The sequence below is a fragment of the Musa acuminata genome, chromosome BXJ3-3 (assembly GCF_036884655.1).
Source record: "Musa acuminata AAA Group cultivar baxijiao chromosome BXJ3-3, Cavendish_Baxijiao_AAA, whole genome shotgun sequence".
In the NCBI taxonomy this organism is placed as follows: domain Eukaryota; kingdom Viridiplantae; phylum Streptophyta; class Magnoliopsida; order Zingiberales; family Musaceae; genus Musa; species Musa acuminata.
The window spans coordinates 33963194-34107372 of NC_088351.1; the positions used below are offsets into that span (position 1 = coordinate 33963194).

At 36.9% G+C, this 144179-nt stretch overlaps 8 protein-coding genes across 10 annotated transcripts; 3 read left to right on the forward strand and 5 right to left on the reverse strand.

Moving 5' to 3' along the window:
- Positions 1–3490: 3490 nt before the first annotated feature.
- LOC135632659 (uncharacterized) lies at positions 3491–18481 on the reverse strand. The gene is made up of 13 exons (XM_065141305.1): positions 18229–18481; positions 17640–17761; positions 17422–17555; positions 14158–14320; positions 12091–12134; positions 11915–11969; positions 11758–11791; positions 11415–11647; positions 6773–7027; positions 6461–6562; positions 6230–6280; positions 4721–4802; positions 3491–4146 (listed from the first exon to the last, which is right to left on the reverse strand). Exons 1-13 carry the CDS (start codon positions 18380–18382, stop codon positions 4001–4003), a joined length of 1575 nt encoding a protein of 524 aa, XP_064997377.1. The 5' UTR covers positions 18383–18481; the 3' UTR covers positions 3491–4000.
- Positions 18482–21190: 2709 nt separating this feature from the next.
- On the forward strand, positions 21191–47694 carry LOC135634136 (uncharacterized). 2 transcript variants are annotated; one of them, XM_065144386.1, is made up of 14 exons: positions 21191–21402; positions 21571–22702; positions 22779–23616; positions 25203–25698; positions 27298–27449; positions 27530–31009; positions 31099–31308; positions 34154–34357; positions 34484–34687; positions 38336–38494; positions 40457–40810; positions 43409–43847; positions 45867–45957; positions 47314–47694. In XM_065144386.1, exons 1-14 carry the CDS (start codon positions 21321–21323, stop codon positions 47540–47542), a joined length of 8070 nt encoding a protein of 2689 aa, XP_065000458.1. In that variant the 5' UTR covers positions 21191–21320; the 3' UTR covers positions 47543–47694. The 2 variants fall into 2 exon arrangements, with proteins under 2 accessions (XP_065000458.1, XP_065000459.1); XM_065144387.1 differs by lacking the exon at positions 21191–21402 and having other exon boundaries at positions 22514–22702; positions 22802–23616.
- A 2692-nt stretch (positions 47695–50386) lies between these two features.
- On the reverse strand, positions 50387–58495 carry LOC103979037 (uncharacterized). The gene is made up of 12 exons (XM_009395047.3): positions 58244–58495; positions 57576–57756; positions 57438–57500; positions 57235–57340; positions 54375–54479; positions 54222–54298; positions 54014–54143; positions 52714–52783; positions 52238–52429; positions 51394–51514; positions 50693–50917; positions 50387–50604 (listed from the first exon to the last, which is right to left on the reverse strand). The coding sequence occupies exons 1-12, from the start codon at positions 58318–58320 to the stop codon at positions 50551–50553; spliced, it is 1401 nt and encodes a 466-aa protein (XP_009393322.3). The 5' UTR covers positions 58321–58495; the 3' UTR covers positions 50387–50550.
- A 1036-nt stretch (positions 58496–59531) lies between these two features.
- LOC135633757 (BEACH domain-containing protein B-like) lies at positions 59532–114557 on the reverse strand. 2 transcript variants are annotated; one of them, XM_065143633.1, is made up of 41 exons: positions 114372–114557; positions 113342–113585; positions 111658–111721; positions 107667–107874; positions 106781–106957; positions 105083–105403; positions 102657–102879; positions 98361–98414; positions 96689–97144; positions 92188–92515; positions 89437–89898; positions 89196–89354; positions 88918–89067; positions 84247–84402; positions 84043–84084; positions 83610–83954; positions 79982–80155; positions 78798–78958; positions 78375–78684; positions 77860–78286; positions 77433–77766; positions 77142–77330; positions 73032–73293; positions 72704–72907; positions 72416–72637; positions 72154–72330; positions 71907–72025; positions 69228–69686; positions 68869–69082; positions 68417–68638; positions 67853–68323; positions 67440–67772; positions 66885–67337; positions 66732–66778; positions 66563–66656; positions 66190–66396; positions 64563–64688; positions 64110–64481; positions 63736–63967; positions 61042–61806; positions 59532–59986 (listed from the first exon to the last, which is right to left on the reverse strand). In XM_065143633.1, exons 2-40 carry the CDS (start codon positions 113461–113463, stop codon positions 61103–61105), a joined length of 9780 nt encoding a protein of 3259 aa, XP_064999705.1. In that variant the 5' UTR covers positions 113464–113585; positions 114372–114557; the 3' UTR covers positions 59532–59986; positions 61042–61102. The 2 variants fall into 2 exon arrangements, with proteins under 2 accessions (XP_064999705.1, XP_064999706.1); XM_065143634.1 differs by having other exon boundaries at positions 59845–59986; positions 88918–89058; positions 114372–114512.
- Positions 114558–118516: 3959 nt separating this feature from the next.
- Positions 118517–119420, forward strand: LOC135632705 (protein TIFY 5A-like). The gene is made up of 3 exons (XM_065141410.1): positions 118517–118825; positions 118890–118992; positions 119097–119420. The coding sequence occupies exons 1-3, from the start codon at positions 118554–118556 to the stop codon at positions 119301–119303; spliced, it is 582 nt and encodes a 193-aa protein (XP_064997482.1). The 5' UTR covers positions 118517–118553; the 3' UTR covers positions 119304–119420.
- A 9184-nt stretch (positions 119421–128604) lies between these two features.
- LOC135632978 (glycerol-3-phosphate acyltransferase RAM2-like) lies at positions 128605–130388 on the forward strand. The gene is made up of 2 exons (XM_065141939.1): positions 128605–129317; positions 129460–130388. The coding sequence occupies exons 1-2, from the start codon at positions 128715–128717 to the stop codon at positions 130309–130311; spliced, it is 1455 nt and encodes a 484-aa protein (XP_064998011.1). The 5' UTR covers positions 128605–128714; the 3' UTR covers positions 130312–130388.
- A 716-nt stretch (positions 130389–131104) lies between these two features.
- Positions 131105–137800, reverse strand: LOC135633397 (translation initiation factor IF-2, chloroplastic-like). Its single transcript, XM_065142805.1, has 12 exons — positions 135955–137800; positions 135826–135858; positions 135564–135677; positions 135208–135357; positions 135027–135125; positions 134881–134943; positions 134646–134801; positions 134390–134455; positions 133084–133320; positions 132708–132983; positions 132418–132606; positions 131105–131711 (listed from the first exon to the last, which is right to left on the reverse strand). The coding sequence occupies exons 1-12, from the start codon at positions 137428–137430 to the stop codon at positions 131550–131552; spliced, it is 3021 nt and encodes a 1006-aa protein (XP_064998877.1). The 5' UTR covers positions 137431–137800; the 3' UTR covers positions 131105–131549.
- An 868-nt stretch (positions 137801–138668) lies between these two features.
- Positions 138669–139730, reverse strand: LOC135633114 (uncharacterized). The gene is made up of 2 exons (XM_065142223.1): positions 139290–139730; positions 138669–139205 (listed from the first exon to the last, which is right to left on the reverse strand). Exons 1-2 carry the CDS (start codon positions 139712–139714, stop codon positions 138776–138778), a joined length of 855 nt encoding a protein of 284 aa, XP_064998295.1. The 5' UTR covers positions 139715–139730; the 3' UTR covers positions 138669–138775.
- Between the last annotated feature and the right edge of the window lie 4449 nt (positions 139731–144179).

Consider the following 144179-nt stretch of genomic DNA (forward strand, 5'->3'; position numbering starts at 1 on the left):
TTGAATAATCCGAGGTTTAACAGCAATGTAACAAGCAGATTGGAAGGCAGCATTTTTTTTTTTTTTTGGGATGAATGTCTTTGGAAGATTCATAGCTTTTTTGAGATTAATCTAGCACTTGTTATTCTTTTCAGGTTTTCTAGTTATGCTTATTGGTGCAGAGATATTAACTTAGGTGGTCTATTAGAAGGTCAGGATTTTTTTAGGTGGAAGGTTTTGTGAAATGTGCAAGCAATCACAACCAAACACTCCGCTGAAGCTATTGTTTGTTCAACATGTGATGTTTTCATGTAACACATGCAATGATACGATGGCCTTCTTTTCACTTGTAATTAGATTGGGAACATTAGTCATGCAAGTGCGAAGAGCATGCATAATTTTCACCAGAAGACACAACATTGGCTCAGCCATGTATGCACAACACAAATCTTTTCCTTCTGAAGCTAATTCAGCTGTGAGTTCCTGAAGGGCCTCGATTCTTCTTTGCCTCTCGAGCTAATCCAACTTGTGTTTCCGGTCTCGGGATTCAAGCTAGTTCTTCTCAGGATTATACCGGCAATAGATTCGGATCATGACAACTCAAGCAGCTTGTTCCAGTTCAATGGTTCAGTATCTTCCAGTCCAACCTAATCCAACTTCATGCACCATTTATGGGGCACAAAGTTGTCTCGTCGAAGCTGGTGGTTCATCTGCAGATTCCAGTTATGGGACTCGACCAGCTTTGGCTCCAGCTAATCCATCCATTTCTCTTCTAGGTAAATCTCATGTGTTTGATCTATACACAAGCTGATGGTTGAGTAATATCATAGACAAATCTCATGTATTCGATTCATACACCTTGGAAGTTGATGGTTGAGTAATATCATAGGCAAATCTCATGTGTTCGATTCATACACCTTGGAAGTTAATGGTTGAGTAATATCGTAGGCAAATTTCATGTGTTCGATTCGTAGAAGTCGATAGTTGACTAATATCATAGGCAAATCTCATGTGTTCGATTTATACACCTTGGAAGTTGATGGTTAAGTAATATCATAGGCAAATCTCATGTGTTCGATTCGTAGAAGTCGATAGTTGACTAATATCATAGGCAAATCTCATGTGTTCGATTTATACACCTTGGAAGTTGATGGTTAAGTAATATCATAGGCAAATCTCATGTGTTCGATTCATACACCTTGGAAGTTGATGGTTGAGTAATATCGTAGGCAAATCTCATGTTTTCGATTCATACAATATCATAAGCAAATCTCATGTGTTTGATTCATACACCTTGGAAGTTGATGGTTGATTAATATCACCAGCAAATCTCATGTTTGCTTCGTACGCTTTGCAAGTAGATAGTTGACTGATATCATAGGCAAATCTCATGTGTTTGATTCATACACTTTGAAAGTTGATGGTCGACTAATATCACCAGCAAATCTCATGTTTGCTTCATACACCTTGGAAGTAGATAGTTGACTAATATCATAGGCAAATATCATGTGTTTGATTCATACACCTTGGAAGTTGATAGTTGACTAATATCATAGGCAAATCTCATGTGTTCTATTCGTACACCTTGAAAGTCGATGGTTGAGTAATATCATACGCAAATCTCATGTGTTCGATTCGTACACCTTCGAAGTTGATAGTTGACTAATATCACAGGCAAATCTCATGGAACGATAGCACCCAAGTAAGCAAAAAATTAATTTGGCCTTTCTTTTTAAGTACATACCTACTTTAAGCAAATCTCATGTGTTTGATTCGTAGAAATTGATAGTTGACTAATATCATAAGCAAATCTCATGTGTTCGATTCATATACCTTGGAAGTTGATGGTTGAGTAATATCATAGGCAAATCTCATGTGTTTGATTCATACACCTTGGAAGTTGATGGTTAACTAACATCATAGGCAAATCTCATGTGTTTGATTCATACACCTTGGAAGTTGATAGTTGGCAAATCTCATGTGTTTGATTCATACACCGTGGAAGTTGATGGTTAAATAATATGATAGGCAAATCTCATGTGTTCAATTCATACACCTTGAAAGTTGATAGTTGACTAATATCATAGGCAAATCTCATGTATTTGATTCATACACCTTGGAAGTTGATAGTTGAGTAATGTCATAGGCAAATCTCATGTGTTCAATTCATACACCTTGGAAGTTGACTAATATCATAGGCAAATCTCATGTGTTTGATTCATACACCTTGGAAGTTGATGGTTGAGTAATATCATAGACAAATCTCATGTGTTCGATTCATACACCTTGGAAGTTGTTGGTTGAGTAATATCATAGGCAAATCTCATGTGTTCGATTCATACACCTTAGAAGTTGATGGTTGAGTAATATCATAGGCAATTTCATGTGTTCGATTCATACACCTTGGAAGTTGATGGTTGAATAATATCATAGACAAATCTCATGTGTTCGATTCATACACCTTGAAAGTTGATGATTGAGTATTTAATGAAAAATATGAATGTTTTCTTGAAGCATGCATTATTTGATCTTTCGCCTATCATCCTCTTTGCATCTTTCTTTTTTTCTTTCTGGTTAATGTACTCTTACCATCGAAGATCTTAACTTCATTCTATAATCAAGAGAAATTCTACATTTATTATTTTTTTTCATTTTTATAATATATTCTACAATGAAAATAAATTTTAAATATAATTTAATTTTGAAAATACATTACATTTGTATACATAATTGCATAAACCCATCGTTTCAACCGGTGGACTGAAGATCAAATCAAAATCTAATCCAATTAATGTCAATTTATATACTAGTTGGGATCATCCTACAGCTTAGATCTCAAAGTAGTTTGGTGCGTTGGTTTAAGATAGGGTGTCGTTATCTACACTCAACTCTGTGGATGATGGTTGTTTACCTACTGCTGAAATTGCATGTACTATCAACATTTCTTTGATCGACGTGATTAATCATGCAGCAATTGTTGACATGCCCTTCTATCGATTCGTATCATATCCTGTAGGAAGAGAAACCAAACGAATCAGAATCCATCATAACATGATCCATCCACTTCAATCTGTCATCACTATTATGCCAGTAGAGATAAAATGCAACACTAAAGAGTATCTCACATGCATTATTGCGTATGGTAGCATAATACATCAAAGCAAAGAGCCATGAACTTGCCAAAAAACCTAAAGAATAGACGTCAAAAGTGGCACTTACCACGATCATGAGCTAAGTCACTCGGTAGTGTTGTTCTTCTTCTCAATTTCCATTGCAACTTCTTGCCATCCGGTTCAAAAACATGACAAGTAAATGCAGATATGAGGGGAAACTAAAGAAAAAGAATACTTTCTCGGTCTGTGTCGCAGTTAGAATCCACAACGCATAGAATGAAACCATTTCTTCTTCTTTATTTCCGCTGCAACTTCTTACCATCCGGTTCAGAATATGACAAGCAAATGCAGATAATTCGAGGGGAAACAAAAGAAAAGGAATACTTTGTCAGTGCCGCAGCTAGAATCCACGATGCATAAAATTTAACATTTTCTTCTTCTCCAGCTACAACTTCTTACCATCCAGTTCAAAAAATGACCAAGCAAATGCAGATAATTTGAGGGAAAGAAAAAGAAAAAGAATACTTTTGTCAAGTCGGTAATCACTAGAACTGTGACCTTTGGTAGCTTGTCTCAGTTAGAAGCCACTTCTTGTAGAACAAAATCATTTCCTCCTCCCTCTCATCTATCATGGCTTGTTCCAATATACACTATACTCTTTTCCTCAAAAAAGAAAAAAAGAAACCTTCCAGAAAGATTCAACATGTGATTGACTCGCTTTCTTCTTTGATATAAGAGGAACAAAAACAGACGGTTTCCTAAGGAAAATAACTTCAGAAACCACTATAGCAAGTTGAAAGGGCAATCTTCAATTCTGCATCATTATTTACCATGCTAGGCAAAGAATTGAATGAACTCATCAAAATTGATTTGCAGATTCCAGGATCCAGAAAAGAGATCACAAGGATTTAGTGGTAGAAATAACCATTGCCACCAGGGACTACGATTGGTTGGATGGCAGCGAAGGGCTGTGAGAATGGAGCATGGGGTGGCGCCACAATAGTCTGAATTCCACCTGCAACAACGGGTGGAGCCGCTGCCAGGGCTGTAGCACCTACAATGATGTGCATATCATATAAGCCAAAATATCTTCTCATAAAGAAGCAGACATAAATAAGAAGACAATTCAGAAGCTCTGAAACTTTGGTTCAGATCTCAAGACATCAATCATATTCATTAAAGCTATAAATTAGATATTAACAGCATGTATTGCTCCTCATAAATATATGTACCAACCTCTAAAGTTATATATAATAAAGCACCTGAGTATTCAACAATTCAGTCTGTGCATCAGACAACAGCAAACTAACAACATTTTGGTTTTTATCTTCAGTTTTTGTTCTCCAGTAGTTTGAAAATATAAGACATCATAATTGCCACTAACCTCAGGAGAACAGTATCTTGTCATTTATGCAAAAAATTAAGACTACCAGGCTCCAAAATGTATATTTCATCCGTTCTTTTGGTTGATTGTTGTTCCCCCCAGTTCTAAGAAACATAAATCCTTGTATGTTGCATGTAAATAATTGGAGAACAAAACCCGTCACTTACACTACAATAGGATGATTGATAATGAACAAAACCCCTCACTAATACTACAAAATGATGATTGATAATGAAGAAAGTACCTTGAAACTTTGGTGCATTTGCTTGAGTCAATAGAGGGTGTGGTTGTCCTTGTGGCATAACTGGCGTTCGTTGAATCACATCCTTCAAGCAAAAAAGCATTAATCAAATCAAAAGGCAAAAGTGATGACTGAAACGTGATATCATAATAAATCACTGGTAAAAACAATCTAAATGGAGATACATCAGAACCACAAAAACTCAAAATTATGTTGGCTGTGAAATGTCAGAGTTTAGGCCTAAGACATGGTGGTTAGAAAACGTTTACAAGTATACACCTCGATCACTTAGTTGCTAAAGACCCAGTAAGACGAACCATGTCTACCATATATCCTGATTCACATTCATTTTCGGAGTGTAGCAACTTGAGAAATATGCAAGTTTGGTCAATTCGGGAAAACACGTAACAGCCTTAATATCAGTGAATTATACCTTGGAAATTTTAGCATAAAACCATTGAAAAATAAATTGCTTCAGAATCAAATTTAAGTTCTGTAACTAAAATTAAGCAAGAAATACCAGTAATGTTGAATCTAACAGCTTCTATGGTCTCCCATGTCACACATGATTCTTTGGATCCATACCCAAGCAACATAGACAGTATTTGAGAATCTTATAAAATTTATCTTACGGAGCACTCTGCAATCATAATATGACAAATCACTTTCCCTTTATCTATCATGTTTCAATTTTATAAACAATATTTTTCTACAATCTGCCCTTCCCGTTAAGTAATAAATCACAAAATTAAGTTTATAGAATTTGAAACTTCTAGCTCATATATTCAACTATATTTCCAATCTTCTCTTAGTCTTACCAAAGGTGTGCTTATATATTTGACCTTCTTACTACAAATCTTCTCTGGTACCTTCCATTCCAATGTTTCTCTTTGCATAAAACAATGTAATCAGCAAACAATATATATCGTAAGACCTCATTTTAAATAACCTAAAGTTCATAACAGGAAAACAGATTCACCATAGGAATCAAGTACAATAGCATATGGTGGAAACTGTAGCAGGTGGCAGTTATTCGAATTAAGATGTCTTCACTCACTTTACAAATAACTAAAGAACAGAGATACACAAAATATTAAACATAAGTGCTCATCGCCAGTTTGATCAATGTCTAATAGTTCGACGATGAAAATTTCTAAGGGGCATTAAGCACGAAGATACAAATTAAAAGGTCTCAAAGAATGTGACAGTGTGCCCTATTTGTAATTAAATTGAGATAAAAGACGTTTGAAGGTTGACCATGTGGTTCAGGAGTTGATGTCATGGTTGATGTGCACATTTTATCTCAAAATAAGTGGCCTAGAAGCTTATGCTAATCCATTTTGATATAGCCATCACAGTGTGCCCAAGGCCCCAAACTATAAAAGATATTATGATGCCAAGCAGACAAGGTAGGCACATGTTTCAGGATTCCATAAAGAATAGGTAGCAACAAAGGCAAGCACATAAGGAACAACACAAGGATTTAAATATAATGTTGAGAAGAATTATTACCTGAGAAACCGGATGCACATATGCAGGCTGACTTAATTGTCCAACCATTAACTGTATTTAAAATTCCAACATGGTTATAGCAATTCAATTTCAGAAGTAAATACTAAATACTTCTGATATGTTGCACAAAAAATTGCAAAATATTAAATAAAAAGTATGAGAAGTACTGATATGTTGCACAAAAAATTGCAAAATATTAAATAAAAAGTATGAGAAGTACTGATGACTTACCATCTGGGAATGTGGATTTGAATAGAAATGCCCTGCTTGAAGAGGATGATATTGACCATTCATTCTAATGGGTAATTGTCGAATGCTAGCATGCCCCAGAACCTGTACAAAGAACAAGGAACAAAAAAACACAAGAAAAAAATATATAAGCCCAAGGGTTCTGAAAAATCAGGATTAAAGCAGAATATAGCATTATATAAAACAATCAAACATAGTGAAATGTAGAAGAAGAAAAGGCAGAACAATCAATTCAATGAACATGCAATTGCAAAAAAAAGCATCTAATATTCAGAAAGCATTAAAGGAACATACAGGTCGAGTATAATGAGTTCCCAGTCCAGTGTGCGTGGCAATTATGTTATTGTATGGGACCAATTTACTTGGTACTGTGACATGACTTGCAAGAGAGCTCATTTCAGTTCCTAATTGTGAAGCAGCAATAGGCATTACAGGAAGATTGTTCAACATTTGGCTTGGGCTCACAATATTAGGCACAGCTGTAGGTAATGGTCTTAAATTTGTCACTGATGGTGTGAAAATTTTTGCACTTGGATTCAGCTTCGATTCCTGTAATATTATGTTGAAAAAAAAAGCAGTTAGACAATAATCATAAGAAATATCCTACAAGAACATGAAAAAGAAGGTAACTAAAGTAGGCAGGTCAGCAAAATAGCATTTCAAACCCTGGGATCAAACATGATTAGATCTGGTATATAATTCGAAATACAGTGTAACACCCACAACAATGATTTAAAAAGTACTAGGCGCCAAGGTCCCAAAATGCCCGAGGCACTAAGAGCTAGCCCAAGCGAAGCGAGACGCTCTGAAATATTAAAATATAAAAAATATATAATATAATTAAAATATATATAATTATATAAATAAAAATACGACATTAAATTAAAAAGATCTAAAGTACAAAGTCATATTATCCATCTTCTAATAACAAAAATGTCAAAAAGTTTAAAACAATAAAGTTTTGTATTAAATTCATTCTTCATCATAGTCAACTTCGTCATTATCAAACATATCATCATCCTTCTCTTCCTCTCGTCCATCTTTATCAAAATATGTTTCCTCCTCTTTAACAGTGGCAAGAGATGAGCTTAAGGCTTTTGCACTCATTTTTTCCTCCGTCATCTGTCTTGTATATGTCTGTAATTCTCCAACACCTTAGGCTCTTTGCAACATCTCTCCATGTCAAGTTATTATCTTCAAATATAAGCTTATATTTGGCATATTACAAGTTTACACCCATTTTTCCCACCAACCACTCATTTGAATCATCAATGTCTTATAATGAGAATGGATCAATACTATTTCGCAAATCATGACAAGCCTTCAATGCTTGATTATAATTTATATAAATAAGATCATGTAATCGTTGATGCTTTAACCGATTTTTTCTCTTTGTGTGAATCTATCATGTCATATAATTTGAAAATATATCAATACATCTATTAAAAAAAAATAGATTAATTAAAACAAAAATATTCTATGATCCTTACACGCTCAAAGATACTTCAGTTTCGCTCACAACTCGTAGTACTACATGTCAAACTAAGAATTTTGATAATCAATTGCTACAAGTTCGGGGTGGAATTTTCAAATAGACTCCACCATTCAGCTACAAAATTTATTTAATTATTACCAATAACATACTATAGATGAAATTAATTATATCAATTTATTAATACCAAGGGACGTAGTTGTCCTAGATCGAACTATCATTAAAATTTCAAAAGACCATCGACATACTTATATAAAGATAATTCACGTATGATCTTATCTTGCACCTTAAGGTTTGGAACCAATCTTACAATACACTGATATAGCCATTTACAATTTCTGCATCAAACCCAACGGAGGTGTTCTTATAAAAGAATTCTTGGTTCAAATAATATCATGCTACATGTAATGAATGATTAAGTTGACAATTATATCTTTTGTCAATTATTGTAAATATTTTCTTATACTTTTCTTCTTTTCCATAAAAATACTTTTGAATCGTCTCCTTTGCTCTATTCATAACCACATAAATATATCTCATTATAGGCTTATTTTCATTATTCGTCAATCAAAGGACTCGAACAAGAGGGTCCATTATCTTTAATATATAAACTACAAGATTACAAAAGGATAACATTAAGATGATATCACTGGCCCTCTTGGCTTTCGCTTCTTTTACCTATTTGCTTGTCACCTATTTCCTCGAGATAAACATGTTTCTCAAGTTATATTTTTGACAATACACGCTTTGTAATGTCAAGTTACAAATTGGATGACATCATATCTCACAAATTTCTTGTTGTCTGTGAATTCTCTCATCATATTTAAAGCCTCAATATGATTATAGAGAAATCCAATGATAAAGATTGTCATTTCTAAAGTCTTCTTAATTTCAAAAATCTTTCAAATATCCTATAACATTAAATTAATGTAATGTGTTACACATGAAGTCCAATATAAGTGGTCTTTTTGCTTCAAGTAATTTACCTAAAACAAAGGATAACAAAATTGATAAGATTTAGGAGTCACATAATTCTTACATTCAAATTAGAGATAAATTAATTAAAAGATTAAAAAATTTCAAAAGATAAATCTTACCAGTTAACATATAATTGCTTTCATTGTCGGTTATAACTTAAACGACATTTTATTCACCAATTTCTTCCACAAACTTATCAAACAAATCATATATCTTTTCGTCATATTTCATAAAAGATGATGCATCTATTGACTTCACAAAGATGATTCATAAAGAACATTTGACCATAAAATTAATTATACTCTTATGTCTCCTATCAGTCCAAGCATCTAACATAATAAACCAACCATGCTTTACCCATGATTCTTTGTGGTCCTTTAATAAGTCATTTGTATAATCCAACTCTTTTTTAAGTAATGAAACTCGTATTTCATAATAATTTAGAGGTTTTAATTCTTCACAATATCTTACAATAGCTTCAATCATCTCCTTAAAATTGTATAAACGAGTTATACTAAGGGGAAGGTTAGCCTAATAAAAGAAACGAGCAATGTGACGAATTATTCTTCCCCTTATTTTCTTATTACAAGCATCACTTATATTTATTTGTCCTAATTTTGCTCCTGCTTGCCCTTGTTGCTTCCATAATTCTTGATACATATATAAGTCCATCGATCCCTTTTTACCCTTCTTAATAACCATGACTTCTTTTTCTTTTCTGTCATATACTCTTTTCTCACTTGGATTTACACTTTCAGAATAATCTTCATCATCATCTCTAATATGTTCAACATTATCATTTGGTAAAATCTCATAAGATTTATTCTTCTATATCTTTTTTTTTGTCATATAAGTTAGTAGTTATTCTTTTACATCAGGTGAACACTTCTTACAGGCTAATGCATTCTTGAAATTTTCTACTAAATGTTGCTTTACATGAAAAATACCACCTCTAGTAGTCTTATCACAAAAGATGCAAGTAACTACATTAAGATCTTTAAAATCTTTTAGATAATTGTATCTCAAGCAAGATCCTTTCTTGAATTTTTTGAAGAATCTTCTGAATTGCTTTACACACTTGTCATTAATCCTAAAACCCCAATAATAATTTTAAATAAATAAAGATTAGCAGTGTTAAAATCTAAAAAGTATATTATCAATCTAAATAGAGATTGCTTTGTACAATAGTTAACAATCTACTATTAATAGTATATTATTTACTATTAGCAGTAGTTAGAGGAGGAGAAAATAATTGTTAACAATAATAGAGGGGGAGAAAAGTGTCATCGACAATGAAAAATGGGGAAGGAGAGGGCAGCAGTGACGAAGAAACTTTCGGATGATAGTGGCGACAAGAGAGAAAGCTATAGACAACAGTAACAACGATGGAGGAAGCTACGTATGACAACTACGACAACAGAGGAAGCTGCAAATGATAGTAGCGACAGTGCCGAAAGTTGCAAATGGCAACGTCATGGGTGGAGGAAGTTTCAAAGGTGTATGTCGATGGCAGAGGAAGCTGCAGTCCTCTCCCTTGACGGTGGAAGTAACTGCACACGGAAGCAACGACAACGAAACGAAGCTACGGACAAAGGCTAGGCCATCGAACCTGCCCGTCCATCGACAACAAAGGAAGCCTCAATCCGTCCATCGACAACAAAGGAAGCATCGGTGGTGGAGGCAAAAGCAACACTAGGGTTGACGACTTGGGGCCACGCGAGCATGCGAAGGTGGCTTTTGCGAGTAAGAAAGTGGTTATTTGGTTCAATCGAACCAACTAATCACTGTTGAACCGAACCAGACTTAAAAAGTTTGATTCAATTGCTTCATTTGAACAGGGCACTTGTCCGAGGCGCCCAACGCTTGGGTTCAAGCGAGCACCCAAGCGGCGCACGCGCAGGTGGCGCCTCATTGAAGTGCGCCGCCTAATCCACCCTTGAGGTGCTCGAGCCTCGCCTCGCCAGAGAACCTAAGCAAGCGCCCAAGAGCCTATTTAAACCGCTAACCCACAATAGATATGAACATAGAAAATTAAAATTATCAATGCATGATTCACAAGTCAAATTGTCGTAAACTGCATTGAGCGGATGAAGACTCTCTGTTCAGTCTTTTTTTTTTATATATATATTTCAGTTCTGTCATGGATGAATTGATCTTATAGATGAATCCAATAACCTTTGCTTCTATAACATCAGAATCCCTGCTCTGCAGTTCCTTTTGTTTTGTGATCATCAGAAAATCAGTTCATTCTGATATGCTCGTCAGTTTGTTTCTAAGCATGTAGCAGAATACAGGGAGATTTTCTAAAAAGTTCATCCAAGAACTCATCACATGAGAATAAAAACTACAAAATTCTAGCAGCAAGGGCCTGATTGTTTCTGGACACCAAAAGACACATTAGAAGAACATTTGTATTAGCATGGTAAGTAGCAAACAAGTAAATCTCTGTACAAAAGTGGACATTACCTTGGCAGTAATACTTCCAGCTTTGCTCTTTTTAGGAATTGATGCATCAGATAAGGCTGATCTAACAGGGCATGAAGAGGTTGTAATATGTGAAACCAAAGGGGTAGCAGTACAAGCTGAAGTTCTAGCATCTGATAGTGAAATGTTTGTTGAAGTGGAATCTTTGCCCTCTAGACGCATCAGTTGGACAGGCATAGCAGCAGAACTATTCAATCTTGAACCATTTGCATTTGCTGAAAGAGAATTTAGGGCTAATAATTTAACAACTACTCCAAAAATGTCTACAGATTCAGTTAAGTATCGATGCAGATACTATTGTTTTCAAGGAGAACATTTGACTTACAGTTGGGACTCAAATGGTGAACTTCTTGTGCCATCTGCATGTAAAGAGATCACAAAAACATAAACTGAATATTAACAAATAAACAAACATAATTCATTGAACAAAATGAAGTTTAAAAAATGAATGTCTTGTTCAACTTAAGTGTTCACTAAGAGACCTCTTCAACAGGATCACAATGCTTTTCTCCCTCCGGTTTGCACCCTATGACCTGTCTGCAGCAGAGTGGTGAGTTCAGGGTAGCCAAATGAGAGTATAGAATACAGTGAAGCAAATAATTATAGTTAGTATAGCAGAACATAGAAACCATGTAGATCATTTGACTTCAAGTCTTACCTTTGCTGAAGTGAAATAGCTGGTATAAAAGAATGTTCTTCAACCTGTATTGTCAGAAGCACAAGAATCAGTGCAAAACCCTCCAGATAACATGAAGCCCATAATATGTGGAGAACAACCTACAAGATGTGACTTTCTATAGAAAGAGGCAATTATGTTTCATCAAAGCCAACTACATTTAATTTAAACCATACCTTTGTAATAACATCATTTTCGCTTAACTGAAGAAAAGGATGTTACTAAAGTTCATAATGTATAATGGATTGAAATTAATAGCAACTAACAAGCTAGTGCAGTAGAGAAACAAATCAAGGTTGCATCAGTCTCAGACAATATTATTTCTGTGACTCGAACCTAATATTATAGGTTACAATGGAGCAACATTACCATTGTACCAAGCTCGACCTCCGGTTTCAATATCTGATAATGTAAGAGCCATAATTCTTACTTTGATTGAAGTCCAAAATTATTTATGTGTTAGAAAGTGAGTAAATCTCATTGCTCTTATCAATGAAGTTTGGTGGTACCCATGGCTTATAAAAGCAACTAACTTAAGTGACACACTAATAATTTAACTAAATGAGATACTAATAATTTACTAAATCTCCTATGAATTAATACATTCATGTCTTATTCCTAGTCTGCTTACATTGAACTCCCTCTTTTTCTTTCTCAGAAGCAGTAATTTTAACCTACAGGACAATCCAGGGATAACAAACCATGTTTTCAGCAGGTGCCTAGCACAGCCAATTCATAATGCTAAAAAATACAAGTCTGAAACTCAATGAAAAATCCATAGGCTTCTAGGCTTGCTATTACCCAAAACAAGCATGTACAGTTATCTTTATCTCACTTTCCTCGTGCACCAAGAAAGCTTCGAGGAGTATTCATGGACCTGCATGTACAGTGAGGGAAACCAACTGCTACTACTGCAGCTAACAATAAGCCTTAACATAAGGAGAAAACTGTTTTGAGTTTCCAAGAACCACCACTCCAAGGTAAAGAGAATAAGCATCAAGCTAGAAAGGAAAATTTGTCTCATGCATACCAATATCCAACAACAACTATACCATAAGCCCAACATGAATACCAATAGAAGCATGGTTTGCAATATCGTCGTACCATACCACTCGGTATAGGCGGTACATACCGATCTGATAGAGGACCGGTATGGGTGGTACATCGGTACACCTTAGTGTACTATGTGTCGGTATGCTTGGTATAGCTCGGTACATACTGTACTGACAGCTGATTGATACACTGATACGGTATAGTATTCAAAACCCTGAATAGAAGGACCCCGAAATCCATCTCTAGGTGGCACAAGTGTTTTACATGTGATGAGCAATACGAATCCTTGGTAATTACCTCAACACCCAGAATATATTATGCCAAAAGATAGATGATCGTACCAGCACTAAGCTCAACAATAAAAAAGAATGTCTTAATAGCTAAACAACAAGCCCTACAAGATAAATGGTCAATGTTACAACTTACAACTACTGACAAGGATTGTATAATTGGTCGCATCCATGATCAACAGGAATAGATGCCAGGTGGTTCATACATGTTCAAAACAGACTGTAAAATGCATACAGTGAAAAAGAGGCAGCCAGTCCAAATTACCAGTATCAAGAGAGGGGAAGGAAGACCAAAGATGACTTGATAAAATTATGAGAGAAATAACATAATGACCTTTAACTTTTAAGTAAGTTGGCCTCATCTAAATGGAGAAAAAGATCCCAACTGTTGTGAATAGAACTTTTATAGCTTATACCAGTTATCCTGCTCTATTACTCAAAGCAGCAGACACAACAAATGATCATTGTGTTACACCTTGTAAAATGCTTTATTGGCATCCATAAATACTAAAAAGTGTCAAATAAGGAAAATTCATGCTCTACATAATATAAAATTAGGAATTAAACAAACCTCATATCTTCTCTTTGTGGGTGAATTCAGTATAAAGCACAGTTCTAGTGAAACTTACACAAACTCTACATAAATTGATCACAAGCTTCAAAAATCAACTTAACATAGTAGCAAAATCGATGCAACTAAGTTTACCTTTTCTAAAGATATCTCATCTTGTCTTGCACCTCCAGCTTCATGCATATTATCTAAAGCCTTGTCTGGAAATTTACCTACATCAGGCATCTCATTCACTATAACATGTTCTTCATCATTTGTTAATGAAAGAGGTTCACTTTCTTCACTTTTGTCCAAACACCTGAATAATGAAAACAACAGGAAATTATTCTCCTCATAGAATCAATAATATGCTGACGAATCAACAAACTGAAATTCATAATCTTGTCTATGACAGACAACCATGTAAATACAAAAATATCCAGCAAAATAATTTACCCAACATTTGCATCCAACAGATCACTTGCGATACATACATCCAATGAATAACTGAAAGAATAGGCGCACAAAAAAAAATGCATAAAGTTGTTTACCAAGAGCCTTGTCCTTTCATGTGTTTCCTTGTTTAAAGAAAAGTTGTCGATAGGTCAAACTAGTCATCCTTAACTAAAGAATAGGGTTTTTGAACACAAATGCCAACATTGTTATATCTTACACATATAAGTGCAAAAACATTTCCTCTAAACATATTAGTCGCACCACCAAGTTTAAACAACAATGTAGCCATAAGAGTTAAATGCTGTCAAGAAAAATAACATATATAAAAATGTTAATTTTTTTCTCACTGAATGAACTACCCTAACAACTAATCTCAGGTTCGATTCTGACATTTTATCTTAAGAGTGTTACTTAACAATTAACATCATATAATTTGCAAGGAACTTATCAATTTCAACAGACAATGACAACATAAGCAATACTATCATCAAAGTGGTTCCTACAATCATTCCAAATTATATTTGTTTATTCCATCGTAGTGTGTGTGTGTATATGTTTGTTGCATCTTCTGAAATTAAGAAATGCTTTTTACGGAGGCTTGGCCATAAACTGCAAAATGACTTAATAAAGATCTGATACATTAGACAGGCCTTTATTCTAAACATGTAACTTGACCAAGAAATGAATAATATTTATATAATAGATATCATATGCAAATTTGAGTGCATCTAACTTTGGCATTCATTTAGCAAAATGCATCTGGGTGGAAGTAGTTGCCTGAACCCTACATATCTAAAGTATATCATATCAATCATCACTTAACTAATTCAATAAAGGGGCATCCTCTGTTTCAAGGGAACTGTTCACACAAGAAGCTTAAAAGAATTAATCTTTGCCCATATAATTCTTCTAAGTTTTCTAAGGTTCAAACAACTACCATTTTTGTGCAATTAGCCTAAGAAAAAGTTTAAAAGAATCCTTAAAAGAACACTTCACATCAGCTAAAGTCCAGAAGATGACATATTTGAGCTCTATTACTTGAAATTCAAACAACGCTCAAACTATTCATTTTGACTTTCAAAAGCTTCAGACCAAGCTCATCAAATTTCAAGGAAACAGTTTCCATTCTTCTGACATCAGAACACCTATTGAAAAATGTTTTTCAGTACCACGCAATGGACTTGTTCTCACCAACTTCTAAGCCTGATGGTAAAATGGCATAATATGTTAGGCTCCTGCCAATGCAATATCTCAGGAGAATAAATGCAGTTTCATCCCTGAAAGTTTCCGTGACCAATTCTAGTTACTCAAGTCGCAAGGCTCACACTCATCAATTCTAAGCCCAAAAATCCAAGGAATTCAGAAATTTACAATTAAAAAGATATAATTTTAATATCTCTTTGCTGTGTCAACAGAGTTTTATGACCATTGAACATCATTATTCAAATGAAAAGATCTCTAATTTACGTCATCATATATTTATATTTAAACCATCAAGCAAAAAATAAAAAGATAAATATTACCAGAATGACAGGAGAGGATAAATCAAAGTACACACTTCCTGGGTTTTAACCTTATAACAAAGGTTTAGCTTTCTTATAAGGAAGTTCAACACTCTAGTAGGTAACTGATTTATAAATTTGTTTCATTTCCATGGTAGACTTTCTTAGTTAGCAACTTACGACATGATAAAGATCAAGGTTAATGTTTCATCGAGATTGCTATGTACCAGACAGTACATCCAAATCATCCAATTTTGAGTGGTCCACATGCAATACAAGGCTTACCGCTTGGTTCATTTGAAAAACAAATAACCCTGATAAGAAACCTTAGTAAACCCCAGCCCCCTAATCCAATCTCTCTCTTTCTATCGTGTTCCCCTTCTCACATTGTCTGCTGCCCCCAGCCCACCTGTCCATTTGGGTACTTCTCTACTCCTCATCCACTTCCTTGTCTGCCACCACCTCCTCCCTACTCTTCTTTTCAGCTGCCTTTGCCTCCACACCTCCTCTTCTCCTAACCCTAACGCTTCTCTGTACCGTGGTATATACAGGTACACTTTGTGTCAAGATGCTGGCAAGGACTGAACGCATACTGATTCGGTACCCAAAACATAGAACCTTGGTTACGATATCGTTGAACTAGGTCAGCTAAGCTCTAGCTTCTAACAATATTAGTTATTAAAAATGGAAAGAGAATCACTGCCAGCATCCTTTGTACTAACATTATATCCACTATTCTTTCTTTCTCAAACTTCAAGCTTTTTAAATGCAGAAATTACGTTTGTTTAAAAAAGAAAAGGATCAATGTTATAACCAATAAGATCTCTTTCATCCAATTGTAGCTATATTCCCCAAGCTGCCTCATGAAAATTCTTGTTTACCAAGTTTCAATAATGTTCGTTTCCACCTGTGCTCCTGAACCAAGAATAAGTTCTTAGCTTTACTTTGAAAAATATATTTGAACTTGTAATTGTTGTGAGTCAACATACAAACTTTAGAAGAAAATTAGTAAGGTCATGAAGTGGCCCAATGCATGAGCACGCACAAACATGGGACTGGGGAAAATATATCCAAGATCATCAAGTGGCCCAATGCATGAGCTCCCACAAACATAGGACTTGGGAAGATTTATCCATGCAACCTGACCCCCATAAGAGGATTTTTCCAAATTCAAACTCGACACCCATATTGAAAAGGAACAACTTTACCATCGTGTCAAGGCTTACACTGCTTGAAAAAGTAGAAGATAATGTAGAGTGTGAAATGATATATTTCCAGATTTCTCGATATGTAGCAACACAAAAAAATTAAACAAGAAGAGTATTGGTTTGCCAGAAGCAACATGATTTCCAAGATGGTTGTTACACATGATTAATAAAACAGCAGATCATTGGCAGGGAGCCAAGCCTATGCAACTGACCTATATAGTTAACAGAATCAGGTTTTTATATGCAACATGTACCTCAAAGCAGAAATTTGTTCACATGTGGACCCTTCCCTCACCCTTCCAGAATCCCGATTGCAAGTTTGTAAATCAGATTCAATCACCACCTCTGCATTGTTCTGAGCAACATGATCTGCTGGCGGGAGGAACTCCTGATAAACAGAGCACAGATGACCGAAGGACATAAGAGAACAATGATAATAGAAAAAAAATCATCCACAAGGAAAAGATCTTACCTTTACAGCTACTTGAACCAGGTCAGATGAAAGAATAACAAGAGTATCTACAAAGTCTCCTAAAGCTAAGTTTGTGTCACATTTCCCATTCCCTATCTTCCTCGCTTTCTTCAAAACAATACCTAAAGAATTCAGCAGATCAGCAAGCAAAATCAATTTTAATAAAAAAAACCTCGAAGAAACTCGAAGGGCCACAAGTCACATTGGCTGGTCAAACTACGACAAGCACGGATCTACGCGAAACAATAGCAGCTCTCCAATAATAACCACCAACACCATAACGCAATCACATTACAAGATAAATAAAACGAGAACTAGAAAGAAATAAAGAAGAAGACAACTTTTACATGTGCTAAGATCATAATTAGAAACGCTAACAAATGAGATCCACGAAATTGGTAAAAGGCAACAACGCAAACAAGGGGAAAAGAGAGCAACGACGCATTATCAATATTAAAATCTCGAATTTGGGCAAACAGCATGACAAATCAACAGATACGCAAAAATACTCAACCTATCGGATCCGTGATCGATACCAAATACAAGAAGCCACCGAATTCGATCGGAAGAAGTAGGATCAAGATCTCACCCTGATCCTTCTCGAAACACGCGGTGTGCAAGATGCCGGAGTAGAGGGACCCGTCCTTGACCTGGACCTCGACGGGAAACCCGACGATGCACACGGTGGTGTAGAGAAACAGCTCATCCAACGATGACTCGTCCACGCCCTTCTTCGGCTCCATTCCTTCGTCGAACCTTCTCGCCGCCTCCTTTACCCTTCTCTTTCCAAAAGCGCCGCTCCTTCCTCTCGCCTCTCCGCCCCTCGTCTCTCCCCGTTTTAGTTTCGCTGGTGTGCATTCTTTTTGCAACTGCGGCAGACTTATAAGGGAACTCGAAGACGGCTGAGCTGTCGGCATTAGATTCCGTGCGGCCAGATTGTGATGTTTGATGTAAACCGTCGGATCTATAGATCCTTCTGGAACAAATCTGGACCGAGAATAGTTCGGACCGGGTCTATTGGAGCTTGGACCGGGTTTACAATTAAAAGAAATATTTTACGTTGGACCGGGTCTATTGGAGCTTGGATCTAAAACTTTACGTATCTTAAAGCAGTCTCGTTCTAAGATGAATCAGTATAGTTATAGTATTTTTTATGTAGGTTTGTAAGTTTCTTATAAAAGTGCTAAAACAATACTATAATCTTATTCGAGAATAATATATTATATTCAAGACAGATAAAAATACATTATATTTCGAGTTATTGTTCCTCGGTTATAATACTTTTTAATATATATACAAAAACACTATAAGACTAATCAAAATAAATAATTATTTAAAATATCATAAAATATGATAAGCTGGTTTGAATTATATATTAAGTGTCTGGATATTAATTATAATAATTTTATGGAGGTGCAAAAAATATGGTATGAGTTTTTTTTTTTTTTTGTCCTATTAGAGACATTTTGAGGATATATAAAAAGTGGGGATAGTAATGGGAAATAATAAAACATGGGTCACCAATCCCAAAAAAAATAAAATAAGGGTTTTTTCGAAAATTTAAAATATATATACTAATTTAATCACATGTTTGCCTTTATAAGATTTAGTATGTGCCATATAAATATTTTTATTGTAAATTAAAATTAAATGTCTCTTCTCTAAGGTAAAAAAAAGTTGTGTCATCAATATTAACTAAATATATAAGTTGTGGATTTGTAGGGTTGTATCTGATAAATTTAAATTTAGAGAGATTAAATGTCTTGAAAATAGATAAATTATCATATCATTAACTTTTGGACAATAAGTATTATTATTTTGGAATATGATGGTTTTTTTATGAATGGCTTTTTTTTTATTGGACTAATAATGATCTTAAACTATGATATTAGCAATGCTTTTATTGTATAAGTAAATTTAACCAATAAAGATATAGATAAATTATTGTAAGGGTTTAGACTCGAATCTTATATTTGTTACTTACTATTTATAAAAATAATATTAAATAAAAATATTAAGGGTTTAGACTCGAATCTTATATTTGTGGATTTGCTCAAAGTCTAATTAATTATATAGAGGGGTGATCTCTAATGCCTTGAGATTAATCCAATGATCATGGAATGGTATATTGGGGGATGTAATGAGTTGATCTTAATCTAAAGTTTACTTTTGCTAAAAGAAACTTCGATGAGGAGTCAGGAAATTGCTAACATAAACATTTCCTGACTTCGTTTATATTAAGATATTGTTTTTAGTGCATGCATCATACAAAGAATAATCTTAATATTCTTTTATGCACTAAATGAGGCTTACAATAGTTTTTGCCCGATTTGATGTACAACGAGAGTGAATGAATGCATATCTCAAATATAAATTGATGTTTGGTTTTTTTTAAGTCATATTTATTCAGATATTACTTAATATTGTCTTAAGATCAATTTTCAAGATGCTAATAAATTTTTAAAATTTCAAAGTACCATATAATATAATATAATATAAAATCATAAGATTTCTAATATAATTTAGTGAGAAACAAACATATTTATGTCTTCTATAAAGTAAAAATTTTATTAAATAAAAAATATATTTTCTTATAAATAAATATTAAAAATATTAGAAGAGTAAAATTATCTGATAATAATCAATGAATTTTTGAAATATAATTTTACTAAACAATACTTGTGCTAATACATATTTAAAATATAGTTTTCATATCATAATTATGTATTTATTCAGACTATTTTCTAAATATATATTTAAAAATAAATGTATTTCAAAACATAGCCTATCAATAACTTTATGATAAGTTACATAACTAAAATGAAGATAATAAATTTATAAGTCTTTGATCACCAACACATGCCTTTGTTCTTTGCACAAAACTATGGCATGAAGAAAATAAAGACGGTTTAAATGATTTAGTTTTAGATACAATTGACAGAAATATTGTATCAATAAAATTATCAGAATACTAAACTTTCACCAACCCAATAATCAACTATATTTCTTCCACAATCCCAATCTCTAATTTTTATTTATTGATTAGATATATTTTAAATGAGATCATTGACTGCATTATTTTATTTTATTTTTTCATTAATCTCTATGTTGACAGGGAAAGTCTAGCAATGATGCTATTTAATTATATGATTCAGTTTAAGTTAATTGAGTCATATTATTATAATTCAGTTATTTATGAGAAATTCATAAAATTATTATAAAAGAAACAATGTATACTATATATTTTTTAATTTATAGACCAAAACCATTTTGTCTAATATCATAACAAAGAAATAAATACTATTTTATTATGATTAATATCATTCCTTATCATTATCCTATTTCTTTTGCCATTTAATAGTTTCCTTTTTTTTGCTTGCATATATATATATATATATATATATATATTCAATGGGGGACAATTTTTGAAAGGGACCCTTTATTTTATAATTTACAGATAAGGCCTCCTTCTCTTATAGTCTTTGAGAGCCACCTAAGAAGGGGCCTTCGTGGATAAGAAATCAAGGAAAGGGGGTAAACGGGAATAATCAAACAAGGGAGGCGCTTGGCAGGAAAAGAGCCCCAAACCCTGCCGTGACCGCCTAAAACCCTAATCACCGAACTCAAGGAGGTAGTCACCCTCGTTCTTCTTCCTCTCGACCTCCACTCCCATACACTTCCATGGAAGACGGCGAAGTAATCCGCGAAGTAGACCTCGACCACGGTCTCTATTCCCTAGACGTCGCGGGTGACCTGCCCGGAGGTATTTCTATGATTTCTTTCGCCTGCACATTCGTTATGCTGATGCGCATGGTTCTTTTCTTTCTTTTTCTTCCCTTTGCCGCACTCTCACTTGTTTCTTTGATTTTTTCCCGTGTTTTTTTTACTTATTTTCAATAAATATTGACAATTTTTGAATTTTTTTTTGAAGATGACGAGGAGTTTTCGGCTCAAGGAGAGGAGTTACAAGACGACGAGGACGTAATTGGAGGGAAGGAGCCGAGGCAACCAGTTAACAGTTCATACAGAGTTAAAATTATCGAGATTCTGAAGAACTTGCACTCCCCGGAGATAAAAATTTACTCGGAAGCCTCCAAGGAGTTCATCTGTTTGTTGAAGGGGGAAACGGGTGGAGGGATCCTACGTGAGTACATACAGTTGGCTCCCAAATGCTTGGAGATCATGGAAGCTTGGAGGCTTCACCAAGGGAAGCCTGGGATGTCACACATATTATCGTTGGTTTCTGTGATTCTCGACCACCCTGATGGGAAGTCACTGGCTGATCCAATTGGTAGAAACCTTGATAGCTTAGCCCGTTTGTTAGTTGAGACGAAATTGAATGACATCTACATCGAGCTGAGTAGTCAAGATTCAAGGCGGCAGAGTGCGGCACTGAACCTTTTGGCTTCAGCAGTGAGGCGGAGTGGACGATTAGCTTCTGAGGTTGCCAAAGTTTTCGACTTTAAGCTGCCAGTCCTTTCTAAGCTGTCAGGTATACAGAAGAAGAAAGGGAGGGACGAGAGGCATGGATTCAGAGGATCCACAAGAAGGGCATTTGTTGGCTTTGCCATGTCATTTCTTGAGATTGGTAACCCTAGATTGTTGAGGTGGGTTCTACAGCAGAGGGAGTTGTACTCTGGGGTGCTTCGCGGTTTTGGAAGTGATGACACTGAGACCATCATATATGTTCTTTCTACTTTGCGGAATAAGGTGCTGGTTGAAGATTCTCTCATCCCACCGGCTCTTCGGAGTGTTTTATTTGGCAGCACCACCTTAGAGCAGTTGAGCTACATTTCAGGAAACCCAATGGCAGGCCGTGCTGCTGACATTGCACACGTGGTTCTGGTAATGGTATGCACAGATCCTAGTAACGGCTTGATGCCTAGTCTAACATTGAAGGGGAACGAGAAGCGGCTGCTTGATCTCATGAAGAAATTGAAGGCTACAGAGGTCGATTATCATAGGGAGTTGTTGTTGGCCATTGCCGACAAGAGGCCATCTTTATCTGCAGCTTACATGGATGAGTTCCCATACCATCTTGAACCCCGTTTATCATCTTCTTGGTCAGTTCTGTTCTCTCAACTGTTGCAATTTCTTTTACGTTTATGCTTCTTTATCTGTATAATAAGATCGTTGCAGGTTTACTGCCATCTCCCTTGCAGCCGACATAATTTCCCGTGTAAATACTGAAGCTGCTGTCATGTCCTTTGCTTATGGACCTGAATATGTGCCACCTATGGGCAGTGATGAATTACAAAGTGTTTTTAGGAGCTTCATACCCCGTGCTTGTAATCGGTCATTAGTGAATAAGGGATTGCTTCATGCTGACATTCTTGTTAAGCATGGGTCTCTAAGACTTATTCTGGAATCACTCAAGTCACTTGGAAATCTTATCACAGCAATAGATAATGCTACGAAAAGCAAATTTTCCAGAAAAACAGTTGATTCATCTTGCAAAGAGATAGCTGAGTTACATGGTCTTCCAGGGATCAGTTGCTTTGTTGGAGTTGATGAGTTCATAGGTGATGGAGATTTGTGCCATAGTGATGAGGAAGGAACTGAGAAATGTGTTTCTCTGAGGCAGTACATCCAGGATGAGGCTAGAGGAGCACTACCAGATCTTCAAGTTCTTCTCAAGTTACTATCATCACTGAGTTACAGACATTCAGCAAAGCGTTTGAAAAGAACTGCTGTCACGCCTGAAGTTGCACGAAAGAGACTGAAATCTGATATCACCGAGGAGAATGTTGATATCATTATTAGCAGGATGGATTCTGAACCTACAAATGTGCTTCCTAGCTATCAAAATGAATCTAGAAATGCAGTTAGCATTCCTGAATTGGAAGGGGACAAAGATCGTAGAGCAATAGTTGCTGAGATATGGGGGTTAAATAAGCAGAAACCGATTACAACTGAACCAGTGGACGAACAAGATTTTTTTTACTCAAGGCTGCTTGATGTCCTTGCACTCTACATGGTAACTTACAACATTGTCTCTTGTTCTTAATTTTGATTGCCTCAGTGTCTAATGCACGAGCAGCAAGAAAAACAATTAAATCAGTAGTATTTGTTTCATATGTAAAATAGAAGAGAAAGTACTAGATGGTAGAGTTCAGAAATATTGTGAATGTTGGCTCACCTCTAGACTATGTCTAATGCTTTATATTCTTGTTTATGTTAACTGAGGTGTAATTTTTATTTTGTTATTGCTTCTTCTATAAATATTAAATACTACTGCTATTTATACGCATACTCTTCAAGAGTTTGTTAGAATCCTCAAAATCATTATACATATATGTATAGGTGTTCATATTACAGATTTTCGGAATATTCACTGACTTAATATGAGACAGAAACTGTTTTTATAAGATTAAATAATTTCTTTCGGTATTTTTGAGGATTTTTGTTAAAACATTATATGGTTTTGTTTAATATGAATTCATAAAAAAATCACCATTTATATTGTATATTCTGTTGGTGTGTTAATTATATAACCAATTTTTTCCTGGTACCCTCTGCCTTGATTTAAAATCTCTCTCAGCGGGACAAGCTAGTATTTACTGGTCCATATAGCCAACCAGGATGTGAACCAGGTGATTTCGTCCATTTCTGTCCAAGGCAGGTTGTACCACCTGGTCACCTCACTATATCAGGCTTCTCTGGTGGTAAAGAGATTGTTACCAAAGGGTGTCGGATGGTAAGTGTTTTGGTTAGAATCAGGATCATTCTATAATTTGTGGCAGCTGTCACAACTGTTAGTTCTCCTTTTATTCTTCTCTCTCTCCCTCCATCTCTGTCTCTTTAATTATTTCTCCCTCTCTTTCTCTCTATTCCCCTCTATCTTCTCGTTGTTGACGCCGCCGCTGCCTCAGCTCGCCGCATCACCATGACTCCACCCTGCTGCTGCGACTGTTGCCTCCTACTCGTCATGCCCATATGTGTGGCGACCTCTTCTCGTTTTCAGATCCAGGTCCAGTACAATATAGGTTTCAGATCCTCTGTGTCCTCCTCATTTAGTTGGGCCTGTACTGATCCTAAACTGTTTGGTTACCATACAGGTCTGTCCGAAACCTATATTGTACTGGACCTGGATCTGAAACTTTGCTTTCTATATTGCTGTGATGTGTATTGCTTGAGAAATTATAAATTACTTAGTAGTTGACTAGTTGTTTGGTAGATGATAGCAGTTACCATCTTAAATCCAAAACTTGTGAACAAATCAGAAAAGAGTGCCTATCCAATGCTTTTCTGGCAAGTCTACATTGTAATTTTAGAGAATTAAATGAAACAAATGCTTAACACATAGTGAAACAAATCATGAAAGAACAATGTATATTGTTACATGTGTTACATGTAATTCTGGAGTACTTTGTTTGGTATTATTCAATGTCAATATCATTCAGTGGATATAAGGTACAGTTTGGGTAATGTACACATAAGCACCATCCTTAATAGTCTTTCTAAGCTTGTTTTGTCGTTTGTATAGAAGAGTTATCCTTTTTCTTGAAGAGGTTCTTATACAAATGCATTCACCATGTAACGTTTTGAACTGGTTTCTTGCAGCGAATTTTGCCTAGTGCTTTTGAAGGCTCTTTTGACTTCTTCAGAATTCTACCAAGTAATGCCTTAAGTCTGCCTACTGATCAGCAACAGTCTCTATTATCTCTGTTAGTTGAGTATGTTGGTAAATCTTCTGGAACTAGTGCTCGAGCCAGAGTGCCTGATTTCATGTACAGACACCTGCAGCCATTGATTCATATTTTTATATATTCATCGGGCACACGTATCAGAGATCAAGCTTATGCATTGGCAAAGGCATCCCTTGTCAGCACTGGTGCCTTCGACCAGAACCTTTCGGAGATTGATGCCTGGTTAATATCTTTACCTGGTTATAGCAGGTCAGTTTGGTCTAGGGAAAACCAAGGAACAGAAGCAATTCATAGCTTGTATGCAGTTGTCATCTCATTTCTCTGTGATGCTGTTTCAACAGTAGGAAATAACTTATACAAGCATCTTGATCATATGCACAAGCTTATCTCCAGTTTAGATGACTTTCAAGGTAAATGCTAGCTTAAAACCTAAAACATATTGGAATCTGTTAATCATGAAAAGCTCACTGAAATTATTGGGCTGCAGATTGTAGCTTTTATTTCACCTAGCTCTGTGATCTGAGTGGTTTTTTGAAACTACTTAGTAATGTATATACTAGTTTGTTATGCTTTTTAGTTATGGTCTTCTAAACTAAACAACATATTTGGAAACATACAAAACTGTTAATGCCTTGGGGTTTTACATCTCCTTTTTAATGTACAATGTTTTGATTCAGTTCAAAGTTCAAACAAACTAATCAGCATATCTGGAAACTAATGAACATGACAAAGAGTATTTTTGGCATTAATTCTGTCCTGCCAATTTCATGCTAGGATACTTTTGAGCAAACAAGCATATTTTGGTGCATCCAAATATATGAAAGATGTGCCATAGGGAACAGCCCCAAAGTCATAGATTTGTTAGCAGAAACAAAGTGGTAGGATCTACAGTTGAACTTTTAGAGCCTGTTGCTATAATGCCATAATTTGGTGGAGAAACCACTCATCTTCCAGTATTACATGGAAAAGAGAAAGAAATATGACAGAAAGAACATGAAAATGAAGTGTTAAGCTTGTCTATTTTGTCTCTGAAATTTAAACAAGCTGTTAGGACATACATTCCTTGTTTTCTATTGTCCATATATTATCTTGAAGCCTACCTTAAGGTTGTCTGCTATGTTCCACCAATATTTTTTTTGGTTGTTCATCCCTCGATTGTACATCATGACAAAGTTATTGGTATATTGTTAATGGGAGTCTTTTTGTATTGACAAGCTGATGTAGAAGTTCCATGTTCCATCAAATTATATGCAATATGCTGACAGGGAGCAACATATATTGCAGGATCTACTATATTGATCTGTAGCTACTATATTAACTTTTTGCTTTTGTTTGGATTCTTAAAAGATTGTAAATTGATGATCCCTCATTGTTGGTTTGTGGTTCTCATGATTTTTGTTGTTTTTGACTGATGCTGATTGTGGAAATTGATTATTCATTAAACTGGTTTGCTAGTAGACCTTTATTCAAGTTTATCTGGTATGCTGGCCTTCGTGCATGATTAGTTATATTTTTATCCTTAAGAAGATCTTTGATGTATTAGGCCAAATTTTGGCTTGTTTGATTGATATGGGATTGCACTGCATGGTACAATACTGTCTTAAGGTATTATCACTGCCCCCATGATACTAAACCATCACTGTCCCCATGCTACTAAACAGCAATTCCCAGGAAAGATACTATGTTTATGATTTGGTTCTTGGTAAGTATAGCTTTGAGCTGTTACCTGTGGTTACTTGCACTACTATAGAGGACGTGCAATTCTTGTTTGGAATAGTTACTTTCCCAGTATCTTCTCATAAATGACAATTTCAAGAAATATACTTTATTTTTTCATGTATTGGTTTAAGTTATTCAGTTGCCTTTGTCTTTAATTTATTATCCTTTTTGTGTAATATATATTTGTAAATAAGAACCAATTTTCACATTCTGGTCAATATGTTTACTAGTAGAAAGAGGATGCATTCTCTTATTCGATAATACTCAGTTTCCATTTTAAATGCTTGCAGATAAGTCTCCTGGTTTCAGCCCCCTCATTATTTGTATCCTTCAGAAGTGCTTGAGGTTGCTTGAGTCGGATTCTGCGACCTTCAAGTTATATGAGAGATCTGCTATTTCGTTGTATGTGTCTAATGCGTTAAACTTGATTTTGCAGTCACAGGTATATGGGCTTCCATACTCAATTATATAATTTTTTAAAATCATCTTTCTTGATTGTGATACTGATGGAATATTTGACAGGTATACATGAAAATACTACCTGGTCTGATAGATTTGATTTTAAATGAAAAATTTGTTGATGATTCAAAGAGCTCTCTTTGTGAATGGAGGCCATTGAAAAATTTATTGTATTTTGCACAAAATCTTCTGAAACAGCAGAGATTTACTTTGTTACCCATGATGGAGAGTACCTCAGAAGGAAAAAACTCTTTCATATTGATATGTTCCAAGATAAAGGAGTTTATAGGTGGGACAAATTTAGGCAAGCAAGATGAAGTAGCCTTCGCATTTTTATCATCAATCATATGTGCATCACTTGAGGATGTCCTACGAAATCTTCATTTGCTGCTTACCATTGCCCCACTGCATTTTACTTCTTATATTCAATTCCTGTCATATGTACTCTTTCTTGAACCAAGGTTTCTGGCTGAAGTTGTTAACTTGTGGCCAAATATGTTCCGCGCTTGTCTGGAAAAGATTAGGAATTCAGATAGAAATGACTGCAGAGGGAATAGTGATCATTCACTTGATCGAAATGATTTTATGCATCTCACTGAAATATCGTTATTCTCAGACAGCCTAGTTACTGAAGAATTGGTTGCTACTTCTTTAGGTTTATTCCTGAGGCGTGCTCCTTTCTATGCCCTATTTTCTGCATTTATGTGCTCTGGCAGTTACAGGAGCTATTCAACCAGAATGATGGATATATTGCATTCTCCTGATATTGTAGGTTTGCTAAAAATTAAGGTAACCGAAGGCTCAACTGATGACTTGGTTTTGTTTCTCAGATGTGTACTCTTTTGGGCCCATCAGATTCGGTCATCCTATGAAGCTGAGCCATCTGATACTCTTGAAGAACTCTTTCAGATATGCTTCACTGTGGTAGATTGCATCTTTGAGCAGATTTTGGTAGATTTTGCAGGTCCCACTGGATCTGTGACTGTAGAAAGATCTTCATCTACTAAATATGTTCAAGATGTAATAGAGCTCATCCTTAACCACCCTCTTGTGGCACTGTCCGTTCAATATCCTATATGCTGTAGCAGAACCCTTGCAGTTGATAAGTTGTATGATAGTACTGATTCTCTTCTAACCTACTCAAAGCAAAATTTTCACGACATGGACTCTCTTGTATTGCAGCTTTTAATTAAGGTTTTTAAGGAATTCTTGTATGGGACGATTGGGAGCCATTGTTCATCTCAAACCTATGTTTTTGATGAACGAGTTTTGAAGGTTGCCAGGAACTTGATTCAGAAAACAGCTTTATTGTTCAGGGAAAAGTTTGATGCTTCTGTTGAGAGGAGAGATTTCAGTACGGTTCTTCCTTACTTTTACATCATTCACTCGATGATGCAATTTTTTTCTCCTTTTGATCTTCTCGAACTTGCTCACTGGATGTTCGGTAAAGTAGAAATTGACTTTTCTGGTTGCAGTTCACTTCTTTCTGCTGTTCTTTTTTGTCTGCCTATTGCTGATGGTGCGTTGGATTTATTATATGGTTATCTAAAATGGAGTCACCATACATCAGAACTCTATCACTTCTATAGAATAAGTAATAGAAGTTTCAATGTGACCATTCTTCAGAAGGTTTATTATAGTATTCTTGATTTGGTTATACGTTTTGATATAAAAAGTGCAAATAGTTGTCTTTTAAAAGCTGTCAACTTTGTGTACAATCAGAGGCATCTAAAACCTCACACTACTTGTCTTCCATTATACATGCTTTTTTCTGGGATGGTCATCCATAGTCCAATGAAGTTAGTACTATGCTGCCTCAGTCTCACAAGCAAGATCAAGGCAACAATATTGTCATTACTTATGGAAGTAAGCCCACTGCACATGAGCGTCTTTGGACAGATATTCTTGGCTATTTTTAACAAAGATTCATCTGATTTTGATGTTCTGAATACAGATGGTGCATCGCCACTAAGAAATGAGGTGGCCATTAAGAACTTTAACTATAGCCTTTCTGAGGATGATTTTGTGATTCTTCTGCCTGCTGCTTTGTCATATGTCACTTCACACAGAAAGGATCTTAAGTTTATTGGAAGTATACTGATTTTCTATTCTAAGATTCTTTTGGAAAATTTGTCAAACTGGAAAAGCTATGTATCTGGCAGTGTTTTCCAGGAAGAGTATCATGAACTTCCGGTGACATCATATGTAGATTTCCATAATTGTTTGAAGAAATCTCTTCTTGGGAAAGCAGTCACTATGTTGCACTATTTTTTCGTTTTAAATGGGGGTTCAGTTACAAAGAAGCAGCGTCTGAAAATATTTGATTCTGTTTTTCCACATTCGTTTGAACTACTTGATCATGATATCAAAATACTAAATTCTTGTTCTCATCAGGATTCCTTGAAACTCGTTATTGAAATTTATGCTAAAATATCATTTACGAGGTTATTGTTATCACCTGTGGAAAGTTTGACACAACGTTTGGAACCAGAAGAGTCCAATGAGATGACTCAGAAAAAGGAGTCCAAAAGATTGAATCGTGCGAAACTAAGGTTTATAACCATTTTGGTCAATTCATTGGACCAGATAGTCAGGATATTTCCTTTTGATGGTGATAGATCTTTCAGATCTTGTTCTTCTGACAATTACAGCATTTTCAGATTCCTAGAACATTATATTTTGAACAACATCATTGAGTTATCTATTGAAAGTAAAGGTTGCCTTGACCAGTTGCCTTCTGTTCCTTTTCTGGATCATTTTATTAGATCTTGCCTTCTCCATAGGTTTGAAGACCCTGCTACCCTAAAGGCAATTCGCTGCTTTGTTGCTGCATTACCGGAAACCAAGAGGACATTTTCCTCATCTGAAATTCTTGGGCTGCTGCTTGGACACTCTCAGTTTGTGTCCACTATTCTTTCTAGTGATTCTTTTTCCAATTCATCTGCTTTAATGGCTAATGAATCACTATTGCAACCGCTCCCAAGTATTCTGAAATCACTTGATATCTCTTGTACTGATCACAAAGCTTGTGAATTCAGGGGCACTACAAACCCTCACTTAGAAGAAAGAAAGTTGGAATTAATTAAGTTGCTCAGAGTGTTATATCATTACAAGAGTAGAGAGTACAATGTGGGACATGAAAACATTGATGGCAAGGATTCAAGGGAATTACTTGTTCTTCTTTTATCTGCCTATGGTGCAACTCTTAGTGAAACTGATTTGGAGATACTTCATCTCATGCATGAGATTGAGTCAAGTGAAGGATCTGAATATGATAAAATTTCTGAAATGGATTACTTGTGGGGTCTGTCTATCTTGAAAATAAAAAAAGAAGTGACACTTGATCAGCTATCTTCTTCCTCCATGACACCTGGTTGTGAATCATCTGAGGATCTACGCAAATTGCTATTTAGGGAGAATATTCCAGTTGATACAAAACAGTGCGTGACTACAGTTTTGCATTTTTGTTACAATCGATCTTCATTGACTGCCTCAATGTCATTGGAAAACCTTCTTCATGATAAATTTGGTGATACGATAGAGGTACTTCCCAACATCTTTTGTGATCATTCTCATTTCCTTGCTAAGTTACCAGCCACAAGTTCCTCATAATTCTTCTCCTCTATTGGCAGCAATCTTTAAAAGGTGACTTAGTTCTAGGGTATGATCCTGCTTTCATATTACGATTCTCACTTCATAGTCTTGTCATGGACTTCATTAAGCCTGTAGAGTTTGCTCAACTTGGCCTGCTTGCTATTGCATTTCTAAGCATATCTTCTCTGGATGAAGAGTTGCGAAAATTGGGCTATGAAGTCCTTGGAAGATTTAAATTAGCTGTTGAGGTATATATTTTTCATTAAATGGAATTATTAAGTGTAATTGCTCATGAGTCTTTTTTTTATTTATGGATGTCTAAATGGAACTACCAAGTATAATTGCTTAAAAGAACACTTCCTTTCTCTCTGTTCTTTGATTCAGTTTTGATCTGATAGGATATTTTGTCCGCTCTTATCACATACTATTCTTTTGCTCATGATTTGTTAGCATTGATTTATATGTTAAAATATATAGTGTATTCTTGTATCAACATGGTGCGACTTGCATACAAGAGAGTGCAGTTAGGTATATCTTTCCTATCTTTTTACGTTTAACATTTTTCATCCATCTTACCTAGCAAAGTAATGAGTTATGATATTGGGGTTATCCTGTCAGTTAAAAAGGAAAGCATAAAATGTTTCACATGATTGTCTCTTGCTTTTCTTGTAATTCTGTATATCTTCGATCATCTAGTTTTTAACTTTAAAAAATGAACATGGAATCTTTTGTCTCGCTTACAACTTTGAATTTTGAAGTATGTGTTATTTGAATAATAGCCGAACCAGATCGATGAGACAAGGTGATGTTTTAAAAAAGAATCAATTCTCACCTTGTTGGCTTTATGGAAGGTCACATATCCTGTGAAACAAGGACCTTTCTGTCCTTCGGAGCTAATTGTCTCTCTATATTATTTAGTTCTACACTTACCTTTTTTGACACTTGAAGTATCGAAATTATTTCCTTTTCATTGGTGTGCTAAATGGTGTTTTTTAACATTGCCAAACCAACAAAAAGAATATTTTCTCTGTTTGATTGTCATTTGGTTCTATCCACTTATCCTTAACATTTTATTTTTCTGTTTTTAGCTATATTAGTTCTGATATGTTGATGTGCGTCACATGTTAGATGAGTCTCAGTGTCTCAATGCATATATTGCATCTTAGGTTGCATTGGATCTTCTACCCTTGCCTGTTTATCTTACTAAAAATTCTTCTTTGCCATGCTAAGCTAATTTTTTTTAGCAAACTGATGACCATAAATGATTTCTGCACTTTTAATTAAATTATTTATAAAATGGTCAAACATCAATTTTCCAGCATGCTTTGCAAGTGTTTTTTTTGTAATTCTGGTGCATCATGTCTATCTGTTGTGTCCCCTTCCAGTCTTTAATTTGATGCAAAATGATTTTTTTGCATTGTTACCATGTTTAGTATAAAGGTAGCCTTGAGCTACTTATATAAGCCTCGAAAGAGAAGAAGAACAAGCTATAAAACTCTCCATAGTTGAGACTTGTGGACTTTTGAGGAATGCAATGTATAAGCCAGCAGTACCGTGTATGGTATTGTTATATGATATAATTTGATAAAGACAGTACAACACAAGCTATTACTGATGATGATGATTAATTACTTACCTTGTACCATGATGATAACTCGAATAGTTGCAAATCATGGTCCAGAACAGTTTGTACTTTAATCGTCTGTGCCTATTGAGCATAAAGATGCAGTATCTTTGAGGATTTTTTAGAGAATGCCATGTATCAGTTACCTTGCATTATAGTGAAACCAGCAGTTTCTTCCATCAAAGATATTTAACTTGATTTGGTCGGGATATTAGAAATCATAAATGCAAACAGTAAGAACTAAGATGAAATTAAAAGGAGAAAAAATATTTGGCTAGCTATATGTTAGAGGCAAGATTTTGATATCACTGCATCTGTATTTCTGTACAAGAAACACATTTTTTGCCTTTTCTAAGATAAAAAGGTGTATGCCATTTGACACCCATCTAAAAATTATAGTCTCATTGACTGCAACAGATTGGAGTCCTTACCTTCAGAAGTAGAGCTTTATTCTTGTATCCTTTACATTCTCTACTTTCCCAGCAAATGAGCATTGCCTTTTTCTCTTTATTTCACTGGCATAGAAAACTTCATTGTTTACTTTGCCAGTAATATGTATTTGATGTCTTTTCTGTTATAGGCTAACGAAATAGAAAAAAAAATTGATGCTTTTGGGCAGGGTCTGCAGTACCGAACTGTACCGCCCGGTATGGGCGGTACGTACCGGTCCGACCGGTTGCCGGTACGCGGACCGTTTGTTACCGGTCCGAGTGCACTGTAGCACTGTAGCAGTACTACAGTACTCGGCACACCTGAGTATACCGCTCGGTATACCGTACCGTACTGGTACCGAGCCCAGATCGAAATACCGGTACGGTACGGTATTACGAACCTTGGTTTTGGGTTACCTTTAGTGAATGTTGAAAGTAAGCTCTTGAATTGAAATGATATAACATTTATGCAACAAGTGTTCTAGGAGGGAAAGATTATTTGTCAGAGCTGTTTAGGATTTTGTCGAGCAATTTAAAATCTTACAGTTCTTACATGCTTTTGTCACAATTTTTAATTGAGTTTCTTTGGACAAATAATTTCACTTTATATTATATCTGCAATTTGAAGACTATCCATGATGCATATTAATTGGCTTAAAGATCATTTGTAGCATTTTAAATTGTCTTCAGCTCAAGCCACATTTTTCTTATTAATTATTGAATATAATAATCTTAAAGACTATACTGACAAAAGAAACTTAAGCATGTATAAGCAAGATCTTTCTATATGAAACATAAAAAAGATGCTAGTTACATGTGATGAAAGACAAAGAAAATAAAAAATGGAAACTGCCATACGTGGATTTACTGGACAACATACATGCTGCACATCCTATATGATTCGATCTTCCCAGGTTACAGCTGTTAATGGTGCATTAACTCTATTAGTAAGACAAAATGTCTCCTAAAGTGTCAAGAAATGGTTTTTCTCTATTTTTCACTTACTAAATTCTGCATAACTTGCTTTATGTGGAACAGAACTGTCGGAGAAATAAGGACTTGCTACAGCTTCAACTTCTTCTAACATATTTTCAAAATGGGATAACAGAACCATGGGAGAGAGTACCTTCAGTTTTTGCTATTTTTGCTGCAGAAGCTTCTTTCATACTATTGGACCCTAGGCAAAATCATTTCCTTACAATAAACAAGCTGTTAATGCATTCGTCCAATATGAATTTCAAGGTAATTATTTTCTTGGCTGGTTTTTTTATTTGTTGCGTGAAATTATGTATTATCATGATTCCATGTCAATACATGCGACTTTATCAAATGGCTGCGCCACACTTATCCAGTGCTTTCTGGATGCAGAGTGTTCCTTTGTTTCATGCATTCTTTGGAAGTACTTCCATCCATTTCAAAATGGAGCGCACGTGGATTCTTCAGCTTTTACATGCAGGAATAAATTTAGATGACGATGCTAAAATATATAGGAGCAACAAACTTATGGAATTCTTGCTAAGTTTTCATGCCTCTTCAATGTCAGATTCTCAGTCGAGTTTTCTAGTTCTTCAGGTATTTTTTTCTAGTTGTTGTAATAATCAACTTATCTCTCTCTTTAATACTTGTTTCATGTTGGTGGTTATGCTGTGAAAAACCAGTATTCTATGTTCTTTTGACAATATAAAATGATAATTAAATTGAGGTAATTGCTACATGGATCAACTTAATGTCAGGAGGACATTTCGGTGATGTATTGGGGGTAATAGGTTTGAAACACACTACACATTCATAAAATGCCTATTTAAAATCATTTTAAGTGCATATATGTGGTATTTCTCATTTAGCAAGTTATCCAAAATGGTGATTTTGTTGAATTAGTAAGATTGGAAAGTTGTGAATTATGCTTATGGTACAAGTTGATTTAAGCTGATAACGAGTGTGTAAAGAGGAGCCCTAACTAGGGGAACAGAAGGAAATCACCATCTATGTGCTCATATGTTTGTGGTGAGAAATACTAAAATAACACAAGGCTAACTTGATAATCGAATGTACAATACAAAATGTATATTTCCTATTTATAAACGATGTTAATAATTCATTAACAGGTCAACTTTGTTGATATTGTATGTTACCTATGTTGCTTCAACGAATATTGGGAAATCCTGTCATGCAAAAATTAAGAGTACATTAGAATTATTTGACATTGTCTTGTATGATTTATTGGCTTTGTTCCTATTAACATTTCTTTTCTTTGGAAGAAAGTCAGTGGGCACTTTTCTGTTCCTAGTGACTTTCAGACCAGTTGTGCAGTAGGTAGTTTAGTTGGATGTATGGGATGCTTATTGATCTTGTAAAGGAATTAAGAGCCATGTTATGTATAAGGAAGTTTATAGAAGACAGTTCATGTTTGGAACAAAAAAACATGTTGGGAAATAGAAACATAAATTTGAGTTACGAAAGTAATTTGTGTGTTTTCCAATATCATTAAAGTAATTAAATAAGGTTAATGGCTATTTTGCCTATGTGCTAGTCACTGAGTTTAAGTGTCTCCTCAGTAGGAAGTTAGGTGTCTCAGATTTAACCCAATTAAGTAATCTTCACTTGGGACCTGTAATTATATAACAAGGCTTAAAGTGATCTGATCTAAATGCAGTTAGACTCCATCTCTTCCTTGTTAAGAAAAGTTTAATCCTGGCATCTATGTTTGATTCAGATGAGAAGTCAACATGAGCACTAACTTATAAGAACTTACAAAGAAGGTGTATGCTCGGATCAACTTGGAGAAAGTGCAGTTAAATAGAATAAGGACTACTTAAATTATAAAAGTGGTCTGATGACTTCCTAGATGCAAGAAACTTTAAATGGGATCATGTCGATTGTCTCGTGTTCTTAGTTTTTTTACATGTATGCATATTATATAATGGTTGGATCATCGAATATCTTTGAGATTAAGAGGAAAATTCTATGATACAATCGTGAGATCAACAATGCTTTATGAATATGAGTGTTGGATAGTTAAGTAACAAAGTTAAGTAACAACATATAGAAAAAGTTTGTGTTGCCGAGATGAGAATGTTGAGATGGATGTATGGAGTTACTAGGAAAAATAAGAGAAAAATAATTTTATTCGTGAACAACTAGGTATTGTTTCGATAGAAGATAATATGAGAGAAAATCGTTTAAGATGATATGGGCATGTGCTTAGGAGATCTCTGGATGCGGTAGTAAGAAGAGATGAAATGATTAATGTTTAATGGTATGAGGAGCGGTATAGGAAGATCTAAAAAGACTTTAATAGAAACTATAAATACATATTTAAGTATTATGAACTTAACTAAACATATGTCATTTTACAGATCTTAATAGCAGCAAAAGATTCATGTAGCTAACCCAAAATAGTTGAGACTTATGATTTTGTCATTGTTGTTGTATATATATATATATATATATATATATATATAATGGTTGGATAAAAAAATTGTGGATGTATATATATGTACATAACATATATACATACATGAGATAAGGAAGGAAGCTCGATGTGAAATGTCCATAAGTGATCCATACCTTCTTAACCAGACCATAACATAGCTAGTTCATAAAACTTCTCACTTGTGTATCATGTCAACCAAAGCTGAAAATTGTATTCTATGGATTAGGTGCTATGGGAAAAGTTTACATTTTATTCATATGCTCCTTGAATAACTTATAGATCAAGGTCAGTACCTTGGATCATTCTTATTTGTGTTTTTGGAGCATTTGAAATATTTAATTGTGTCGATTTATTATGATGATTAAGCAAAAATAGGTATTTTAGATTGTTTTCACCAAGGTCTTCAATTTTGAATAATATTGCCTGTACCGGGTGGTACGTACCGGTCCGCCCGCTATCGGGCGGTATATATATATATACACACACACACACACCGAGCTGTCACGGACTTAACTGGAATTGCCTAAGTCGTGAGGCACTCTTGCGGCCAAGACGCGAACTTAGCTTGAGTTGCCTAAGTCGCGAAGCACCCTTGCGCCAACTTCTCGAACTTAGCTGGGATTGCCTAAGTCATGAGGCGCCCTTGCGACATACGCTTTCGCAAAGGGTCAGCCTAGTTGCAACCTTGTACAGGTCCCGAAGGATCTGTAAAACAGAAAGTTGATTAGATTGAAAATGAGCGACGGACAAGTCCTGACGTCTCGCAAAGAGGGAAGCTTTACAAGCAATTCAGCAAGCACCTTGTGTGTATAGGATAAAAGAGAGGTAGAACGAACAGTTGCAAGTCCATAAACAATTGCTCACCAGGTGTCGGGCGCGAAGGCAAGTTCCCGTCAAGTTAACGTGCGAACTTGTGAAGAGTTTTTAAATGCTCGACGATATACCGAAGCCCCATCCAACCCTGTGCCACCCAGGGGGTTCCAGGGTGTTAAGATGGCTGATGTTTTGGGCGCTGCAGTAGGCTGCAGAAAACAGCCCGCGGCACGTGAAAACGGAGCCATTTTGGGGTTGTTTGGCTCGGCGCGCTGAGCGGTCGCACTGTGCGCTGCAACCTATTTGAACATATTTTTACTAACAAAAACACACAAAACCAAGGCAAAACAAGTTGCCATGTCTCTGTACAAGCATGCAAAAGCGACGAACGGTTCGTTGATCGAAGTTGTTGCGAGTGCGCGACAATCGTTCGTGACAGAACAATATATCGAAATATACCGCTCGATATACAGTACCGTACCGTACCGAGGGAATATCAAAATTCTGGTACAGTACAATATTTCATTCCTTGGTTTTCACCAACTCTGAAAGCCTTAGACTATTGCATCACTTCTAAATCTCAATCTATGGATTCATCAATTATGCACTTAGGTGTGCACAATTCTCCCTTTCCATGTCCTTGATGAAAATATTTATAGGTGCTTTCTAATCCTTCTTTTCCAAGAAAATGGGATTTTATTTCTTGTTTACATGTGTAAAAACTCCTCAACTCCACATTATCACATTCATATGGACTGTTTAAATATATTTTCTATTATGTTCTGCTTAAAGTTGTAGAAGAAGCAACTGTTTATTTGTTGGTGTAAATCTATGATGAAATTTCTTTTCAGTACTGGTTGTTTCTCAACTTCTTTCAAATTCTAGCTCGTTCTAATTTATTACTTTGTGAATAATCTTTTTTTTTTAATTTTGGAAACACTGTGTTTTAATTTAATAATTGAATTTTGCTACAGATTGTGAAGAAATCTGTAAAAGTTCCTATTCTAGCTGACTATTTATTGAAGGAATGTGGTTTGCTTTCATGGCTATTTTCTGTTCTATCATTTTTTGGTAAAAGACTGGGCAGAAAAGAGAAACAATTTTCTCTAAGTGTCATGGAGTTGGTTTTGAAGGTACTACCTGATTTCACAACTTGTTTTCATTTGTTTTCAGTTAAATATATCGTATTCCTTCTTGATGGTGATTACAACATAGATTTTAGTATCTTGATGGTGGATTTGTTTTTGACCGAACGAATAGGACTAACTAGACATGCTCATATAACATGTTTTTTTTATTACAAGAAAAAGACACCTAAGCATTTGCTAGAATCTAGTTATCTGATACTTGTAGCTAGGAGTTAAGTTGTAAAGCAAAAAATGCAAATTCACTCGGATTGGTATATACCTACAGGTATTTATCAGTTACCGATGTGACAGAGAAGAACAACCCAATTTTGGATGGTCCACATGCCGTGCAGGGCTTATCGTCCCCTTTTTATTTTCTACCTTCGTCATCTTCTCTTCTCTTCTTCTTTGTCACCTCCTGCCCTCCTCTTCTTCTTCTTCTTCTTCTTCTTCTTCTTCTTCATCATCATCCTCCTCTTTTCCTCCTCCCTTTTGTTACGATGGTATGTACTGCATTCCATGTGTCAAGATGTTGGTTCATATTAAACCTATACCAGTTAGGTTAGCTACTGACATGGTATGGTGCCGAAATCACAACCCTTGTAGTAAAAACTAAGAGATTGGTTCTTGATGCAAACATAATGGCCAAATCTTGACTAGCTTGAGTTTAGAAGGTTAGTCACATAGGTGGAGTTGATGTTTTTTTCACGTAAGCTAAAATGAGCATCCTGATTTTGCTTAAAAAAGAACAGAAAACACACAATATTTCCTGTCTCATACCCATTATAATTATCATACCAGGTAATCTGATGCCACATCTTTATCAGGTGATTGGTCTAGTGTTATTTTTTTTTTTTTTCATTCTTAATTATTTTTAACTATTAGAGGGTCTAGTGTTGTGTTATGTTGTTGTACATATTACAGCAAGTAATCTGATGCCACATCATTATCATGCAATATTGTTCAATAGATCTGCTTTCTAGTGTTTTACACTCATTATATTACATCAGAGCATGTATATAGGTTAGGTAGTGTCTTCTTTATGTTGGGCTATCAGTCAAAATCATGCTATCTTTTATTGATAATTTTTTGTTTTTCATTCTTAACTATTTAACTGGCTTCTAGTTCATGACCTGGCTTTATCAGCATCATCAGCAAAACCAAGAGTTGCTACACAAAAAATCAAGCATAACTTTTATACTATCTTTCTCTCTCAGATGGAGAGAATTAAACAGGGCATCTTCTTTAGGATTTATATATGTATACTACATTCTGAAATAACCTCAACCAGGTAGGATGCTGGCTGCTCCAATCAATGATCGGTTACACTTTTTAAATGATAAATATTGCGGAATCAATCATTTACATAATTATGTAACATTTGTTGCTATTGCATTTTGATTGTTGGAATACTGTCATCCCTGATTTTCCTTTTCTGGTTTTCAGTATGCTTTATTTAAATCCATCCCTCCTTAGTCCCTTGTCTATTGATTATTTAGTTGTTTGTACTTCATGTTTTCATTCCTCTAAAATGCTCAACTGTGACTATCCAAGTAATTGAAATTTTAGATGATTTTACGACAGATTTTGGAGGGCCATGGTTTGGAAGTTGAAATAATTGCAATATATTAAATAGCAGTTTCAGTCCTTTGTAATTTAGAGAGCTTATTAGTGCTTTTGTATCAGCAATAATATAAAATTCCATTAAGAACATTGACATTAGATTGTATGTCATAATGTATATTCAAGATACTTGCTCATGTAGAAAATGTTTAACTTAATTCAAGCTACTATACTGCTATTCCTTAAGCTTGTAAAGAGCAAATAGTTATTTATCATGTTTGCTGATTTGCTGCTTCTCTAGTAACTTCTGTTAGGGATACATCAGGTGAAATATTGTTTTTTTATGTATGTTTATTTTCTTTTTTAAGAAGTCCTAATTTGTACTTTGTTGTTCTGCTGGTTTAGGTAGTGACTGATGTGGTTTCTACAAGATCTGTTTCTGAATGGCTTCAAGAGTGTGCCTTTGAGCAACTGTCACAGCTTTCATCCTATTTACATGTTTTATTTGTCAACGAGCTCAAGGTGCTGAAGGAAAATGTTTCAGTGGTAAACTTGTTCTTACATGTGATGATATCGACAATCAGGTTATCACACAAGAGGATGATATATCAACCACACTTCACCATATCATTTGAAGGCTTATTTCAGTTATACCTAGCCATCAATGATGAGTTCAGTAGCACACATTGTGCGGTGACCAATGAACTTGGAGTAATGACCATTCTTATGTGCACTCCAGTGCCAGTCAAATCTAAGTTGGTAAATTTCCCTTAACTTCATTTGTATCCACAAGTAGAGACTTCAATTATTTTCTGTTGATATTTCATTGCCATTATTGTCATATGTTTGGTCATTGCGTCTCTATATCATTTAACTTTGATTGAGTTATTTAAGTGGCAAATCTGCAATATTAATATAGCACTTTAAGGTATTACTAAATCTCACAATAAGCACCAGTTAGAATGGTTAGTTAATGATATGCTATCAAGGATGTTCAGAGATTGTGTTCTTATGTATAATATTGATTTGACAATCTGGACCACAGTTATCTGCTTATTAAGTGTTTATATTGCCCTAGTAGATTTTGTAATTATAGATGCATTGGTGGCTTCTCAAAATTTGTTAAGCATGACGAGTGCTCTATATAAGTATATACTATATAATATGAAAAGAATGATTTTTTAAGAAAGAACTAGATAATGATAGTTTCAAGATTGGTTATAATAATAGTATTTGGTTGGTTGTGGACTTGTGGTCATGTATCCTTACATGTCCAAGTGAACCTTAGCTTGTAAGCACTATAGAAAGAAAAGAAAAAATATTAAAGGCAGGAGATTACTAGAAAGGTATCTAATGTTAGAACTTTTATTTAGTTGTTTATAGTTTTATACAGTTGTGACATGTATACGTTGTGTCCATTATTCAATTGATGTTCAACCAAAAGTAGTTTTTCTTAGGGACTTTGATTTGATGGAAGTGGCCGTTCCTGTGTGGAGTTATGTTGCAAGCACTTTGGTGTTTGATATTGTAAATAAAAGAAGTCTAGCAATTCACTTCCAGAAAAGTAAACCCCACTTCCCTTAATTTCATTTTGGGTAGAGTGTTCCCAGGTCATTTTTGGAAAGGTAAACCAAGTATTAAGGTGGTGCGCAATTAAATGTGCTGGTTTGGTTTTATTAAAGACTAGAACAATATTGGTACGTATTGTAGTAGTTGGGCTAAAATTTACTAATCAGGCAAGGGGAAATTCTTTTGTACAGATAAAGAAAGAAAGGTTCGATCCTTAATATTGTGAATAAAAAATTTACAAATACAAATGTTTCAGAGATCAAGAAGATGTAGCAGTATTGTTTATTTGATTGGTTGGTCAAACAGTTCATGATCTTTGGGCTTTGATTACTGATTAGTAGTAACTCTACAAATAAATACCGAGGATTCAAATTCCATTTTTTTCTCATATGCATACACATCAGATACACCCTTGATTCATCCTCAGAAATCCAATTGAAAACAATCAAGCCTAATGTGATATAAAAAAAGACAAGTAGAAAAACTTATTAGAAAATAGGTGGTGAGGACTGTACTAACTATCATGAAACATTTTTAACCGGTGTAATCTTATATTTTTCTCGTAAATAATTGTTCTCTAAATTCCTTAAAGGAGTTTCAGAAAAAGTGAAAAATCTAGTAACAATTAATTCAATCAATCGAGTGAACAATTTTTCAGTTCCCAATGTCCAACTAGATGCATGTTTTCTCTGCAGGCCTTACTTTAATGGCGTTGGGAAATATATACCCATCTGTTTTCACCCCAGTTTGCATACCATGTCATTCCTCAGAAAAAAATATCAGTCTAAATATACTGCAGGACTGATTTTAATGATCCAAAACTAAAACCAATGGCATAATAAAGGCAGTCAATAAAAAAATAATCCAAATTATGAAAATAGTTAAAATTAAAATTTTAAATCCATTTGTTATATTTGAAAATTACTTGCACTTTAAGATGAAATAAATATAACTGGATTAAACTAAGTCAAGACCAGTTATTCATTTGCTCCACAATCAACATCAGAACTCGAGTTTTGAAAATTGCTAATTGCAGATGAGCACTTGCAACAAAAAATGATTTTTAAGATATTTTAGTTCCAAGAAAGTCATGCTTAGATTGATTTCCATTTTCATCATAGCAAAGTAGCAAACAATTCCTAAGTTGCCAACAAATCGTTCGAGTAGAATTTCTTCTGCTCTTTTCTCTGTCTCCTCTTTGGTGTTCCATTTGCATAAACTTGTCCACTAATGCTCTTTTTCATGCCAAGCAATATATTGGAGTCATTGGATATGTTGGTGCCTCCTCCATCCCACATTGGACTTGTGTGTTTGTTGGCAGTCGAATGAATAAAGTGGATCAATAGTCTCCTAAACTCTCAGATGGCACCATCAAGGAGATTGATACTCTTGCTCAGCCACAAAACGGGAGTAATGCCAGAGGAGATGACTGAAGCAAGGGGAATTCAAGAAGCATCTTTTTTCTTTTTTCTCCTCTCTGTGCTATTTTTTTATTTTTTAAATTCCCTTTCTTCCAATACATCGATATGTCTGCACAGTGGCATTTTGCTTAGTTTTATATGATGCAAGTAGAACATTTGGCATTAGACTTGGGTTTTGTTATATATATATATATATTTATTGATGGTTTGGGGCGTTTGTTTGTTCGTAGCTAGTTTGTTCTACATTCATCCAGAACTATTTTTGTTATTCTTTAATTCATAGCATAAAGTTGTTTATGTAACTTAAATTATTGCATTTTGGTGTCTCTCAAATGTCTTGATTTTGCTGTTAACTTTTACATCACAGGATAAGGCAAGATTAGTGAAACTTGTTAGGTGGGCGATTTCAGCTTCTTTGCAGTCAGAGTCTCAGAAGAATTATCTGTTTAAGCAATCTTATCCTCATTTGCTTCTTGTACATAAGGAACAACAAGATAATGAGTTGCTTATGTCAAAGCTCATGAGATGGGTAACTGCTTCGGTCATTCTGGGAAGTATGTCAAATAAATATTTGAATATAAAGACAGAGTTTAGCTTGAAGAGATCAAGCTTTGCAACTCTGCATTCTCTACTTGAATTTATTGTCAAAGAGAAGGGCAGTTTCAGAGAGGAAAATTTTAGTGCTGATGAGGCAATAGCTGCCATGTTACTGTACCTTCAACAAATTATGAGGAGCTCTATCAATCTTCCTTCAGTAATTTTTGCATTATGTTTGTTACTTCTTTCAGATGGATCTAGTACAACTGGTATGTGCTATTTTTGTTATATATGTTATTTTTTGTTTGCCGCCATAATTTGAACAAAATCTATGCAAAGCAATTACTAAGTTATCAAAGAAGAATGGTAGGACTACTTTTATACAAGATACAGTCAGTTGTAGTTAGATACATTTACTCCGATTGGATAAATTACTTGCTTTGGACTTTGCTTGCATTGCTTTAGTGTAACAGCCAGGTTCAGGTTCTTTTTTTCTATTTTGTTGACTACATTTTTGTTATTTTGTCCATGGATGGACTTTGACTTCTTATGTGACTATATGAGTCTTCACCTTGAAGAATTACATGCTTCCTTCAAGGACTCTCCTTATATTCATAGAGATAAACAGGAAAATTCAGGTTAATTTTAGGTTTAGGTTAATTTGCAATGTTGAAATTGATGCATCCACAATTGATGCAGGTCTCATTTGCTTTAGGCATGGTTTAAAGCATTTGTAACTTATCCTGAAAAGCAGTGGATGTGGATCGTTGCATTACTTGATAATTGTTTTTTGATGAACTAGAAATTACTTTACAATGAAAGTAAGCATTTAAATGTCTTAATAGGACTGTTAAACTACTTTATTAGTATACATTTGTATACTCTAATATACATTGGACTGTTAAACTAATTGCAATCTTAATAGCATTTAAGTGTCCAATATTGGTCATCCACGTGATGCAGGGCTTACCACAATAAACCTGAGCTTACTGTGTTCGGACCAGACAATAAGGCTGTATATTTATTTCTAAACCTAGAAACCCTTTACCCCAGCACCTCTCTTGACCTGCACTGCCGGCCACCCATAGCGGTACTGCTGCTCCTCCTTACCACCACCGCCTCATCTTCCTTCGATACTGCATCCTCCTTTGCCACCGCCGCCTTCCCCTTCTCCTCCTCCTCCTGTCCTCTTCTTCTCTTCCTCCTCTCCTCCTTTTGGTACCATGGTATATACAGTATACCATGTATCAGGACACCAGTTCAGAATCCTTGCCTTTGCCTGAAACTATTTAAAATTAACCTTAGTTCACTACAAAAGAAGTTTAAAGCAAACGTAAGCGATAGGCTTTACATATTGATTACGATGTATTAATCTCTTGATTTCAAGGTTAATAGGTGATTTAAAAAAACTCTCTCCCTTAAAAATAGAAGGTCTGCTAATTAATCTGTTAACATACTGAACTTTAATTTACCTTTCCCACACATTCTAACTCCTTGTTTAGGTGCTCAAATTAGCAAAATGGGCATTATGAAAAAAGATTTTTATCTTCAACTGAAGCATATTTATACTTGACCATTTTAGTTAATCAAGGAATTATCTATTAATGTTTTTGCAAAAAATTGGTGTTTCAGGCTCTATTCTTGTAATATTAATTCCACTAAATGATCAAAGAGAATCCTATGGATGTGTTCAGAGCCTCAGAGGTGGCCTGTAAATAAGATTAATAAGTTAAAATTAGTGGTGTGAGTTGCCATAGTGGAAGATGTAAGCAAACTTTATTAGAAACAAAATGAGATTTGGTGATTCTTATTTTGGCAAGTGATATTGCTCTTAGCGATCCTGTGGCTGGTAAATAACTATGTAATTAACTCATGTAGTGGGGATCTAAGGGCTTGCTATATTTGTAGTATATTTTTTTTATAAATTTGTTGTATGCTTTATACACCTTAAATTCATATGTTGATTTGAGGATGTTATACTTTGTTTTGTCTTGTCTGGTCATCATCATGGTCAAGGTTCGTCATACCGTAGCGTATTGCTTGGTATGGGTGGTACATACTGGTTCGACAGAGAATCGGTATATACCAGTATGTTAGTATGTTCCATTGTACCATGTGTTAATACATCAGTACAACTCGGTACATACTATACCGATAACCGATCAGTACACTGGTACAGACGGGTAAGGCGAACCATGATCATGGTAGAATCTTTGAACATTTTAAATTTGCTTATTTTATCATCTGCCAATCATGATTACTAGGATCAGCTTTTTCTATTGTAATAGGTACGGATTTTTTGGATGAGAATCATATTCAGATTTCACAGCTATGCTCAAAGATCCGTTGCCCTGTGGAGACTAATCCTGCTTGGAGATGGTATGCTGGTTACTACAACATATGAGCAACTTCCTATTTTGTCTTTTTATCTCAGTTCAAGTCACCTAATTACTTATTAATCATTCTCAGCATTCTTTAAGTTAAAGTGCTATCATTAAAAGTCACAGGACTAGAAAAGAATTCACTTTAGTTTTGTGGTGGCTTTCTTTTCTTGCTTACCATTATATGATTATGTCATCTTCATATCCATATTAGCTAGCTAACACAAATAAATGAACAATAACGTGGATGGTGTTTCTAACCTTCAAACGAAGCAAAGGGACAATTGCATATAGCATTTGATTGTGTCACTTATTTGCAGAAGAGAACCTGTCCTTTGCATCATCTAACAAAGTTCTACATTGGCTGGAAGACCAAAAAAGATTTGGTCAGGACCAGTGGTGTAACCCTTGGATTATTCAAGATCATTGTCCACAACACATGTAACAACAACCAGGATCAAACAAAACAACTGTGATTAGCGGTGTCTTGTTGCCTTTCTCAACAGCTGCTGCTGCTAAATATTGAACTTAGCTATAAAAAGGGAAACTTGCATAAGTTTCTTTCACATGTTCAGATTCATATTCTCTTCTTACAAAGTTCTATATTGGCTGGAAGACCAAAGAAGATTTGGTAGCATTGGTGGTCACCCTTGGATTATCAAAGAACATTGCACTTAACTGTTGACAGGAAACGTGTGGGCTGAAACCAAGTAACTGAGAACAATATAGTATTGCAGCATAGCATCGGAAATCTCATCTACTATTTTTGTTTCTATGTTTAAGTCCTATTCATCTATCAATCTTTCTTTGTACAAGCATTGCCTTTGCTATGTCTTGGTAATAATTATAACAAAAAAGACCAGCCTTTGCTGAAGTACAAGATACAAACAAGTATACTATCTTGATCTTATAAAAGATTACAAAATGAGACATTAAACCTTGATTTTAGTGAGTAGCACACTTTCTAATACTACTGTTTGTAGCCACATGTACTCCAAATAACACACTGTAATGTTGAATCATTACTATGTCAGGTAGAAAATCCTCCTCATATGCAATTTAATTGCAACAGAGTTGGCAATGTTCTATGTGATTGTGAGATATAGTTTGGTGTGTGTTTATATCTAATGTATAGTTACTAGAATTTTGGTTGATAAATGTTTCGTTAATCCTAACCTTTCCTAATGTTGTTTGATAAATGTTTCATTAATCCTAACCTTTCCTAATGTTGTTTGATAAACCTTTCCTAGTGGTCTATGGTTAGGTAAATGATCTAATACTGCCCGAAGATTAGACAGAGTAACTAAACTCATCTTGAATTCATGATGTAACTAAACTCATCTTGAATTCACAGGTCATTTGATCAACCATGGAGAGATGCTACATCGGAGCCAACGGAGATTAATCAGATGGAAGAAGAGCAGGCTTGTCGCAGCCTTCTCGTCATATTTTCCACCGCTCTTGCCGGGAAGCAATCTGGATTCCCGGTTCTCTCCTACCTCGACCTTGAGACGTCTGGCTTGTTTGAGTGGGAACGATGTATTTATCACAACAAAAAGTGGAACCAAGAAGCAGTTTTGTAGGACTTGGTGAGGTTTCACTGCACCTCGAGTTATTGTAGCTTCTCATTTATTTTAGGGTTTTTTTTTTCCCTTCATTCAATGCTAGAATGTGTTGTATATCTCATTATATAATAATCTTAATTCATAAAAGAGTTTGAAAGATTGAGAGCTGAGTAGGATTTTGTAAGATGAGTTGCTGTGGTCTAACATTTTACAGGAGTCGTCAGTCCATGGCCGACCAGATTCGATCAAGTTCAGAGCAATCCCGAATCCTGCTATGGTTCTCGTAAGGAAAGCGGTCATTCGTCGGTCTAATAAGAGTACGAACGTGGTTAGGTGCGATCAAGTTTGAATCAATCGTCGTGCCATATGAGAACTTACATGGTTAGGCTCGATCAAGTTGGGAGTGATGTGAAATCCTGGATCCTGCCGTGCCTTGTGTAGGGGATCGCCATTACCACCTACCCGGAAACACCAGCCACGTTCTTCTTTCACCGTCTTTAGCGGCAGAAAGTCGTTAAAAAGCGTTGCGGGCGACACCGTACACAGAAAGCAGCGGTCCCGCCCTCCGTTTTGAAACGCCTTTCCCCTCCTCGCTTCTGTTTCCCTCCTCAACCTTCCCGCCTTTGTCGCGTGCCCCCCTCGCCGTTAAATCCCCCTTACGGATCGGCTTCCTCCACCCAAATCTCTCTCTCTCTCTCTCTCGCGTGCCCCCCTCGCCGTTAAATCCCCCTTACGGATCGGCTTCCTCCACCCAAATCTCTCTCTCTCTCTCGCTCTCATGAATCGAAGGATTCGGTGTCCAAACCCTAAGCCGTCTACCTCACGGATCGAGGAGCGGCTCCACCGCTTCCTGAAGCCCGGCGCGCTTGCCCGCCTCCGGGACTCCAGGATCAGCAGTGCCAGACCAGGCCGATCCGTCGCCCTACCCCGCCTCTCGTCCGCCTCGTCCCGTTCTCCGGCCGCGCTGCGACCCGCGGCAGCCCAGAACGACGGGATTTTCCCTTGCTTTGCAGTCAGGGCCTACGGCCCGAGGTTCCTCCAGCGGAGGAAGCTCGCCGCCGCCGCCAAATCCATCTTCTTTGCTCCCCCAAGCCCGGATCTCCCCGAGCCCGTATCGGACGCCTTCCCCTTCGATCTAGTCCCCGCACGTTGACCGGGGAAGTAGATCTTTCCCTTTTCTAATCCAATTGTTTGGTTCTGGTATCCAATCGGTTCGACAGATCGGAACCCAATAACGTCGAGAGCCGCCCCATAGGTTGGGGGTTAGGGTTAAGTCTTTCTGGTCTTTCTTCTTTCTTTTCTCTGTTTGTACTAATGAAATCGAGGAAGCATTTTAAAACGGAATTGTGTAGATCTGATGCTCGAAATGTAAAAATAACTGTATGTAGATTTGCTAGAAACTGGCAGTGCCTCCATGATTATTAATTGCTTCACTGTTTCATTTGATGAACCGGACTTCATTACTCGTCAGTCTCGCTTAACTGCTAGCATACTTTTATTATGGGGCAATCATTGGCAACATCTTTGTATTGGCTCATAAACACCAACAGCTGCTATTACTGATTAGTAAGACTGTCTCTTCATACTGTTAGTGTTATCTTGGCGCATCTTTCCCTGAGGTGACACGATTGCTTTTCTTTTACCTCCTGATCATGCAGTGTCTAACTCTTTCCTTTTGTGGCATTTGGCCGTCTGAGGATGTTAGTTCGTGGATCAAAATAATATCATGCTTGGTTCTGTACGAGCATGGTGAATGAGCGTGAACCCATGTATGATGCAGGCGTGTTGCCAGCACACAGATTACTGATTGTGATATCTCATTCATGGTTTTCACCACTTCACATATTCTTTCCTTGTCACAGAAGTCCCCGAATCAATCTTTTCTATATGGAAAGCGGCGGAGTTACTTTCCATAATGATTCATTTCTTATAAGATCGTGAGCTCCAAGGCTTGCTGTTTATTATAAATGAGCGCAGGCAATCGATCATTAGATTTCTTTTAGTGAGGAAGAATGGGGCGTCAGCTGCAAAGGAGTAACAGAAGTCCCTTGGGTAAGTATTGCAGTATATATTATTCGTTAGTCCCACTTACACCTTATTGAAGTAATGAGAATAGTATTGGGCAGACGCATTTGATTAATGTCTATGGTGAATTATTACGGTCATTAAATGTCATGGTTTGATATTAGAATTTTTTTATGGACGTGCAATGTTTCCCTTTAAGAAATTCCTAATCATAGACTTTGATATTCTTCCATACCATGAGTTTAGTTAGATCCAGTAATGCAGTTGCATACAATTTCTTGTCAATATCGATTGGCTTCTTTGATTCTCATGAGTTGCTTCATTATTTAAAATTTTAATATTTTTAATCATATATTACTCAATATGAATGGTAAATGCATCGAGATATGTCATTATATTACGTCGATATGCTCGATATAACTTGATATATATTATATCGATAACTGATCGGTATACTGATATGAATCGACAAGACATTATGTTTTCGATAGTTGTTGACCACATGAATACACCAAGAATACCCATCTGGATTGTATTGTATGATGAGTAGGTTTATCTGTGCTGTGGGGGTAGAGCAAGTGTCGGCCTTCACGAATTCTTTGGAACTTACTGTGGTCTATATAATATGTACCAACGGATCCAATTGGGTATCAGAAATCAAATTAGTAGGATTGATGGATCCCAAATTCAAGTCCATGTGTGAGTCTTGTATGCTGTTTAATGAATAAAAATTCAAAAAAGGTGATGATAAACCACTCGAACATTTTTTCTTGAAATAAAATAAGAATGAAGACTGAATCATAACCAATCAAACAAACGCAAAAAGAGATTTCGTGATGGCATAAAATAAAAATCTGCATTGGACTAAGCTGCAGCAAAATTCGAGTCTCATACAAAGGACTTGAAGGATGGATGACAATGAGACCAGCTATATATTTCCTCATGTTGGAGGACATGCATACCTAGATAAAAATGCACCATCCTCATCAAAAGAACAAATGTTATGTACTCTTCTCGACGGTGGTTTGCAAAATGTACGAAGCTTTATTCCGAACCTGAAAGAGACATAATAGGTTGAAGGTCAGTTATATATGTATATGATCTTCGATGCATAATAGTGTCTTCCACACTCCACGCACACACCTTTGATGCATATGATCTCCAATCCGTGCTTGTAATTTGGCTCGAGCAGTTGCGTAGAAATTTACACCACGTGTCAATAGCTACCGATTTTTCTTCACCCAGATGATGAAACGAGAGGAAATTCTCGGCTAAAACTAAGTAGATATATAACTTGAAGAAATCACAATCTTTATCCTTCACATTGACTGACATCAGTACTTGCAGGATTTCTTTATAGTCGTTCACCTACACAAAATATATTTGGTTCATTCATAACAGATTCGGACATATGACTCCTGATAATTATATAAGCTTGTGCAGTGAACATATAATCTATACTAGCAATGCTAATCAACACATCCCTAAAGGTAGTTAAAGTGTTGCCAGGATATGCAGAGGTGAGTCGAAGTGTGCATGCAAGTGTTTTAAATTTGGCAAGAATCAGGAGATAAACTGGAATCTGTCAAAGAAAACAATATATTTATCTTCTAATTTGTTAATACTGAAAGAACATCCAATACCATAATTAAATGCTAAAGGGAATTTTCCAATTTATTGCATGTGCATCCCCCATTTTAAGGAGAATGCCCATGGTCATTTAGATTCTCCAATCAGAGCATCTGACAGACATCTGAGTACTGGATATGCAATGTTATATGTGAATCTATGAGCAACTTTAGCAAGAAACTGAAACATATTCAATTTGAAAGATTAGAATTAACCTTTATGTCAAAGCGCAGAGTCAGCAATTGTAGCGCGATTTGACTCCTGAGTTGCTTGCTACGGCCATTAGTCACAGAAATGCATTCCACAACCCTTAAACAATTAAGGTCCTTTGAGGTTCTGCAGTTCCAATAGATTAAATAGTCTACTTCAGATGATCTCAAACAACATATTTATGATTCAATGTATTAAACAAGCATATAAAGTGGCAATTAGTCAATCTGTCTATGATAATTAGTAAGAAACTTCTCTAGCACAACCATGAAACATACGTAATAGTACCGCAAACAAAAAATGGAGGTAGCAATAGGAACCAAGGTTTTCATTTGAAACATATATATATACCATCCATCAACAACACAATCCCCAATCTGCTATAGAAAGATGAAAAAGAAAAAAAAAATCAATTGAAAGCCATTGGAATAAAGTACATTTGTGGTCTCCTATGTCACTGGAAATTGAAAGAGAAAAAAAAAGGTATATATAGGTCTGCATAAGTATTAAAAGACTTTAAATGGGACAGTGGCTCATGAGAATCAAAGAAGAATGACTAGATAAAGCCAATCAATATTAACAAGAAATTTTATAATGTATGCAACTGTGCTACTAGGTCTAAACTCATGTTGTGAAAGAATATCAAAGTCCATGATTAGGAATTTCTTTTAGGTAACATTGCACATCCATCGAAAAGCTCTAATATCAAACCATGGCATTTAATGACCATAATAATTCACCATGGACATTAAGCAAATACTTCTGCCTAATACAATAATAAAAATATTATTATCATTACATCAATAAGGTGCATGTTGGACTATGAATAATATAAACTGCAATATTTACCTGAAAGCAAGAGACTTTGCCACTCTTTTGCAGCTGACATCCCATTCTTCCTCACTAAAAAATCTAATGATTGATTGCATGCCCTCATTTATAATAAATAGCAAGCCCTGAAGCTCACGATCTAACGAGAAGTGAATAATTATGCAAAGTAGCTCCTCTGCTTCTGATATAGAGAAGATGGATCGGGGACTTCTGTAGCAGGGAAAGAATATGAATATCCATGTGTGAAGTTATGAGAACCATGAATGAGATATCACAATCAGTAATTTGTGTGCTGGCAACATGCCTGCACCATACATGGGTTCGTGAGCATTTAGCATGCTCAGACAGAACCACGTTCCTAGGCCCATGACCATCACATGTGTGGTGTGGAATGTGTTCAGCACATGGCTTGCTGATACCTCATTGAAAATCGAATTTCAACAACAAAGATATTTGACAATTAGGCTATGGTGTTTTAGGATGATCACAATTACCTGATCTGACAACACGCAGATATTACTTTGATCCACGAACTAATATTTTCAGGCGGCCCTTCAGGTTTATCTGACAAATGTAACAAAAGGAGTTAAGACACTGCATCATTGGGAGGTACAAGAAAAGCAATCGTGTCACCCTTCTTAAGTAAGCCTCAGGGAAAGATGTGTCAAGATAACACTAACAGTATGAAGAGATAGTTTTACAAATCAGTAATAGCAGATACTGGTCTTTCTCAGCAACTACAAGATCTTGCCAATGATTGCCCTATAATAAAAGTATGATAGCAGTTAAACTAGACTGATGAGTAATGAAGTCCAGTTCATCAAATGAAACAGTGAAGCAATTAATAATCATGTAGGCACTGCCAGTTTCTAGCAAACATCAGGACAAAGAAATTAAGGTAACAAAGTTATCTTTTTAAATTCCTTATATTAAGGAAATAAAGTTAAAAAAGAGAGAATTTCTAGCACAACCTATTCATGCGGATTTGAGCTTTTCAGGAAAAAGAAATAGCAATACTGGTAATGATATCTAATGTGCTACTTTTGATAAACAACTGACATATGAATGGATTTCTCAGAGGTTCTCTTCCTGATGATGCTTTGGTCATAAGATGTAGAATTAAGCAATAAATCAGACGGGAGTAGGAAAAGAAGACTTCAGGACAAATTATCTGAAAATGATCTTACTGAGGTTTTCCTTATGATTCTGGAAAAATCATTGATGTTTGTTCTACTGCTACAATTGTCAGTACGTTAGTGCCCCTATTCTATCTTCTGCTGTGGTTAACTGTAATTCAGTTCTGACTAGTAAAGCAAGCAAATACTCAAAACTGCTAATGTTACAGGTACTGTTAATTACAGAACTGGTTTCACACATGTTATTGACAAGCCTGTTGATGAGAGTAGCCATTTGTCTTTGATAACAGTTGTGATTTGGAGAGAAACATAATCAGCTTTGGAGTCCTGTTATTATTATTCAATCACATGGTAAATGAAGTATTTTATCTGCCAGAAACAAGTATGATAAATGGAACATCAGATACAGTCAGTCAACATAGATTTGATATCTTATTTGATCAGTGCAGTTTGCATGTTGATCCTAAGGAAGATTATCACTGAGTTGACAGAATATGAGGCTGGTCTAAAAGCAAATTCATCTTTTGGGACCCATGCCAATGTGTTCATCATTATTTATAAACTATAAAGACAGCTATAATGAAGTTATGTTGACCTTTATTCCAGAGCATCCTTATAATAATTGAAAACATCAAAAGTAATGGATGTGAGAATTAACCAGTATGGACTTCTTGTGAAAGCGATGAACGACTCATTGATGTATCGAATAGATATCCATAGGTTGCCAGGGCATCCATTAGTTGGGAATAGCCAGGAAACCATCCTAGTGATACCGATGGCTTATCAGCCTGCAAATCTTAAGGTATTTAGAAATAAGATAATCATGTTTATAATAAAAAAGAAAGAAGAAAAGAAAACAAAGTTACCTCATCTTTCGATAGAAGGATATCGCACCAAAATTCACAAGCGGAAACTTGTAGCTCTCCATTTGATGAGTACAGCACTAATGACACAACAATGATGATAATTTGTGAGAGTTAACAATCACATAACATCATCAGAGAAGGATATGGACTGACTTTTGTTGAACACCCAAGTTGCAATGGAATCCTCCACGAAACCAGATACGAAGGCCAATTTGCAGAGCCATCTATTTACCAACAGTCCTTCTAGGAAGCTCTCTCCTAAATGTAAAAGATAAAGAACAGGCACTAAAGTAAGATGTCATGAATAATCTCTATTTAAAACAAACCATTTATGTTAAGCTATAAGTGAAGATGCAGATAGGTGTCAGTAGAGACATTAAGCTATACGTAAATCACACAGAGGATATTATAACACTAAAGCTTAGCAAAGTAAAAAATAAGCTGGAGGGTAAATCACGAGAAAAAAAACTTGAAATAAGTTACACACAAGCACATTAAACTTTTCTTAACGTCTGACAAAATGCAAGGCTCAAAGGTCTAAACACTAATGTTATAGGAGCGAGTAACAAATATCATTGTGAAGCTAATATGAAATTTCTGTATCACATTGGAGAAAAACAAAATAAGCTAGAAAAGTTCAATTACATGTTTAGAGTTTTGTAAATAGAAAGCGTTATACACTTTCACTTCACTCAAGTATCCAAGCATGAAAGGACAGAATGTGCATATTCATATAATTCTGAGTTTTCTGACAATTTCTGAATTTGATGAAGATATAACTTCAATGAAGATAGAGCAACTAAAAATGAACTAAGGTTTTTAATCTCATACTGTACCGGTGTACCGAGCTTAGCTTGATATGGTACTTTATGGCATAGCAAGTGATACACCAGGGCGTACCAAGCGATACGCCTAAAAAAGGCATAAAACCCTTCGAAAATATATGAAAAATAGAAAAAAAAAGTTAGGATAGTGTTTTTAAGTTAGAAATAAATATACATTTAGTATAGCTTTAGCAAAACTAATGTAAATTAGGTAATAATAGTGCCACATATCTTTTTCAGGCTTTGATGAGTAGCCTTGTGCAAGGTTCGCAATATCGATCAGTTCCAGATCATCCTTCCGTTAATATTGAATTATATACAGAAAAATTATTTGAATTGTTAGATTATTTTGTATATAACTTAAAACTTTAATATTCAAATGAATTAAGTAATCACATGCATAGATATACCTGATTCTATCATCAAAACGAATGATGGACCTCCACGGGTGGTGGGTCGAGGTTCTTGATCTTATGCATCTGTGAATCACTATGATATGCTTGTCGGACCCAATCTTGAAATTGATCTCACGACATACTGTATTGAAACATCGTATGTCATTGGTGCATCAATGTGGTGATGGTCATAGGTTGATCATCATGAATCACATGTGAATTTGATAAGCTTCGTGTCTACGTCGTGTAGGCTCTGTTGCATTTACTCAAAATCATCCACGGGCTTCCCCTTCCCCCTTCGTGCATAAACTTGACCAGTACTTTGTCGAGTTCCATGATCTGAATATTTGGTGGCATTTGTAACATGACACATCAACCTCTAATAAACCTCCACTAATAAAATATCACATGAAATTAAAGCTTTTGGTTCAAGATTTAGCTCGGTCCACTTACAATTTGGTTCAACTAAAGCATGACATGGCCTAATCCAAATGCGACATGAATCAAGATTTCCCTAATTTGATCCCCCCCCCACGCTTCTCTTACTTTACTTTACTTTACGGGGTCAATATTTGTCGAGGACCATGCATTGGCCCTCCACTAAATCCCACCGTATGCCCTGCTTGGCATCCCTGAGCGGCCATGGCGTCGCGCTTCGTTCGTAGGCTTCTTCTTCTCCAGCGCTTATCGACGCTGAGAAGAGCTCGATCGACCTCATCGATTCTGGTAGCCTCCAAAGCTCCTGCTGACATCAGTCTCTTCTCTCCACCTAGGCCGTAGTCGGCTCTCAATCCTCGATGCGTTTCTAGGGTTTTCTTCTCCACTCGGCCATTGGCTCTCGACGAAAGGCATAACCCAACTGCCTTAGACTACCGATGCGTGGTTCCCCCAGATAGTCCCTTCCTTTTTCTTTGGAGCGAGAGCTTGTTTATGAAAGAGGCTCCTTCGATTGGGATCGGACGATATATTGAGATAGAGCTTTACTCTCAAAATCGACCAGTATCAGTCGGTACAAGTCGAAAACGATCGAAATTTCAATCGTTATTTCTCGATACAGCCCCTATCGCCCAATACAGGGCCAAATCCTGATACCGCCCGATAGTGTGCCGGTCTGCTGGCAAACCGGTATGTACCACCCATACCGGGCGGTAAGGTACGGTTTTGCAAACCTTGAAATGAACATTAAATACTTGTACACTGTGAAGAAATTTACTGATGAACTACAGGGTTAGAATAGGCTGTGTCAAAGTCAACTAAGGGCAATATTAAGTCAACTGATGCTAAAAATTATATGAATGAATCCAATTTGTTTGTATTCAGCCTTTGCTACCATTTCAGAGATTCTCTAAAAATTAATGTCATCATACTTCACATCTGTTATAGATGACAAAAAAGTAGTGTGTCAAATAGGATAGCTGGTTACTCTCATGGAATACAATTTCCTCCGGACTGCTTCATACCAACCGGTATTTGCCGGTCCAGTGAAATTTTGGTTTCCACCATGTCATATAACCTTTACCATCTTTGTGTTTGATAAAGAGAAACAACCATTGTATAATAGTTCAAAGAACTCCACTACACATCTCAAAGCACCTACTCCGGAAAAAATAAAAACATGCAGTATGATGGTATCCTATTAAATGTTAGTATGACCTAAGGCGCATAAGTATCTCGAAATTACACCACAAAAGATGGCAATTATGTCGGCATGCAGAGATGGAAGACAAATCCAATGATGGAAAAGTTAAATCTTATAGCACAAATGTTATGAGGACTATGGAAGAGTATTGCAACCTTGTTCTTCATTTAAATAAATGACTGAAATCAGATCTCCTATTGATGACGACTGCAAAAGTTGACAATCTGCTACACCCTTGTACTCGGTTGATGGCAGAGATTTCTACATGTAAAATTTGAGGAAAAAAATAACTAGCTAGAAGGCAAGTTATCTCTATCTCATAGGTCTCAAGTTAACACCTGGGATCCAATTTGGTTACCTGATGTCCAAAAACTCTTTGGCCCCATAATGGAATCTCCTCTTCGGCACTCATCTCATTAACCTATGAGTAAAATCATGCTGGATATCATATAAGATGATGAAACTAGTCCAGCTACAATTGATCTATTCTACTTGCCTGTTTCTCGCAATCGTGAACGAACTTAGATAACATTCTTTCTTTGTATTTTCGACTTTTGTCATCTTCATCTGAATTGTATCCCTTAGATAAAGATAAGCGCTTGGACTTGCGATGCACATATTTGTTTTTCTCTTCATAATAATCAGTTAGAAGATCATCCAAGCCAATGACCTTGCTCCTGTAAGAAAACATGATCAAGTCAACATGCATTATATTCATCATCACAATAGTCAATATCCATAATTCATCTCAGAATGCTTTGTCCAAGTTTAAAAACGATGCAGAAGACTCAAGCATGAACTGGCAGGATTTCAATTCAAGACATTCCAGAACGTCATAAGCATAGTAATAGTTTTGGACCAATTTTTCAATAAAAAACGTCTCCAAATGAGTCAACCAGCAGGACAAACTGACATTTTTAATCTGGGATCAAGATTTGAACCACCACGATCAAGTTTTCCAACAATTCAGTAATGGAATTGGCTGTGCTCATCAGGCCCTCACACCAGATACTTTTTTTTTTTTTTTCTCTGAAAAGCAATTATGCTTTGGGTTTTGTATCACAAGAGAAGATACAAGATGCATACGAAAACCTAGTTTTATACTCATCATGGACAGCAAGAGAAAGGAAGGCGATATTAGGGTTGAGGGGCTAAGGAGAGGACCTTTTGTTGGTGTTGGTGGGACGGAGAGGGGTTCGGACAAGCTGGTCTTCCTCCTCGAAATCGAGAGGCTCCTCCATCACGCTCCGATCTTGCGACTCCGCTCGCCCGCTCGCGCGATCTCTCTCTCGTGCTCTCCCGATAGCCCAACTCGTCGGCGGGACTCCTTGAAAGTGAGGCGCCCGCTGCCGTGACTTCCGTGACGATACGTAGCTGGATCGAATCGTTGCTTCGGGTCGGAGTTTCCGCCAGATCAAACATGAATCACCGCATAGAATCATATCGGATGTCCGGGATCGGACTTGGGCCCGGTTTGACTCCGATCTATATCGTGTCAACCCGGTAATTGGATCTTGACCTGCGGTGTCCAATTTATCAAATTGGCAGCACCAAGATGATGATGATGATGATGATGCAAATACATTTTGTGTTGCAAGATACAAATTACTAGTTTATGCCTTGTAGGATAAAGATTAGGATGCGAGAGGTGATATAAAACTCATCCTTTCCTTGTGTAAAACATGTTGCAAACACTCGGAAGAGGTTTATACCTTATGGAACTTATCAAACTTGACTTAGCCAAGCCGGGTGTCTTAGGTAAAATACTAAGGAGGTATCGAAGTGGTTGTCCTCAAAAACGACCCGGCTGAACCGAGGTGGGCCTCTTTGCGGTACGATTAGAAATGCTGTGATTAAGACGGTTCTAGTACAAATCTCTTCATTCCAGCTGAGATAGTCCCTTTAGTACATATATTTCCTGTGCTAAGGGCTTCGAGGTGGTCTCTTCTATATTAAAAAAACAAAGTTTAATTTAATTTTTAAAACAAACTTAGTTCAAGATCAAGTTTGATTCATTACCCTCAACGAACTAACCATTTGGTGAAGTGGAGCACCCGCCGAGTAAAACAAGCCAAGGGAAAACATTACTTGGGAACACACTTGAGTTTATGAAACCCCAAATCCCCACCCCCCCCCCCCCCCCCTCTCTCCCCCTCTCTAAAAAAACAAGTTAAACCGAGCTAATAAGCCTTAACTCGTTACAGTTGCTATGAGGTGAAGGCCGGGTATGAAGAAAATTGAAGGTTAACGATGAGAGCGCAGAAAAAAAAAAAAAAAATTTGTCATCCAAATCTTACCTTTTACAACTTGTTCTGCCAAAGAAATATTTTCATAATTTTGATTCATTCAAGAGAACAAAAGATCCAAAGACTAACACGAGATAAAATAAGTGTCAAAAGAGAGTCAGGAATGGACCAGAGAAACTGACAGATAACCACATTACACCAGAACATATGACGATACAAAGCACAAGCTTATACCCATTGCATCCTCCAAGTAAATCTACATTTACAATTTGCTCAAGAGCCTGCTGATGCAAAAGAAAAACAAAGGAAAGTACAAAAATATATATAAAGAAAAAGCAGCAAATGGACATACTGTACAAGTTAGGTAGGTAACTTTTATCCTCAGATGCACGATTCAAGATGAATTGAGACATGGTAACAGCCTGTGTTTGGTCAATGATATTTCTGTAATGCTCAATTATTTGACAACCACACGGAGAGTGCACTTGGTAAAGAAACAAAAGAATGTTGATTCTTAAATTTTCTTTTTGGTACCAGTTTGAGAATGATCCTGTTCTAGCTTGGTTAGATACATCAATGGCAAGCGTATCTTTGATGATGGAACTTGATGGCACCAAGCTATCATGAATGGCGAATGATTCTTATCCTGGACATAATAATCCTGCATTGCATTTAAAATGAAGGTTAACTTGATCAGCAAAATTTCAAACTAGCAAACTTATTATATTAAAAATTTGTGCTGATGAGAAGTGTCTCAATAAAATCACAGCTTAAGTAGTTCAAACAGACATTTAGTGTAGTAAGCTTATTAATGGAGAATGTTCCCTGTTGTTTCTTATAAACAATAAGCCCATTACTCATAACAGTACAACCATCAGGAAATGATATGATACTTGGAGTAGTGCCTATTTTTCTATTTTTGTCCAAGCTAAACAAAACCATGTCTTAGCTAGTTTGGTAAAGGCACGTTTACTGAAATAAACCAGTAACTACAGATGCTTGACATATTACAATAGGTAAGTGATTCTAGTGATATTACCATTTGACGCCATAAATAATTTTTCACAAAGTGCTGCAGATTCGTTGATCCTTGTGTCTTGTCAAGTGAATAAATACGAAAAGAACAAGAGACTCCACACCCTATCAAATAGAATACAATTTATGTCGTACTTAGTTACCCAATTGCTACAAGTGTCTATAATGCAAACCATATTTTTCAAAATCAATGTTGGATCTACTCCAAGTTGTGAAATCAATTTATGCCAAATTTGACAGATAAGCAAGAATCTTTACTCCTATCATCAAAGATGAGTTTCTTTAACAGAAAAGTATCAGACTATGGAACTCCTGATAATCTAGTGTTGAAGTTCCATTCAGACCATAATAGTAGGGATCAATAAATTTGTTAATACTAACATTTATAAAGTCACTTAAGCTAAAGCATCGAAGCAAATAAACTAGTTATTGATTGTTCAATAATTCAAACTTCGAAATACTTACTAGAACCACACTCTAAAATGCTTTAGATTAAACAAGCATATGATCACGTGTCAAGACTATTGCCTGTGCATCTGAAGATTATATTCAATAGCAGGCTAACAGGCCATATAGAAGCCAAAGAAGTAAATTAAAAGTTGCTTTTTATCAGCAATTAAGGAAATCATGAAACACGTAATCCTTGTGTCTATACAGGAGCCAAACAAGCAATCACAATACCTTCAACCAAATCTATCAGAAGCATCGATAAACTGCAGCCACAAGCTACCAAATCACTGACTTATCCTGTCACTGAATTCTTTGACTTATTGTTGCGTGTAAGGCTACTACCTCTACGGATAAGAGGGTTTTCTATGGAATAAACAAGCAGACTTCCATCCTTAGTCCCAGCTAAGAAGCACTCTTCAGGTGTCACAGCTAAAGATGTAATTATCTTCCCAACTCCTTCATACTTTTTGACAACATCAAGTGAATGCATGGAGCGCAAAATTATTTGTCCTTGGTCACCTGCACAAACAAGGAAGTCACCGGAGCTACTAAGCTCAATGCAGTTGAGGCGCCCATTTGATTCAGATGATGCAACATGTTTTCCATTGATAGAATACATATGTAAACTCAGATCACTCTCAGCATAGACCACCAGCCTTCCATGTGGTGATACAACTAACTTGGACAAAGGACTACCAAATGGGTGCTGAATGGAACGTACGTAAGTTCCTTCCCGTAACGTATGAAATATACAAGTTCCATCTTTTGATCCACTGATAACTATATCAAGTTCTGCGCTGACGAATAAGCATGTAATTATGTCATCGTGGCCACATAGTATATGGAAGGGGCTTTCAATAATGACATGATCTTTTCGAGGAAAGTCAGTTTGCAATGTACGAGATCTCTTCTCTGTAAATCTTCCTCGATAAGCATGCCATACCATGACGGTTGTGTCATAACTTCCGGTCGCAAGTATACTTCCATCAGATGAAACTGCAAAATGAAAGATTTTCAAAGAGGTGTATAAGAACCAAACACAGAATTAAGAATTCTGCATGGATTACGTCACATCATCACAAATAGCAGCATTAAGTAATTTAAAACTGAAGGCCGGAGGAAGAAAAAAAATAAAGCTTATCATACAACAACAGTGGCAATTTTTCTGCTTTAAAATTACACAATAACATTTTCCAAGGCAATATCTAAACTAAACTGTATATATTATACTTCAACAACACAAATCTCAGAAATATTAGCTCTCTCAGACTCTACCAGGCATGAGATACATAGTCCAGTATCGAGGCAGAATTAGCTCAGTTCATAATCAGGTCTTTGAATTAGTGCAATTCATAATAAGGTCTTCTGGTCCATGATTCTGAAAAACTTCATATTACAATTCAAAACTATGTCAGACTGAAATCTAACCGAGAAAATTGATTCAAAAAAATTAGATCCATATCATTATGTTTTGCCCCTGCCTTGAGAATAACAGATTATTTCCATGGCAAAGAGAGTATTGGGGAAGATGGACCCATCACTCAATTAAGTGCACTAACAATGAAGGCAAATCAACCAACTTCTCAGAGAAGTACCAGAACCGTCAAAGTTATAAGACCTTGATATATAAAGAATGATAGATAAATTGTTACACGCAAATAGGAAAGATTGTAATTTATAAGACAAGATAAAGGAATGACCTGCCTTGTGTGGGTTACTCGTTAAGATAGAACAAGAAAATTCACATTTGTGAACAATTAAGTGTGCTTCGAATTGAGGATGAAAACAAGAGTAAATTGTTGTGGCAGTATGGACACATTGAGAGGAGACTAATCGATGCACCAGTTAAACAAAGTAAATCAATTAGGCATAGCAGGGCAAACGGAGAGAGAGAGAGCACCTACAAAACTTATTAGAAACTAGCAACAATAAAAAAAAATTAAATGAGTCTCAAATTACGTGGCAATATTGCCCTAAACAGAGTTTAGTGGAGGAAAAGATCTATGCCAACCACTCCTGGTAGATGGCACATTATGCCACACTTGTTATAGATGAAGAAATGAAATAAGATGGAAAACAAGGTTCGTCCAGAACATAACTGTTTGTAGGCCAATGAATAACAAGAATAACAAGAGATTTTTCCATATCGGAACAATACTTGCGGGCCCAAAGAACTCTACTTGATTATATCTCTGAATAGAAGTCTAAGAACACGTATTGGATTCCACTCAAGTTTACACATGTAACAATTTTAGGTTATGTCTCACTAGCATGGTCTAGATATTGGTAGTATTTACCTGTCTGACAGCCTATCGGCAGGTGAACCAGGGTAAACCGGGCAGTTCAAGCATGGTACTAGTCATACCACTCTGTATGGACCTTGCACCATCCAGTAAAAACCTAAGGGTCTAATATTGTGGTAGGCTTATGAACATTGATGTGGGCAACTAGATTGGGCCCCACAAACCCCAACCTTCTCACACTCATTCAGATATGTGGATTTAGGGTTGATCCAAATGAAAAACTTTCCAAAATTTCAAACATTAAGCAGGACTGACGAGAGTTCAATGCAATTCCAGTAATAAAAATGTCATACCAAATACTTATCCTCAAAAGCATTTATTTTTCTCAATAGTGTTAGCATAGGTTCTAAAGGCCTGTATACTTCAGAAGGATGCATTACTACATAAAACTGGATATGTAAGCCATGTAGCTGAACAACAGAAAGCAAAAAAAACAAGCTTTTACATAATCTAATGAGCAGCTAGTTGAATGGCACTATATTAGATATATAGCAAAGTGAACTTCGGATCCTCTTAACCAACCGATTATCTGTTTTTTTATATTTTGAAATCATAGATAGAAAATCCCAAGCCACATAGATGATGGTCAATCGTAATTGCACGTAGTTTGTGATAGAAGTACCTGCAACACAGCTGACCACATCTTTGTGTTGTCGGATGCTCTGCACTATCTTTCCATCATTTAGGGATATCACCTGAAAACTATTTTCCCAATTACCACAAGAAATCAGATAATTTTCATTAAGAACTTGCATTGTTGCCAGGCACTGTCTTCCAAACTCAATATTTTCAGCCAGTGGAGTACCAAGCTTGCGGGGGGGAAGAACATCAGAACCTATTCCAAAAAATGGTTCCTACATCAAAAAAGAAAGCAAGTGAGGAAAACAAATTGCCCAAGATATTGCCACTTGAACTGCTAATAACCCTATTGCCCTTATAAACATCACTTATCATACTATTAAATCAAAAAAATTTGACGTCATCTATGAAGATAACCTGGGATCCTGAAAATGTGAAATTTCCACCAGTTTGAAGCTGTGTTGTTAACCAGAGTTTTACTGACAGTGTGAGCCCTTGATTCACCAAGACTATATTAGAATCCAACAAACCAATAAAGACTATAGCAGAAGGAGGACTAGCTGTACTGGAAACAATGGAAGTTAACGCGATTGATGCAGGAGCAAAATACAAAGGATGAGCAATAGGGATAGGAGGCCCTCTTCTTGGATGTTTCTTACGAAAAATCTGGATTGGTGATTGACCAAAATTTGCAATCTGGTCTTCTATTGAAGATTTTTGTAGCATATCATCCATGTTCTCCAAATCAACAGCACCTTCGTATGTTAAGTAGTAAAATATGTTGGCTGCCTGTAGCCCAGCATAGTTTCACAAAGTCAACTTCAGTAATATAACATGACAAATAGTAGAATATTTCAGGCAAAATCATACCTCCATGGCAGGCTTTCCACGTTGCTTATAGCCAAATACTAGATCAATCCAATGATGGAGATTGGAACTCACATACTCACTCTCCAGAGCTTCCCGATTCCTATAAATGAATTCTTCAGGAGAACCCTGCATATTGAATTCAACCATAGAAATTAATAAAAGAAAAGGACGAATGACAAGCTCATATTTCGAGAAAATAATGTACATCAGGGAGACTCTTAAAAATTCAAGAGAATCCAATAATAAGAACTCCAAAGCGTGATATAATAAAAATTAAAGATTAGAATCTTCTGTAACTCCAATTTATTTTACAAAGATAAAGATATGCAAAGCTAATTATAACTCCTTGCTATATTCCATTATGAAAAATTAAAAAGTGAGGAAGCATTCAAGTCACCAATGGAGAGAAAGGAGATGAAGAGAGATCACGTTGTATAAAGACACATGGAATATGATAAATTACCATGAATGTATTTTCAAGTTATATACACAATGCCATGGTTGCAGAATCAGTTCAAGCTATGCTCCTATGTATTTATGTGAACTACTCCCAGTCTCCCATTAGGAACACACTATAATTACATTGCAAAGGGTCAAACAAAACCTCAAAGAGTGGTGGTACATCACCTTCTTTTACACAAAATATTGGTTTGTTATATATGAGACCCACTTAGCAACAGTTGAGGTTTTGTGACCTCATCCAACAAATTTTTATCCCAAATAAATTGGTCTGCTGATGATGCAGTATACAATAAGAGCTGATAAGACATTTACTGTTGATATCAAGATCTTAAGATCAAATCCTATCTCCACCATTTATCTTTTTGCACACCAAAAGAAGAAAAAAAGACTAAAAAATGTATCAACAACAAGCAACCATGCACCATGTTTAGTATTCCAAATTCTATCTTAAAAAGGAAACTGGAATATTCAGACTCTTGTTAATCTCCAGCTTCTGCCACTTCATTTATCTTAAAACCATAGTCCCTCTTTGGCTTCCACTTATTTCCCTTGATATCATTTCTTCAGTTTGTCTCTGTAAAGAACTTGTAACCTACTGATCAAAGTATATTTATACTCGGGACAAAAAAAAAACAGATCTAGATCTTTCTACAGGAATGTAGCTCCTTAAATCCACAGAGAAAAAAAAGGGACAAATTAACACTGAAAATATACTCTTTTTTCATGTCAAGAATGTACTTTGTGGAAGCCGCATAACTGAGGTGGCTATTCATAATACGACGTTGAACAACTAATGAGAAATAATAATTGACATATGAACCTATTTTTGAAGGTACACGTTATAAATTCCTGCAGATAGAAGGGAACACTTATGAGTCAAAACTACTGTTTGCACAAAATGTCAGACATGAAGTACTATCCTTCATAAATTATGACTAAAATAAATAGTTACTTTTTTTTACTCCTACAAGGACAAACTCCATGGATGGAATTAATCAAAGAAATGAATAGCTGCTTGTAGAATTAAGCGTGAACCTCCAACACATTACAATGAGGGAAAACTTGTTTTGATCTTCATAACATATAATATATAAAGTTCATAAATAAATAGAGTAATAAAAAACACAATGGCTAATCACAGATTCCATTTGATAAGAACTGATACCTTAGCCCATGGTGGGAGAGCTACATCACCTAATGGTTCACCATCTTGCTTCACCCCTAAATGATAAGAATTTAAATTGACAAGAAATTCGGGCATGTAAAAGAATTCAGGTATTAGCTCCTTCACATCACTTGTATTAGATAGGCAATTCCTGTATGTTCCATCTATGCTTTGAAAAAGACGGTCTGCATGATCAAACTTTCCGCCCTGTCCAAGTATACTTTTCATAACTACTATTACTCAAGAAAAATTATCATATATTCAGCAATAAAACCAAAAACAGATCAAGCAGGACAAATATGGGTCACGTGAAATAGAAAGGACAAAAGGAACTAGGAAAGATCCAAAAAAGATCAGCAGTTGATCATGATACCTGCAAATTACGGTGCAGAGCTGTAAATGGCTCTAACCTAAGCAAGTAATAGAGCACAATACCCATACTAGAATAATGTGATCCGTAGTAAAAGCTGCAACAAGAAAACCAATTTTAGATTACTTTTTAAGGCCAGAAAAGAAAAAACATAAAAAGCAAAATGTACAACCTAGGAATATCAGGATCACAAAAATTACGATATCTGTCTTCAAAAACCTGCATAATGCACAAGACAATTCAATTAACTCCGTTAGATGTTCCATCACAGATACATCAAATATAATTTAACAAAGTGAATTCAAGTATAATTTTACTAAGTAACCTCAAATCGTTTGGAATCCAAGGCACCAACTGGTTTTGAAAGGTCCCTAAAAGTAGATGATTTGTTGAAATCAAGTTTTTCAGATGAATAATCAGCCAACACCCAAGGAAAAACAGGATACTGAGTCAAGTCATTATAAGATCTGCCAGCAAGAGTATTGAGAATCATTAAATATTCAAAGTTGCTGATTTCTCTTCTTCTCCAACTCTCCCTGGCATTTTCAGCCATCTCAAGTCCTATACGCCGGTCCACAAAAGAAATGATTCCATTTTTGTCTCTTGAACTTCCTTTGGGGTACAAGGTCTCATTCCTAAGAGAGACTACTAATGTTCCAACATGTTTGGCATCTTTTTGAGATGCAAAATTGAGAAAAACAGGCGCTGTGGAGTCATTAAAAAAGATCTCTATTGCTGTATACTGTAGCAAGTAGCGAGTCCAATGAACTGCTTTTATCTGCAAGAGCAAGGAAAAGTTAAAATAACCCCATGAAATAATTAACCAATTTAAAAATGTATATAGAAAAATATATATATATGTGGCTTTTGAGATACACACAGCAGAGAGGTTCCATCTCCTATGCAGTTTGATCTTGTTGGTTTTGTGTTGTAAAGAAGCATCTACATCCTCACTATCAGTTGGAGTTCCTTTTCCACGGTTGTTATCAAGAGTAGGACCTTTATTCCATTTCTGCTTAGGTATACTTCCCGGTTGTTCACATTTGTTAGAATCTGAGTTCCCAGTATCTCTGAAACTTTTAAAAACAGATGATCCTCCTGTACCTTCAACTATGAACTCACCAGCAAAATGCAGAACATTCTGCACGATAGCTAAATGCCCTGCCAATTTTCTCTTTGGTGTAATAAGCACAGAGGGGATTGACAAATGAACCTATAAAAGAAAAAGATGCATAAATTCCTTGGTGCATATACCCAAAGACTTAATTTACATGTAAAAGAAAAAAATAATACCTCGCTCAAATCACTTTCTACAGAACCAGAGGAAGGCTCCTTTTTGTCAGGAACAATATCCACCTCACTGCTGTGGTCTTTGATGTATTCTATAATTTGATTTTCTGAAGAATTATTTGGGCCAGAGTCATTCAGCCTAGCCAAGTCATCATCACAAGTCTCCAGAGATTTTTCTTCAGTAATTCCTCGCACACCTTTTAAAAGAAATTGTTTCATTTGTTCAGGAAAACTCGTTCCCGTACCAGTAAAGGATTCATTTGCAGGCTGGCTGGCTCCGTTAGAAATTTTAGCGGTTGGAGGATGACAAAGGCGTTCATCAAACTTATAATTGCGTTTAAGTTTGGGCCTACGCCTCCAGCTATCCTCTGTCTTATCTAGTTTCCAGTGTGTGATGATAGCATTTGGAAAAGGATGTGAAGACCATGGACCTCTCTCATCAATCAAAGCACGGTACATATGGATCCATTTATCCTGTTCAAGATTAAGAAATCATAGTTATCAATTGAGGGAGGACATATTCCGAATGATCTGAAATTGCCTAAAATGAAAGAGTAAATAGCTTACAGCAACAATTTGCTGCTCCTCATCAAATGCAAGCTGGAAAGAAGCTTTTCGGTTGTCATCCGAAGATAAAACTGCATTTACATTAGACTGAATGTCATCATCAAAGGTTTTCTGCTGGTTTCCCAACGCTAAAGAGTGCTCATCCAGCTTCACACGGAGGTCCTGCAACTGCTTTAGGCGATCTGCATTGACAGACTTAACTGATTTTGCCTCATCAACTGCCTGAACGAAGAAAAAAAAATTAAATGACTGCATATATCAAAAGCCTATTCACAGTAAGCTTGGTCTCTTTCGTGGAATGATCCAATTGAAATAATACAATATTCATGACAGAAACATTGCAGCTTTAAAGAGGCTTTTCATGTGCATATCATAAACTAAAATTGCCTCAACCCACATTTAACTGATGGGCAAAAGACTTGATGATACAAAAAGAAGAATCTATTACATACCGCAGCGAGAACTCGATCCCTTTGAATTAGACCAAGAATGAATCCAGCTTCCTTTGAGCTGCCACATACCTCAACTGGATCATCCCTACCCAAGATACTAGTGGCAAGCATAAATTTTCCAAAGTTGACAATTTCTAGAATCAAGTGTGTTATAACATGAAAACGTGCCCCGTCATCCAGCATACCATACTTAGACCTCATCGTAACCAAAGACCTGTTTTCAACAAATTGAATAATAAAGATACCTTCCTAAGAGTTTTGCAAGAATAAAATGCATTTTGAGGTACACCCATTAACATATTAGATGAATCATATATTAAATTCAACAGATACTCCCAAAAACGTTAACAGAAAGTTACCAAATATAAAAATGCAGCCTATTCTTGCTCTGATCATCATCAGAAGTAAGAAGAAGTGGAAGTAGAGAAATGAACTGCTGGACACATCTTGAGGCACTTTCCAGATCAGCTTTGCAAAGGTAAAGGATCACAAGATGAAAGATAACTCTTGGGCACTTTTCTCCCCTTAAAAGCATTGCTTTGTCGATATATTTGTTTGTCTTTCCACCCAATGCATTAGTAATTCCACCAGAAACAACTACAGCAGCCATTTCTGCAGCAGGAATGTTCAAGGACTCTACCAATCCACGTGCTCTTTGGCCAAAAGATGGGCCACCCGTATTTGAAGCTTTTGGCATCTTGCTTGGCCCTTTTCCATTCAATGCACCAATAAGAATCCATGTTTTATCATATAAATCCCACCATCCATCATTTGCCTTATCATCTTCCACAGCAATAGATTTAAAATTCCATGAAACTCTGAAAATTGCATGAACAAAATAAACAATAATATAGACGTCCATAAGAACAAAAAGAAGAAATGATACATCAGTACATCAATATGGTTCGGTACATACCGTACCGACAGTTAGTCAGTACACTGGTACAGACCGGTAAGATGAACCATGCTTCAAGGTACAATGAGGTAAATGAGAGTCATAGAAAGTCAATGCTTTTCAATTCTGTTTATGTCAAAGGTTACAGTGAGCATCAACTGTGGAATCGAAAGGCAGAAAGACATTCATCGTTTTAGTTAGTGACATGAAAAGACTGATCACTAGGTAATTGTAATTTTTAGTCAACTGGTAAATTGGGTCTACATTGTATCCCAGCGAATGTGAAACAGGTAAAAAGGAAAGAACATATTTACACAATTATTAGGATAACTATGAGCAGCAATTAATTAGTCAAAGTGGCCACAAATGCACCAAATTATGGACTGATAGCTTCCAATGCATTACTGACTAACCCAACTCACCAATTCTAAACACTTATCTGGTTAGACCTAGCCCAGAAAAATTAGCTAGCCATCCAAAATTCCAAATAATTAATTGGTTGCCAGGAACCAGGACATGGCTAGTTCAAACCTAGCCCAGCAAAATTAGCCGAGCCATGCTGATGGGGTGGTGGCACATGGCTACGCCGATTTTAGTTTTAGGCTAGTGCGAACTAGCTCAACAGATGTAACAAGACAGTTATCTACATATGCCCCACTACACAATGACAGAATCTTGACTATCACTGAACTGAAGGTTATAAATTGTTGTTCTTTCAACGAACAAATTTCTGAGATCAATAGAAAGAACCGTCTCAAAATTTTGTTTTCAAGAGACACTAAATCACCAAAAGACAGTTCACTAAGACAACATACAATATGAACTTTGTATAAGAATATGAACTTCAGTTCAGTGGTGGCACATGGCTACGCCGATTTTAGTTTTAGGCTAGTGCGAACTAGCTCAACAGATGTAACAAGACAGTTATCTACATATGCCCCACTACACAATGACAGAATCTTGACTATCACTGAACTGAAGGTTATAAATTGTTGTTCTTTCAACGAACAAATTTCTGAGATCAATAGAAAGAACTGTCTCAAAATTTTGTTTTCAAGAGACACTAAATCACCAAAAGACAGTTCACTAAGACAACATACAATATGAACTTTGTATAAGAATAACAAGCTGTTCCAATCCAAGTTTTCTAAAATAAGCTTAAAGGTTTTTTGTCCCAGGAATTGTATAATGAGGATTAACTAGCATCAACTTGCATCATGTAACAAAATTACTTGGTTGACCAGATTGATGAATTAAGAATTGCGTCAGCAGTCCGGAATTATATTGTCCATGGACTGCTAATATTTATTTATACATATTAATAAGAAAAACACAGCCAAACTACCCGCACACATCATTTTAGTCATCTCATGGTTAAAAAGATTAAAAGAATAAGCATGTTCCTAAAAATCAGCATATTGCAATCCACATTGACTAATCATATTGAGGATTAGTTATACTGTCATAGTATAATATGTACAAAAATATACAAATTACAATAGCATATATAACATAATGAAAATAGTAAGTGGCAAATACATATTACAAAACTGCACATGATATTTGATATTTTTGTAAACATAAGTGACAGATAGAAGATTGATATAATACGATAAACTCATCAAATAGTACACATTTAAAATTTAAATATTGCATATAAATCATATCAAGATTCATAAGAGCAATAAAAAAAATCAAAATGTTGCCATAAATTCCAAATTTAAGTTTTTATCTCTACATTAATCAATAATTTGAAAAGTTAAACCAAATAATAAAATCTTTTTGTTGAAATCCGATTTTAGGATTTGTATCATCCATAGTTCGCCTTATCAATTCATATCGATGTACCGGCCAGCTATCAATATGGTATATATCGATCCATACCAACATACCAACACACGGTATGATAGGACATAATGATAGACAAGTATGTACTGTCCATACTAGTCCCCTGTCGAACTAATATGTATTGCCCGTACCTAGCGGTATATGATGGTACGGTAAAACTTGGACTATCATCTAATCTGACAAATCCAGATCGCTCTTTTTTTCATATTTTGAATGACTGATCCTGTTCCCAAACCCAATTTCTAGAACATAGTGATTTAGAAGAAATAATATCTTCTTTAAACAGAAGTCTTACCTAGGAAGTTGATCAGCTTCAAGATTCAGTAACTCACTAACTGCAAAGTTGATGTCCTTCTGGTTATCTGGTTGCAGTCCATCAGAAGAATAATCTGAAGAGATTCCAAGATTTGGAAGCTGCAAAGAAAGAGGCATGGATTCTGATATAAGAATATCATATTAAATTATTCGATGTACAAAACATAAGAAACAACTTCAAAATAATTAGACATTAACTATTCCATGAACATCTATAAATGACGTACCAGAAGTTTATCACCACTTTCAATGATTACCAACTCATTGATAAGCTTTAGAAGATACAGTGTATTGTCCCGACATGGCTGTGAAGTAAAAATGTTCTCCTCCAAAGAAATTTCAACAAGACTTCCAATTAGATCTTCATAGATATCACGAAGAAAACATGAATGGGATAGTTCCTCCTGTAGATGCAAACCAGACTTGTGATTCAACAAGCAGAAACTGAAGAATACTATTGCAATATTTGTCGCAGACGATTTGACATACCTGTTCCAAGTTCAATAACAGGAAATTTATTGTCTCCTCTAGTTGCTGCCAACCACCCTTTACTGAAAACAAACAATGAGAAAGAACAACACAGTACAAATTCTTCACAAGAATTAGCTCATCAAAATTCAAACTATCAGCTTTAGTTTTTGACTCCGTTTCATAGTTCTTAAACACATCAAGCCTGACAGATGTCTCTAACCAAGAGGTCCAACCATATTCCTGTAAAAGCATTATCGAATTACAAGACATTCAAGATATGAAATAAAAAAAAGCTTTAAATAGTACCATTAAATCTTCAATATTCGAAGGATTTGAGTCAAGCAGATTCAGTAAATCTCCTAAGATTTTCACCCGAGTTGAGGAATCCTTGCAGGTTTCCAGATATTTAAAGATGCAGACTAAAATCTGAGGAAGGAGAAAATGAGAAGAGAGACCCATAGAGGACTTCTTATTTCTCTGTGCATCAAGATGACTGTGTTTCTGCAAGACCTGAAGAAGGACTCAACAAAAAATAAATTTTATATTTATTATTGAATCATGATAAGATCGATGTGACATTAGCCATCTAAGTAAGCAACTGTCTAAAATTTTTCTCCATATTACATGGTATTACCTGTTTAGGACTAGCACCACCAAGAAGGACGTCAAATAATGTAGCACAAAGATGGTCAGAGAGTGGAAATTTGAACAGTCTCTCTGACATTGCAGAAAATATCGGTTCTGGCATGGTTCCTCCTTTTCTGAAATTTTCAGAAATGTATTTAGATCGTCCAACAGAGAGGCTAAAGAATTTCATTCCCTTTTTCTCTGAGGGAAGTCCAACCAACAACTTCCCTAGAAACTGCAAGCCCAGCAGCCTGATAGGCTCCAATTCCCTGAGGTGTCAAGTAAAGAAAGGACATCACTATAACTACATGAAGAATTGGGAATTGGGAATTTATTAATCATGCCAATGACAAAGCACAAAAGAAGCAAAAAATCTTATAACCCACCAATCTTGCTTCTATCCTTTTTGTATTCATACATGTTGGCGGGCAATTTGGAAGATCATAAGCAGCCCATTTGATGGTAAACACCAGTAATTCTTTCGACTTTAATAGGTGCATGCATACTTAAAGTTGCAGAAGAAAAAAAAACATAAAGAGTAAACCAGGAAGAACCACCCAATCAACAAATAAATAGTCCACAACAATCAGGCAGTTAAAGGGACGAATATTAGTTGTCAGTACATTTTTGTTTCATTGCATTTGAAAGACTAGATGCTGCAACCATGGTTCGGGGATACAGTAGAGTTTTATTATATTAAACTTAGGGGTTAAGGTGAGATTATTTTCAATTGCTTTTTGTACTCTTTAATAAAATCATAACAAATCAAAATGTTTGTTTTTTCACATTTTCTATGGATTTTCCATCCAGATCTTAGTCATATATTAGGAAGGGTGTTTTCATGAGATATGAATTTATTTGTATTAGTTTAAGCTAGCTAGTCTTTCAAAAGTCCAAAAAGGTAATTGATTGCAAGGTTTGCCGTACCACGACATACCGCCCAACATGGTTCGCGTTATCAGTCCATACCAGTATACTGACCAACCATCGGTGTGGTATGTACTGACAGATCGACACATGGTACGTTGGGACGTATCGATAGACCGATATGTATCGCCAATACCGGTCCCCTGTCGGAATGGCAATATACCACTCATACCAAGTGGTATACTACGGTATGATGAACCTTGCCGTCCGATATGGGCAGTACAAACAAATCCGATAAGGGACCAATATGGGCTGTACATACTGGTTTGTTGGTACATCCCACCATATCATGTGTCAATACATTGGTATGATTCGATACATACCGTACCGACAGTCAATTGGTACACCGGTATAGACTAGTATAGTGAACCATAGTTGATTGCATTGTATTTAGAGGTCAAGTTTAGGGAGGATTCTCAGTATGATAAAGATTTAATAGAATAATAGATCATTAATAGACCAAAATTCTATCTCATCCTTTTACTTATGGCTTAAGTACTGTATATTATAATAAAGGCTAAATTCTGGGTCTTGTAACTTAAAATGTTAAGATGCTTCTATTGATGAAAAATAGAACTTTTCTTAATGCCATGTAACCTTGATTATCCCTTTTCTCCATCCTGAGTGTTTCATCCTGCATCTAGTCTCATTCTTATCTTACACAGTCTTCTACTTTCTCTCATTCTTCACTGCCTTCATTTCTATCAGCATTTGCATCACCAAATAATGCTAACCGTTCAGATTTTACCAATTAGTTTTAGTTATTTACAGACATTGAAATCTCATTTGGAAAAAGAAATCAAACAAAACAAGGGTCTACAATCCAGTTTAAAGGATGTCCTAGTGTTTTTCTGAATAAAAACGATGAACAAAAATTGGTCAATGGTTGCAAGAGTTAGCAAATTTAAATATTTCTAATTCTACTTTCCTAACAATTGACACAAATAATCTTCTGATTCTCATCCCAGCACCACTCTTTTATACATGCTATAGAGGTAGAGCAAGAACTAAAAAAAAACTCAATTAAAAACAATAAAAAAATGATAGCACTTAGTCTGTACAGTAATAATTCACTAAAGAGAGCTGACTCAGCCAAAAAGATCAGGTAATACTGCTGAAACCAATTAATTGGCACCATATGCCCACTGCACAAGGAGTTTCACATTAGAGCATAAAGTGGAAGAGTGAAAAAGTTTTGTTACTTGACTTGCATCCCTCGTATATGACTTTCTTAGTTATTCCACCAAATGAATGGGGCATCCTACATGGTCTAGACTCCTCAACTCGTTCGCCACACAGGCAGGTAAATTTTTAATAAGGTTCAACTTCAAACTCTGGCCACAAAAAGATTTGGCCCATGCAACACGATAAGGGTACAAGCTCACTCAGAAAGATAAAACAAGCTAGAAATAATCAATAGGAAAAAAGAACAGAATAAGGAAAGATGAACTCTATAACATATCAAAATGTAGTAAAAGATTTAGTCTGCATGTAGTACCATCCACAACTTGCATTTTAAAACTTTACAAGAGCTTCTAAGCTCATGAAGCTTGAAATTAAAAATAATAAGCACAAAAATAAGTGTTTAGATTGAACTGTTATACAAGCTCAAAATCAGTGCATCTACAAAATAATTTTATGCATGGAAGTTAAGAACCATTGGAACATGGATTGGCAATATATACCGAAAATGTCAAACATAAGCTCCTTCAATCAAATTGCATTAATCTAAAAGACAAACATCTACAAACACCCTCGTATACACTGACAAGAACTCATGAATCAGCTCCATCACTTGGACAAAATATTAGCAAAGTAGATGGCAAAAAAGGTAATAAAGGCATCTAAAAGAGGCACCCCAGAAGGAAGATGACCAAAAGTAGTGTTAATAAGATATCCAGAAAAGTCTTCTCAATCAAATATCAGAACAGTAATTAGAAAACTTTTCCAAAGAATCAGTTAGGTCGCCAAATAGATGCATAACTACCTTAACACAAATGCAGACTAATCCAACTTAAATTTACACTTCAAATATCCACATCAAAATTACATTAGGGACTTTTGTCTTCTTTAAGAACTTACCATATCCTTCTCTTCTCATCAGTTCTAGTAAACAAATAGCATTTCCATTAATGAACAACTATAAAAGATTGTCTTTTCCAAAATCAACAACACATTAAAAACTTACAAAAGCAATATGTATTTATAAAGGGTGGTAATACCCCAAACTAATCACGGTTTAGTTGGTTACCACTGTAGACATTTAGCATTTCCAGTAACCAACTCCTTGTAATGTGTATTTCAAGGTTTTCTGCCTCATTACTTATTGAAGCAATAAAGAAGCATCAGTACCGCCCCTATACCATATCACCAAGTCATTTTTCTCTAGTTTTAAGTTTGAACTGGTTCAGTTTTTTAACATGAGTGATCTTAGGAAGACTAAGAGCCAAACAGGTACATGTTCATGTTTTCAACTGGTGAGTGATCTTAAATATCCAAAACCTAAACTAAGGACTTTGATTGAGCATATAGAGCTTCAACCTAAATGAGGCATCTACTTTCTTGCATTGCTGACACTTGTGTCGGCACCACAAACAGTACTGCATTGAGGACAAGTACCACATCAGTCACTAGCTATTATTGTAGCTTATCACAAGTCCAACATACATTAGATAATTTAGTCAAGATTAGTTGGTTACCACTGTAGACATTTAGCATTTCCCGTAACCAACTCCTTGTAATGTGTATTTCAAGGTTTTCTGCCTCATTACTTATTGAAGCAATAAAGAAGCATCAGTACCGCCCCTACACCATATCACCAAGTCATTTTTCTCTAGTTTTGAGTTTGAACTGGTTCAGTTTTTTAACATGAGTGATCTTAGGAAGACTAAGAGCCAAACAGGTACATGTTCATGTTTTCAACTGGTGAGTGATCTTAAATATCCAAAACCTAAACTAAGGACTTTGATTGAGCATATAGAGCTTCAACCTAAAAGAGGCATCTACTTTCTTGCATTGCTGACACTTGTGTCGGCACCACAAACAGTACTGCATTGAGGACAAGTACCACATCAGTCACTAGCTATTATTGTAGCTTATCACAAGTCCAACATACATTAGATAATTTAGTCAAGATTAGTTTGAGAACAAAAAACCTAACATTTTCAAGGATAGTAAAAAGGATTCTGACCTCTGAAGAAGATTAATAAAAATATGACAGCCACCAAGCAAATTGGCCTGCTCCAAAAAAGACACTAGCAATGGCTTATGAGAGAGAGAACGAATGACCATGTGCAATACATCCTCGATGCATACCATATCATTACTTTTCTCAAAAAAGGCAATAAGAGCCTTTATATCATGGTGCAAAATCTTTTTCCTGCAAACCCACACCTTTCTTGTTAAATGTGATGAGAAGCATGTCAAAAAGGATGTATATAAAAACTGACAATGCGAACAGTATGAAAAATACAATATCTACCTCAAACTCATTTCTGCAAGGCTTAGTAAAAGCAGACGAATCTTCCGAACATCTTCCAGGCATGGTCGTTCTCCAATCACTTCTTTCGTTATTGGATGCAAAAGTGGCTTGTTCCCAATAGCAGATCGACCAGCTTTATCCCAATAAAAATGGCATATCATATCAATTATTCGAGGGAGCCCACACAATGCTGGCAATAGGCTTCGGTCGCTTTCAAAATACTGAATAAGAAACATATATATATCACGTTGCACTTCATAACTTGCAAACACCCAGATATGTGGATTCAAGTAAATTGGCAATATAGCATCTCTTATTAGTGTTTCAGACATGCCTGAGCAAATGGGGAATAAGTTCATACACAGATCAAAGATGTAAAAGAGAGAAAATCATAAACACAATTTGGGAACAAAACAAAGCTATTTACCAGTGTTTCTCAAGACATAGAACATATATTTCAATGCCGAAAGAGTTTCAAGATTTAGTTGCATAGGTGGAACAGATTGCAGCAAGAACCCAAGAATAGAGAACCCAGAAAGAAGATGCATCTGCTGCTGATTTGATGCATTTCCATCTAATATGGAAGCAATGAGCTCAATGACTTCAGCAGCAAGCTTATCACTCATAATGGACCCAATTGATGCATAGTCAAGTTGTCCATTATCTAACTCAGACCTATCAAACTGAGTCAAAAGAGGAAAAAACACAGAAACACCACCAACACAATAAATAATCTCTTGAAGCAAGCGACGGGAGCATAACTTTGTCCCACTCATAATTACAGCCTCAAAAGCATTCTTATCAGAATTCTCCAGCATTGATGAAACATTAAATAAAATCCGACCATCACTTGCCTGCAAAGAAAACAAGTCAATGTTTAACTTCATGTTGTCACATAATAAGATAACATATTTCTGAAAACTTGACGCTAGAAATATTAACCTGTGCATTTAAACCAAAAATGACTTTTGATGACAGGCCATCTTTGGCATCTAGGATTCCACCATAAAGTGAATTTTGAGAGTCAAGCAGCACTCCATCACCAAGGAATGAATACATGTAACTTGGTCCTAGGCAGTATAGACCTTTTATTTGCTCAGAAGAAAGAGCATCACTGAAGACATAAAGAGGACCAAGTTGACCCAGAAAAGGATATATCTTCCCGAAATTAAATGGATAGGGCTCTTCATTGGTAGGTTTGAGTTCTGTTCCTATAGTACATCGAGACATAACCTCACTAACTTTTGCGTATCTGAAATATAGTGACCAATCATTTCTATCAGTAAAAAGCTATTCATCGTAAAATAAGGAGAAACTATATATGTATCCATGAAAAATAGAGTACCACTCATGGAATGACCCCACCTGCATTTTTCAGAGGATATCAGATTTCCATCAACATAACACCTTAGCTGGCTTCCCCCAGAAAATGCCCTGCCTATGCTATGAGTAATGCAGAGAAATTGCCACTTTCTTGGAAGAAGGTTGAGAGGCAACAGAACACACTGCCGTTTTTGGTTGATGGACTGCGAGAGATATGTGGATTTATCAGGTCAATGTTATAGAAGAAAAGTCTTATGTCAAAACAATACCTTAGAGAATATTACATAACATACATAAATTACTCAGAAAACATAAGAAACATACATCTAGTTGTCAAAACAAACAAACATATCAAGTACTTCCACATCTATGATTCAGTCAAAAGATCACACTGATAGCACTCCAGTCCACTATATTTTCTCCTTCATGTCAAACACTAAATAGAACTCCTTTATTCAGGAATACAATCAATTGCATAATTTCTCCCTCACAATCTCTTAGTTCTCCTCCGACCCAAATGTGTACAACCATTCTCCATGGGACCTGACAGCACAGTTAACAAAGAAACTAGGCAAAGTTTGGCATCACAAAAGCAACTATAGATGTTAGAATTCTAATAACAAAGGTAGCAGAACTTCATGACATGAACTCAATAAATGCTCTCCTGAAGCAGTTAAAATCTAAATGCGGTTGCCCTAGAAATGATACGTTACAAGATAACAACGAAATAAAAATGGAATAAAATTCTTCAGAAACAAGATATCCTGCACAAATTACACCGGCATAGCAGTAGAAAGAAAATCTAGTTATCATTTATCATCTGACAACATTAAAGAAATATTTCATCCTCAAATATTATATCAGAACACATTAATTTAGCTCTAGTTGTCATGTATCCTTCATTTGTAAATGATATATCATTTTTAAGTGCATATTTCATACCATATATTTTTTGGAACTACAACTATGTGTCTGCATATATTTCATTAGATAGCTGGCATGCAGAATGGTAAAGTTTATTCTTCCACAAAATTGCCACTTCTTGTCTGAGTATACAAGTAGTTGCAACCTACAATATTTGAAATACACACTATTTGATAAACTGCCATACTAGTATGGATCATTCCATATGTATCATTCCATATGTACTATTTGATAAACTGCCATACTAGTAACCGAAAAATTACATTAAAAAAATCAAAAGATATGGATCATTCCATATGTACCTCAAAAATCAGCATGTCCTTGGCAACCATTGCAAGACAACCCTTTCCAGTGTCAGTGAAAAAAGAAAAAAGGCCCATTATACCAGTCTCAGGGATATCCTCTAACCTTAGCCAGCATGAGAAGGAAAAACCTTTGTTGTTTGGCCACTGCACTGGAGATTTTACTACAATTCCCTGCCAAGCAACAAGAAACATCACATATTAATTATAGGAACTGTGATGAAAGATAGAACAAAATGCATTTCAGAACATATATAAAAAAATCAGTTCATTAACACATAAATCTTAATAATTTCCATGAAGCAAAGATATCATAAAAATAGCACAGTTCACTGGCAATGGCAGAATCCAAGGAATAAAATGGAGAAAGAACCGCATCATCCAAATCATAAAGCAGCATTACCATCACATATTTTGACCAAGTATTAAGTTCTGATACATGCACCAACTCATGCATCTCACTGATTTTGTAAGAAACATGCCAGCACTGACTGGACAGGAGACATTGTAATGCTCAAGGCTTATCTGTTTCATCTTTTTTAATATAGAAATTAATAGTTGAAACTGATGGAAAGAAAATCTCTTACAAACTTCATTTCATTTTTCTTTTTTTTATTTTAATTTTTTGGTACTACTTCTGTTAAGCTGATAATCACTAGAGGGCCCATAACCATCAGATGGCACCCTCACACTCAATCTTTAATGAGTCTTTCCCTCCAGTCCTCCAACAAGTAAAATTTTGACCATAAGATCTGCCTTTTGAAAGATAAAAAAAATAAAAAATCATATATCTTCTAACTTTCTTTATTCTGGAAAAAGGGCCAAAAATTGACATGAAGCAAAGCATTTACATATTCAAGAAAATAGAAGGTACAAAAAAAATAAATAACTAAATACCAGCATTGGTACACCGAAAAATATGCACCACACCAATGAAAATGGCACATTTTGTACAATTATGCACTTTAAGTCAGTACACATTATAGGTACAGATCGGTTTAGCATGGAATGGTAGATGTCATGGATTATCATGCAAAATATGAGTGGAATGTGTACGGTCATGACATATGTCGAGCTAGCTCATCAACAGCAAGGGGAATATACATAATACAATACATCTAGCCAGTGAAATTTTCATCATAACCATCTCCAAACAAGTATTAAATAGAACAGATGTGTACCGAATCTAGTCATATCTCAAAATTACAGAAGGTGCACTTCCTGCACCCAGTTAAATAGTAATAACTGACTATGGAACATCCTTTTAAGCAAAACATCATACAAGAGTACTACTCGCAACCAACTTAAATCAGAGTGTGATGATGCCTCTAAGTTCCTTAAGTCTAATTAAGAACCATTACCAACTTCACCTAAATTCACATTGATATTCATTTTTCTACAGCCAAATCCAAGGATAACTAAGTACATAGATGGTTCAGTCATGTCCAGCCTGTCAGCCCAAATATTATTTTGGAACACTGAGTGGTTGTTGAATATGAGCAAGCAATAGAATCACTTTCTCTTCAAATATTTAAAAAAAAAAATCTTATACCACCATAAGCTAGATGATAGTTCTGCAAGCTTCTTTCAGTAGACAAATTTCCTGCCTTGTAGCCTATGTAAGAACACTTCCAGTTACATAGAACCCTAATGTCATCAAAACGAATTTCCTATAGGTTCCTCATATTTTCTCCAGATAATACTTGTAAACTGTTTAGCATGCCCAACATGTTCCCCATACAAACGAATCCAGATGGTATAGTGTACCAAATTTCTTAGAACTTCACATCAAATGTATCTCTTTATACTTTTCACATTATCTTGTTGGCACTACAAAAGATATATTCACTTTCACTTCTCCATTAATTTGGTCTAACATTTTCTATCATCCAATAAAAAAGTATAACAACAACATTTTCTTTCAATAGTTATATTTTAAATAAGTGAACTTCATGTACACATTGCAAAAAAAAATCTATGAAGCATTAAAACTACAAAAATATAGAACATTATGCTAAGTGAAAAATAGGCAGGGTTTTATTGATCAATAAGACTGACATACGATCAGATGTAAAAAAACAGTAAAGCATAGAAAGACGTATGACAAAAGAATACATATTAGTATATTACACAACCCAACATTCAACAAAATCTAGGATGGTTTACTACATTATGTACCAATGCCACCATAATGGAACAAATTTACACTTATGTCCAAATCATAAATCTCTAGAGAAAAAATATCATATCACATGCCACAACAATTTTCATTGCATGAAGTAGGAAATATATGAGAATGGCTTAAATTACAGTGGTATTTACCAATCATACCAAGCTAATGTACTGGTAAAAGAAATATATCAGTAATAGAAATATTTAAACCAAGGATTGTCATTTCAGGTACTGGACCCGTTTCGATGATTTGTCAAACTGGTACGTACTGGTTTGTATTGGTGTACTGACACATGATACATCGGTATGTACCGATATTTCAAAGAGGAAGAAGAAGAGGATGGGGCAGTAGATGAACAAAGGAGAAAAAATAAGGAGGAGAAAAGAAGGAAGAAAAAGAAAGGGGTGGAGGAGAAAGAAGCGGTGGAAGAGAAAGAAGAAAAAGGAAGAAAAGGAAAAAGAGGAGGAGAAGAGGTGAGAGCATACCTGGAGAGAAGAAGGAATGGTGGCAGCAGTAGGGGGCAGCGATGAGACAACAACAACAAGGTCATAGGTAAGATGAAGGCTCGCATTCACAAGCCCTAATTTGGTTCTTTTCTTTTTTAATGCCAAGTTAGATCGGTCCATATACCAGCACATGCCCGAACTGATATGTACCGCCCATACCATATCGTTTCGAGTGGTACAATAGTCCTTGATTTAAACATCTTTTTTATATTTGTATTGCATTCCCAGGTGCAAATATCATATTGATCAATGCATCCAACAATATACCAGGTGCCATTATCAGTATTTAAATATTTCTTATGAATTTAAGCAACTGAAACTAGTATGCAAACAGTAGCTAAATCACAATAATTTGTCTTAGATAATTGCCACATCAAAATAACATATTCTTTATATTGCAAGTACCCAAAACAAGGACTATGCAGGTGTATCTTTGTCTTCCTCAAGTGCAGTCAAGGCTGTACATCTAATACAATCATAGAAATCAGTAGTTAAATTCCTTCTTCAATTCTGTCCTATGCAAAAAAGACCGTGTGTATTTCAATTCGAAGTAATCATGCTTCTTTCAGAAAACATCTTACATGGTATGCACATGCATTTTGAGTTTGTTTAAGGCAATCATTTGCATTGATTTGTCACAATGTAGGGTAGCAATTTTCGTCATCAGCTTCGCTCAGAAACTAAAATTGATCCTTCTACTAGTTGCCACAATTTACTCAAATGCAGCATTGGATGATCAGAAAAGATAGGAAAGAAAATAAAAAACAAAGCAAGACTAGAATGTCCCAGCAAGCAAGTTTCCCAGCAAGCAAGAAAGACTAGCTTGCTGCGACATTCGATACTTGATTATGAAAATGGCAAAATTGTCATATAACAGAAGATATGGATATATAACAGAAGATAAAGCACATAAATAGAATAAGAAGATATATGTGACACCATAACATACAGAATCACAGCCATTGAACTCAAAGAAAGCCTCGGGTCCTTTTTCCTTGAGCATATAGCGAATAGATGTCAAAAGCAAGGACCTATGTTTTTGTATAGACTCTCTCTTCTCTCTTCGAAGAAGAGCAAATATTTTTCTTATGTCCTTTCCAGATATGCTATGCCCCCCAATGATCTGAATTAACTCAGCGATCTTGCTTATCATGTCCTCTCTGTCCTCTTCACGGAACCAATCAAGAAGGAAACCAAGCACTCCCGCCTTGAAACATGCAGTTCGATTAATGATGGAATCCTTTAGCATATTCTGTAAGATATCAAGGCCATAATGCTGCAGCGAATTGCTGCTCTGGCAAGAAGAATTGTTGATGTTATCAAACATTACAGACTGTCAATAACAAATACATTATGGTGGTAAAAGTTAGACATAAGCAAACCTTCTGCAGAACATTTAGGAATAACATAATCACATCTTCATTCTGCACCAAAAGGGAGCAAAGAAAACATGAGCTAAGTTCATGCTAATGAGCACTTTGATGCTTGAGGTAGTCAACCTCTGCAGCACCGAAGTAAGAGAAAAATATGGACATGAAACAACAAAGAGCAAGGAAATGAGCCAAAGATCCATAAAAATGCTAAACCTTTATTACTATGTTCTCTTCCATGTCAAAATTTCCATCTACAAGCATGTCAAGAAGAGCATGCAGAAGAGCTATATTTGGTTGCCACTTGCAAAAATCCAAGAGCAAGCTCTGCAATGTCTGATAACCCACACCAACAAGTGCTCTAAAGGAAACCTGCAATGATTGAGCTACAATTTAATGATATAAAATAGATAAGATTTAAACATGGGGCCCATACCAGTTTTGTATAATTTAATGAACCAGTACACTGCACATTAGACCTACCTGTACCTCTCAGTATCATCAGCAAGAATGAAAAAAGTGTATGGAGTGGTACAAAAGTAACCAAACTATATGTACCATTGCTGATATTTGGAGTGCTAAGTATCAGCAGGTATGTACTGGTATGACTGGTAATTTAAACCAAGATATCAAGTAATCAAAAATGTTAGTGATCTATAATTCCAGTATACATGAGAATTAATAAATGGTCAATCACAATAAGAAAACCAATGAAATTTCAAGTCTGATTCTACTTGACGTATCATCCATACAAGAAAAAACAGCCAAATATGTGGTAATTCATAAAAGATAGCAATATGACATTACAATGTTTTGTAACAGATGCAAAATGCAAAGCTCAAGCGTTGATTAGTGGCAGAGTGAAGGATAAATAAAAATACAACCAAACATAGCTTGAATAGAACAAATATCAGCAAAGCATTCTTAACAATCCAACCCAGTAGACTTAGATCTATTGGGCAAATAAATTAAAGAATAGACTCCTAACCACATGGACAAAAGCCCTTAAGCCCAATAAATTATAGACAATGTGCAAACATTATATTTAAAGTTGTTACTATTAATAGATTCATCTAGTCTTATATATCAACGCAAGCCCACATTATCTCTGAATTTGCAACAAATTGTGATAACTCAGCTTCTCTCACAATTTGCAACAAATTGTGATAACAAATTGCAACAAGAGAACCCCACATCCATCTCATTTCATCACTGAGGAAAGATAGCTGAGCAAGAAAAGCCCTGTGTCAAGACATGATGACCGCACATCAGAAGCCAGACTAGTAGGCATCGTGGCAGGTCACAATTATAAGGGTCCACAGGCATGCAAAGAGGCAAGGGAAGGCAGCAACATCAAATGATCCATTGAACACAATCTATGAGCAAAAGTCTGAGTCCGATGATGAAACACCATCTCCCTCATAGTCCGCTCTACGTGAGGTCTGTGGAGATAATAGCAATGTGAAAAAAGTGCATTAATCGATGGTTGCAACAACAATGATCAATCGATTGTTCCGGCTACTCTTTAAGCATGCCACCCAAGATTTGTCATAGAGCTCAAGGATCAATGCACCTTGTTTATGGTCAAAAGGATAAAGGAAAGAGGAAGTTAATGAGGCTGCAGTTGCAGTTCTAATGCACTCCAACCTTACCTAAAAACATCATTACCACAAGGTTTACCAATATAATATGTTACAAGAGCAGTTCCAAGATTTGGTTCAACAAACCTGCCATATCAACACAACTTCAAAGGATCAAGGTTCCTGATCCATCAACCATGGAGTTCTCATTCAGTTAGTGGTAGAAACAGTATATATTAATTATCCATCTGCGGTGGAGTCCCATCAGTCAATTAGTGGTATAAGCAGTATATATTAATGTTATCTCGAGAGTTTATTTTGCACAAATAATAGAGTTTCAACACCTAATCCAATATCTTAACTCTTTTCTTTGTAAAGTGATTCAAGATCAATGAAACCAATTTCTTCCATGGAGGATTGTGCGATAAAAATCTTCGTCGACGAAACCAAAAGATAAGAATTTCAATTTTGATCCTTATAGCCTATAATTTCTATTCGTTTATGGCTTAGATATACTACATTCTTATTTAAATTTAATTTATATAATAAGCAACTGGAGATAAATATCCTAAAATAGGGTTTCTTTTTCAATTTCAACTTATAGTAAATTCTGAATTGTCCAATGTACCGATGTACCATGTGGTGTACCAGCACATGGTTCATCAGTATCAACCATTATGTACTGATTCGATCAAGGATCGGTATGTACCGATATGGCCAGGGACCGATAGTCGATATGAGATAGCAAACTTTGATATAAATATTGGAAATAGATATTGCATACTCCATCTTATATATCTATTATTAATTTAAGGATATCCTTACCAATAGCTCAATTGCAACAAAAGATTCATCTTATAAGTCCAGCAATGCTTTTTGGGCAAGTGTGGGGTAGCCAGGGAATATGCTTAAAGAGTCCAAATAATCAAGATAAGGTTGGTAAAATAGATGTGTGGGATTACTAAAAAAAAATAGACTTAGATTCTCAGGAGACCTATCATGGATTGTCATCTCGCACCAAGCATGCATATTGGTCCTTGGCTAGACCGATATCACTATACAACACATGGTACACTAGTACATAACAAAGACTTGAAGAGGAACAAACAAATAGCAATGGAGGATGGAGGAAGAAGGAAGAGGAAGGGAGAAGAGGAGATGGTAGAGGAATAGAAAGGAGGGAGAGGAAGGAAGAAAAGTAGACGATGGAGGAAGAGGAGAAAGGAAGAAGTGGAGGATGTGGAGGAAGAGAAGGAAGAGGATAAAAAGAGAAGTGTACTTGAATTCGACGATGGTGGTGAGTGATAGGCGACGACGATTGATGGTATTAGCAGCTTGCAGGCTATGCATTTATGGGGAAGAGAACTTGTGAACACGAGTCCTAAGCCAAATGAGTGAAGTAGTTTAATTTCTTTTTTTAATAGGTCAGACTAGCCTGTCCAAAATGGAGGTCCACATGCTTGGAGCAGTCCAGTACATACAAGCTTGTTTTGTACCAGTCCAAGCAAAACCACAGTCCATAAGACTTGCAATGGCCCTAGTAAAACAAGATGAATCAATTAGAATAAATTGTGTGAGGAGACCTATAAAAGCCCTATTAAGTCGAGAACATCGGCAATAATAAAGTCCAAAATAACCTGATTATTGTGTGTACTCAAATGTTATTTATTACTATTCACAACCATAAAAGGCATTACTGAACAATCAAAAGCTTAGTTCTAAAGGTCCATGGCACAATCGATAATTCAAAAAAAATCTTAGAAAGTCAAGACACTTTTTTACTTATGGTACAAAGAGTATAATTTGGCACTCAAAACAAAAGTTAACATCAAATGTAAAGCAACAAAAAAATTTTAAAAAAACAACAATGTGCTTTTTTACATACAAAGCCTTCAAAAAATTATGGATATCTACCACAAAATCTTTTCATATACAAGCATATCCTTTCAAAACTAACAGTTATGTCCCTAATGTTAGCTACCTTTGGATTATTAGAAATCTTTTGCTAGTGGTAAAATGACGAAAGCATATCCTTTTCAAAAATGGCCCTTGGGAAATGGATCAAACCCAACCTAGTTAGGGTGAATCCACGGGTTAGGTTGGGTTGGGTATTGGGGAAAACTGGGGGTTACTTTGATCAATTTCATTTCATAAACTTATTGTGATGTTGGTAATGGTTTGGGTCAAAGGGAGAAGGCTAGATGAGGGAGCGGAGATGAGAAATCAGTGAGATCAGGATTACATTGCAATAAATATTGGAACAAGAAAAAATAAAGGATTAAGAGGAGGTGATTGATGAATGGCAGGACTAGGGTCCCCTTAGGTGGGTTGAGGACTGAAAGGGATACGAGGGTTAGAGCAGATAGAGGAATGAGAAGGTCTAAGTAAGCAGGAATAGAAACTGGAATTGGAGTATTCTACTTAGGCTTAATCCATCCACTTCAACCATGGTTTCACAAAAGATCACTGCAAGAGATAAATTGCTAGGACAAATCTGTTAGTAACTAAGGTTTTGGAGGGATATATGTAGAATCAACATTTTTAGGATGTCTCACATTCCCTACTTTTTGAGCTGACTAGTCAGTAATCATAATCTTATAAAACTCTAAAATAAAATCCACTTGCATATGTGACAGTAATCTAGATATAATTTCTACCCGTATTCTTGCCATAATTATGGATAAAATCCACTTATATTAACTATCCTAAGGTTGTCACCAAAGCAACTAGTATAATCACAGTGTTCATCAATAGGAAATCAATCCAATCGACCATGATATCCCCCAATAGCAAAGGTCAGATTTTAAAACTGCCACTATATATCACATTTTAGGTGCCTATATCAACAGTATTACTTGTGATCATAAAAATTTTGTTCACCTTTCATCCATTAAAAGCCCTGTATACTTACAGGTCACTTCCATAGTGGCTTATTCTTTAATTTAAGCTTCATGAAATGAAGTTCTCATAATCAATATCCATGATATGATTTGCTTAAAAAAAATTAGTTCTGCCTCAAAGATTTATACTTGTAGATCAACTGATATTTATCTGAAACAGTAAACTTGATGCTCAAAGAGAATATTGGCAAAATGTAAAGTCAGATAAGGATTGTAACTGTAAGTCAAGTGTCTGAAAATAACAAAATATAATAATTTGCATGTCCAAACCCTCACTTCCTAGTATTCTAATCAAAGAATGACTCCTCAAAATACTAAATGCATCAGTTAGTTTATCAAACACTAGCAATTAACTCTAGCAAAATAAAATGATTATATCCTATCGAAACACAAAGGGTGACAAGTACCTTCAAGTTATCATTTCCCATAAGCAACAAGGTCAGAGTCTGAAGAATATTAAGCACCAACTGCTCCCCAATACTCTCATCAAGCGAACCATTCAAAAGAGAAAGAATGTGAAGAAAGCATTCCCCACTATGGAACAATGTCTGATAGTACTGACAGTTCAAAGAAAATGTGGACATAAGAAAATTTATTAAATGAATGCAAGTATATAACGTAACAAAATGGTTCACTGCTATTAAAATCAAAAAGTTGACAAGCTAGCTAACAAAGCAGAGCCCACCATTTGATCAATCAGAATAAGTTCTCTCATGCCAATCAGTAGCTCTATTGACAACTCCGCAAAAGCCTTTTCTCTCTCCTTTGCTTGAGTAAAGGTTTCTAGAAACTTGGAGCACAGCTGTGACTTAGCCCTATTACCTTCTGCAGATGATGGAGGCAACTGGAGACAATTTTAAGTTTATAAAGACTTCCACTACCAACAGTATATTGAGGTACATGAAAAGACTCAGTTATCCAAGTACCTTAAGCAATCCAAGAATTTGCTCCAACACACGCTTGCGAAGATTTTCTTCCCAAAATAGATCAAATAAGCTATCAATACAGCTGGAATTGTGCAAAACTAAACTCCTTCCATTCTCTGCCAAAAGAAGATATTCTGTGAAAAGCTCAAACGAAGACTCCATGCATTTGACCCAACAGACAGCTGGCTGCACTATACAAACCATCTGATTGCTTTGTTCACTTTGTACACCATTAATGTCATCCTCCACATGATAATCCATGTTCTTAAGTTTTCTGAGTTCTTGCGCTTGAATGCATGCAACCTTGAGCACTCTAGCAATTGCATCTAAAGACTTGAAAGAAGCAAGACTTTGCTCGACTGCAAGCTGTAGAATTCTAAGCAGGCTCTTCAAGAGAATACTGGCAATTTCAGGATTACAAGCTGACTTCTCAAGTGTCTCTAACAGCACAGAGCATTCTGGCTGCAACCAGAATAAGGAAAAGAATACATATTAAAAGAAAGAAAACCATATCAAAACTTATGAATGAAGGTCTGAAAAAGAATGAAAATGTTTTATTAAATATGCTTCAGCAAATCTTCTTTAAAAATGCCAAGTCAATAAGAAACAGAAACTTTTTAGGTTGATGTCCACTAATTAATGCTTTATTGGTTGATGGACCAAGTATGGGCATATCAATGTTGTAAAGTCCTAAGGTACAAGAAAGGACAGATATAGCCAGTAGCCCAGGGAGCCACCTACATACTGGATGATCATCCAGCAAAAGATTCAAAGGCACCTTTGTTTTAGTGCAAATTGAAGTCCAAAAACTCATTTTGAGAAATGATACCTTCATAAAATGATTCTTAAGTTAATTGTTTTATTAAAAAAAACTGCTGATTGAAAATTGTACACATGTTGCTTCAATCTGTTGGCTTTGCAGTAACAATGTACAAACTTATATTCTGTCTTTATTCTTTCTTTCAAAGTTATTTAAAGTTATTGGCCAGTAGAAGGTCACCAATAGACTATCTGTGGGTTATACACAACCGGATTGTCATGAACTAACAGTAATCATTACACCTCTTTTAACTACCGCATCTATGTAGTTCTCGTGAGTACATATTCATATCATCTTAAACCATGCTTTCTTATTTTATCCTCTATCGAAGCAATATCTAACTGTTCACAAATAAAAACATTTCTTTTCTAATCTTTCCTGGTAACTCCATACACCTACCTCAACTTTCTCACCTCAACATCAACGATGTTTTGTAATATTGTTTCTCAACAGCCCAACACTTAGATCAAAAACTGTCTTATAAACTTTTCTTTTTAATCTCAAAGGTATTCGATGATCACACAAGACTCCTAACACCCTTCATCATTTTAACCGTCTTGATTTTACTTTATAAATAATATCTTCAACAAACTCTCCATCTCGTTGAATAATTGTTTCAAGATACCTAAAGTTTTTACTTAAGAGAACTTCTTGCTCATCCAACTTAACTATATCGTCTTGTCTATTCCTAATACTACTAAGGATTGCATCCACAACTCAAAGTTTAGAAAAAAATTTATTTAAACTCTCGACAACAAAGATAATATCATCAACAAATAACAAACACCAAAAAGGTATATCCTGTAGATGACTAGTAAGTTCATCCATTATCAGCGAGAAAAGATAGAGACTTAATACGGATCTTTTATGTAATCCTATACGAATAGGAAACTCACCCTACAGTTCTAACACTAGCAGCAATATTATCATACATATTGTCAATCATATCAATATAATTAGTGGATACATCTTAATTTTATAAAAACCCATCATAATAAATCTCTAGGGACTCTCTATCGTATGCTTTTTATAAATAAAAAAAACCATAGGCAAATTTTTTTCTCTACATTTTTTCACTAATTATCTTAATAAATAAATAGCTTCTATCGTTAACCTTCCGAGCATAAAAATAAATTGTCTCCAGAGATGTTTGTCTCAAGTTTTATCCTACTTTCGATAACTCTTTCCCAATCAAACAACTATAGTTCTCAAAATAAAAAATGTTATGATAATCTGTCAGAGCAAATGTTACGAGTTAAGAAACGATCTCTTCTACTCCTACCACACAATGGGAAGATGTACCCTATTGTCCATTATAATATTGGAAAAACATGGAGGAACTGAGACTAGTTTTTATATAGGTCCCAATGCAACATAATATACGTAAAAACTTGCTTATTGTTAGTTAGCCACATTCACGTATTCCAATTGCTAACTAAACATATGAACATGTAATGGTCAGTTGTATCACCATTTAGTTCAAGAAAAAACATGCAATATAAAGTTCTTATGATGATAAACTTCTACATGATAGTTATAAACAGTATAAGTTGCTTTTATCAGGCATCTATGCCGGCATATAACAATTGGATTCACAAGCAGCTTTGCATAAAATGACCCTTATTCTCACTGTTAGGCTCCCAAGTAACTATGGTACAGTCAGCTGAAATATCAGACCAATCGTATAGGTAAAAGGAACAAATTCATGAAGCACTGGAAAAGGTAGTAACAACAAACATGCTCATATATGGTTCATTTCAGAAAACAGGGTTCCATGTCAAAGAAAAAATAAGTCAATATACCAGAAAGATTAAAAAAATCGTGGATATGCAGATATCAACACAGTGGGCTAAGTTTAATGCATGCTTCTCTATCAAAATTTGAAGTTATTTATGAAGAACAATAGTGAACAAGAATGTATGAACAATCACCAAGTTATTTTTGTTTCCATTTAGTCCCGCAACGAACTCTAAGAAAGAAATTGCTTCAACTTGAAGAGCATCAACTTCAGCAGGCTTTGTCAGATCATTTGGGTTTTCAGGCCTGTAAGAAATTTCAGGGTCAATCAGAACACCACTTGAGAATGTGCCTCTCCCCATTTTAAATTCTTCCAGAGATGATCCAAAATAGAAGAATTTCGCTGAGAAAATCAACTCCCAAATCTTCTCCTCTCGGAAGATTTCAAGTAAAGCTGGTGCAGAAACAAGAACCTTTCTGAATGCACAAAGGATGTAATGTTGCAGGGAACTGGCTAAAATCCTGAAACAAAAAAAAGAAAATATATGAAGGATCAAAACAACTCTGAATCAGAAAACATTCCATCAACTCATTGCATGAACCTAACAATCTAGTTGAGTATATTCAAACTACATGAAAAGTACAGGATGCTGATAAGGAAAAGGGGAAACAATGAACTTATTTCATGTCTATGCTGTAGATCTACAATTCCAGAAAGAATTTACACAAGCATTAACAGTAGTGCATTGGTCAAGGTTTGAGCCGGGGGCTTGGACCAGGTACCATATTGGTCCATACCATGTCCGGAGTGCCGATATGCCAGTACGTAATGAGTTTCAAAAAATCCTGAAAAAAACTGTAAAAAGAAAAAAAGAAAATGTTTGGTACCGGACCTGAACCAACGTGTACCAAACCTTGTATCGACTTGTATCGAACCCTATACCAATGTGTATCAGTCGATACTAGCCCCGTACCAGGCATACCGCGAGGTAAAACACCTGTAACAGGTGTACCATCAGGGTTTACCCTAATCAGCATCCTGGTAAATACTGTCCGTACCATACCATAATACCCAACGGTAATGCAAGCCTTGACTGGGACATGCGAAACAAGAAAGATAGGACAACAACATGATTCAGATCCAAGTTATTATAGCCAAGCTTTAAGAGTAATTACTGCTTGTGCAGTGCACTGCAACCAACAAGTTTCAAAACCACCATTTCCACGATGTGAGCAACTAATATATCTTCAACTTAACTCAGAATTCAGTCCAAACCATATGGTTAGTAGAAAGCAACAATATATTTTTCCATATTTATGCAGGCATCACAATTACGAATAGAGCATGGCACATGCCACATCATGTGACCAGCATGGTGAAGCATTGCACTTGGCTTGCTGGAATGCACTCTACCTGGCACTTGACAATAATAAATTATAAAGTATTGCCAAATTTTCTGAATTAAACAAAGACGATGGTTTCCCAAAGTCAATACTGCCAAAAAAAGAGACTTGCGACTCAAATCCAAATAAACTTTCTTTTAGCTAAGAATTAAATCGCTCAAAAAAAATTTGTTCATGGAAATTCCTTCTGCTTACAAATGTATAGATTTTTGTATTTCTTTTTTCACTGGTTTCTTCAGTCTTCTGCCTATCTCACCTATCATCAAGAAACAGTGTCGACAAGATGGTTCACTCAATGGGCTAAAACAAGAAAAGAATCTACTTCTCATGGACTGTCATACTGTGCCAACTGGTGGAATTGGACCATGGGTGGACCGGTCTGTACAGGTCAGTACCGGCACCCCATATGCCGGCATGCCAGCATGTACCATCTTTTTAAGAAAGGCTGAAAAAGGCCAAAAATTCATTAAAAAACTATTTTAGGATTTTTTTTATCCTAACTTAACGGTAATTTTATTATATTTAAATAAGAATAAAATGTATATGAGGCATAGATGAATAGGAATATTTGGTTATAACAATGAGAGAGTGAATGAGAGTGAGTGAGAATTAGTAAAAGAGAGGAGGAGGGGGATTTAAAGCCCCAAAAGAGGCCCCAATCATTGCGGTAAAACTTTACATGATTTGGGTCACTCTTGATCAAATTTTGACCAGTACTGACCTGTATCAGCCAATACAGCAAGAGTTTCGACCATATCGATTGACACATCACCCATACCACCTGAAACATGCTGGTACATACCGATCAGCTAGTGAGGCTATTTCACCTGTTACAAAAGTTGGGATTCACATATTACATGTTCCTCCAATGTTGACCATAACCTACAGTCTAAAAATAACTATCATTTTTCACACTAGCCATCCAATGACCTAATTTATAAATTACACAAAAATTTTCATGCTATTTATTGTTGAGAATGATGGTTTACCTCTAAATTCAAGTGCTCGTGAAGTAACTTAGATCACACACCATAGACCTCTAAAACCTAATAAATCAAGGGCCTAATAAAAAAGACTGATCTGGAGGCCAAATTCAAATTAAGTTTAACTGATTTGGTCAAGTTCAAGAGTCTTTGGTACTAAAGCTTTAGTTTTTATTATTTTTCTATATCATTCAAATGAATTTTACAGGTATTAAGCAGGTCTAATTAGAATCAAATGGGTTATTATTATCTAGGTATTATCGTAGTTATTTTTATTAGAATTTCGCGATATGATGTTAATCAAATTTGGGTCTCATTTGATCACATATACAGGATAAAGGGAGTGCAAGGCTGAGAGGGTAGGACACCATGGTAGGGAAGACGAGTTAGATACAAGAAAGGAAATCTCAGAAGACGACAAAGAGGATAACAATGACTATCAAATCCTAAAGAATGAACGATGAAAAAGGGTAGAAGACTTTCTAAATAGAAGACAAATAAGAAGATATACATGATATTACAAAAACGGATACAGCAAGATTTACTTGCCTTCAGAGGCTCAAAGTTTGAGGCTGGTTCCCATCCTATCAAAAATATTTGTTAAGGTATAGACAGCAATCAGATCTGATTCATTAGCAACCTTGTCCACCTAATCAGTTAACAGCCAAATCTAATCAGTTAATAATCATATCTAAATCTTGTCCTTTGATTCAAGAGGAACAAGAACATAAGCATAACTGAAAATAAACTTGAGCTGGCCCCTAAACAAAATCTAACTAGATTTTTATCTAGAGATCATACTTACAACAATGCTCCTCACACCCATTTTTATGCACACACTGTCATATATAAATGGCTTCTTCAAGACCAAATAGCAATTCCCCCACTCAGCATCTCCAGTTAATTTTTCCAAGGTCGAATTTGCTCCCTATTGCTTGACACATACATCTATTCAAGCTCTAGCTTGATGTTACAAACTATGTACAGTGCTTACATAAAGTTCAAATTTCTCAAAGGCACATTAAGACGCTAAGGTTTCTTGGAACCTGGACAAATGAGAGACACACCTCATTGGAGGAAAACACACAAATAACAAAAAAATATGAAAATATGGTTAACAACTAAATAGAACTATGAAAGAATACTTATCTATTACTTAATGGTATATAAGTAACCAATCTTATTAGTTGTATCAATTGCCAAATGTGCAAACAACAAAAATGAGATTCACAAAAGGTAGTTAGTGTAGCAATGCAGAGACAAATATGAAAAAGCCACTACAGTAATTGATCAACAAAAGCAAGGAAGAGACATCAGAGTAAGATTAAATAGAGTAACACAAACATAAAATAAAAACAGAATGACAAAATGAAAAAGTGGAAGACATGATAAAGCAACACAGAACAGATCCCTTTTTTAGTTTATCCTGTTACCAACCATCAAAAAACTTAAAAGAATAATATAACAAAACAACAATCTGATGATCTTTATAAATGAGTCCTAACGATAGTATCATAAAACACATCTTTTCTGAGCCTTGATTTCTTGATGAGGCGCACAAGGCACATGCCTTGGGCAGTCTTGTCAAGCCATTGTGCCTTGGCTAAGGCAAAGCTTAAGATTAGAGATTTATTAAGCTTGGACTTCAGTGTGCTATGCGCCTACAAGGCTAAGAACAACACTCATTGTCATGGTATGTCATCATTACCATTACTGTTAACTATTCCAACTTTATGATTGACCTCTTTGATTAAATCAGCATGTTTGCCTCAAACAAATCAACTAGCTGCCAATCATCAACTTCTTTCATTGCTTCTCTTCATGTTTCTCGCCAAGCAATAAAGCAGTAAAGCTTGTAATATGTTACTGTCACCTGCAGTCGTGCAAAGTTTCCAAACTTCTGCAGAATGTTAGCCTTAAACAAAAACAAATATTAGAATTATTGGATTACTTTTCCTTACTGATTTGCATACGATTATACAATGTTTAATTACACTCGTAAAATCTAAAGCCATTTCAACTGGACAAAAGGTTTATACATTGGAACCAAATTCATATAGTCCCATGAATCCCATCTATAAACAACAGCAGTATTCCACTGTAACTACTGACGACCAACAGTGAGAAATTATTAGTTACATGAGACGAGAAAAACCCTTCTATTTCCATTTCAACTATGAAATACTTTTAATAACAGTAAAAGAATTTCATCTTCAAAATGCAAAAAAAGAAATAATCAGAGAATAGTAAAAAATAAATAAGAAACTTCTCATACAGCTGCTAAATGTTTGGATAATAAAAAATTCACCTTATATGGTTTGGCACTTCACTCTCAGTAGTGCAAGCCTTGAGGCATGGAAATACAGTAAGAAGAACCTTCATCACCCATCTTATAGAAAGTTCCCAATAAGCCAACGAGATAGGAAAGGAACTTTGACTAATAGATGCATGACCATGATGAAATTTGGTGTCTTCAGGAGCAAGTAGAAAAGAGCAAAGAACTCTGCTTAGTTTAACAGAATACTCATTCCATTCATTTAAATTGGGACTATTGTCATGGACCTGAATGGAAAATTCTGGAGATGCTTTTTGCTCCAGGCTGTTGGCATGGGTTGAGCTGAGCAATTCATTGTCAGATACCGACGAAGCCATCCTTCTTCGGTAAAATTCTTGAAGCATAAAAGCTGGCCAGCATATGCTATTTGCAAATTTATGTACCCGTCCATTTTCACATAGGAATTGCATATTGTTTTGATTGCCAAATCTGTGTTAGTTAATTAAGGAAACTTAGGTGACTCAAACAAGATATTGTTAACAAATTAAGAATACAATACTAAGTTGACAACATCTAAGGCATTACTAGTGCAACTTACAATTGAGTTTAACACCACCTGCTTGACTCAAATTAATTAATTAGCAAGGATTTTTAGGCCTTACTATACCTGGGAAACCTGGGTGGGGTTAGGATGGGAAATCTCATCACATACCTACTAGGGCTGGGTTAGTGTTGACACAAAACCCAACACAATCCCAACCTAAGTTCAAACTGATTCAAAGTAAACCCAACCATACCTGAATCCAACCTCATTTGGCAACATAGGGTACATAATATAACATAGTAGTATAATTAGAATCATTTATACTTACAACTTTAGCAATGTCTGTATAAACCTGTGTAACCTAAACCATCCTAGCCTAACTTACCCAACCAATCAATTCAAACCAACCCAAGCACATCGTAAACAAAACTTGGGTAGAAGTTTAAATTCAAATTAGAAACATGATCAGACATTCAAAAGAAAAAAAACGAACTGGGTTTAGGTCAGATCTGTCAAATTAGATGATAAGGATCGTAGGATATGATTACAAAAGTATTTTTAATTATTTAGTTCAATTTTTTAAATTCTTCATAATTTTATAATTGAAAAACCAACTTCATTTTTTTATTTATATTTTAAAATTTTCCTAGTGCCATTACTATATAAAATTTCAATCTGATATATGTGGAGTTTTAATAAATGCTTTGATTTATTCTATCTTTTATATACTTATATTTTATGTATAATCTTGCAATATGCATACATTTCTAATTTCCTATTTGTATGATGGTTTTATGTTATTATGCAATATACAAATTATCCTGCACGGTGTTGTGGAGTATTTACTACATATTGCAGTCCTGATAAAAAAGCAAGGCGAGATTTTTTCGGTGAGCTATGGCTGATCTGTATCAGCTGATCTTTAAACCATTGCATACTGATATTGGACTGGGCTAAATTACAATTGGAGAATCTAAGTTTGGATGATCCCAACTTACCTGGCCAAGTTGAATCCCAAGTAATCATATACTCCATTAAGAAAAAGGAAAAAATGATGCCAATATGAGACCAAATTCAACAATTTTAGTAAAAGCATGTCAAGTGTATTTTAAATGCAGAAATTAAGTCAAAACTCTTAACGAAAAAAATAGTTCAGGATACGTAGATTCCCTTAGGACTTCCAAAGAAAGAAGTTGGAGCTGAAAAATTCCACTTCTGTGAAAGAAAGAAATATTATCAGTGCATTGGTATTAAGAACATTGCATTCAAATGAAATATATGACAGGAAGGAATTATCATTAAAAAGCATATCCAAGGACACATGCAATTTACAGCATATTGAAGACAACACAACAAAGAAGTGCATGTATCAAGTATCAACGACAGAAGGCTTCTAAAAATCATGTTTTAAATACAACATGACCGAGTTATAGCAACATTAGCTTTTTACATATCTCAATGGCGGCAAAAGATCCATGTAGTCAACCCCAAATAGTTAAATCTTCAGGTTTTGTTGTTGTTTCTGTTGTAGAGTTGCAGCAACATACATTAATAATGAGAAACTATTTAGGATGAGCTACCAAGTGTCAATCAAAATTCGTAATCTACTGTAATTTAAAGATTTCTTCTAAACAGGCCTTACAATTGACCTTAACATCAGGTCCTTTTTCAGAGATTTTCTGGGGTGATTAGATTAGCTTTTATTCCAGAACTCCTATGCATGAATGTCACGCTTGAGACTTGCCTTATTGATTCGTGCAAAAATTGAGTTATGTTAGCTACTTACTATCTTCTTCTTCTTTTTTTCTTTTCTTTTACCTCTTGGAAGGCCTATTATCAAAAGGTTGAAATTGCAGAACTGTCCTTTTACTACTTTAATGAGCATGAATTGGGTCTCTTGACAAACCAATTTAACTTTTTTTAATCAGTTCCAGCCAACACAAATTGAGTGCTCAGGACTTCCTGAATTAGTTTAGTGTTTGGTGCCAATGTGATGAAGAAATGTTGCAGCAATGTGTTATCATCTTGACTATAGAAGGGCCAAAGAGCACAGATACCTCAACAAATGAAGGTCTAATGAACCAATCATATCAAGGATGCCTTGAAAGGAATTTGTTCAAATCCCAGCCACAAACTTTCCAGTTTACAGCTTCAAGTGTTGCTGCCTCCCATGCAAGAAGTGACTAGAAGAGTGAAGAAAAGAATAATGGAGAGCTAGGTTTCTATTAGAGCTCAAATGGGATTCATTTTTCCCATCTTTTTCCTTTAACTTGTGAAGGAGGGAGGAGAAGGGAGGTTAGTTCTCACAACAAGCCTTACCTACTTATTTTCACCTCTCTTTGTTTTCTCATTCTATAGAGTTGTAGCAGCACAGTAGTGTAGTCATGCTAGCCAATCACTACCGGATGGGTGTTCAGGAACTTCAATCCTTGCTATGATCTCACTTCCCCTTCCACTCTTTTATTTCTATCTTTCTTTTTTTAGTTGCTTGTCGGTCTATATCGACCAATATACTCATTGTTTCAGATCAGTCTGTCCAAGCACCTGGAGAGTTGTGTTGCCAGTTAGGCAATCCCCAAAAAGGAGACCTGATCAAGGAGACCTTGTAGGAGATTTAAAGAAAATAAATCACAGACTATCTTAAAAGGCATAATATTTACTTCTCTTCCCTTTCTTTTCCTTTTCATGCAAAAAACAGTTCAAAGCCTCAACTAAAGAGTGAGTGTAAAGAAAATAGAACAGATATAAGAAGAATAAAGTAATAGAAGAAATGAAATCCAAAAAGAATACCTCTTCCTAATCAAATCAAACATGAAAGTGCTTCCATGAACAAAACAATGACAGCACTTATCACAGAAAGTCCTAATACTGTCCTCCTAAACACTCTGACAGAGCATTATCCCAGACCCTATCACAAATGGGTCTTTTCTTGATTGTTCAACTATGCTAAACGCACTCCAGAATAGAAATGCAAAACCAGAGGTATGAAGCTTCCTGAAGAAGTTATTTCAAATATCCTTTTCAAAAGAGTATCCTTTACAAGAGGACAGAAAAGCATTAGGTGATTGATGTTTTCTCCCGTATAATAATTATAAAAACAACTCATAGCAACATTATTTTAAAGATTACTTCTAATGCTTGGCCAGCCTTTAATTGAGAATTGGGAAACTATTCCTTTCTATATGTTCTTTTATTTTATTTGAAAGCACGAGTCAAGTTTCTACTTGTTTGTTCCTTCTTATCCAAAATCCTTTACCATATTTGACACTGAGGTTATTATCCATCTTCACATGGGAATTACATACTCCAAGACATAATAGAAGCGCACACAATAATTTATATGCATCTCGACTTATTTTCGTTCTGCCTATTCAAGCAACTATATAAAAACAAGTTTTCTTCTTTATCATAAACCTTAATAGCATGGACTTCTCCGAAAAATGTGATTATCTCCATCATTCAGTTTCATGTACAACAATTGATAAATTGGAACATACAACTTCCTCCTTCAATTGGTTCATCGACCATTCTTATTACTAAAACAAGGAGTGAATCTTAACCTATCCATTTAGTTGGATTAGGATATACTAAGACCTAGGGTTTACTTGTATGCCACCTTATCAAAGTTATTTCTCAGTGAAAATTTTAGCCTAAACAGTAACGCCAAACCATTTATTATTTGGAGTTTACTTGGCATGTCTTGGCCATTTAAGCATATTGCACATTTGGGACCTTCTTAGTAAGAAGAATTCATTTCAATTGCCCTACTTAAAAAGTTAAATCTATTTTAGACAAAAAAAATTAAGTAAAAGATTTAAGTATCTTGGATCAATTATTCAATAAGATGGAGAGATCGATGAATATATTATTCATTAGAGTAAAAAAGGATGGTTAAAATGGCGAGGGGGTGTTAGGAGTCTTATTTGAGATCGGATAACATTGAGATTAAAAGAAATTTTCTATAAGATAGTTGCGAGACCAATAATGCTCTATGAATCTGAGTGTTGAGCAGCTAAAAAATATATACAAAATTTTGTGTTGCTAAGATGAGAATGCTAAGATAGATATATGAAGTTAAATAGGAAAGATAGGAAAAAAATATTTTTATTCGTCAATAACTAAGTATCGCTTTGATAGATGATAAGATAAGAGAAAATCGTCTAAGATGGTATGAATATATGCTTAGGAAACCTACGGATGCGACAATTAAAAGAGGTGAAAACATTAATATTTGTGGTACGAGGAAAGGTAGAGGAAGACCTAAAAAGACCTTAATGAAAATTATAAATTAATATCTAAATACTTCAAGCTTAACTAAATATATGACTCTTTACGAATCTCGATGGCGACAAAAGATCCATATAGTCAACCCCAAATAGTTGGTACTTGCGACTTTGTTGTTGTTGTTGTAAAAGTTAAACTATTTATTAAGTTGTCTTTCAAATATGTAATGGCAAATTTTAACTAACTCAAAGCATAGATACCTTGCAAACAACCAACCTTCTACCATAGCATAATTTGCACATGTCATAACTGATTTATCAGATAGGTGATGAAAAAAGTTTTTGTTTTTTGGTAGGACAAATAGTGATATGGAAATTGCATTGCAGGGTGGACAATACATGAAAGTTATCCATTGCTGATCAGAAACCCAACCACATTCAGTAATTGTGTTTTATAAGTATTTATGACATAGTACTACACATCTACCAAAGTTGTGCTTCCGTTATATTAAATCCTACAAATATATAAGCACTATTTATTACATTATGCTCAAACTCACAATTGATTCACAAGAAAATTAACTATAAAAAATTTGGTTAGAGGACAACGCTTAGGGATTCAAGCAACATTGAAGTCCCATTCGGAATATCAGATCCCTTTATTGTTCTTATATTCCAAGTTGATTGTACTATCTTATACTTGAAACTGTGTAAAACGTCAAAAAAAAGCTTCTAAGCTGCCAAACATCCTAGTAATGCTCTGTGGCTAAATTGTTCGTTATCAATTCCATCTTGCTAATGTAAATGCATGCTTTGTAATAGGAGCCACGAAACCTATCTTCAGTAAATATCAGTGGTCAAATTGCTTTAACAAAAGTTCAGCAACAATTATTTAACAAACTGAATCAAACTTCCTTTGTCGAGGTTTTAGACTGTTTGCCAGGAAGCATGGTGCATTAAGCACAACAGCAGAAAAGAGTATGAAAATTACATTCATCACAAAATGGACACTGAATTTCATTAAAATATTTCTATGATTTCAAGGTAAACAAGAAACACTTTTTTCAGATAAGTGAACACAAGCAATCATAGGAAAAAGGAAATAATTAATAGACCCCCAAAGAATTTGCAGGCATGGGAAGCCTCGTAGTATTGCTATAGAACAAATAAAGTAAAAATAGAACAAAGTTCCTAAAGCCACAACAATCCATCGAATGAAAAATTAGGGAACTACCTATCATCTCCACAAAGAATTATGCTCTTTGAAAAGGAAAAATTGCTTGATGGAAGTCCAAGCCCATCCAATAAAACATCAAGACCCCCGATACTTCTAAAATGATTCTGTGCCCGTGGATTTTCAGAGAGAGCTGATTTTAGAGTTACCAGAGTCAAATAATGGAGGGATAAGTCAGTCCACTGTTGTTTCAGATTCAGTCTTCTAATAACCCGTAAAAGCTCTGCAAGAAGTCAATGGAGTTGTAAAGATGATTATCTACACCAACAATTCCATGGACATTTGCAGACTAATGCTATAGGCAAATGCTTAGTATTGCTTTTTTTTTTATGCTCAGTATTGCTGCATGTGCCTTTATACACACTGAACTTTCTATTCCATCTATCATACAAAACATCATTTGCAATAAACTTAAAAGGACAGAAAAAGCATCATTAAGAATTAGTTCATTCATCACATACTTCCTGTAACATTCTAGACTCTTGCTGTAGTGTTAAAAAAAGGATAGAGGTATTTAGTTAATAATCAATCATCAATTAATCCTTTTTGGTTCCTCGCTTGATCAAATATTATGCCAAACGCCTTTCATGTCAAAGAGATTGGTAAAATTGGGAGTGCCATTCATGGCACTCCTTTGGTGTTACCACACAAGGGAGGGTGTTCCATAAGAACCCAGTCATCTTTCTTCCATTAACATTCTTCCTTGGCACCCCATCAGTAGTTCCTCCAGTGCTCGCAATTGCCCAGGTTTTCTACACTACTTTTCTGGGAGGCAAAAAACCTTAAAAATATATTTCTGGAGGGACATCCCTCCTTCTCTATTATTTGCAAGCAATATATATAAAAAGAGAAGAGTCTTCTTATGGACAAGGAGAAATTAATGTTTGTTTGCTTTTTGTTATCTCACTGTTATACTAGTGACTGTTTTAGTGGGTATGCCAAACTTCATTGTCAGAAGATAAAGGAACATGGCCATTGTTGCATGCTTTCATATGTTGTCTTACTCTTATCATCCAAACAAAATTCATCAATTTACTGTCACAAATCAAGTTACATTGCTTGCTTAATATTTCACACTACCAGAAGTGCTTGGTCATTTACATCCAGCCTATTTGCTTAAAATGAATCACCGTTTCAGTATATTTTAGAAGCTTTTAACAACTGCAAGAATTTTAAATTTTCCCTCATCTATCATCTTCTCAACCTAATATGAACCAAGATTAAAAGATCAACTGTAACATTAGGTTTTAAGGTTAGAGACAATGGATCGTTGTTAAGTCAATTTAATCAAAGCAAGGACCAGTTTTCTTTCTACTAGTGATAATCTTATTAATTTTCAGATCTATTATACAGGTTGAACCACAAAAGTGCAAAGAATTTACAACTAATTCAAGATCAGAATTTCAGTCATATCCAGTTAGAAACTTCTTGTTAGACAAGTTTGCGAAGTTCTAAGTTGATTAGAAAAAGCTAACTCTAAAATTAAAACAGTTATAGGTACACAAGAATTCTTTTAGATTTACAATACCTGGCGGTCCTGGCCTGTCATGTTTAGTGAGAGAATAACAGGGATTAATATGAACTATGAATTCATCAAAATTGCATGTGAGATCTGATCAAATTATTCTACTTGTGGCAAACTCCATATCCTTTTGTCTCATTTTTCTCTCTCTCCTACTTGAAATACTAATATTCCTGTGCCTTGTGGTCCCTAATGACCTGAAGCAAAATCATCCTTGAACAATTCCTTTTCTTAAGATTCATCTAGTTTCCTCTAATATTCTCTTTTTATAAGGCATCTTGTTCATGTTTTTTCCTTATTTTTCTCTCCATATCTATTTAAGACATAAAGCACAGATTCAAAATATTAACGAACAGTTCTCTTGCCATATAATTGATAATAGGTGTTGTTCAGCATGTTTATTTGTAGATGTTTTCAAGAATTCAAAACTTCACAAATTTTCTGCTTGTGAAGAACTATATTATGTCCTGTAGCAGTTGCATGCCATTGAATCTTTCAATGTTTTATCATAATATGCCTTTCTGGGATTTCAGCTTATAGTATAATATTTCCTATTATCTTCTTCTGCTGATTAACAAATATAAATATATAGAAAGACATTTTATAGACAATTTCTCAAGTGAACAAAAGAAAACCAACTAGAACATCCTAAAGATCTAAATTATACTTCCGTTCCTGATAATAGTAAACTAAGGCCTGTTTTAAAAAGTAACATATAGATTTGTACATTCAGAAAAGGATGAGATTTTTCATTGGAGTTTATCAGCTCAACTAATCCATCAAAACTATCTATGCTGACAATATACAAACTTCTGCAGCAAGCATAAGGTTTTAAAACACACAAAGTAAACAGCATACTAGAAAAAAACAGGAAAACAAATAACCTGAAGAAAGCATACCTTACCTACTAACCAATTGACACCACCTGCTTCCATCACCATAACAATTGCCTTTTGCTGCCAAAGAAGTCTTGTCTCAGAGACTAAGCTCTTTGGACCACTTGAAGAAACATCATGTGGATTCTTCTTCGAAGACATATGTGAAACACCATCCACAAACTGAGTCTTCTCGGTTCCAAGAGTATGCAACTCCATGAAACTAAAAATTATTGAAACAACATAGACTAGTATCTTTTGCAAAATTCCTATCTTCTCTAGTCCAGAACTTGACAAGTGTTCATCTACTGGAAGTGCACTTGTTAAAGTTTTAAGCTTGACAACTGCAGCTGAACGTATCGAAATCTGATGTTAGAGACGGATCAGCTTTCCGAGAATATGCATATTAGCCTAGTAATAAGTTTTACGTGATCATGCAACATATTATAGAAGGCAGAATGATGATATTTATATATTTGAGTTCATAAAAAGGAAAGACAGCTATTTCAATAATGAAAGACAGAAAATTTGAAAATGGGCTACTAAACACTGATCACAAAGTTCATTCAAAAGCATATTCACATGTCACCATTTTTGGTAAAATAAACTTTGAGAATAACTAGCTAGCAGATTCTAAATATCATAGTTGACATTTAAATTATTTTATACAAGAAGCTGAAATACAGACCAAGACATCCACCTCTATCAGCATCATGTTGTAGATTTATAAAATCAGCATCATCATCTGATATCGGTGATGTTCAACAGCAAGGTACAAAAGGTATTACAGTATCAAGGACCTGAGCACCAGTCCGCATCACATGCTTTACTGTATACTGGTATGTACAGCTGGAAACACAATGTTAAAGTTGCATGTGTCAATATAATTCAACAAGGTTCCAATGCTGAGTACTGCACCATGTACAGGTTCCTTCTTGGGTGTTACAGAACCAGCATGCTATTGTATATCAGATGATACAGGCCAAAACCCAAAAAAAAGGAAACAGAGGAAATGCTGAAAAAAAGGTTCTTGCCTCCTCATCTTCCCACTTCTCTTTCTCTCATAATTCTCTTCCATTTAGGTCACATTTGTCGCAAACTCTTGAATCCTCAAGAGTTAGATGCTTACAATAAGGACTTCAGGCTTTAGTTCATACTGAACCAGGGAGTATATCAATTAGCCTGGTTTGGCCCAGCTTTGATGTCAAAAGGCAAAGCACAGTATGCAGACTGGTTTACCATTGTTCCCTGGCATTTAGGGCATCCCAAATAAAAAGGTGGTCCATGACTGACCCTCAATCTCAGACCAATATTTACCACCCATATCGTGTGATAGACTATGACATTTGGTTCCATCTGTGTTGCTTGGTAACTATGAATCAATATACAAACCAATTGTGTGCACACACTGGTATTTTGAACTAATCAATGTATTGACTCAACTGGATAGAGGTGCTAGTCATAAGAAAATGAGATAGCTTTTTATATATATATTTAGTCCACGTGATTCTACGTCCACTATAAATCCGAAACACTGTGCTAGTAAGCTTATCAAGCCAGGTGGTAAACTATATGGTGCAAGATTACATCAACAAAGTATGGTGTAAGCTTAAAATTTATGATGTAACTCAAGTATGAGACAAATTCAATTAATTGTCTAACATAGTATTTTAAAAACATAATGTGCTGAAGAACATTAAGGTAGAAAGACTTCATATTCCAGATACCTTTCAAAAGAGCAGTGATCTTTTGCACCCCTCCATAATAGCTAAATACTTTACAATTGTGCATTGAGCGAGTTAAAATTGTGAGACAATTCAAAGCAAGTAATGCATCAGTGCTAAAAACAAAGTTTCCTGGTGGCTCCGAAGGATCATCATTAACTTGCCCAGCATTATTCTTCACTAAGAAATCAAAAAATTCACAATTAGGTTACTTAAAAATTACATATACATGAGTGATTAGATTAACCATAAAACAAAATTTGAGAAAAATTAGTCAGCATGGTTCAGTATTAAATAAAATAAAGCTACAGATTATATGTCCAAATCCATATTAGATATTTAGCCATAAAAATCATGAATGTGCATCATTCTCCTACATGCATATAATGTTTTATATGACTATAGAACATTATGGAAGGAGAGTTCAGAAGAAAATGATGTGCAAATTAAGTAGAGAAGTCTCGATGTTTAACAGATAATGCAATGTCATGCTTCAGAAGTCAGACCAGCATGTAGAATGAAACAGCATTCAAGAAATCATACAATGATCTGGCAAAAGACACATTAAGGTCTCGATCACTAGCAGTAGTTTTATGATAAAACTTTTATCAACATTCAAAGCTTAAGTTATTCATAAACCAAATTTTGTGTGCATGACAATAACTAAATGACCATGAAAAATGAAATGTAGAAATAAAATTGTATTCTGGACAAGTCATTGGGAATGACTATATTAGCAAAAGCAAGACAAGTGGCAGAAACATGAGGCCACAAAGAGAGAATGCTACGCATACATCTTAAACTGGATGATTTTGAAACCATGCTTATGCAGCTATATGCAGAATTTAAATGCAATTCACATATCTTAAAACAGAAATTTTCCACTTACAATCTGTGAGAAGAGATGTTATACGGGCAATTTCTTGGATTATAATTAGAGAAACCTCAGATGGATGACCAACAGAGCAACCAAGAATTATATCATCTGGTCCAGATGCCCGCTGCACTGAGAACTGTCCATTATGCACAGGCTTCCAATTTTCATACATTTCTATGAATTGCATGAGAAAAGTTTGCAACAATTTCCTTTTTTCAGCCTAGACAACCCAAAAGAAGCATAAAAAGGAATAAGATTACTGAAACATTTAAGTCAGTGTATTCTAACAAGTTCTCAATCTAATTAGAAGTTCACTAAGTAATCAAGAGAGCAATTCTACTTGGTGCCTCTCTACTCAATTAAATTGCTATGGACATGAACCACATAACAAAAGTATCCAAAGTTCAGAAATTAACCACCGAAAGATGGCTTCAGCCCTTTTAGCACAAATAAAAAAAGAAAATGTAAAAGAAAAGTCAACCATCCAAGTAGAATCTTTAATTAAGTCAGCCATGCAGAAATCAAATTAATATTGGATTAACTAATGTCTCTATACCCCAATAACGAAAAAATAAAGATCTTCTTATTTGTTTAAAAGAAAACAACAAGATAACTACTTCATCTAGCAAAGGATACCAGAAAATAAACACAGAAGTTTCAATATAAACCATTAATAGGATAACTTGCAGACAATATACAGTGATATCCATACCAAGAGAAAAATCGTTTATCTTAAGAAAATTGTACGTGTTATAATAAGCTACAGGTGCATATTCATTGATATATGGGCGGCAAAAAAGTGTCCAACTTTCCGTGGTTAGGTGCACAAAGCACTTTAAGCTCAACAACATTGGTAATTCATCTCTCCAGGCTAGGTTTTTTTTTTCATACAAAAATATAACAAAAGTAAATATAGTATATGTTGCGAAACACAGTCACATTTCTATAATGTTCTAGAAATGTGAGTGTATTTTACAACATGGACTATAATTAAAATAAATGGTGTTTCACAATCTAAAGTTTTAAATGTATAAATGCCACATCTATATTTAATTTGCACCATGTAAGCAAGAATTGTATCTCCATCCTCCTCTTCAAATTTGATGCAAAACAGATTGCTGTGGTGGTATAAACCCATGCTCTGATATGATATAGCATCAGCAGTCTAAGATAGCATACCAATGCAGTAAAACAACCAGATCAATGAAAAAAGAATACGGGGCAAGGGAGAGAGGAGAATATGAATTGGAAGAACAAGGTCAGAAGCCAGAGGAAACAAACATGATAGAGAGAGAAAGAAGATAAGACCAATACAGACTTAAAAAAACATTGTTACTTCATTCAAAATATATATTATATCATTTTGCCTGTAAGACCTTACTTAGAGATGAACCATTCAACTACTACTACAATTGGATAAGGACTATCTTATCATCTCCCCATTCAAACTCATGTAAACTTTCTAAAAATAAAATTTATTCCTATTAGTTAGAATATGTTGTCATCAAATGATTAAGCCCAACATTTATATGAATACTAAAAATACTCCAAACTCCCTAAAAAAGTCTAACTTGAACTCTTAACACACTAAAACTTGACTCCTGGTATGGATGCATAACGATTGCTTAGCAAATTACTTAATCATTTTATCTCAAGTGCTAGCATCTCTCCATGCTATGTTTAAAATCGATAATTTGATATTGTGTTTGTAGAACATAGTACACATTGATAATTTACATAACTAGGCATCTTCAAAAGTTACGGACATTTCAATTTCTTGGGGAATTAGGGACCCTAAGATGAGTTTATCAACAATGATCTTCCTTCAAGTAAGAAGAAAAACACCACGAGTTTCTACAAAAAAAAATGTCCTAAAACCTTTGACCATAAATTTGGTTGGACAAATTCCCAAAAAAAGCCCCTAGTTTTTGAGAAATTCCCGTAGAGCACACTTACTTCCAAAAAATTCCCGCATAACACCCTTTCTGTCCTACAAGACTATTTTGGCCCTTAGCTCCACCCCACCGACTACCGCCTCCTCCACTGGCCACCTCCGCACGTAAGCACCCCAACCTCTACCCTGGTTCGCCTCCCGCCTCCGCCCCCACGCCTCCATCCAAGGTCAACGGGAGGAGCTGAAGACAACAGTGGATGGGACGGAGGGCAGCCAAGGGCGAAGAGGACAGCCGAAGGGACAGAGGCAGGGGACAAAATCATCTTTTAGGAAAGCAGGGGTGTTCTATGAGAATTTTTTTAAATGGGAGTGCTCTGCAAGATTTTCTCAAAACTAAGGACTTTTTCCGAAAATTTATCCTATTTGGTTCAATATTTATCTACCACTTAGTTCGCTGCTAACACCAAAAAAGTGCAAACTAAAAGAGAAAGCACACATGCAGACTAAATAGAACCACAAACATTTGAGTACACTATATGAGAGTGCAAAGACCTTTTGTGCATGACATAAAACTTTCATATTTGTGTGCATGTTCAATTTGTGTAAACAGGACAAACACACCTAAATGACTACCCTTAACATCACCTGGTCTCCCTTTCAAATTAAGGCAGAACTACCAACACAGGCTGTAAACTAATCATATGGGAAACAGTTGATCATCACGAAAGTAGGTCTTCATGGTGATTGAGCCATCCTATCAATCCTTAATCGATGTCTTATGCATTTAAAGCTTGATGACCTAGACAGGTGTGCAGTATCATTTTACAAATAGTAGCAATCTATTCAGCAACCCAAAAGAGGACTAATAGAAGGATTATGTTTAAGTTGCACTGATAGTTACCGACACTTCATATACCATTCTGTTTCCAATATCCTTAACAACTATCTCGCTTGTTTTCTATATGTCATCAAGCATACACAAGGCTAGCTTATGGCCATCATACTACCAAGTTTTTTCTCTGATTGAGAAACATATAACCATACTAATAATAAGCATCAAATTCTTTACACTTTTTATGATTAAAAGGATACGGATGATATGATCAAAGTAAAATAGGAGCTATTCTAAAATAGGAGCTATTCACTTTTAACAATAATGCAGTAAACCTGAAAGGTATTAAGCAGAGTACAACAATGACAAAAGTAAGTTGAGATGTACCAACTATTTGGAGTCGACTATATGGATTTGTTGCTACCAATCCATTTATATAAATCAATAACACTCTACCTCTCATCATTTCATATATACTAATTATCTCAAATTTTCTAACTATAATACTTATATAAGTCTTCTCTGCTTAAATACCATCTTAAATGATTCTCCTTTGTTTTATCCTCTACTGATGTCATTAGCTTACTAAGCCTAAACCATAACCCATGTTAGAGTAATATACCCATCATAAACTTATAAGTCAATCCAAGTCTTCCAAGTCTTTGTCTACTTCCGATATTGGACTAAACTAGAGTATTACAATTGAAGCTACACCCCTAGTTGTTCATAAATGAAACCTTTTTTTTTCCCGATATTTTCTGTTACCTCCACACATCCAACTCAACATTCTCACATTAAGATGCAAAACAAAAAATAGGGACACAATGATAACCAATATAAAAAAAAGGTTGAGGTTTATATAATTATCTAAGAAAAACAAATCGATAAAGTACACAATAATTTAACATCATGAACAAATAACGAGTTCATACATATAAGCAGTGTCTGCCATACCGAATCGTACCACCCGGTACGGGTGGTACGTACCGGTCCGACAGGACAGCGGTACGCAGACCGCCTGGTACCGGTCCGCACTGTAGCATTGCTACAGTAGTACTGTAGCGCTCGGTACACAGTACCATACCAGTACCGAGCTTGAGTCAAAATACCGGTACGGTACAGTATTGCGAACCTTGCATATAAGTTCATTCTTCATTTTAGATGGCATAACCATATTATAGTTGAGTGGAGTATATACTATCACTAAAACTAAAAGGCATGTGTTATTAGACGTTAAACAAGAAAGCCCAACAACATGAACTAATGAACATGACTACCTTATCAATTGCATTCTCATATCTCTGCCAAAGTGTATTCAAAATGACTTCCTCACCAGCATCCCTACAACCACAGAAGAATAAGTTCTTAACAGATATTGTAGGCCAAACAAACATCTGCTTTCAATTAAGAATTTCAAAACACGCAAGAGAGACGAGGTATTTCTAGAAATAAAGATGTGTATGTGAAGCAAATTATGTTACCCAATCAATGGCAAAAATGATTCTATCAATTAAGAAGTCAAGGTCTATGCTGAACATCCTGTTACAGGGTTTTACACCAAATCAAATTAATGATAATATAATTAAGACCAATTTTGTCAAAGGAAGGTCTACATCAATGCATTGCCTTCTATTGAACATGAATACAGAGGTCAGGTCTGCTTAAACAAGGGGCAAAGCAGTATTCTGCTCCTTCAGTAAGAGTCTAAAACCAATGGAGTGGTGATTAAGGTTGTCTTAATACATCAAGAACAAGAATCAACCCTGCAAACAACTTATGTAACAATTGGTTTCACTTTCTAGTAATTTCCTTACAAGCTGCCTGCATCCCTTCTTGTCTTATCCAACAATAACATCAAAAAGTCCATATATCCATTCCACCAAAACTTTTACTCCTTCAAAAACAAGGCATCGATCATCTAAAACACGAAGTTCCAAATAGGTGTTAGGATGATAAGTGGGCTTGTTCCAACCGAATGTCAATGCCAATGAAACTATTTTCCCATCCACATCTATTTTCACTGGAACTACATGGATTATTTTTCAATTTTTCTTCCCACTTATTGCACACATCTTTACATAGAGAGGGCCCTACAGTCCACAGAATATCACATGCTGCCATATTATGTCACCCAAACTGGTCAAATACAAAGCAAGTCACCATCAAAAGTGAAAGCAATTTGAAAACAAAAAAAAAATCATATGCCCAACAAGCAATGATTGGAGTGTTGTAAGATATTATTTATATGCTCAAATTAGTTGGTGTTCTAGTAGTTATTTTCCCCATGTATATTCTTGTACGGATGCAAGGGGCAAAAAAAAAGAAATGCAGAATAAACAGTTGAATTGAGGAAGAAGACAATTATTTTCACAACTTGTAAAAGAAAACAATAAAATGAAAACAAGCAATGATAGTCTTAAGTCAAAAGTTTAAAAATGAAAATAACTACTAGAACACCAACTAATTTGAGCATATAAATAATATCTTACAACACTCCAATCAATAATACCTATGAGGAATTCGATGGCCTTGAGCACCTAACACAGGGTTGCCACCTTTCCAATATCCAACTATGAATGCAAATGACAGTATCAACAGTTACTGTACTTGTGATTTCATCAACGTAGGGCTTTCTCCACCTCTACACAAATATATCATAGATTTTTCCCTACTCCACTTAGTATTATTGTTCCAGAACTACAGATGTGACACCAGTAACTAATCTGGAAGATATATGTCTTCACTTGACCAAGAGGGTTTTTCTCCTACTTTATTTAGTGAACTTCACGAATTAAGAAACAGCAGGTGAAGAGAACACAGAAGCATTAAACTCATTTTTGTCCTTCCATTCTGCAGTAAGAAAAATACATAATTTTCTGTACTGAAATTCTAATTTTACAAACACAAGCCACAAACCATATCAATATCATAATCATGTAAAAGAGATCAGATAAAACTTACCCAAACCAAATCCTCGGAGAGGGAGCAGCAAACTTATCACCATGACCCGAGGTTCCACCTTCACTGGTTTGGCTGCTGGAAGATCTCCGAATGAGATCAGCAACGCCCTTCACAATGTTCATGCCTCGTGTCGTGACCTACGACACATCTAAACCTTCAAAGCCATTGAACAGAACAAATAAACTTTCTGCACATATTCCAAATCCTCTTGTTTACATCAACCGGCCGCCAACTGCTCATTCCCCTGCAACAAGAAGAACAAGAAACATTTGGAACCCTACAAACAAGAACTTGTGATGACAGACTAAATCATTTTAAATTTACATGTCCGGCATCAAAGGAAAATCAAGAACTCAAAACCATCAAGACCCAAATAGTTAGTAACAAATTCTGATGGATTTACACGACCCCCATACAAGAAAAATCAACAACCCTACATTCCAGATGCATGAAACCACCAACGCATAGATCGCTGCCAACTATTTGCGATAGATTAACCTGAGCCGCATGCAAGAAGGATCAAGAACCCTAGAATTCTCAGATGCAATAATACATCAATATCAAGATTGTCGATAACTACTGCGATGGGTTACTTTTCCCGTATCCAAGCAAGATCAAGAACCTCATAATTCTCAGCTGCAACAAACCATCAAGAATAAAATGGTCCGCATCTGATTGTGACGGATTTACTCATCTCGCATCCAAGAAAGATCGAGAATCCTAAAATTATCAGATGAACAAAGCTAACAACGCACGACTGCCGGTAACTACTTGTGATAGATTTAATCGCTCCGCATCGAAGAAAAATCAAGAACCCTAGAAATCTCAGATGCAAGAAAGCGCCGAGACCCTGATGGTTTTGTAATTAGCGAGCGATTGTTGGCAGATTAGGCAGTCTTGACATCGAGAGGGACAGAGATCGAGCGGAGAACAACTTCGATCGACATCTTGGCCTTGGGTCACGAAATCATAGCTCGAATACAGAAATGCACAGTCGGAATTCATCCAGAACGAAGACGGGAATACGAACCTGGCCTGATCTGTTCCGCCGCAAGAAAATCGCACCGAAATCTTGGGAGATCGGAGACCCACCGCTCCACCAGCTCCTCTCTTCGATCGCTAGCTGCGACAAGAAAAGCGACGGAGAAACGCCAAGACCGAAAAGACCGACGGATGGGAGATCGGAGATATATGAGCGAAGGATATAATATTATACGTAGCAGAGAAAGGAATTGCGTTTGACGAATGGATGGCGTGGTTTTATATCGGCCGATAAATGAGATTGTAACGGCCGAAAGTGATCTGATATTGTTTCGGATATGTGTGCAGGCCAATAAAATGGTACACCGCCACGCTCGTGGCAGCATCACATTGGTGCCTTCATAATTGCGGTTTTGGGACTGGTTATGGAGTAACGAATCGGTTGACATAAATTTGGTTAGCTCTGTCAGAATAGGTGCATGGCCATTCCATTTGCAAGCACGACCTATATCGATAGAGCCACTCCCAGCCTTTTTAATCAGATTAGGTCTCTCCGAGAAGCATGGATGGTCATCCACCGCGAGCATATCTTAAACAACGACACGGCTGCACGAGATCAGAGTGAGATCCGTACCTCTTTAACAAAGTACCCATTTTAAACTACACTAACTATAGGGACTAAAATGAGAAAATGCCGAAAAGCAAAAAAAAAGGGTTTTCAGCCACCGCCTCTTTCTGCCGTCTCTCGCTTGTACGAGATAGGGTCTCGGGTGATTGATCTGCTGTGATCAGAGGAGAAAAGAACAAGAGAACGAAGAAGAAGAAAGAAAGGGCTCGTGCAAGTGATCTGCACCAGAGGAAGAAGAAAGAGAAGAAAGAAAAAGAAAAAGAGAAAGAAGAGAAGGCAGAAAGGGGGGGGAGAGAGAGAGAGAGGAAAGGAAGAGACAAGATAGGGAGATGGCGTCGGCTGTGAGAACAGAGAAGACAGAAAAGAAGCGAAGGGAAGGAGGCGAATGGAAAGAAAGAAAGAGGAAGAGGTTTCGAGTGTCAGCGAGGAGAAGAGACAGAAGAAAAGAAGAAGTAGAAGAAAGAAAATAAAAAAAAATTAAGCAAAATGTATTGAGGATATACTTTTGTAAATACAAAAAAAATATTATGAATTAATTTAAATTATTTTTATTTTTATTAATTATATTTATGTTTTGGATGATGAGTCTTGATTTTTTTAATTAATTAAATATTTATATTTATAAAGGAAATAAAAAATAATAATAAATAATTATTTAATTAAAATAAGAAAAGAAAAAGAAAATATCAGAACTGGATATTTATATTGACGATACTTGATTCGACTAAGTATCCGATGGTTTCATTTAGTCTATTTTTAGAAGTATTAATTTATGTGTTTGATATTTGTAAAAGTATAGAATTTAATAATTAGATATTATTTTTATTATTTAAAAATATTTTATATGTATTTTTAACTGTTGTTATTTTATAGTTTATAGAAGCATATAGTTTTAACAGTTGTTATTATTTTATATGTATTTTTAACTTATTTGATTGCCATATTATAATGTAAATAATATTAGAAGGTGCGTGTCGCAAACGAGTCCCAGGCTCAATCCACTAATGCCACGTTTAAGCTCGGCCCGATCTGAGACGAGCCCAAATAAATCCATTTTGTTTCGATGATTAGCTCTTGGAGCAGAAATTATTAGTTGCTAAGTAGCATTTATGTACACCGAAATTTAGTGCCCGCCTCCAGTTTTTTGGGTCATACAATAATAATTTTATTTTAATTATTATTTGCTAAGCCAGCAGAAGATTACATTCGATTTTATTTTATTTTTTGGGTCATACAATAATAATTTCATTTTTGCTATAATTTAATGCTATTTTCTAATTTCTCGTGATCGACACGCCAATCCCCAAATTCCGCAGCGTGACATGGTCGGCTTTTGCTCGTGTCACGTGTCGTGGTCGAAAAAGCCGGCGACACTGGGCAGGAGCTTCACCCACAACATCCCAATCCAACACGTGATAGAAAGGAAAAACCAGATCATGGGAGTGGGTGGTGTACCGCCGCCCGATCCGGCACCCGCTCTTAGTGGCCGTGGGTCCCCCCTCGTCCTCTCCCGCAGGTGGTATCTTTCCACTGTTCCTTCCGTTTCCGTGAAACGACGGCGCGCAAAAAGCAACGTCGTCTGCGGAGGTCTCCCCGAAGAGCCGCTACAGTTGGCAAATGCTAAAAGTTTGGTCTGACACGCGTTCATTTGATGACGGGTAAGTGCCCAGTCGACTGACACGCGTCCGTTTGTGTGTCTGTCGCGATAGACAGAGAAGACACCACTACCCAAGAAACACATGGCGGGGTTTCGCCCCGTTATCTACCGGTCACCGTTTGGAAGCTAATAAATCTGATGTCCCAACCTGATCGACAAAGATACGGTAGATCAATTACTTGTTGATTTAGAACAATAGAGTCTATGAATTACCTACTGATTTAGTTCTTCGTTTATTTTAGGCTGTGGTCTAAATAGTTTGTGGTTATGTAATAAATAATTAGGTATGAAATCTTATTTGATATATTTTTATTTTTATTTATTAAATATATTTTTTAAAAATAAATATTTAGGATCATATTTGATCGGGTAAATAGTAATTCTAAAATTTATGTTATAAGAAAATGATTTAGATATATGACTAATTATAGATTATCTCTTATAATTAACTAATCTTATTATCCTAGTTCATATACTTTCGAAAGTTATATTAGATTTTTATTTTTTATATTTTATTTATGATAATACCTTGTTATATGCTGATTTTATTTCATTTTGATTTACCACTGAACAACTATGATATTTCTATTAACAGGACGACATAAGAAATAATTTAATTAAGTATTTCAGATTTAATATAACTTTTAAAGATATAGAGATTGGGATAGTAAAGATAATTAATTAAATAGGATAACATATAATTAGTCCTCTAAATATATGTATAAGCTTAAATATTTATTTTACCGTTTACTAAAAATATATATTTTTAAATAATATAAAAAATTAATTAAAAATACTATTATAAAAGGACAAATGCAGGATTTGAATTCTATGCTGTCATTATAAAGAATTTGATTTGGTGTGAATATGAACCCAAATCCAACATTTTTATCATGAGGAGGTTTGCATCTTAGTGCAACGTCTGCATCCGATCCGTCCCATCGTCGCTTGGCCTATAAAGTCTCCTATATCACAACTCAGATTAAGCTTTGGACGTTGTCATACGCATCAACACATGGACTGTAAAGTCAGATTAAGCTTTGGATGTTGAAAGCGAATCATACACATCGAAAGCACTGATCCATAAGATTATTCTTTGTGATTAAGTCCATCGACTACTCATGTATCTTAACAGAGAAAATAAGACATCGGAAGCCATCTTATATTCATAGAACAAAATTCTTCACGTATTCATCATCTTCTATTTGACAAAGAATAAAGTGTTCACAGATGTCCAAGTTCCACTGTTAAGCATGTCGAAATATCTGCATTCGATCATGTTTGTTGATCCATCTTATCCTTCACGGACACAATGTGCATAGGATGTCCTTGTCACTTGCGACTCACCGGACGAGATTTGCCACTTGATCTCTTCAATTAATGAGTCTCATGTTTGGATCATGAAATAAATGTGTGTTTGAACCCACACTTTATATGATGAAGTGATAGCAGCTGGCATGTAGTTATAGCAGAAGTCATAGAGAAAAAGACATGACATGACACAGGATGATTGCGCACCGTATATCAATCAACGGCTCAACTTCCCCCATCAAGTAGAGTTAAATACGCAGAAGAACAATAACAATTATCCATATATCTTATGGGTTCCCAAATCCACCATATAAAATTGCTCTAATTTTCTTCCTCGGTCTCACAAGAATCCTGTGATTGTTTCGACTTCCATCTGTTGTTGTGGAGTTTCTGTTTCACGTTTCACGTTTCGTGTAGTTTCCCTCATTCCAGAAGACATTGATCAGCGGTGCAGTAAACCAAAAGGACCGAAAGGCTTCTTCGTCACGTCGAAGCAGAAAACACGAGCAGCAAACAGCGTGTCGGGGAACAAAAGAAAGAAGAATACGACCCATGAAAGCACCGCTTGTTCTACACCTCGGCGAGGGATCAAATCACATGCCCACTTCTCGCCGGTCCAGCAATTATTTCCGCACATGAGGAACTCGTGCACTTCCTCCGCTCCCCCTCCCAAAGCCAATCTCGTAACGCACACACTGCACACGTTATATAAGACCATCTCCTTCCTCCCCACCCGGCCATCTCTTAGACCGTCAAGGGTTGATCCTTGCACCATGACTGCCACTAATCTTCTTCTGTTTGTATCCCTGGGAAGTATCGATCACTGTGACACCGAGCTGAGCCTCAGCCCCGGCGGCGTGTATCATCGCCACTCTTCCTACTCCGACACCTCTGCCAGTTCAAGCAGGTATCGCTGCTCGATTCTTGTTTGTGCTTACCACTGGATCTGAACTCTCTCTGCGATGACGTAGAGTGGAGGAGAAGGCAGCCGGGAAAGCACCACAGCCGCCAGAGCAGCAGATTACCATGTTCTACAATGGTCAGATCTGGGTCTGCGACGTGACGGAGATTCAGGTATGGAACAGAGGCGTTGCAGAGAGACCGGAACTCGACGCATGAATATAACTCGTGTCGTGTTTCGGAAGCTTTGGGTTGCTCATCGCTGAGAGGTGTTGCAGGCGAGAGCCATCATAAACTCGGCCAAGCGGGAGATGGAGGACGTGGAGGCTCAGAAACAGAGCAGCCGACGACAGGGCTCGTCGTTTCCTCCTCCGGACGCGACGCCGTCTGCGCCGACACGGCCGCCGCCGCTTCTGAATCGAAGCCTGTCGATGAAGCGATCGCTGCAGAGGTTTCTGCAGAACAGGAAGACGAGGGCCGTATAGTCCTCCCCTTACAGCCATCATCACGAAACTGCCATCTGAACTTGTTTGCTGCACGGTTGTTGTATTGGCTCTTTGTTCTCCAGTTAATATGGACTTTGATGGATTCATGTTCGTGCAGTGCTATTCTCTTGAGAGGTTGATAGCGATCGATGACGACGGCTATACGTGGAATATAAATCACGCTATAAATTATAGCCAGAAGAAATCATTCCTCATTGATTGAATGATGCTGTTTGATTGGGTCAACAGCGCGGGTTCGGGTTGGTTAATCCGGTCCGACCACAATGAACTTGATATCTGAAGTAAATTATGTTGTTTGGTTGGGTCAATACGCTGGGATCGGGTTCGGGTTGGTTAATCCGGTCCGACCACAATGAACTCGAAAGCGCGGCCAAATCCGACCGCGATGAACCTAATCGCAACCGATGGATCCGAATCGGACAGGCTGACCACAACAGATTTGGTACCAGGGGGGATATAGGGGGTTTTACGGCGGGTGATCCCTCCTCTGCTTCCTGTCGCCCGCTCTCTCCCGTTCGTTCGCTCGTTCGAGATCCCTAATGGTAGCAATTGGGTCTCGGTCTCTCCTCTCTTCTCCTCCAATATATGGTGAGTTGCGGCTTTCTTGGTATTTCTCATTCAGAACAATTTGGCAACTCAAGGATTCCCTTTGATATCTTTCTTTGCCAAATTTGTCGATGATTTGAGTAGACTGAGGTAGGGGTATGATACTTAAGGTATATTTTTCTGATGGATTTGGGATTTCCGTGAAATGTTCATTTTTTTATTTGAGTTTGTGTAGTTAGCAGGTTACTGATTTTTAAATATAACTCATCAGAAGTTATGCTTCAGTTGCAAGAACTCTAATAACATCATCATCACCATCATATTTATTATTATTATGATTATTGGGAAGGGGGAGGTGAAACGTAGGCAGTTTGATTGTTTACCTTCTTTAGTTGAGTTAGAGGAACTACTATTATGTTTTTGGCTGTACTCAACATGCAAATGTTAATATATCTGCGACACATTCTAAATTTTTCGTGTCTACAGATTATCATTTCAGATTCCAGAATGGATTAGAAATCAACATTAGTGGGATTTTAATGAGATGGAACCTTTTAATGCGTGCTTCAGCTTACAGAGGGTTAGGAAATTTCAATTAGGCAGAGGGAGTGCTGAAGTCTATAAACAAGAAGGGTTACACTCCTAGTGTGATATTTCACACTGTCTTGATGGAGGCATATGAGAAAGCTCAGCAGTAAACCTTTGGAAGGATGCAGTCATCAGGTCTTGATCCATCATTAATGACATATTAAATAATTCATTAAACTTCTATTGAGGTGAATCCTTTTTTCTGTTTTTTTTGCTTAAATCATAAAAAAAAAGTCCTACTTCTTATACAATTTCAAAGCAGTCTTCCTTAGCATACTGATATAATTAAATAGACAATGAAATATATAACCTCTTGTTAGAAGTGACAATTTCTGACACGGCAATCCAAATGGACACAAACTTGATACAAAATTATCAGTTTGCTTTTGGCTTGTATGAATTTTGTCATGTAACAGGCTGGCACGAACAGTAGAGGTTCAAGGTCAATAGATGGGATTTATTTGATTTAGCCTGCTTATTGTTCTTGGATTAAAATTTATCTGTATTGTGTTATCAACAAGTAGATTGGTCAAGTTATGTGATTAATCTTGTTCGACTTGTTGGGTTCCTTTGTAGTCAGGTCAAATCTCATCAAGACTTGAGTAGGTATTCCGTGTCATCCTTGTCCCTGTCTTACCTGATTTAACCTGTTTAATATCTTATATGTGTATCATCAGATTACCTCTGTGTTAGGTGGTTTAGTTCAGATTTAAATTTGTTGACATAAATATTAAACAGGTTAAGTTCAGTCCGACAGTTATATTCTGCTATATCCATTTCGACAAATGCAAAACTAACCAAACATGATGTGCTACTTCATCCATCTGAAATATAAGAAGTCAACTCTTTTGTTCTAAACATTATTATTCAACTTAAGCTGTCTTTTGGCATAACACTACTATTTAACTTAGCATATCATTGTACCTAAATTTTCTTTTTTTTTTAATATTTGTGATCCCCTACTCGTTGGGAATGCCCCATCTTATGTTGGACATTTGAGACAGTTCGTACCAATATCAATGGTCTCAACCCTTACTAGACCAAGTGCTAAACTTAAATTAACTACTGATTTATAATTGTCTCTTTGCCGATTTTTTTCTGTATTTTATTTACTTCACAGTCCTATTTCTCTCCTTTGCTGTTTTGTCTATGATTTAGTTTTTTAAAAATATTTTTTCAACTTAAGAAGGAAAGAAAGAGAAAAAAAGAACTTCAGAAAGTAACTTGCAAACAGCAAAGCATTTAATATGAAGGCACAAGTAGCCATGAAAGCTTCAGTGAAAAGAAATAAAAATCTCAGAATATGGATTTCAACAGTTCTCTTGTATGAATTCTGTGCACTGGAATGGTTCAAGTGTCAAGTTGTATAATTGCTGTACTTGGCATTGTCATTCAAAATCTATTTGTCAAGACATTGTACCAGTGCCATATGCTATCAACTTGTTATGCACGGTGTATGGATTGGTTGCTATGAACTATTGAAATGGATCAATGACCGGAAGTTGGTTTTGAATGCCTTCTAAATGAAGAAAGATCTTGTAAGCCAGACCTGAAAATGTTCCATATGATGATTTTCATGTATAAGGAAGCAGAAAATTATGATCAAGCTAGAAGGACATTGCCAATTTTTCAAGAAAATAGATGGAAAGAGAATATGAAGTACAGTTCAGTGAAACTATTTCCAGCGTGATCTACTAATTTTTCTCATCAGCTCCAGTGTTGCATTGATATTAAGATTTCTACATCTTTCATCCCACGACTTGATCTTAGATCTATTGAAGCAGCACACTCGCATTAAATATGGACTAATTGGAAAATAACTAGCTTAAAAGAACCACCTTATTAGAAAGATGCCTAAGTTACTAGTGAAAACGATTTTGATGGCCGAAGTAATAGTTATCCGCCTTAAGGCTAAAATGGGTTCTCCACAGTGTAGAATGTTTGTAGTTAAAATTAAATCAATATGTTCTAAATGACTTTATAAAGAAATTGGGGATCACTTTTTTTTTAAGAAAAGGAAAATGCATTAGCTCATAAGAACTTGATACAAAATGTGAGGAGGTGAAGAACCTCACCAAAAAACATTGGTTACATTTGATCTAGCAAAATTGGCCAGTTTATGGTCTGAATAACTCGGATTTGTGTATGTCACAACAATGATTAACAAATCCAGCTTTGGCATGGTAAAGGATGTCTTCACAGATATTCTTTAGATGCCAAGGGAAGCTGTTGGGTTTGGACAACATGTTGATCAGGGTTTTGAAGTCTGATCTGATTGTGATTTAAGTGAGGCCTTCTCAGTGAGCAAAATGAAGGCCTTCAGGTATTGCCAACATTCAGCTTCTAATGGCGTTGAGGAGTGGTTGTTGCAGCCTGCAGCAACAAAATTACCCTGCATATCGGTAATAAAAAAAACAGTTCCTGCATTGGAAGAGATAGTGTCCACTGAGCCATCTCAGCTTCAAGGAAAATCAGAGTTTGTACATGGATCTGCATTCATATGAGTAGGTATGTTCCCCTGGACATTTGGGAACACTAAATTGACATCTCAAAGACTGTTAATCAATGTATAGCTTATCTAGGAAGCAATGCAACCATAGCATAGCATGCAGTACAACATTTCCGACGTTTCTGAGGGTAAAGAGTGACTCGCTGATGGTTGAAAGAATTTATTTAATTGTACTCTTTTTAGCATGGCTGTTGGGTAAGTTGTGGAGCAAAATGCAGCAGATAGACTCTAAGGTGCATTAAAATGTGACTGATGCAAGAGTAGCTAACATGTCTGAATTTGGAGTGAGACACTTCTTTGTTGTTGATCGTGGTCATTTTATAAAATTTCATGCTTTGTTCATTCTAATGCTGCATCACATTGTTGATCTTCTTCAAGCCTTTGGCTTATGGATACTCGTTCACAATGGCATTGTCTCTTTTCTCTCCTTCAAGCCAACATGGAAAGCATATAACATCTTGCTTGTTGACTGCATTATCTTGAATGGTGGAGAAAACACGGACTATGTTCAAATGTATGAATGGAGACAATTGCAAACTTTTTTTTCTCTTTATCCTAATTTACAGTGGAGTTATAGCTACCATGCTTGCATAACTAATGTCTCCATTGGGCACTGCAGGTGTGAACCTGACCTATGCTCCTATGCAATAAAGCTATCTGCTTATGAAATTGCAGCTGATATGGGTGGAGCTCAGTAAGTTTTTTTGCTGTATTAAAGAAGATGGTTCAAAATTCAAATCCAAATGTTGTCTATGGGACCTTGATGAGAGGTTATACAAAATTGAATTATCTCGAGAATGTAATGCATGTAGAGAGGATGCTTTTCAAAGGTGCTGAAGCCAACCAGACCATCTTTTCTATCATCATGGGTGCCCATGTCATGAACCCTGATTTTAAGTGCTGTTATCCAGTTTGCTTACATCAGTGCCCAATTGGGTTCCCACATGATCAGAGAGCAAGGAACATCCTTCCATCTTTGGCTAAAAAACCAGAGGAACATGATAAAGCAACTAATGGGGATGCGGAAGATGAAAAGAGGAAGATACTGATTTCATTTCCATTGAGGTGTAAAGAGAGTTAGCACTTTGCAATCAAACAGAGTATGAACTAAAAGGTACAACTTTGCAATAATATCATGAACTGTGCTGACTACTACCATGAAGTCCTCTACATCTGTGATCAAAACTTTCTAAGAGTGTTCTGGTTCCAACAATTGTAATTGAAAAGCAGTTATGATATATTGATATTTTTTGCTTCTTTAATAAGTATATACTTCAAGTATCCCAGGAAAACCTCTTGATGTATTGAGCTCCACATTACTGAAGCTGCCCTTTATGTTCTTGACATAGCATGAAGATTCTCCCTTGAAAACCAGCGAACTCGTGAATGTTGCATGCTGAGCAGACTAGAGAACATAATAAGGTTTGTTTCCTGCACTTCTCATGCGTTTAACTGTCAATCTTTTTCATCTCTAATTTGGAATTGATTTGGTAGGACTTCTCCTAACTGAGATGTCCTCCGCTATATATCCCTTCGATGCAGTGCTTGTAGGTGTATAAGAATTAGCAGTAAGCCATATCGGTAGATCTTGTCGGACCAGAAGCAATGTGTGCCGTATTCAGCAAGAGATTGTTCATTTACTTGCGACTTGTTTCATCAAGAGGTTGGATTCTTAGCTCTATAGCATCAGAAGAGTATCGGCAAGAACAACAAGCTGTAACTCGATTGATGTACAAAGATACATGGCACATGACTCTGCGATTCACATATATATCCTCAAAAACCATGCCAAAACCACGAGCAAGAAGATACGAGAAGAAGAAGAAGAAGGAAATAAACTAAGATATTGTACTAAGATGCAAGCTCCGGACAGCGACGACGGCCTCGACACGGACGCCGTCGAGTTGTCGAGCGCGTCCGAGCAGTCTTCCTCCACAATGGTGTCGAGGGTGGCTCGGCGCTGTCGCCTCGTGCAGGTTAGTCGCCACGGCGCCACCTCCGCGAACTGGGCCTTGGGCGACCGCGGGGAGCTCCGCGCCGTCTCCAAGAAGAAGGAAGCTAATTGCACTCCGGCCATCCTCTCTCGTGAGTCGTATTGCTTGAGCTCCTCTGACTTCAACTCGCTTGTTGATACGCCGCAGAGGCGGCAGGATCTTTATAGAGCCGAGCTTTAGGCTATTGTCCTCGACATTGCTCTTTGTTACCAAAATACCATCACTTAAGATCGACCTTCGTCGAACCTGCAAAAGGGGTAGTTTAGGAATAGAGGGTATACGCCTCGTCTGAGTCCGCAGCCAGGATGTCTTTGACATGTTCTTATTTCACCAAGCCTATTCTTGGGAGTCGGTCAAATAAAGTCCCGGTTCGGAGGGATTTATGGAGCTCTTTCCCAGTTTATGACTAAAATTGGGTGAAGTAGGGCTACCAATTTGGTCTCCCATCATAACTTGGTTGAAGTATAATTGATTGTTCATAAAAGTTAAATAATTAATTCATGTGTTATATAATTCATATATCTGGTTCATTGACATCGATCTAATTTGAAATTATCATTTTTAGAAAAAGAGGGTTAATTATCATTTATACTTAGACTCTTATCAATATCGAGATTTTTATATTTAAAAATTTTATATTTAATTTTTTTTATAATTTTTAAAATAAAATAAATAAGCTCATTTACTCGTGTATACTAATCTACGGTGCTTTGGGTACACGTCCACGTCCACGACGTATTTCTCCTTTGGTATATGATACGGTCTCCGAAATCGAACTCGTTGAGACCGACCCATCTGAAGAATTGGTTCGGCGCGAGCGCTTCTTCGTTCGTCTCCCTCGACGCGCTCCATTCCCGACCCAGATTCTGGTCGGAATCCCTTCTCAAAGCAGTCAGTCGGAAACCAATCGCAGATTCAATAGGTTAGGGTGACCCACGGCGTCAAACTCGGGACAAGCGGTACCGTCTTGTTCTTGAATTATTTGTGTTTTCTTTTCTTCTGCACTACCACATCTGTGTTTTTCTTGAATGGGAGTGGTGGTCGTTTCAGATTCAAGCAATAGAAATATACTCTGCTTATCATCTCTTCGTCATGCTCACCGATAGCTCAATCTTCGATTGCCTTGCTGTGATTGTAGCGAAGGTTTCATGTCGGATTCTGTTTCGGTGCCATCTTGTATGGACTATCCATTTGCATTGACCATCTGACGCCAAAGTTGCATAGATTTTTGGATCTGTTATATTTCTCACCGATGTGGTGACTCGTAGTTTTATGTACGACTCTGATTTGGGTTCTTTTATTAGGGATGTTGAATCATTGAGCACTATAAGGATTAGATTACTAGGATATAAAATAATTATTAAGTTGAAGCTCTTCTACATGTAGAGGTATCCTCCTCAATTTGGGTGGTTCTTTTCTCATCATTGATTTAAGAATTTAATGTGTGGAACCAATGGTTTCGTAGAGTATCAACTTAGACTTATTCAGCTATGTTTTCCCTTGATGTTTCTTTTTAGTAATTTTCTCTTTTTATTCCAATAGTTTTATCTTCATTTTCTAACCTTCTTTTATGTTTACAAAATTAAGCTTTAACTTTAAGCTTCCATGAAAATATTTTGGTGGACTTTCCAACTTGACTGTTCCATTTGATATTTGCAAAAATCATTTCACGATAAACTTAGGCCTGTTCATGTCATTATCAATATCAAGATTCTAAGTTTTTGTTCTCCCATTCAGACAAGATCGATAAGAGCAATCGGAAACATGTACATTCAGTTGCTAACCTAGTAAAAAACAAACCCCATGAGACTCCCATCAATGCTGGATTTGGTGAGGGTCATCTCAGTGATTTAAGATAAGTTTTTCTATAATTCAACCTTGGTCATTTATGTCGCAATGAAGTGACCTTATTAAAGATGGTAATTATTAATTTGTTATACTAGTGTTATTGATATTGACCGTGAAGAAGGTCTTTGGACAAATTTATTATGCGTGTTGCTTGTTACCCTTTTAATGGAAATCAGTACTTGAGGGTTGCTATCATGGCATCAGTCTTAATCTTCACATTATTCATTGCATTTGCGGTGGGTTAACATAGGCCTCGTTTTAAAGACACGATGCTTTGGTATGAAAACATCCCAAACTGGTGAATATTCTTATTGCAAAGTTCAGTAGATTATGATATATAAATTATACCGAATGATTGATATTTACGATTTTGTTATTATTATTGTTGTTGTATATAGATTGCACCTGTATATAACAATAGAAATTAAGATAATTCTCAAACTTTATTCTTGTCAAGTTTCCATTAACTTTTTTTTAGCTCATCTCCATGAACTTTGTTCTTTGCCGTGAACAAGCACGACTTCAAACCATCTTTTCCTCGGGCTCGGGTTCCAACTGCATGTTTTGAGGTACCTTAACCACTCTCTATGCTACACTTGAATAGCATTACTCTTTTACTATTTTCAGTTTCTTTTAATTTTATTCCCATTTGTTATTTGCATTCTTGACTATGGTGAAGTTTGGTGATTAGAGTTGCTTTATTCTTTCCTTGGCTGGCAACTTCGGGCCACTGTGGTCCTTCAAACGCTATGATACCATCAGCTGCCGGTGTCCTGTTAGTTTCATCTGTACCTCCTCATTTGATGCTGATTACCACTTGCCTATCATTAATTGATTTTGATCATTATGTTGGGCCAAAATGTTTTTGCCTGAGAGTTCAGTCTGCACGCAACAATTGATTTGGAGGTCAAGGTCTTTGCAAGACCCTACTGCTTTTCCTCTTTGACTCATCTTTAGTGTGTGCTTAACAAAAGCCAGAGGCCTTGATGGAAGTGCTGGTATCAATAGGATGTGGTCCTCGAAGAGCGAGGAGTCACAACAGGCTGAAAGCCTCACTATCTTAGCTGGGTTGAGAAGAGTATAATAGCAGACGTAAGCAATGTTGGCATCAGAATTGGATTCTGAGAAGATCATTAGCCATTTAAAATCACTCTTTGGGCATTCCCTGGTTGCTGGGATCAATACTTATTGACTTAGCTTCGATGGCTATGGAAGTTAATGTAGTCGATTTTTGCAGTGTAAGCAAGGAATGAGAATCCTGAATGAAACGATAGATTCTACTTCAAAAACAGAAGCAAAAGGGGGCTAAACTTGATTGGCTCCAAGTTAAAACTAGAGCTGATGTTGTCTTGCCGATTGTAACTGTTCTTCCCAGTTTTTACTTCTATTTTGCTGGCGAGATTATGATTGCCACACCATAAGGTGGTCAACGAGTCACTTGGTATGATTTGATATCTGTGAGAAACCCTTCCACGAAGGCCGGCTCTGTATCTGCTCCTGTGTGTTGCTCCTTGTTGCTGCTACCCTTTTCATCAAACACGGATGCCTTTATCCAACAACATCCATTGTATTTTGTGTGACTGAGGATTGAAGAACCTCATCTTTTGAGCATGACCGGTGGTAAAACACATACATTGTGTTTCCCTGGACGATTTATGTGTGAATGCTTGTGATACTACCACCTGTTCTTCTACCCTCTTTGCTCCTTATAATGGATCAAGAAGACCCCAATTTCTGCATGGCCAGCGTCGGGACAAGTACGAGTGCCTCTCCCTCGCTCTCACCTCGTGGCTCGTGAAACCCCTCCCATCCATGCCCGCCTACGGTATCCTTCGGCCGATGCCTTCGCTCTCTATAAGATGCCTACAATGCTGAAACTGTTTCCTTGGTTCTCTTAGGCGGGTCATGTCTCCGATTGCACCTTCTCCTCGTCATTGGAAAGAGAACCGCAGCATCGCCGCGGAGTTCGAGGGAGCTCTTCTCATCTCCAGCAGCCTCTTCCCGTACTTCATGCTGGTGTCCCTGGAAGCCGGCGGTCCCGTCCGGGCCCTCGCGTTGCTCCTCCTCGCCCCCCTCGTGCGGCTCTTGGAGCTCGCCGGCCTCGAGTGCGTCGCTCTTCGCGTGATGATCTTCGTCGCCACAGCGGGCCTCAGGGTGGTCAATCTCCAGGCGGCCGCGAAGGCCACCCTCCCCAAGTTCTACCTGGAGAACCTCCGGCGCAGCGCGTACCGTGTCTTCGCCGGCTGCGGTGGCAAACGGTACGTGATCACCTCGTGCCCGAGGATCATGGCGGAGCCGTTCTCCAGGGAGTACCTGGACGTCGACGGCGTGCTCGGCACGGAGCTGAGGGCGTTCCAGGGGTTCTTCCTGGGCTTGACGTCCCCGGGCGGCTTCATGTCTGGCTCCCGGCGGCTCGAAGCTCTCCACGCGGCCATGGCAGGTGCCGAGGTGATCGACGTTGGACTGTGCGGGAAGGACAGAGATCAGCCCTTCATGTCCTTGTGCGCGGTACGTACACTCACCGTTTGTAGGTTTGCTTCGCTTCGACGTGCTCGGTTGGCGATGGGAGTGATGTACGTGCTTCCCGCAATGGACACACGCACGCACACACACACCTCAGCCGATCGTTGACGTGTCTCCCCCATCGCAGGAACGATACTGCATCACACCACAGGACGCAGCCCAACCCGTGCCAAGAAGCGAGTACCCGAAGCCGTTGATCTTCCACGACGGTCGTCTGGTGGCGCTACCTACGCCGTTGGATTCTCTCATCGTTCTCCTGTGGATACCTTTCGGAGTCGTATTGGTCACGTTAAGGATCCTCGTGGGCCTTTCCTCCCCCTACAAGCTGTGCCTCCTGTGCACCGCCGCCACCGGCGTTCGCATCAGGGCCCAATTCCACGAGCCCCGATCCGACGCCGCCACACGCAGCAGGAGCCACACATTGTTCGTCTGCAACCATCGGACGCTCGTCGACCCCGTGATCATATCAACCGCCCTCCGGCGGAAGGTAACAGCCGTCACGTACAGCGTCAGTAGACTGTCGGAGCTGATCTCGCCGATCCCGACCATCCGACTGAGTCGGGACCGCTTCGAGGACGGTGCGAGGATGCGGTCGTCGCTGGGCCACGGCGACCTGGTGGTGTGCCCGGAGGGCACCACCTGCCGGGAGCCGTACCTGCTCCGGTTCAGCCCGTTGTTTGCGGAGATCGCCGAGGACATCGTGCCGGTCGCCGTCACCAACGATGGGAGCATGTTCTACGGCACCACCGTGCGGGGGCACAAGTGCTTGGATTCCTTCTTCTTCCTCATGAATCCCCGCCCTTCCTACGGGTTGGATTTCTTGGCGAAGGTACCGGGCGGGCAGAAATCCAAGTACGATGTGGCCAATCACATCCAGCAGGCGATCGGGCGAACGATTGGGTTCGAGTGCACCAACTTGACGCGCAAGGACAAGTACAGAATGCTCGCCGGCCATGATGGCTTGGACCCAAGGAAATGATTGGGCTAATGATACAAGCTCGTACAAACCAAGTGAATGGATGTCACACCGTCTTGTCTCTCTCAGTTGTGTAGTGAACGACCATAGTACATTAGCATATGCATGTAGAGGTCAAAGAGGTAGGTTATTAGATCAATCAATGTGGATCGATCTTGCTACTCTATATATATATATATATATATATGTTTTGATTTCTGTGGGTTTTAACACCCAAATTGGTCTTTGATAATGCATGTGGCTTAGTAACTTTAGGTATCATTTATGGCGAAAAATCTTAGGCAATGAGCGACGGGAAGTGACAGTGTCAGACGAGATACACTTATGTTCAGAGGGAGAGCTCTCACGTTTAACGGGTCGATGCGAATCAATTTTAATGGGTCGGAGCAAATCATCCAAACCGGGAGCAATCCACGTATCGATTCTTGCTAAGTCGGCTGGACGAACCAACAGTCCTAAAACGATAGGAACACTATATGACATGAATACTGCTTCACCTCTGAGTGCATCTCTGTTTTTAACTTGGAATTTTTGTTGGGAAGTGGATTGTTTTACCATAGGAATTCATCAAGTGAATAATGTTAATCTTCCCCTTCCTTGAATTGAATTTACTCTTCTCTTCCTGTGCAGCATTTGCATATTTTACCTTAACCGAGTCTATCACAATCTTCCCTGCTGAGATTACTCAACCATCTTGAAACTGATTTGAGATTCACTATAAGCTAAATGAGTATCACAACAAGAAAAACGCATGCAAAAACACACTGGGAACATAATTTCATATACAGAACGTATATGCAAAAATATAGGCATTATGACATTATTTTCCCTTTAGGTACGGTTTCATACACCGGGCATCAAATAAACTCAGGGCAGCGTTGACTTGTCGTGAGAGGGCAATTGAATTATAAAAAGATAAAACTGTGTTCCGACTATATCTGTTACAAGTAATTGAATCACTAAAAAGTGAAGTGCCCTTCTCTACAAAACAAAAAAAAAAGGGGAAAAAAGACAGCTGAGATTCATTTTACAATAGCTTATATGGCAGATGACCCGAGCATCTTCCAAGATCAAATGAAGATGTGACGAGTAATCGAACCTACCCAAAGCTTAATTAGTCTGAAGTTGTTTTGAACCACCACCCGTTGGATGCTTTACAGGACACCACAATTTGAGAATATCAGATTCACCGCACATCGCTTGCTCAACCCTCTGACTGGTTGTAGCCGTCTTTTCCTGCTTCACAGCTCAATTCCAGCTCCAACTAATGCAGCTGTGACTGTGGCTGATGCTTCTTCAAGTGTCCGTCGCTTTTTCACTGTATTGAAGGCCTCAATAACATCTCCAGCTTCCCAATCATCAAAATCATTAACACTAATACCACACTCGAGCCCAGCACCAACCTGGATACCAGAAAGAAGGCTCACTAAGTTTGAGATAGAAAACATGGTCATGAGTGAGTAACAAAAGCTGAGGTGCATTTGGGAAAACTTGTGTGCCAAAATCTACATCACATAATGAAAGAATGATTCATTAAAAAATTGCACAGCAACAAAGTTCATTAGGTCTTAAGCTAACAAGAAGCATCTATACTTTCTATGTATTATAAACTCAGGAAACATTATCGAAGATCTGGTGCTTCCAAGTTATAATAGTAACATAAACAGAAGAAGTTGTTCATCAAAAGAGATTTACTAGTTTGATTCATGTTTGGTCTAGGAATTTTTTATGAAGCAATACAACAGGAAACTCTTGCTACTTTGTACTAGTTCCATATTAGATATACATGCTAAAGTTCCTTGAGCAAAACCATATTCCATATTGGGAAAGATGTATTAAAAAGCATGAATGCAATAAAATAACAACACATCAATTATTTTAGAATAGAGTTCCTTTCGTTTTCCTGAATAAGATTTACTACAGAAATAAATTAATGGCCATGAACTTGTAAGATTTTGGGTGCTCAAATTACATTGAGCACCATCTACAATCATGGTATGCCTGATACAAGTTTTTGTAGTAGCTTTATCTGTAATATTGTGAATTATTAGTAGACAATGAATCATGTTGAGCTGTTCTCCATACAATGATCAACTGTTTGTGGCTTACCTCCTTTACATCTTCCTTCACCCGTCGAAGAGAATCAATTGTGCCAGTATGAACTGTCTTTCCGTTTCGAACAACCCGAACACCACAGTCTTTCACCACCTTTCCTTCAGTGACCATGCATCCAGCAACACGTCCGCTACCACTACCAAATGTTGCTCGAACATCTGCTGTTCCTATTGGGACTTGTTCCTAGAAGATTGTAAACATAATTAGGATTAAAACAAAATGTCAGCATAGGATTCCAAGGCATCCATGCAAAAGGAAGAATCTAATGATAGTCAAATGTTCACCTCAACAGGCTCTAGAAGCCCTTCCATTGCATTCCTCATGTCATCAATAAGGTCGTATATGACTCTATATAGCCGTATCTCAACGTTCTTTTTGTCTGCATAACTCTTAACTGAACCAGGAGCTTTCACATTGAAACCAAATATAATGGCCTCAGAAGCGACAGCCAGATCAACATCACTGGTGCTAACCTCCCCTGGAGCTTGGAGGAGGAACTTCAAATTGACATTATCTCGAGGGAGCACTTGAAGAGCTTGTCTGACAGCTTCAATTGAACCCTATTATGTATGAAAACATTCAATCTTACAGAAATGAGTCCTGTACAAACAATGTGCTGGATATGACATCCAAGATAACATGCATCTGGAGACATCTTACCTGAACATCAACCTTTAGAATAATATTCAACTGGTGCACATCTAAACCAGACTGCTTTCCTGATGCAACAGCAGAAGCAATGGAAGACAGGGTGACCTTCGTTTCCCCTGCCTTAGCAGATATCCGTGCAGCCTGTAATGATTCTGCACATGCTTCTGCCGTTTGACGTGCAACATCGAGGGATTCAACAACCTCAAATTCATCACCAGCAATAGGAACACTACCGAGACCAATGACCTATGAATTTGAACATTCAAAGTGAGGAAGGAAAGGCATGAGAGAGCAGTTAAGAAATAAGCAAAACAATATCGAGAGTCAGGACAACTAGATCATGACATCACATTATAGTTTATGATGCACATATCCTTTGAGATTATAAAAAGGCCGTACCTCAAAATCCCATTGTGTATAATTCACTAGTTGTTCTTTTGTGTTGAGCAGTTTGTTCAAGGATAAAAACTACTTTGTATGGTGCAAATTACTAGATGCGGAGAAAATAATTTTTCTGATTCAAGTTGTTCCCATTATGGTCAAGTTATTCAGCATTTTTTTTTTAAGCATCAATTACTTCATTAAGCTCCAAGTTCCAACAACATATCACTTTTAATCAGTTTTCAAATCCAGCATTTTTCAATATAAAGAATTGTCAAAGTAGTAGCTTCTAAGACATTTTGACGCAAATAAAAGTCTGTCACAGAATCATATCCTCATCACAAGGTTTTCCAAACGATGCATAGCATGTGCATATGCAACAGCTGGACATAAGCCAGCATACGTGAGATGGTCTTCAAATTAACTGGACATCTGAATTTTGCACAAGACTGGACTAATAATTTAGGTAAAAATGGCACTCTAGACTAGAATTAATGAGTTCCCCATCTAAGTTTTGGGTGAATATGGACATGAGATTTGGAGACACATACGAGTGTCAAGTGCAGTGAGGAGACAAAAAGGTGATATAGGAAAACAAGAAAAAAAGCTTATCTAATTGAATATGGTAACTATTTGCAAGAAAAAAAATGATGCTGAATGGAAACTACTCTATATTGTGTAAATCTTTTTCTTTTTTGTTCTCACTTACCATGATGGGGAAGAAGTCCTCACAATCAATTTCGAGCAAACCGATGCTTAACATCATTGTTATGTATGCAATGCATTTCTAAGGGACGAGCTAAACACCCCATATGCATGGACAAATCAAACTAGCTTGTTCACTCGTTCATAAAGTTATTCTGGTTGAGTGATGTAAATATCTCAAACATATTAAGAGTAGGACAAACGATACAGATGTATAAGAAACAAAAACCTGCACAGCCATTGATGGTCCCGCTTCATCAACACGACCTCCTCTGTCATCAAACATAGCACGCACCTGCTCATGAGAAAAATTGGCGTGGAACATTGGCAAGATATCAGAAAGGGAAAGATACCAAGACCATTGCATGATACAAAATTTCGAGATAAAACATTGGTAATGTGTATAAAAAGGCTGGTAAATAGTCATTTCCATTTTTTTTCCTAGGAAGATCCCTTAATTGTTGAGTAACGAGTTGAATACGAACCTTTCCAAAAGCTGCACCACACACAACAACATCACCCTTCTTAAGGGTTCCATTTTGCACAATAAGTGTAGCAACGGCTCCCTTTGCTTTATCCAGACCTGCTTCTATGACAGTGCCTTTAGCATTTCTTTTTGGGTTGGCTTTCAATTCTTGCAGCTTCAAATTATGAAAGATCTGAATCAGGTACTGAATTCACCGAGAGAACAAACTTTAAATCTGAGACCAAACCTTATACCTCTGCCACAAGCATCACAGTTTCCAACAGTTCATCAACATTCTCTCCCTTAAGAGCACTGATCTGATTCAGGAGACCACGAAACATTCTTAAGAATCATGAAAAATGAATGGTTATTATTATTTTTAAGGGGGAGAGGGAGGAACCTGAACCATAGGGATGTCACCGCCCCATAATTCTGGCATAAGGCCAACAGAAGAAAGCTCTTGCATAGCTCTTTCAGGATTTGCTCCATCCTTATCTATCTGAATCCACAGAATGAACATGCATGATTAGCTATTTGCATGCCAGATACGAACAACATGTAGCATGACTGAACTAACATGCCTTATTGATAGCAATGACAATAGGCACCCCAGCTGCCTTTGCATGAGCTATTGCTTCATTAGTCTGTGGGCGGACTCCATCATCAGCAGCCACTACAATGATGACAATGTCAGTCACTCTCGCTCCACGTGCCCTCATTGCACCAAAAGCCTGTTTGAATTTTAGACTAGGAGTTAGTTGCATTGAATAACTCACCAGTAACACTCAGTTAAGTAGTCAGCACAATATAACTTTATTCTCAAAAGTACAAAATTTACTTTATACCTAAAACCGAGACCATCTAGAGGTCCTAAAACCAAAAGGGAATATCAGCTGAAAATTCCGATGGCAGAATAAAAGGAACAAAAAACAAATACCTCGTGCCCTGGGGTATCAAGAAAGACACATGGTCGAGGCTTTCCATCGACTGGCACAAGAACCTTGTATGCTCCGATACCTTGAGTTATTCCACCTGCCTCTGATGCTACCACCTGTAATCATGAGTCAGACTGAAATATTTCAAGAGCTGTGATAGATACATGGAGAATATTTTGTCTATGACTGGTTTGCAAGACACTTGAGCCCATCACTAAGAAATTTGATACAGATAAACATGCAATATAAAGATTCAGAAATTACCCTGCTCTTTCGAATATAGTCCAGTAGTGTCGTCTGTGAATCAAGATTACCAAACAAAGAAATTAAAGGTCTATTTGTACAAGGATTTAACTCTTCGAGTAGCTTACAAAAGAAAAAAAAAACTGATACCTTTCCATGATCCACATGCCCCATGATTGTAATAACAGGAGGCCTGTCTTCTAACATGTCCAAGTCCTCTTCATCGAGAACTTCCTTCTTCTTTGCCATCTCTTCCACTCTAACTGGATCAACTTCGATTACTTCCACATCATATTCTTTGCATATCATCTTGACAATGTCTTTATCAAGCGTCTGGACTGCATTAGGCCTAACTCCCCTTGTGTACAAAAATGCAAGAATATCTGCTCCGCTGACAGCCAAGTTATATGCCAACTCCTCAGTCAACATGCCCTCTTTACCCACCTCAAGGATCTCGACTTTAACAGGTTCTGCAGCTTTAGCTGCTTGCAGTCTTGCAGCTTTACGGCTTGCTTTACTCCATTTCCTTCCTTTCCTTGGCTCTGTAACCCCGGGGATCGGCACGTTAAGCTCCGAGGCTTCCTCCTCGGATATCTTCCCATCATCCACCATACGTCTGCGCAAACTTCCCGTGGAACTTGATTTCTTACGACGATCATCTTTGGCTTTGGTTGGTGGGGGCCCTTTTGCTGGCTTCAAAGGGGTTGCTAATATCGCCTCAGCGGCAATTGGATCAATACCTGGTTTCTTGGATGAAAATTTATCTATAAGAATCGGTTTCCTTTGCCTCTGGACATCAGGCGTCTTGGCTGCAGGAATGGTAGGTGGAGAAACTGGAGACTTTGCTTGCAACTTTGGCCTGGCTGGTGAAGGCATCTGAGGCTTCAAAGGTGCAATCGGAGGAGCTCCCGACGTATTTGTCACTGTGGTTGTAGAGGAATTTTTCTCCTCTTCCTCCTTGACCTTTGCTGGTTCTTTAACTGCGTTTTGCACACTAGCCACAGGGTTCCCCCTCCGCCAAACACTCTTAGTTGTATTCGAATTCCTTGTCGCCAAAGTTGCATTCGCCGGCCTACCAGATTTGGAGCTGCCATTGGACACACCAGTGTCCCTGCTATCTTTGCCACCAAATTTGACCGCATTCGCAGTTTCAAGTTTTTCCACCTTATCTAAAACCTCACCAAGAGATTCCATCATTTCCTCGCTGTCTTCCATTGGGGCCGCCGGCTTCTCACGAACAGCCTTGTCGGATGACCAATTAGAGGAGGCCGAGTTCGAAGGATCTAATTGACCATTGGGGGGCGCTCTGAGCACCGGCTTCAGAGGAGGCTTGAGGATGAGATCGGCATCATCGTTTCTGCTAACACTGCTATTACTAACCTTGAATGTGGACTCGGAAGAGACCGGAATTCCCCTCTCCTCGATCAAATTGGTGGTCACCATACACTTACAAAATCGACCTCGAGCAACACGCCACTGCATCGACCCGTAGAAGCTACTAAATCTAATACTAGAAACGACATGAATCCTCCGAACAGTGACAGCCGAGGAAGAGACCTCGAAGACACCCGGGGAGGAGACGGGCCTCGCGCTTCCCAGCGACGCAAGGGAAGCAGGAGACGCCATTGCTTCACAAGAAAGCTACACAAACATACGTTTCCCACCAAACTAACACAAAAATCGCATCTTTCGATCGCCGCTCAAACGGCCAAAACAACACAACAGAGTTCGAATCTTGAACGAAAGGATGTCCGATTATCACCGGAACTTAACGAACACAAGGGTTCCGACGAACCTGCGAAACCCTAATTCAACTCCAAAAAGAGAACGGGAGGCCTCAAATTGATGACGGATAAGGCCCGGTGGTAGTTGTGGACAGAGCAGTACCAGAAGAAGTTGAGATAGACTTGTTCTTTCTTCTCCCCCCAAAACAAGAGAGAGAGAGAGAGACGAGAGAGAGAGAGGAGGAAATCTTTTCTCATAAATAATAATAATAATAATCATAGAACAAATTGTATGGAAACTGATGGTAGGAAAAAGGGGTTGGGTTTTGGGAGTTTGTCGGGGGAAAGATGTGGCGCCTTCTCCACTCGTCGATATATACGTTGTAGGTGATAAGGCTTGTGGTATTTTGGATATCCACTCAATATGATAGGTTACTTGTGGTGCTACGAGGGGCTATTATTTTATTGCTCTTTTTAATCTTCTAAAAATAATAAATAATATGTAACGATGATATTTTATATAAATATATTTATAAAAAATATGGTTCAAATTTAATCAATATATATTTTTTATAATTTTATTATTTATAAAAAGTAAAGTTCGACTTAAGACATTACGATTATCTATCAAGATTTTTTACTAAATCAATTAGTTTTATTAGTTTATATATATGGATGTCGTTGGAGTATGAGGATGAGCCAGAAATACATGTTTTTTCATTTCATACCCACATAAAAAAAATTATTTTTTTATTTTTTATTAACGTGAATGGGTGCATGTAATTCCAATAACATGAATGCTAATTACATTTGTGATATAACATACACAATATTATATAAAAATGCTTGATCTGATTTTTTTTTAAACTCTTTATTTTTTTACTCTTAATATAATTTGATAAATTTTTATCAAATTATTATGAGTGATTTTTCTGAATAAGTCTCATTTTTATTTTATTTTTTTCTTCTTAAAATATATCTTCTATTTTTATTTTTTTCAAGTAATATAAAAAATATCTCTCACCAATTTCAATGGTACTTTTTCCACTAATCTGGAAGACATGTTTATATGAATATTACTATGTGAATTTATGTGCTTGAGCCCGAGAACAGAACTGATGTTTACTGCACTACAAAGAGTCCATTAAGCCCTGCTAAATGCATTACACTGACCAGTTTTGTTTGGGAACTCCACAAGCACAGCTTCGATCTTCAGTTTTCTTGGAGAAGAGTAGTTCAGCGTCTGATTAATTCCAGAACTTCTCTTTGGCCCATGCAATGGCTTCATCGATGCTTTCTTGCATGTCGTGGCCACCGACTTCTATGCTGAAGGAACACTCTGCGGCTTCCTCCTCCATCATCACATCCTCTGCTTCTGCTTCTGCTTCGGCTTCTGCTTCGGCCAGCAACGGGTGGTCGAAGATAACAGAGGACATTCCCGATGCCGGTGACTCTGTCGCGGAGCTGTCACACCGCAGAGGCTTCTCATGGCGCCCGCGGAAGCTGGCTTCAAGGTTGGAGGTCTCACGGTACGAGAAGCATGATTGCTGCGCGAACAAGTTGCAGAAGGAACGTGAAGGGCGCTGCATGGTGATCGAGCTCCTGTTGCTGTGATCTTCTCTGGAGTTTGCTGACAGCGGAGACGAAGATTTATGGCATCTTGGTGCTGCGATCGGTCTGCTTATGGAGAAGTCTCAAAAGAATCAGAGAGCATGTCCCGGTATAACCTTGTGCTAACTGTAGATCTACACGAATACGCACCGGAGCTTGTAAGCGAGAGAAGAAGAAAGCACGACGTCCGCGGGTGTGGAATCGCCGCGGATCGAAGGGCTCACGTGCTCCGAGCTCAAGATCGACGGCGACTCGCTGGACTTCGATCTCGACCCTCTCGCCGACCGGAGGTCGCCGTGCGATCCGAATATGTCGTCGTAGAACCCCGTCTCCGTCCTCACCCACGTCCTCCTTGTCCCCGCCGATGGCTGTAACACCTCGTCGGAGAGTGGCGAGGGTCGGGTTCTGCGGTAGGCGGAGAGGTCTCCGGCGAAGCGGCGGAGAAGGACGCTCTTTGGCGGCCCGCCGAAGACGTCGCGGAAGTCGTCGGGGTCAAGGGAGTTCTTCCGGTTCCGCCTCGCCTCCTTGCCTGCCAGCGATCCGGCGGACGTCCGCCACGATTCGCGCTTCATCATGGCGTCACGATCAGACGGCTCGGAACCGTTTTGGAGGAATGAACGCCCGCCGTTGGTGCTTTATAGTGACGCGAGACGACGACGCAAAAAGCGGATACTTAATAGTTAATAAATTCTTTATATATATATATATATAATTTATTTTCTCCTTTTTACCACTTATTCATTATAAAAAAAACAAATTTATTTTATTTAAAATTAATAAATGATTTACTTGTTGCCATCAGCCTGTTTAATTCACAAGTATTCTAAGGATTATATGTATATATATATATATATATATGTATATAGCTTGAATTGCAGGGAATTTGCTGTGTGAATCCAATAAATGCTAATCGATCTCCTACTTTTGCTGATCAATCATATAATGTTGGAAAGATTATAATTGCAGTAGTATACATTTACTTGCAGAAAGCAAAAGGCAAAAGAGTATCACGACTGAGGAAAAGTGGAAAGGAAAGGAAGAGCATGTGGAAGAGAGGATAACTGCCCACATCCATGCAGACATAGTATGATGAAGCCACCTTTCCATCAACAAACACACCTACGTGTAAGATCGCTAACCAGCCAATTCGGACTAAAAAAGATGAAAATTTTCATGTAATATATATATCAGTGTGTAACAATGGTTTTAAGATGACCGGAAAAGGGTGAATCAGATGATGTGTGGGAGTAAACTTGGGGAAACATATGCTTTCTAATGAAGAGGCATGGCCTTCTTTGATCTAGACAGCAGGAAGGAGGCACTTGTGTTGTCTCCTAGCTCAGAGCACAACAGTGCAATGATACAAGGAACAGCAAAGCTTGGAACGACCATGTCAGAGATTTCTTCTTCTTTAACTTAAAATGCCACTGCTGCTCCTTTATTATCCATGCAGTGTTTGTTCCTGCGAGACAAAGCAGTGATTTCCTTCAGCTCCTCTACCCAAAGTGTTCCCTAAAGCCATACGATCTAATGAAGTAACTCAACAGCACATGAAAGAAAGTGCTGAGATGGAGAGACTGATCTTTGGTGCAGAATATGCAAATGCTGAGTTGACCTCAAATAGTTGAGACATTATGACTTATTGTTACTGTTGTTGCTTTTGTTACAGCACAACAACACACTAACATCACCAAGGAAACTTAAACCATTGTCTCAAGATTGGATGACAAAGAAAGCTCTCTTGGTTCTTTACTCCAAAATCATGATAACTATAAGGCTGAATGAACACTGCCCCACCTGGTCTCACATCCTTTGTGTTGCACAAGGAGTGTGCAAAGCATTGATGTTTTACGACTGTTATTAGGACTGCCTAAAAAGCAGCAGGCTCTTCTTTTCCTCCTCAATAAAGAACTTTACAGTAGGAATCTTTAGGAGCACAGTGCAACACAACGATAACAGTTCCCAGAGAAGGAGAGAAAACATGAAGTAGGGAAAAGAAAGTAATGCAAGAGCTAAAACTCAATCTATGTGATTCAAACAAGTTTTGGACGACAGTCAGAGAATCATTATCATAGAGAAATGAACGCGTTAATCTATGGAGTTGTCATTTTGCCACTAAGATAGGATTTGGTTTTGGATTACAGCTTATATCGTACTATAATAGAAGTAGGTTTTGGGTTGTACTTTGAATCGAATAATATAAAAATCTCTATGATAAAAATGTCAATAGGTAATTGTTTGTGACTCAAAATATTAAAATTTAATTTGTTATTGGCGATCCTCTTACTATTGATAATCCTTAAAAAAATAAAAAAAATATTTTTTACTATTTACAGTCTCTTACTTTTCAATCATATTCTTATTTTCACAACCTCTTATTTCATCCGTCGGAATCCTAACTACGTCGACCCTCTTCGTCACTACGTTGTTCGACATCGCTCGTCACTTGACCAACGAAGAAGGAAAAAATAATAAAAGAAGAAGCACGAGGAGGAGGGAAAAAATAACAAAAAAGTGAAGATGATGAAACATTTACTTTGTTTATAGAGAGATATCTTGGGAATAAAAATATCTTCTTTTTTTTCAATGTATGATTGATTAGGTGTCACATTAGATCACCTCTAAAATTTCCCACGTGTAATTCCATCCACCATTTAGCTCTTTCATTAGAAATTAGAAATTAGTGCATATCCTGATCAGATGTCATCCTGCACTGCTCTCATTGGTGACTATGTGTTTGCTCTTGATGGGAACTTGGAAGCTCAGGAAAGAGAGGTTAACGAAGCATGCAAGTAATCAATCGAAGCAATGACGAAGTGTAAGTTGATCGATTGCATTATCGCAGGCCAAGCATTGAGCATTGCAGCCAACAAAAGATGATGTCTGAGCATCACAAACATGGCATTCTGAGCCAGATAATACTTGTCCGAGACAAGGATAAACAAACTCCTTGCGGCTCTTGTTCATCTGCCTCCATTTACTTCGATGCAGAGTTCAACCTAGCCAGTTAGGGATCCTGCATGAATTAGAAACAACAACAAAGTAATCAGACAACATCACCAGTGGAAACAAACACTATGGTTCTTAAAGAACACGAAGAGGGCCTACTTGCAACAGTCAAAACTCTGAGTTGATGGGGAAGGGTAGCGGCGTGCCTCACCGTCTCGTGAGGCCGCTGACGGCGTCGTCGTTGAGGTCGGGGAAGTGCGCCGCGGCCTGCTTGACGCAGGTGCTGGCGAACTGGTGGTCGGCGGTGGTGGTGCCCAACGTCCTGAGCCTGTTAACTCCGGCTCGGCAGGCCGGCGTCGGCGCCGGCTGTTGGCCTGGTGAGGTATGCGATTCATGGAGTCAAGCACTTGTCGACTTCAGTGCACGTCAGTGCGTGCCTAGGTGAAACCATTAGGTGGGCGACAGCGAGGGTTAGGAGGAAGCCTGCAAGTGCTGCCTTCATTGTTGTTCTGGCTCACAGGACTCCGCAGAGTGCGGGTGGAGTCGAGAGGCTCCATGGAAGGCATTTACAGAGAGTCTGTAAGACTGATGAGAGCTGGGTTTTCCAAACTGCTTCATGACAGTGAGCACAGCGTGACATCAAGTCAGTTTTCCAAAAGGATAAGGTGATGAGAGCTGGGCATGGTTTCATTTGTTGTTTCTTCCCATGAGATCTTAGGGAGGTTGCCATTTTCTCCATTTCAATTTGGATATATGATTCAAAAGAAGATCTTGTATCTAATTCTGCAACTAGCCATGCCAACTTTGAGTGAAACCTGTAGCAGAAATCAAAACCAGCAGCAAACTCATAAGCCCCCATCAGGTCCCCTACAAATACTATCCTCAATCCCTTACAACCTGGTGTTTTTGGCCAGCTAGCTAATGGCTTCACTTGCAGAGATGCTGAGGCTGAGGACATCCTCCTAAAGCAGTGTGGCATGCTGATCCTGTAACCCATCTAATTATATGCTACGGTAATTATGATTGTTATTGTAGAGTTACATGTTATCAGGTTCAACAATCATTTGCAGCTTGATGTCGAGGATGAAGTAGTTTAGAACGGCGATGAAACGTAGGTCGGACAACAAGGCGGAGGCCCACCTGTCTCCGACGACCCGGACTTCGACCTTCCTCACTTGGCATTGCGGACCCATCGTCGGTGTGACCACAAAAGGCCACATGACGGTCCTGCAAAGTGTCGTTATACGTTAGTCGGATGAGGAAGCCAGTGCCTGGATTGATGATGATGGAAGGCTTTGGTAGCCAATCAAACACCTTGTGTGCAATTAGATTAGCAACGGCCAGCTCGGCGGAGGATCCCACCACCGCCCTTGTCTTGTCACCCACTTCGCGAACACCAGCCACGTGATCTTGTGGTCACGCCACCCACTGCCCTCCTCCCCATCTCCACCCACTCACGTGTACTGGGGCCCATCGACGGCCAGGATTCACCAATTAACGCATCCGAGAACGAGTACCGCGCGCAGGGAGGTGGGACCCTGATTTTTATCCCATCACTATGTGGGTAGACGATTGAGTATGATGGACGAGTACGAGGAGTGGATTTGTCTCAACAATCCTCTCGGACTACGACAAAAGAAACTACACGTGTCTCGAGAAGAAAAGAGGGATACAGTGCGCCGTGGACCACACGAAGTAGCTATGGGGGGTCAACGACCGGTCAACCCCAGCAAAACAACCAAGGCGAGAGTTCAGTTCTGGTGGGACCCGTTGCCAGCTGAGACCACGTTCTCGGCTGTTCCCAAGCAGCGCGGGCCGCCCGATCGCGATCACGCGACTGCAGGTCCATCTCGCAAACGTGGGGGCTATTTTCGCTACCGACCCGAGGCCCAGTTGCTCGCCTTTAGGTGACGTCACTGTGGGAAGAACCTACTCGATCGCGTACCCGTCTACTGTGGGCGTCGCTAGCGACAAGCATCCGTGGGACCCGGGACAAAAGCACCCAATAATATCGTGACGCGCGGTGGTCAAGCGAGTGGGCCTGCGAAGGGCATCATTCGCGCGCCCACAGGGCGAAGCTGGCTGTCGGTA

Coding starts and splice junctions, on each gene's coding strand:
- LOC135632659 (XM_065141305.1), bottom strand. CDS start 18,382: ATGGAGCCGAAGAAGGGCGTGGACGAGTCATCGTTGGATGAGCTGTTT. Junction 14,321..17,421: donor GAACAAATTTCTGCTTTGAG/GTACATGTTGCA, acceptor TTCATTATTCAG/GTGTTTGGACAAAAGTGAAG. Junction 11,792..11,914: donor ATTGTGATCCTGTTGAAGAG/GTCTCTTAGTGA, acceptor CTTTACATGCAG/ATGGCACAAGAAGTTCACCA.
- LOC135634136 (XM_065144386.1), top strand. CDS start 21,321: ATGGAAGACGGCGAAGTAATCCGCGAAGTAGACCTCGACCACGGTCTC. Junction 31,309..34,153: donor GATTTAAATTAGCTGTTGAG/GTATATATTTTT, acceptor TATGTGGAACAG/AACTGTCGGAGAAATAAGGA. Junction 45,958..47,313: donor ACTAATCCTGCTTGGAGATG/GTATGCTGGTTA, acceptor TTGAATTCACAG/GTCATTTGATCAACCATGGA.
- LOC103979037 (XM_009395047.3), bottom strand. CDS start 58,320: ATGGAGGAGCCTCTCGATTTCGAGGAGGAAGACCAGCTTGTCCGAACC. Junction 52,784..54,013: donor TTCACAAGAAGTCCATACTG/GTTAATTCTCAC, acceptor TACATTTGTCAG/ATAAACCTGAAGGGCCGCCT. Junction 50,918..51,393: donor CTCTGCGCTTTGACATAAAG/GTTAATTCTAAT, acceptor TATTTTGTGTAG/GTGAACGACTATAAAGAAAT.
- LOC135633757 (XM_065143633.1), bottom strand. CDS start 113,463: ATGAACATTGTGAAGGGCGTTGCTGATCTCATTCGGAGATCTTCCAGC. Junction 106,958..107,666: donor AACATCTCTTCTCACAGATT/GTAAGTGGAAAA, acceptor TTGATTTCTTAG/TGAAGAATAATGCTGGGCAA. Junction 69,687..71,906: donor GAAGCTGATCAACTTCCTAG/GTAAGACTTCTG, acceptor TGCAATTTTCAG/AGTTTCATGGAATTTTAAAT.
- LOC135632705 (XM_065141410.1), top strand. CDS start 118,554: ATGAGGAACTCGTGCACTTCCTCCGCTCCCCCTCCCAAAGCCAATCTC. Junction 118,826..118,889: donor ACCTCTGCCAGTTCAAGCAG/GTATCGCTGCTC, acceptor GCGATGACGTAG/AGTGGAGGAGAAGGCAGCCG. Junction 118,993..119,096: donor GCGACGTGACGGAGATTCAG/GTATGGAACAGA, acceptor GAGGTGTTGCAG/GCGAGAGCCATCATAAACTC.
- LOC135632978 (XM_065141939.1), top strand. CDS start 128,715: ATGTCTCCGATTGCACCTTCTCCTCGTCATTGGAAAGAGAACCGCAGC. Junction 129,318..129,459: donor CCTTCATGTCCTTGTGCGCG/GTACGTACACTC, acceptor CCCCCATCGCAG/GAACGATACTGCATCACACC.
- LOC135633397 (XM_065142805.1), bottom strand. CDS start 137,430: ATGGCGTCTCCTGCTTCCCTTGCGTCGCTGGGAAGCGCGAGGCCCGTC. Junction 135,358..135,563: donor TTGATACCCCAGGGCACGAG/GTATTTGTTTTT, acceptor AAATTCAAACAG/GCTTTTGGTGCAATGAGGGC. Junction 134,802..134,880: donor CTGTGATGCTTGTGGCAGAG/GTATAAGGTTTG, acceptor CATAATTTGAAG/CTGCAAGAATTGAAAGCCAA.
- LOC135633114 (XM_065142223.1), bottom strand. CDS start 139,714: ATGATGAAGCGCGAATCGTGGCGGACGTCCGCCGGATCGCTGGCAGGC. Junction 139,206..139,289: donor TCTCTCGCTTACAAGCTCCG/GTGCGTATTCGT, acceptor CTCCATAAGCAG/ACCGATCGCAGCACCAAGAT.